The sequence below is a fragment of the Dermacentor variabilis genome, chromosome 4 (genome assembly GCF_050947875.1).
Source record: "Dermacentor variabilis isolate Ectoservices chromosome 4, ASM5094787v1, whole genome shotgun sequence".
NCBI lineage: Eukaryota > Metazoa > Arthropoda > Arachnida > Ixodida > Ixodidae > Dermacentor > Dermacentor variabilis.
Genome location: NC_134571.1, coordinates 86138861 through 86283039, shown reverse-complemented (window position 1 = coordinate 86283039; position 144179 = coordinate 86138861). Strand labels below are relative to the sequence as shown.

The window sequence follows — 144179 nt, the reverse complement described above, 5'->3', positions numbered from 1 at the left end:
ATTCGTTTTTCTCGGCAACCACGGCGTCAAATTTGACGATATTTGTTGCATTTAAAAGAAAAAGTTAAAATCTAGTGGCTGTTGGTTTCGGATTTTTGATTTAGGCCGTCAATTTTTTATTAAAAATTGGCAAAAATCGGAATTTTCGAAAGACGAAACTATCAAGTTTACAACTCTGTAACTCAACAACAAAAATTTATAATACAATTCTGTGAATTATATCTAATAGTACATCCAAGGCGGACAAAATTGATATGTTGCACATGAATATCAAAAATGTATTAATATGGAAATACAGCTTTTGCAGAACCCTTGAAAACAACGTAACAAATTCACGCAAAATATAAAATGACCTATCGACTTTGTCCGCTTTCAATAATCTAATGGATTCCGTTTACAGAACCGCGATATCTGTTTTTTTGTGCAGAGCTATGAATCTGTAAACTTCATGCTTCTATTTTTTTCAAACTTTCAAATTTTTGAAAATCTTTATAACAAAATTCAGGACCTAAATCAAAATTCCGCTACCAACAATCACTAGAATTTAACTTTCCCTCTCAAATGCAACAAATTTCATTAAGATTGGTCGAGTGGTTATCTCAGAAAAACGTTTTTGCGTTTTACACGTATTTGAATAGGCCGCATCAGTTAATGTCCTCACTATTATGGAAAAAAAAGCAAGCAAGAAGGGAAAAAAGAAAGAAGGAAACACATTATAATTCGAAGGCACGTGAAGTGTGACCTTTGCCCTTAGAGAAATAAATTCTCGAGGAGAATAGGTCTGAATGATAAAAAAAAAGTATATGCCGAGAAATACATTGCTGCATCGGCGAAACCGCAAACTTGGAGGTGATTTCACCAATATATTGTCCTACTTAGCACTGACTTCATGAACAATCTTAAAAAGAGGCACCTTGGAATGTTCTTTGTGTATGCTTAGATTGTGTTCTCCCCAATGCTGTGTAGAATAAGGTTGAGGGTCACGAGGAGCGAAACAGAGTAGATGATCCTGCAACGCAAGCAGCTGCATGCGCAAGCCTGATGGACAAAGTTCGTGTAAATGGTGAGAATCGATAATATAGAAATTGTTGCCTAATCTTTTTTATTAATACACCTCGTCTTCAATTTCAGACTATGCGAGGCGTCCCCCGAAAACGAAGCTCAGGTCAGTGATGAAGCAAGAGAAATATGCAAGTGTTATTCGACCAAGAAATGTACGCCCTTGTGAAGTGTGCGCACGCAATCTTGTGTACCTTCGGAGTATTTACCACTCGCTTCAGAATGGATCCACATTTCAAGGGTGGATGCGGATCTCTGACGATGACACGCGTAGGGGAATACTAGGCACTCTCGCCGCTAATCAGACTCTTGGAGACGAATCTCAAGGCTCATTCATAAACCACCTAACCTAACCTTAACCCGAATTGCAGCTCAAAAAATAAAATTATGGGGTTTTACCTGCCAAAAAACCACGATCTGATTATGAGACACGCCGTAGTGGGGGACTCCGGAACAATTTTGACCACCTGGGATTCTTTAACGTGCACCTAAATCTAAGTACACGGGTGTTTTCGCATTTCGCCCCCATCGGAATTGCCGCCGTGACCGGGATTCGATTTCACAACCTCTTGTTGAGCTGCCCAACACCATAGCAGCTAAGCAAACACGGCGGGTAATTGAAGCTGGAGTTGCAGCTCATTATTGCTCATAGTAGCAATACTGCAATGACCTTTTATTATTATTATTATTATTATTAGTAGTAGTAGTAGTAGTATTATTATACGATTTATTTATTTATTTATTTATTTATTGGGCACTCCTGTTGTCCTTGCAAATTTTATTATAGCGATGATCACTACAACCGCATGAAACGTGTTGAAGCCAGCATAACACGTAATTCAAAATGCTTCTGGAGCTACCTGCGCTGTTCACTATTCAAAAAAATTTCGGCCCGAACCATTCATATGGTGACAGATTGTCCAGCGTAGCTGTCGATTGCAGACCGAACAACTATGGCCAAACTTCGCGTCGACAAACATTCTCTTGAATTGGGAATTCGCACCAACGAATCGAACGAGGTGGCAACTCACGCTTCTGCGGCTTGGACGCACACTCGAACGGCCTAGCTTGACGCCTACGAGCGGCCTCCAGTGCGCGACCTTCATCGCGGTAGCTTGCGCTCGAAGCCGACGATTAGACTCTCCTCGCATCTGCTCTCGCTGTCGTTCTTCGGAGGCACGGTCACTGGCCGCATTCTCTGCTTTCGCACTGGCACGTTGTCGTTGGCTATGGTCGCGTCTCTGCTGTCGACGCCTCTCCTCGTACTCGGCTTGTTCTTGGGCCGTGCGCACAATGCGCGGTATTCCCACGTTTTCCCATTTTTGTTGGAGTTGCAACTGTTGCAATTGTCTACCTCTGCAACGCACTATCCGGTTCTTACACACCATGCCGGGTACTGCGGCGCACATCCCCATGTTTTCCCGCCGTAACAGCCACGCCGTTGTATTGAGGGCTGACGACAGCAGACGCAGCCGGCAGCAGTATCAAGGGCGTAGCCGGAGGGGGGGGGGAGGCTTATTGGGCTTCAGCCCCCCCCCCAACCCGAAATTTTTTGGTGCTGTCCATGCACCGCCGACCAAAGCAACCCCCTGCGCTAGAAATCATTCTAGATTGTGCATACAATGTCTTTTTCGCGCTCGAAAAGACATTTCACCGCGAATATTGCGAAGTCGGGCTGGATTTCGCGGCCATGCAAATGTACCGGGAGTCACATAACGCAATCAGCCCCATCTGAGCACAAAGTTTCAAGGGCGTTTTGATGGCGAACGGGCTCGCCGCGGCACCTCGCCGAGGCTGCGCAATCTACGGAGCGCATGTATGCCAATTCCAAAACTTCATGGGTATAAATTTCATAAACTTTTGATGTGAAACGTGCATTGACATTTCCAAAGTTGTGCTTTAGATTTTCAATTGCGGAACATTGTGGGTTTAATGCTGTTATAAACATTTGACGACAAAGGGGCATTGACTTTTCTAAAGTATTACATCGGAACATACAACGAGACAAGCGAAATCAACAGACTATGAGACAAGTTGACGAAGCCCGCAGCGAGGTCCGATGAGACGAAGCGTTGTGGTGGATCATTTGCGCCGTCATGTCACATAAAAAAAAATGCCTACATTTTCTTTTTTCACCTACGCCAAAGCAACCATGTCAAGACACTAAAGCCAGCCAAGGTAGCTAGGTTCTTATTTATTTTTCCTGCTTCGACTTCTATTCGCGCCGACACATTGAGCCTCTTCAATTTTTTTGTTCTCGTTACCCTACCCGCGAGCTGCCAGAGCCAGCCAGAGCGCATACGTTTTTCTCGTGTTGCCCCGACCACCGCGCAGCGCACTTCGGTGCGCGTTCGGTTTGCTATGGCGAGGTGGATTTTCACCTGGCAGAGTTTTGGACGCTTAGTGGCTAGCAGACGAGAAAAAGAAACAATGGTCGCTCGCCGCCATCACTGTGGGGACTCGACGGATTGCACCTCGTTCGCTTGAGCGCAGCCTCTCCGTTAAGTCTTGTCTCGCCGGTCTAGGATACCGAGCAGTATGCGTATGGTTCTCGGTAAACCAAGCGTCTCACGTTTTCTTCGATATTCCTCCGGTAGCCACATTAGGTGCCCAAAGTAGGCATTCAATTGCAGCCAACATACTTTACGTTTCATAATTTCGGTGCCCCCGCCCCACAAGAGGAAAAAAAAATACATTGTTGCGGCGCAGCGAATTGTCGCATGGTGAAAGTTCGATTTTGTTACTTCGTTTGCGGAAGGTAATGGGCCACGGGACGCTTCAGTTGACGGATACTTATTATATTATTCCAATACCAATTATATGGACACGCCAGGCGCATTCCTGCCAGCGCCCTCATGTTTCATATAAAGTCCAAGGGCGATAACATCGTGACAGAGCGCCGCATGTTGTATGTACGAGTGAAAGCGTAAGGGAGGGGGGGGGGGGTTGAATCGGTGAGCCGATGATGGTGACTCAGACTTGTGTGCGCAACGGAGAAAGTGGGGAGCAAGCGCATCGTGCGCGATACATAGGGGGGAGTGGATGGAATGGGAATGGGATCTAGGATTCTGTGAATCTGTGATTGCGCAACATGTTTGTTTGCCATGTTTGACGCGTTATATACATTGACTTTTTCTTAGATACGTAGATTTATTGGAGACTTATACGTATATTTAAATTCCCTGTTGCGAGGTTTTGTGTATACGTAGATTGAACTTTATTTGCACTGACCATTTTTTGCCCTTTATCAAGCTGTATCTTCGCATTTGTATATTCCATTGTATCTTCGCATTTCTAATGTACGAGGGCGAATTAAATGAAAGTGAGTGTACCCGCAATAATGGTTCGGCTACGCGCAATAATGGTTCGGCTCATTATCTGCAAGGCAAGCGCGAAGCAGTGAGGCATCTCTCATTTACAAAAGTGACATGAAGGTGTGAGAATAAAGGTTCTTTAATGCTCTCACACCCTGGGTTGAGCATAGTTGCGTGACATAAATGACACTCCAAAAGTTGAACAGCGTGTTGCCGTGCAGTTTTTGACAGTTGAAGGTATTTCCCAAAAGAAATTAGTCACTGTATGGCTGCCGTGTACGTTGAACATTGCATTTCATTGTCCACTGTGAAGTGTTAGAGCAAACGGTTGAAAGAAGGACGTGAAAGTGCAAAGACGCTCCAAGATAGGGCCAAAGGCATCGTGCAGTCACCCCCAACAAAATTTCAAATGTTGATGAGCTGATCAGGCAAGAACGGAGGATAAGCATGGATGAACTTGCAGAGCATGTGAACATCAATCACGGTTCGGTTCACGCCATAATTCATGAAAAGCTCGGTTATCGGCTCTTGTGTGCGCAATGGATGCCCAAGATTTTGAACCACCGCCAGAAGACGGAGAAGCTCGGCGCTGCCTTGACTCATCTGAACCGGTATCACAATGAGGGTGACGACTTCTTGTCTGCAGTTGTGATCGGGGACGAACCATGGTGCCACTACTACGAGCCTGACACACGACGGCAAAGCTTACAGTGGAAACATTCACCTCGCCCAAAGAAAGCAAAGGTCGTCATTCCCGCCGGAAAGGTGTTGACTTTTTTTTTCGGTCGTCAGGGGCCATTACATAGAATTTGCTAAATCTTGAGAGACTATCAATTCTTTCCGATACTGTGAAACGCCGGAACGGCTGCTTGTCGCAATCAAGAACAAACGACGTGGAAAATTGAGGAATGGGGTCATCTCGCTCCACGACAATGCCCATCCCCACCCCGCTGATGTGGTTAATACAAAACTGCTAAAGTTGAAGTGGGAAACGCTGTAACATCCGCCATGCAGCTCAGACCTGTCGCCTTGCGACTTCCACATTTTGGGGCAACTGAAAAAACAGCTCAAGGTAGCCAGATTCGTGTAGGACGATGACGCGAAAGAGTCAGCTACAGACTTTTTGAAGCAGCAACCCAAGGAGTTTTATGAGACGGGAATCACGCGACTCCTTAGTCAATGGGACAAACGTCTAAATGCTCATGGAGACTACTTTTAAATAAATTACCCCGTTTGTCATATATTCGCATTGTCTCACTTTCATTTGACTGGCCCTCGTACATTTTGCAGAACTCCTGCTTTTTATACGTGCTCTCTGTTGCGACTATAGTTTCGGTGCAATTAGTCACGATACACGACCGGTGTCAGCTGCTACTGCGTAATACATTGGAACAAATGACAGCATCATTGAGATTTTTCACTGGCCGTTCTTGAACACGGTTCTTGAATGACAAAGATATAAGACAAAGAATGACATTAACATATTTGTCCTCAACTTGTTCATTTCATGGCCTTTACATTTTTCATATCAACGGTATGCACTGCTTTGCTAGTTTCGAACTGATATAATTCTAAAGTTCGCATTATGCATTCTTTACTTATTAAATAGACAAAAAACGTGGAAGCATTGATATCAGTTATTTTGGGCAAAATTTTTGGCACATAAAAGTATATTCTTTTATGAAAAAATACATATATTGCTTGTTTTGACAGTGCGTAGTGTTAAAGTATTCGTTTGCAGCATCTTTTGCAGTGGCAATGCAATTATTATTCACTTATTTGATCCCTCGACAAATTGTTTAAGAGGAAGCTTTAGCTCGGGCCCAACTCCAACGCGGCCTATTCAAATACACGCAAAACGCAGAAACGCTTTTCTGAGATAACCCTTGGGTCGCTTTGAATGAAATTTGTTGCATTTAAGAGAGAAAGTTAAATTCTAGTGTCTGTTGCAAGCGGAATTTCGATTTAGGGCCTGAATTTTGTTTAAGATATTTCGAAAAATTCGAAAGTTCTAAAAAATAGAAGCACAACGTTTACAATCTAATATCTCTGTATCAAGAACAGATATTGCGGTTCTGTAAACAGCAAAGCTGACAAATTTGGTATGTCAATTTGTACCTTACGTGAATCGGTTACGTTGTGTACAAGGGTACTGCAAAAGCCGTATTTCTATAATACTAAATTTTTTTGACATTCATGTGTAACATATCAATTTTGTCCGCTGTAGATTTACTATGATATGAAAGTCACAGAATTATGATATTATTTTTCATTGTTGAGTTACAGAGTTCTAAACTTGATAGTTTCGTTTTCTGAAAATGTGCGAATTTGGCCAATTTTTAATAAAGAATTGACAACGTAAATGAAAAATTCGAAACTAGGGCCGCTATTTTGTACACGTTCGAAAAGCCAACGTTCGATTTCGCCTCGCGCGATTGTCCAGGCTGCGCCGATATCGCGGCCTAGAGCAATCTAGTCCAATCGCGTGAGGCGAAATCGAACGTCGGCTTTTCGAACGTGTATGAGATAGCGGCCTAGCAGTCAATAGAATTTAAGTTTTTCTTTTAAATGCAACAGAGCGCCTCAAATTTGGTGTAGCGGTTGCCGAGAAAAACGAATTCCTCTTCTACATGTATTTAGATCGCAGCACCCGAGCTAAAGCTTCCTTCTAAGGAGGAGGCCGAGGTTGCAACTTGAGCCCCCCTCGAACGAAATTTCTGGCTACGCCACTGAGCAGTATATATATATATATATATATATATATATATATATATATATATATAGTGTGTGTGTTTGTGTTTGTGTTGTTCATTGAATCGTTAGGCATCGTTCACTGGAGTAACGGCCATATATGAGCATTTGCAAGACGTCACATAGGACAAAGTTTAGTTTCACAGCCTGAGCCCCCTCGCACCACGAAGAGACTCGCCTCTCTCGGTGGTGTAATCATCCCCCGTGTGATTGCCTTCCACTTCGCTATCAATAATACTGCTTCGCCTTTCCGACCATACTACAGCCTCTCTCTCTCTCTCTCTCTCTCCTTACGTGAATAAGCGGTGCAACAAGTTTTAGATGAAATACAGAAATATTATCTAAGCCAGGGCTAGTATTCTTTAGAGCTAATACCATGGAACATACCTCATCTGCAGTTACCGGAAATAGAAAAAAAAAAGAATACCCGCCGTGGTTGCTCAGTGGCTATGGTGTTGGGCTGCTGAGCACGAGGTCGCGGGATCGAATCCCGGCCACGGCGGCCGCATTTCGATGGGGGCGAAATGCGAAAACACCCGTGTGCTTAGATTTAGGTGCAGGTTAAAGAACCCCAGGTGGTCGAAATTTCCGGAGTCCTCCACTACGGCGTGCCTCATAATCAGAAAGTGGTTTTGGCATGTAAAACCCCAAATATTATTAAAAAAAGAATGATTGCTGCGATAAATTGGATACGTAGTAGTCATATGACGACTGCTGTATATATTAGAGAAGTAGTCACTGAAACTATTTGCTATGCTAGAAAAATCAGTATCAGTTTTATTGTTGCAGTTTATTTTATCAGCAGTATTACCGGATTTAGGTAAGCTGATGAACGGATTAAGAAGTTGCCATTGTCTTTTGGGATTGTTCTTATGTTTTGCAAATTCATTTTCGTAATACTGTCGTTTAGACTTCTTTAGCAAGTTATTCAGAATGTTACAATAATTTTTGTAGCGCGCTGGTAAGCGTACATTAAAAGGCTTCTTTTTAGTATACGCTTTCCTTTTTTCTCATACTAGTCAGTACACCTCTCGCTACCCAAGGGTTACCGAGAAACTTAAAATGTTTCTTGCATCTGACGGTAGTGGTGTTAGCGCGAACGCCCTGTAGAAAGATTGAACAAAAATTTTTCATGAGCTTGATCGGGATCATGCACGGAGTTAATTATATACCAATCTGTTTTTGTTATAGTGTTAACAAAGCTATCCCGGTCAAAATTGAAGGGAAAGTAGCAAGGTTCGGACTGAGGTAATTAGGCCTGAATGGAGACGAATATTGGGAGATGGTCTGTGGTCTGAGTATGTATTACACCAGAGTTTGGAGTTGGCGCGATGTTAGTTAGAGCATCGTCAAGAAGCGTGTTGGTACCATGAGTAGAACACCTAGTAGGAGAGATAATTAACGATTCCAGTCCGAAACCAGCAAGACAGTCTGTATAAGCTGATACATTTCCGTTGCAAATAAGTTGATGTTAATACCACCGACAATTTGGACTGGCTTATTTTCATGAGAAATTTTTTTTCAGAACTATGGAGAGTTCACCCTGAAAATCAGGAATAGATGAAGAAGGGGAGCGGTACACACAAGCAAGAATAAAACTGTTATGATTATGAGAATTCAGCTGTAAGTCAGTTTCAATCCATACCAATTCACAGTGATTTACATTAAGGAAAAGATCAAGCCTACGCTTATATTTAATATGAGGTGAAACAAATATAGCGGAACCACCGTATCGATACGAAATACGATGGCAGTATTCTGCTTGGTATGGACGAAAACCGTACAAATTGCTATCCGCATTATCAAGTCATGTTTCCGAAACCCAAATAAATGAAAACGAATGATTAAGTGAGTCAGTAAAGGCAGAAATGGTACCATGGTTCTTGCGCAAACTTCGCGCATTGATATGAACAATAGAGATATTAGAAGATGTAAGCAATGATTTGACTTCAGCTGGTGATAGCAAAGACATGATGAAAAGTATTCGGGGACGAGTGTGGCAATCAGACCATAAAAACTGCCAACTGTTCTCTTTTTTCAGTGCAAGGGCCTTGCTGGAATAAACGTTTGTTGTTGCATTAGAGAAAGCATATGGCTCGAGTAAAAAAAGGACATTATATATATATATATATATATATATATATATATATATATATATATATATATGTGTGTGTGTGTGTGTGTTTGTGTGTGTGTGTGTGTGTGTGTGTGTGTGTGTGTGTGTGTGTGTGTGTGTGTGTGTGTGTGTGTGTGTGTGTGTGTGTGTGTGTGTGTGTGTGTGTGTGTGTGTGTGTGTGTGTGTGTGTGCGTGCGTGTGTGTGTGTGCGTGTGTGTAATTTAGTCCTAGAGGCCCTCTGTCAGAGCGTAACAAATAGCTAGAAGGCCGCGATGGGGGGGGGAGAGGGGGCAAACAACACAGACATAATATTCAAATAAAGGTATATTATGCAGAATGAATATGCACATACACGCACTACATCAATACACTGAGCACTCTGCAGTAAAACACGGTAAAAAGAGGATACAAGGCCAAGTGCCATGTCAAAAGAGGATATGTGTTAAATGTTTAACAAAAATAAGAGCACTTGCATTATAAATTGCAATCACAGGCATTTTACACTGCAAGACAGAGTAGACCGTTAATGACATGTAGGTAAAAGTGACATGTAGGAGAAAAGCTGCGCTCAGATTACCAATAGTCGGGACATGAGATTCGTGCGAACAAGTTTTTGAAAATATATAGAGTCATGTTCAGTCGCAATGTGAGAAGGCAGGTTATCCCGCTCATCTGTAGTGCGCGGTATGAAAGATTGAGCGTATCGGGATGAGGGGAAAATTATACGTTTTATTTTGAAAGGATTTTCACGACGAGGGAGTGTAGATATGAAGATAATCATGTCGTGTTATTAACTCCCTTTTACGCCTGCCTCCTCGTTTTCTGTTTCCCTATTTGTTTTTCTATTTCATTGCTTTTTCTACCACATTTGTCTACTCTGTAAATTTTGCCTTGCGTATTGAAGTGCACCAGTGCGAAGGATCCGCAGCCGTTCCTGGGCACTATAATAAACATTCGATTTGTGAACTGTTCTCGGAATTCCATCAGAATCTTTTCACATGTAATCTCTTCTTTGATGTAACGAAAGCGTTTGACACCCTGAACCACACAATCTTGTTAAGTAAACAGCATATTTTAAGATTTCGGGGCCCTTTTCGCAACATTCTCGAAAATTACTTCAGCAACCGATTTCAACTGGTCCCTACCGATGATCAAGGTGTCTTCAGTTCTAAGTTGTCGCTGAATTTTGGTGTTCCTAAGAGGTCAATTTTTATCGCCATTGTTGTTTAACAACTTCGTTAATTACTTTCCTTTGGCAATTTCCAGTTGTTCGAAGTGTTTCGGTATGCTCACGATGTGTTATTGGCAAAACAACTTCTTACAAAATGTCCACTGAAATTCTGCGAAATGACGCGTACAACGCAATGCTTTGGTTCACTAACAATGGAATTCTTGTCACATCCAAGAAAAACACAACTTGTTTGTTTTCGCTCTCCACTCAAGAGTACTGTAATTAACACGCCTCTCTATACTTACTGTGTTTCTTGTAAATGTGCGCCTATTCCATACGTGTATTGTGTTAAATATCTTTGAATATATTTCGATAATAATTAACTTATCGTGGCAACATCATTTATCACGTATTTGTTCAAAACCGAAGTCAGTCGCTTGGATGTTGTTTAATATCAAAATTTGTAAGCCTTTTTTCGTAAAAAAAATATGATTGTACATCCATTGGGTTCCAGGGTGTTAAGATACGGCATTGCCTTCTTCGGCGTCTGTTCGGATCATTAGAGATGCAGAGTAGACAGGATTATACAAAATATTCTTTGAAATGTTGCCTACAATTTCCCAATAGTAATAGCTGCAAATGTCTTCCGTAAACTTGGTCTACCGAATTTTCTATCCTTGCTCATCGAGACACTTGTCGTGAAACATCATTGGAATTCCGCATTCAAACAAAAAAATACCGCCAAAAGGAAACATCGAAAACACGTCCGTTACGTGGTTCCTCATTCATCCGCAATGTATGGTGCGGCCAGACGCTGTGCATACGGGCCGGACATATTTAACATGTTACCGGATTAAATCATTAACGCGACTTCGAAGAGCACGCTGAAAGAATTATGCTGAAATTAGTTTACTTCAAGAACACTTTGGCATAGTAAAGTTTACTGCTTCAATTTCTTTCATTTTAAGTAGAATAACCAAATGTTATCATTTTTTTCCATTTCTTGTCATTTTTTTTACTTTGTTCTGCATATCTCATCGATGTTTGTATTTCATTCACAGTTAATATGTGCCATGTTCATAGGTCCGGTCCTACAAGCCAAGTGAAGCTTAGACCGGCCTGTTCGTGTTGTTCTGCATTTTTGGGTGGCAGTAAACATTATTGTGGTCGTTGTTATTATTATTATTATTATTATTATTATTATTATTATTATTATTAGTAGTAGTAGTAGTAGTAGTAGTAGTAGTAGTAGTAGTAGTAGTAGTAGTAGTAGTAGTAGTAGTAGTAGGAGTAGTAGTAGTAGTAGTAGCAGTAGTACTAGTAGTATTCGCTCTGAAAACGCTCATATGCACTGGACATAGAGGGAAATGGAGAGGGAGCAGGCTGGTAACTGTCACCGAGAGGAGCACTACATCTGCATACGCTTTAAAGAAGTAGGGCATAGAATAGAAGCAGAAGTTGAATACATGAAGAATGGAAGTAAATAAACATTACCAACAAGCGCCAGTATTCTATTTCGAAACTGAGCGGTACAATGCATGGGAGATTATTTTTGGGAAGCGAAGTAAAACCGAAGGAAATGGGAGAGGACTTTGAGCATCTTCGTATGCCCAAGGAGTCCAGAACACGAATATGGCACATGGAGATTTGACACATATGGCCTCATGTGACATGAAGTCATGTGGTCAACGCACATGACTTCATGAGCGCAGTAAAAAGCAAGGAGCCCTTTCAGCCGAATGGGCTCTTTGCTGAAAACTGAACTTTATTTCGGCGGCGGGAGCTCGGCAGCAAGGTTGCACACAGCTCGCTCTTAAGTCACATTTACGTGTTCGTACGCCTCCAAGCAATAGTTGCTTTTTCAAAAGCTTCGCCGATCATTTCAGGCCGCAATTGATATCTAATAAAATTGTTTTCCTTAGCTTATCTTTGCCTAGCTATATCGAAACGTCTTTCAAACGTTCTTATTCGTGCCGAGTTTTCTTGATATTGTTTTCAACTGCGCCAGTGCATAAGCGGGAATTAGCAACCTACACCTCAACATTATAACAGTGACAATAAATCCAACATCGTTGGTCAGTCAGTCCTTCAGTCACTAAGTTACTTGGCCACTTATATAACTAGAACTCCAGAAGCTGACGACTCGAATAAAGCTGGTTGTGCATTATTTCTTCATATGAAAATTTTTAAAAATGCAGATTTGTTCGTTGCTAGGAGGTGTATGCATAGGAACTGCCTTTGGCTTCCCGGAATTCTTCACCGGGTCTGCACACAATATTGAATAAGAAGAACTAACTCCCTTCACTTCGGCGGCCTTGAGAGTTTGCGCCACTGGCACATAAAGCATGGATGGATGGATGGATGGATGTTATGAGCGTCCCCTTTGGAACGGGGCGGTGGCTTGCACCACCAAGCTCTTGCTACTATGCTGCCTAATATCCTACCTAGATTAACCAATGAAAAAAAAAAAACACTATGAACTACCACGTCCAAATTTTCTGATACCCTATTGCGAACTGTGCTTTTGTACGTCTCCGTCTTTTGTCGTTTCCCTACTTTTCTTCCACCAATCCTCCATGCTCCGGTACAGAAGCGCCATCTAGACGAACAAACAGGAACGCACACCTCGTTGTTGGCTAAAATGTGTTTATCGTCGTCTACTCGATACCTGACCAAGCAGAACGCGAGTGGAGTGTGTCAATCGCAAAGGAATCATTCACGTTCTGGTTAAGTCAGTTTTTTTTTAGAGTAAACACTGCAGAGGGTAATACGACGGTCGACATTAGAACGATAAATTCTAGAACTACTGTGACTATTGGATCTCGGAGGCCGTGCTCGAATACGTGCAGTTGGGCGCACACCTCCCAGATGGTGCTGTGATGCTAGAGAGTTCAAAGAGAGTTTAGAGTTGCTGTATGAAGGGAGTTCATAAAATAACTCCAAGAGAACTTACGGGTTTGATATTACCATAGGTGCTCTATAGTATTACTTGGTATAGAAGCGCCCTAGGAGAGTGTAGGTTAAGTGAAAGCTCAGTGTGGCAGAGAGGTAGAGTTCGCTCGGAGTGTTTACGCAGTAAATGAGAACTTGCAATGGCGTAGCAACGGGGAGGGCCGGGGGCCGTGGGCCCCAGGTGCAACGGGCCAGTGGGAGGGGGGGGCTGCCACATACGTCTGAAGACACCCGGAAATTGTCGATATCCTCGCCTTCCTCGACTGCACCCGGGGGGGGGGGGGTGGGGGGGTGACAGAAGACCTATGGGCCCCGGGTGCCAGACGACCTAGCTACGCCACTGAGTACTTCGTCGGCGTCGTAGTGGTACTTTGGTTGTAGTAGGCACAGAAAGGAAGATGGAGAATGAGGAAGAATGTTGCTGCCTGCCCTAAAAAATATCTCGAAACATCACAGAGGGTTCCGCTATGACAGCATGGTGTCCGAGGTTTGCTGACCGTTCCCTCATCCAAATTTCGGAGACCATGCTCGGAGCTCAACTGAACACAAAACTAGTCCCGAAGCTGAATAGCTTTCGTGCTTCAGGTGTGCAAACTGGCTGTAAAACTTCCTGCCAAGTGCATGTTTGACGAAGAGTTTGTCTACGGCTTGAGGCGACGCCCGTGTGTAAACCAGTCCACAAGCAAAGATATATCCGGCCTATGAGGAGTATGCAAAGCTTACTTTGTCAACAGCGGATGCAAGTAATGGGGCAGCTTGGCATTATTTTTCTTCCACATCACTTTGTGAAAAAAGAAGACGAAGATGGAAACAAGGGTAATGCTCTTGCGTAATTCTCAGAAATCTTGCGGACTTTCTCTATTGCTTTCTTTTCGCTTGCAACTCCTTCGTGGATCACCTGATCACTTTGCCAGTACGTTGTGTTGCTCCTATTTGCGTTGCGTTGTTTTTATAATGTCCACGTAGCTAAGCCGCGAAATAGAGTCCTTAAGTGTTTCCAAAATGATCGTCATCATCATCAGCAGCTTATTTTATGTCCACTGCAGGACAAAGGCCTCTCCCTGCGGTCTACAATTACCCCTGTCCTGCGTCAACTGATTCCAACTAGCGCCTGCGAATTTCCTAATTTCATCACCCCGCCTAGTCTTCTGCTGTCCGCGACCGCGCTTCCGTTCTCTTGGCACCCATTCTGTAACCCTAATGGTCCACCGGTTATCTAACCTATGCATTACATGACCTGCCCACCGCTCTCTATAAACAAATAATGCCTAGCATTATTTGTTCCATCGCTCTTTGCACGGTCCTTAACTTGTTCTCGAGCTTCTTGTCAGTCTCCAAGATTCTGCCCTATATGTTAGCACCAGTAGAATGCACTGATTGTACACCTTTCTTTTTAGTGATAATGGTAAGCTTCCAGTCAGGATCTGATAATGTCTACCATATTGTTTTAAATTTATTTACGTCATACTGCAGGTTGTGTGGCCCAAGCAGGAGGGGCAAGGTAACAAATAAAAAATACGTGTACAAAAGGCAGAACTGCGAAAATATGAAATTCAAGAAATGAAACAATATAGCACGAAACAGCAATGTTACTTAGGAAATACTAATAATATGAGTTTGAATTGATTCGGGGGAGTTCAGATGATGGAAAGGGATGAGGTTCCATTCTTCTATAGTTTGAGGAAAGAAAGAAAATTTAGAGGTGGTATATAAAACGCGTAGAAAGCATGGTCGTTCTTTTTTTTATTATTCTGAGTTTTTACGTGTCAAAACCGCCATCGGATTATGACGCTCATTTAAACGTTGCTCTGACAACTAAATGTCATAGCGACATTATACGTAGATAGGATGCGGGCAATGCTATAAGTAATGTTAACCTAAAGATTACAGCGTGTACGTTCATTAAATGTTTCTCAAGTAGTTACTAAATAGCAGATAGCAATAGTGTACTATTATGGTAAGCGTACTAATAGTAAATAATGTACTTTGCGTGGTCTCCTGAGAGAGCTAAACGTGGCTTCGACATTCAATTTGCATAAGACAATGTACCATATATATATATATATATATATATATATATAGACGTTTGAACTGTGTAGATTAACTACAGCCTTTGTAAAATATTACCCTTACAAGCATTAGAGAGTCGTGTAGTACAGCAGCACACAGTGTCCCGGGAGAACTGACTGCCTCACCGAGTTCACATTTTGTGGAAATGGTAGTAGGAAGAGGGTGGAAAGGGGGGGGGGGTTCTCGTTTGCGGCGACGTGCGGCCAAAGTTCGCCAAATAAAGGGCGACAAACCAAGGTGTCCGAAACTAAAGCTTGCGGGTTGGAATTTGCTGATAATTACTGAATACTCGTTCTCCACCGTATACTTTCAAAGTTCATACGAAGTGCGTTCAATGCTTTTTCGGAGTCCTTATCATGAACTGAAAGTGCCACCTAGTTAACACTTCATGAAATGGCGAACATGCTATGGATGATGTGTAGGAAAAGTTTAAAGTCTGTGGGCTAATTAGAGCCTTTACACTAAATTACTCTTGCAAGCGCTCCGGCGCTACGATTCGAAGCATTTTAGAAACCGAGTAGAAAGCTTGCCCGTTATCCTGGAACAACTGAACACGAAAGGCGCGTTATCACATATGTACATGCGAGGTTTGTAAAGTGAATTGAAATAAATCGAATTTATTGCTGTTTGCGTATGCACATCTTAAGTACAAAAGGAAGGGCAGGATGCTTAGCCAAAAGATTGTTTGGAACCAACGTAAATCATAAAATGAGAAAACAGCAATTCAGGACAGCGCAGTCTGCATTATTAAAGAGAGTAATGAAAAAAAGAAGAAATAAATAAAAGAACGAGGAAAATTCTATTACTTTAGTGTAAACGTAAAACGCTTTACATTAATTTTTGACAGCAGGTAAAATATAAAAAGGTTCCAATTTTACGCATGTAAACAGCACCTGCAGAATGTAACGCCACCCATATTTATGGCGATATATACATATATAAAAGTGCATGTGCTTCTAGATATAATTATACCGATCTAAGATGCATAGCCTACAAAGCACATATCACGTATCTACAAAAAACTTACTAAGAATTTACACAACGTTACGACTTCGTTGGAGTGAAATATTCTTAATTGCACATAGAGAGTGTTTTAATCCCGGACATTAGTTCAAGGAATGCCTTGACACCAGTATTTTTGTTCTCTGCTGACAGTAAACGTTATTTGAAAACGGTGCTAAAAATTTACCTTGAGAGAGGGAACGAGAGCAGGAGGAGGAGGAGGAGGAAAATAAAGCAAGGAAAGGTAGGGAGGCAAACCAGACGCACGTCCGGTTTGCTACCCTACGCAGAGGAATGGGAAGAAATGAGAGGGAGGGAAGAAGGTACTGTCGGTGTGAATACGTGCGGATGTCCATAACCTCACGCCTGTGAGGTTATGGGGGGAGGGAAGCCCTCCCCCCGCCCCTCGTAGTCGGCGCCGATGCGTGGGGCCATGGTCCGAGAATTTGTCTCTGAAAATGGTCTGTTATCTAATCGGTTTAACAACCTCCGAAGAACGTCGCGTTCGTTGTTATAGAGATTACAAAAACACAACACGTATTCGACCATCTCTTCACAGTTTCACGAGTCACAGATCGTTGCGTCGGACATCCCAATAAGGAATGAGTAGGCTTTCGTAAAAGCCACCCCTAACCAGAGACAGCACAGTAAAGCTGCATCACGGCGGGAGAAGTTCGACGGAATCTGCAGGTTCAATGTAGGATCCAGCCAGTGGAGACGGCAGTTGAAGAAAGTAGGGCTATTCCACACTGTATCAGTCTTGGTTTGAGCAAGTAAGCGAAGACCCCTCGCAGCATATGTCCTTGATAAGGGCACAGGAAGTGCCAGGTTTCTTTATGGGCTGACCGGGCGGCATCATCAGCAAGGTCATTTCCGACGATGCCACAGTGCCCCGGAAGCTATCGGAAGATGATGCCATGTCCGTTTATGAGAGCTTGATCGAGAACCTCTCTGGTCCTAAACACCAGTTGTTCATGGGTCTTGCGTCGTAAGGCTGACTGCAGACTCTGAAGTCAGCCTTGGAGTCACAAAAATACGACCCACTTTCGAAGTTTGGCTTGTGCGATGTAATTAACAGCGGCACGTAGGCCGCCAAGTTCTGTTGCCCTAGAGGTCGCCATGTGGGACACTTTGAAAGTAATTGCAACTTGTAAGGCCGTGATGATAACAGCGCCTGTGGAGCTGGTGGGTGAGACAGATCCATCGGTGTAAATGTGCGTTCTTTGTTCATATGTCTCGTTCAGTAATGACAGTGTGAACTGACGTAGAATGACTGTTGAATGACGGGTCTTCTTCGTAATTCCCGGAATCGTGAGGCGTACTTGTGGTTTTCGTATTAACCACAGGGGTAACAGTGGTCTCGACGGAAGGTAGCCTTGATGTGTCGCAACAAGTTTGGAAAATATGGCTTGAAGACTTCGTACTGGCAAAGCAGCAATATAGTGACTGGGTACGCCACACAGATGTCGAATGTGTGCTCTAAGGCTGTCAATCGTTATATATATTGCAAGCAAGTAGTCTCTAGCAATAATGTTTGTTGCGTGAGTCGAGGCGCATAGTGGTAGTCCAAGACATGTATGTAGAGCCTGGCCTTGCAAACTTTCGAGGGTACGAATGTTTGTTTTACATGTGTTTGCCAAAGCCGTCAAGCTGTACCATAAAAAGCCTAGAAACAGTGCTCTGTACAGCTGCAGCATGCATCGTACCGACGTGTCCCAGGTTTTTCTGCACAGGAACCTCGGTATAGGTACAATCGAAATTAGTCTCCGCTTCAGGTGGATGCAGTGGGGGCTCCATGAAAGGCCCCTGTCAATAATCGCACCTAAATATCGGTGAGACTTCTGGTATTTGATAACCTGGCCATCGAGAGAAACAGGGTACAGTGCCATGAGTTTGCGCGTAAACGCGATTAACGCGCATTTTTCGATGGACACTCTATGGCCTCGTTTGCGGAGGTACGAACAAGTTAGGGTGGCTGCCCGCTGAATTCTTGCGCGCACTTGAAGACGAGTCACTGCAGAAGACCAAAGACAAATATCACCTGCATACATTGATAGGTGAATTGTCTTGGGTAATATTGCAGCAAGGCCAACCATAGCTGGGTTAAAGAGAATGGGGCTCAATACCACGCGCTGTGGGACGCCACCGTGTGTAAAGTAGTTGGCAGTCGGGCCATTTTGGGTCAGCACAAAGAAGGACCTTCTGGTCAAATTGTCGCGGATCCACAGAAACATTCGGCCACCGACTCCAACAGCCTACAATGACTCGAGGATCGCTTGATGTGTAACATTGTCGTACACCCTTTTCACATCAAGAAAAAGCGCCACTGATATGCCCTTGAGGCATTTTGGTTGTCGTATGAATTTTATAAGGTTAATAACATTGTCTATTGAAGAACTGCCTCGCCGAAAACCTGTCATGGAGTCAGGGCACATGTTGTGGCAGTCAAGATACCATTCCAGGCGTGTAAGAATCATATTTTCCATTACTTTCCCTATGCAGCTTGCCAGGCCAATAGGGCGGTATCACGTCAGGTCGAAAGGCGACTTTCCTTGTTTGAGTAGCGGTACGAGCCTACTAAGCTTCCATTGCTCAGGACTGATGCTTTAATTCATGCCATGAGTGGTTGTAGTACTTAAACAGCTCTTGCCTGGCATCTTGTCCAAGATGGACAAGAGCTGCATAGGCGATGCCGTCGGGCCTTGGCGAAGATTAGCGTCGAGAAGCAGGTAAAGAGGCATCCAGTTCATCCATATATAGTAAATGGAATTTCCATTTCTGGGACGCGAGACACAAGGACAGCGCTCACGTTTTCGGCGTTGGGTGTGACACACATGCCAGTGATCCGCGCACAAAAATCATTCGCCACCTCAAGTTGCGTCTGGCAGTGATGTAGGGCTAAGGCCACGAAAGGATGTCACTGTTGCGGAGACGCGCGCGGGCCACGAACAGTCCTCCAGATGTATGAGAGTGGTTTACGAGGGTGCTGTGATTCACAAAAGGACTTCCAGCGTTGTTCCTGCAATTTGTCCAAACGGCGCTGGATTTTCTTCTGTGTTCTCCGTGCCATTCTCAGGTCACCAATTGCCTTCGTGCGCCTGTATCTCCTGTCAGCTCGTCGTCGAAGTGCGGTTAGCCTCTCCAGTTCTACGTCAAATTGGGAACGGTTCGCTGTCATTGTTAGGAGGCACAACGCTTCCCTCATTGTCTCTGTGATGGTTTCCTCCAGGCAGCGTCCAAGGTCTTCTCTTCATGCATTTTCCATGTGTAGCTTAAATTTAGTAAAGTCGATTCTTCGTACTGCATTCGACGAGGTAGAACTGCTTGTCCCCCTGATCCGTAAGTCTGTAGGGATAGGGTCACTTCGATGTGTTTCTATGTCTGAAAACCACTGAACTTGCGAAATGAAGCATCGTGATACCAAAGTCAAATCCAGGTAGCTGCTCTACTTAAGACCTCGCAGGTAGATATGTAGGACTGCCATCATTCATGACATAAAGGTCGTGATAAGTGGCTAACGACACCAGATTCTTACATCTGGAATTAATTGCCGAGCTACCAAACAGCAAGTGATGGGCGTTGAAATCTCCCGTTACAATCTAAGGACCACTGGTCTGCAACATTATGTCTCGAAGTCTGTCGTGTTCAAATCAACCTGACAGGGATATGTAGACACCAATGAGGGTGAATGACACTTCTTTCTTATACGTAGGCAGACATATTGATTGTTATCATGTGGTTCTACTGCATGGTGGGCTTACGCAAAATCCGTGCGGATGTACACGACAACTTTGCTGCGCTCTTAGCACGTCGATGAAAGAAATTATTCGTACCCTGACAATTTCATGGGAGTAAGTACGTCGGGTTCGCAAATAACGATTACGGGTATCCGATTCATGAAAATATGTTGACGGAAGGATAAGATGCGCGACCTCAATCCTCTGGCGTACCACTGTAAAATCGAAGCTTGCATGACGTCAGTGCGAAATGACTGTATTGGATGAGCCATGGTGTCTACTCAAGGCTTGCAAGTACTGGACTTAGAGCATCCAGTACTTGGAGTGCACTCTTGGCTGACGGCGTGTTTAGCTTGCTGAGGAGCACGTGTGTGGCATTAATCAGTGATCGAAGCATTGCGACCACTTGTTTGTCCTCTTCCGGTAATTTACCGGCGGGAAATTCAGAATTCAAGGTTGCCGATGTGCACTGTGAATTTGCAGGTGGCTGTGGCTTTGACAACCTTGGCCAAGCTGCATCAGCAGCAGCCTTGCTTTTTTCGCCATGCTGGTTCCTATCAGCCGCGAGCGGTCTGGGTGGCAAGGGAGGAGGAGTAGCATTGCATGCGGCGGTCGCGGTATAGAGGCGCCGATTTTCTTTAACAAACGTCGGCGGCGATATCGCCTCTTTCTGATGGTTTTGGCAGCCTCCCGATGACACGAATGGTCTCTCGCCATTTGTTCTAGGACAACCAACTCCTTTTTAATGTTTGGGCAATCCTCTGGCGAAGCTTCATGGGACCCACGACAATTCGAACATATAAGAACTGTTGCCCTGCAATCATCCGCGGAGTGGGTTTCAGCGCAGCGAGAACACACTGCAGTATTATTGCATACGCTTCTCACGTGACCGAGCTTCATACAGTTGAGGCACTCTAGTGACTTAGGTACGAAAGGTCGTACAGGATGCCGAAAATGGCCCACCTTCACATATGAAGGCAGAGAGTCTCCCTTGAATGCTATCTTCAGACAACGTGAGTTGCTCAGGCGGGTAACACTCTCGATGACAGCAGCTTCACTGGCTGGCTTTACCAGAACTTTTAGCTGGGAATGGGGGCATCTGCGTCGTAGATGACACCGGTGACGGCGTCAGAACCCAGCGAGATGGGGGAACGGACCTTCATTCCGTCCAGGTCGGTAACGTTGCGCAGACTACACAGCGCGGCCGCGTGCGTGACATCAATCGCCACCACGTTCTTACGCGTATTCACTCTGATGTTAGTAATTTCATTCGGCACAAATCCTTCCAGCACCACAGATACCATTTGCCTGTTGAGGTGTTTCATGTTCCCGTCGGGCACAGCAGGAACGAAAAGGATGGTATTGGTCACAGGCCTCCGTTGTTGTATTTCATTAATTGTGCTCGATGACAAAGAGGTCCTGGTGTTGCGTCTCTTCACCTTACGGCTCGCAAGTTCGAAGTCACCGTATGTATACTCACTTAATTATGAGGTTTTACGTGACAAAACCACTTTCTGGTTATGAGGCACGCCGTAGCGGAGGACTCCGGAAATTTCGACCACCTGGGGTTCTTTAACGTGCACCTAAATCTAAGTACACGGGTGTTTTCGCATTTCACCTCCATCGAAATGCGGCCGCCGTGGCCGGGATTCGATCCCGCGACCTCGCGCTCAGCAGCCCAACACCATAGCCACTGCGCAACCCCAGCGGTTATGTATACTCACTGTTCAGTGAATATGCATACGGGTGTCCTCGCTGTCCAAGTCTCTGTGAGGGCCAGTCCGCTTTCTTGACGCGGCCACCACTGACGTCGCCGAATCTGGCAGACGTTCGAGTCTGTGGGTTAGCTATGGCCTCTGCAGTATATTAAGTTCTCGGCCTTAGAGAGAGAGAGAGAGAAAGGCAAAGGAAAGACAGAGAGGTTAACCAGAGATTATCTCCGGTTGGCTACCCTGTACTGGGGGAGGGGCAAGGGGATGCAATAGGTGAGAAAGAAAGAAGGATAAAAAAAGGAAAAAAAAACAAAGCACACACACGCCTATATAAGCAATGGTTTCCGGTGTCTTTGAGAACTAAATGCGGCTCTGAATTCATATTTGATGAAAATGGGGAACATGCTAGGGGCGATGAATGTGTGGCCAAAGTGTAAAGCTGGTGAGTATAATTTCGGGCATTGCAGTGAATTACTTAATGAACTTCTAGAAAGCGTTATACAAGCGTTAAACACGCATCTTACCGGTACCCTGGGAGAAGGAAATGTGACACCGAGTTTAAGTTTGCAGGAAATTGGGGTCATTTTATCAGTAATAGGGGGGGCAAAGTTCGAAAATGTGTGGTCGATTTGCGTGCATTGGTACAGCAGCTCCAAAGAAACGGAAATTCGCTTGGGAATTGTGCTGTGATTCGGCAAGACTGAACAAATCAGGCTTTCCTGTCTGTGTGGTAACTTAATAATTACCACTTTACTGCAAGCGTTATTGGGTCAGCTAAACGGTCCGTTGTTTTAATATAGAACATGCGTACTCACTGAAGTGTTGTTTCGAAAGCCGTTTTTCCGAACGAAGCCCGATATAATCGTGAACCTCCGTTTAAATCAGTGAACAATTAATATTATAGGCCGATACAGCGAGTGACGCGAACGCGAGGTTTCAGAAGTCTTTGAAATGATTAAACGTGGCGACACTGGCGTCAGGGTGCCGTCGCTATCGTTGCACTGTGATGGGCTAAGCTACTTCATTCGCACGTGAATGCCGCACTTAAAGCGATTACATACAACTTGCCCTCTTTTTTTTTTTTTTGTTGCTTGCTTGCTTCTTTGTTTGTTTGCTTGTTACTGTTCTTACATCGTGCTGTGTATACATTTCCAACAAAAATTTGCGCATACATTTCCAACGAAAACGCACATGTTGGATTATATGTGAAGCGAAGCTTATGTGGTTAATTAAATTCTATAATATAGTCCATTTCATTCCTGCGCCATCACGCCAGAGAAAGTGGCGTGCACATGTACTGACACGAACCCGTGCTATACGCAATGTGACAAATCTTATGTAGTCCACCGTATTTTTTTTTCCTTTCTTCTTACTTATCTTAGACCGGGCCACTTGGCCAGTCCCAGCCCCGTTGTGGGTGTATACACAGGGTGTCCCATGGCTATCGTGCACGTATCCCGCCGTTAAAGAAGACGGGCCATTCTACGCAGAGGTAACCAAGTGCATATTATTCACAGTCAAGTAGAGTAGCCGCCAGTATTGTTGTTGTTGATGCCATTCAGGTAAGTTAATAATTGCAATTAGCTATTTTTAATTACTACTCTTACAGCCACGCTGTTAGTGAAGCATTTGTAGGAAACTGAAACTTACAGCTGGCCTGCTTTTAGCCAGGCACTCTTTGTCCGTTCATTTTTTTCCGGCTCATGAAGATTAGTCCGCGAATACTTAAAAAAAAAAGTGTCACCTGACTAACCGTCCTCCCGCATCAAGAAGCAGCGCCCTCAAGCACGCTACACAGGAGTTAGTGAGTGCACTGTCTTCCATGTCGCATTAACGACCAGTTTCGGGCGATATTTCCTTATCAACACCAAGGCGCCGCAGTGTCGCGGGCAGGGCGCGCCAGATAAGGCGCCAGCGCTGCATCTATATAGCTGCCGTGGAGCTGGTTTGAGGGCTCTGATTTTTGTTCAGATCGCTGTCAGTCTAACACGAAATACTAAAATGGTGGTAATGATAAGCACCTTACCAATACAGAATACCACCAAATCTGGACGAAAGCCGATTTGTTCGTAGGTATATTTCACTTGGACGATCATTTGAATGAAATGAGTTGCCGATGAAATCATACTTTCGGCATTTCGATCCAACATGCCTGTTTTCTACAGGCTACGCATTCCAGTGAGTTAAAACATGTCAAAGGGTTGCTCGCTTATCTGTTTGTTTCCCGCAGGAGTCATGCAGATCTGGAATAAATACGTCGAAAGGGATAATAAAAAAAAGAAGCGTTTGTGGCCTAATGATTGGAGCACTGAGCCGATGCATCGGCACAATGCTCAGCAATGCGCTGGCGCGCCGATGTTAAAATCTCGGCCCCGGACGCTTTCTTTCTTATTCTTTTTGAAACTGAGGTTGAATTTAATGGGCGAGAACCCGACCATCGAGCGTGCAGATCGACTGATCGCCGACCAACCTAGGCCAAACCATTGGACGATAAACAAGGAAAGCTTCGCTCAAATAAATCTGGTTGGTAGTCGGCTCTGAGTTAGTTTGCTGTCGGCTTCTTCCAATTTGTCGCCCTGTTTGCTTGCCCGTTCCTGTGAAGGGTGCCTGCATGATCTGAGCTCTCTTATAACATTTCCGGAAGAAAGGGGAAGGATCGGCGGCATAATTAACATGCAAAGAAGCTCGCAAGCACGAACCATGCAAACTCGACATACAAACAACGGTGAAGCAAGGAGAGGGCAATGTCACATATTTCAAAGCACGCGGGTCAGCAGACGGAACGAACCGCGGGAAAAGAGGATTGCTCTCTGAACTTAGCATAAATGAGCATCAAAGAGATCTAGTAATCTGATGCCGGAGATCACAGAGTTGTCGTATGACGGCGCTCGATCGGGCAAGTCGGAGTCAGCGTGCAGTGAAATGGTATAGGAATTAAGCGTTCACGAAGGAGAGGCCTATTAAAAATATTAACGGGGGGTAGAAACACGATAATTGACGTGAGAATTGCCTTCGGCTCGGCATGCGCTGTGCCGTCCTTTATGAAGCAAGCGGGGCAGCTCACCACTTACAAGGGAGGAAGAGGAAGTGCAGTTTCCTCACCGGAAGGAGTTCCTTGAATGAGGTTACTCAAGAAATGCTAGGGGATGGCAAGAGAACGCGCGGCAATACAACAGCCGGATTGCACATTATGTAATTAAGCACCTGGAAGCCGGTAGCCTCCAACAAGCGAAAAAGTGACAAGCAGTATGAGGAAGAGCCACAGACAAAGGTTGTCATGTCTTCCAAGCTTCCAGATATCATATGAGTAATAGCTCCGCGGATTACACGTATACGCTGCGTAACTCATAGCTTGACGTTCATGGGACAGAAAATGCAAAGGTTACCACACGCGCGGCAACAGAAGTGTCGGAGGAAATATCCGGTACACGGCTTGGGAGGCCAAATAATCGGGATAGCGTACGCAAAAGTTCAAACAGCGGTGGAACAGAAAAATAAGTGAAGAACTCGGATCGCACGCACGTTCCAGACGTCGACCTATATACAGCACTGCTGAAGCGTAGCGCAGGCTAAAGCCGAGGCACACAGACATGTTCCTAATAAGAATTAGCAAGCGAAGCCGAGAATATGCGACGTTTGTGCGTGTTCTTCTATGTACTCTTTCCTGTGCCTTCCTGAACTCTTGTGCGGAACTCTTAAGTGCATGCGTTCGTACTCTTGTACCGTATACTGTTTTACAACAACTACAGTGCCTTCACTGTGCCGTGCAAAGGCGAGTATATACATAGCTGCTGGCAGCTAGAGGGCCCCACCATCTGATGTGAAATTAAATCGATAAAAAAAAATGACAGCTGACTTACTTGGCCTTACAGAATCACAACCAAACTTCCAATGAATATATGTTTCCTTCGATTAGTAGCATTAGGAATTTCATTGGCCTGCATTTAAGCCACATACTTTAAAACCGTGCCCGCATACGACTTGACCGCTTGAAACTTTGTTCGCGTATTACTCTTCCCAACACCTTCATAAGGCTTTTTTTTTTTTTTTTACAGTACGTGCACTTAATCTACATGCATTTGACTTCGCGTACACATTTCCTATATATTGCCTCTCCTCCCCCCTCAATTTTCGCTAACTTTGATATCCGTGTGGTTTATAGCTCTCCCAGGGCAACAGGCTAAATAGGGCGCCGTTCGTAAGACGCACGTATAACCCTCCGGACCATTCGCATACGTAATCTATACCGCTAAGGCCGTAATTGGCCTTCAAACTTTAAACTTCGCTTACTCATTAGGCATAACCTGCCACTAACATTAGTCAATTTAAATATAAACAAATTACTTTGCCTAATTTGCCGAGGACCGCGGGGAATTTAAACCTACTATACAGGGTGTTTCAGCGAACACTTTCAAAACATTTCTAAACGTTGCCTGTGGCAGGTGGTACAATTCTAGTTCATGAGCTGGTGTACTCGAAGAGGCGAACACTACTTGAACAAGAAAATTGAAATGCATAATCGACTAATTAACTAAGATTCACTAAACAAGTTTTTAACTAATTACATTATGGCCTGTATTGCAATTTACAAATTCTAGGCGTGGAATTCGCAAGGCGGATTGTAAGATTGTAATAAGAGTGCAATTCATGCACAAACATTTACCGAGGCAAAGCTGAGCACGAGGCAAAGCTCAGCACGAAACAAATGCTTGACTTGGAGGTTATGTGAGGGGCCCTACAACTTCGTAATTTATATGTTTGCGGTTCAAGCAATAATTAAATAGTTCACTAATTAAACGCAATTAATTATTACTTCGTGACGAAAAAATACTGGCTGTAAGTAAACACGACTACGGTTACTATGCAGTCGGTACGATTTCTCTAAAGCTCTTGTTTCTTTTTTTTTTTAAATATTGCTCCAAGTTAACTGGCGCACCCGGTATACCTCACTCTGGAACACTTAGGTAATTTTATACAAATGCTGTAATTAAGCTACATAGGTAAAATGTATCGTATTTCATCCAGAACATGCTTCCAACTTGAAAATATAAAGAACTTTCCTCCTATAATTCACCTCATGCAGAGACCTGGAAAACCAACGACACGCTTCGTATCATGCATGAAAAATTGAGACAGAACGTACTTGGTGATTGCGATAGTCTTCTTGTCTCGTTTTCTTGCCTACACAAGAAAACGAAGTAGTCCCACGAGGCCTACTTCGAAGTACGCCAAGCTTAAACCGGTATATGATAACACCTTCTGATACATCCAGTCCGGGAACTTTCTCATACCACCTCGTATTTACAGTATTAAATTATGCAATGTTCATGTGCATTGGAAGGAAAGTAACGCAAGGGTAATCGATTACAGTGTAGTAATTGCTCAGTTACTTTCGTGGGACAGTAATTGGTCTCTGTAATAAATTAAATTTTTGAATGAATTAATTGCAATTGTAATCGCGGTTACCTTAATTTTTTATGTGTAACGTGCAAAAGCCTGTAATATTTCAAAGAAATGGGGCCGCTTGCACAAAGAATTTTACGCATGCGTAAATTTATACATGCTTAAAACGCCGCCGTAATGACTGTAAATATGCGTGCACTAAGTTGTAGCTCACGTCATCTCTTCTACAAAAAGTCGCAGGCTCGTTCACAGGGCGAAGCATCGATTGCAATAGTAGGCAGCTATACGAAGTAAGGATAGTAGTTTTATCGGCCGTGTAAACAATTGTTAACATTCGCTTACTAACTAAAATAACAAGCATGGTGTGACGCGCGCACAAGCAAACATGAATACGTCTCATTCGATGACCGCGGAATCTCCCTGTCAGAGCGCTGTAGTGAAAAAACGCGGCAGCAGCAGCGAGCGAATTGAGCTTCGCGCTGCCTGTCGCTTCAACGCGAACTAAGCAGCGAGTACGGAGCGCATGCGAAGCTATTAGCTCTCGGTGCACCTAGACTCTGTATTCTTCGCAGGTAGCGTTCAACATGGGGCCTGGGCGGCCGCGCCATACGCAGTAGCCGGTGGAGTAGAACCCCCTCCCCTCCCCCGGTGTATTGCGCGCTACAGAACACGGCGCGCTTCCTCCGCGCTTTCCACCCTTGCGCGCGCGAGATTGGACGACCATCGTCAGCTCACCCTCGCAGGCTTTCACTCGCACATACAGCCTACGGCGCGCAACGTCGATGCTATCGCCCTTGGACTTTATACCGAACATCATGGCGATGACGACGGCGACGGTAGAAATGCGCATGGAGTGTCCATATGATTTCTGTCGCAATAAAATAACAAGGCCAGAAAGCGGAAACTTTTCTTTCGGCGCCGTAGTTTCTTAACGCTACTTATTCGAAAATAATATCCCTCCGATCACTGTCCACACATTTGAACTTTGCTTACGAATAGATTTTGCAATAGTTCGTTTTTTTTTCTTTTAATTCTTTAGAGCTAACACTGACTGTAGTGATTCATTATGTGGCTTTTCTTTTTCTTTTTTGTGAGTATAGAACGCTAAGGCATGTGAATTCATTGACATTTTTCTGTCATTGCATGATGATTTTTTTTTTGCTTTATGACGTGCGTAGTTCTTGCATGGCGTGGCTATGCAAAGCATATCACACAAAAGTGAAGTTCAGGCAGCCGCTGTCAGCAACAGTAGACTGGCCTTCACATTTACAGTGGAGCGGAGTGCGACTATGAATAGCTCGAAAACGCTATATGCGTGTTTTCGCGTTTTTCTGAAAAAGACCAGGAGAATCACGAAGTTCATATGTTGAGAAAATGCTGGTTGCGAAATGGAGACATATTGTGAAGTGTGTTAGGGCATAAATGGAAATTGCTACACCCTCGTTTCCACTCTCTTTAGTGGAATTATATGAAACGCTGACAAAGTTAATACCGCTGCGCATAGGGGACATGACGTGAGCCGAAAGTTTGAAGTGCGCAGGCTAATTATATTTTATAAAAATCGTTATTCATCCCTATTTTTTAAGGGTTATACATACATACATACATACGTACGTACATACATACATACATACATACATACATACATACATACATACATACATACATACATACATACATACATACATACATGCATACATGCATGCATGCATACATACATACATACATACATACATACATACATACATACATACATACATACATACATACATACATACATACATAAATTTCGTTGGAGTACGCACTCCGTGGGTGACGCACGATAAATGTTTAATCTGCGTATAGGTTAATTACAGCTCTTGCAGCAAATTACCTATTCAAACTTTCTAGAGTGCCATGTATATGCAGCCGTTATCCGCAGTGTTTCCAAGAGTCCAAATTCACATTCGGTGTAGGGGGGGGGGGGGGGCATGTTAAGTGTAAATTATCGGGAGACCTTAACGCTCCTTACTTAATTAGGAGCTTTGCAAGTGATTACTGAACTCTCATTCCCCCTTCCCTATTTTTATGCATCATACAAGTATTGTAGGCCTCCTCGGTGAACTAAACGGGGTACCGTGTTTATATTTCGTGAAATGCGACAAAGTTCGAAGTCTGTGGGTTAATTGCGCCCTTTGCGATAAATTATGAATGTAAACGTTCCGGAACGCTATGCGTGTGTTACGAGCGGCGCAGAATTTAGCGCGTTGTCCTTGCGCAACGGCAAATACCACCGAGATATAATTTAGCGAAAATGTGGAGGAACACTGTGCCAGATTTGTGTGCGACGTTAAATTTCTGCTGATCAAATACAGCCTTTGTAATATATATATATATATATATATATATATATATATATATATATATATATATATATATATATATATTTAGCAAGTGCTCGAAAGCATTCTACGGCCATTTTAAGTTATGTTTCCTAGTATCCCGGAAAAGCTCTGCGTTACACCGAGCTTAAATTTAGTAGCAATTGAGGTGAATATTAACTGTAATGTGTGGCGGAACCTTTAGGACAGTTGCAAATTATTACTGAACCCTCTTTTGCAATTGGGTGTACATACGTGCGGATGTTCTTGTTCTTCAGTGGAGGTCTCTCTGACAATTGGAACAGGGCGTCCTTTTGTACTATACCTCTCATAAGCTCCACATTTCAATATCTCTGCTTCACCTGTCAGTACTCGGCATTATGCAGTCGCTCAATTCCGCATATCTTCATTTGACGTTGGCGCCGTTCCTGGTCAATGGAGCTGCATGGGAGGCATACGGGAAGGCAAACGTCGCGCCGTTATTACACTGCTTTGACTTCTGGAGATACACAGGTTTGCTAAAAGAGTACCACCTCCGCAGTGAAGAAGCCGATCGAGGATATTCTGTGCGGCCGGGCGCCGGGCAGCAATGCTAGTTGGGCCATAGAGTTGCGCGGCTCGCGGAGACACACCACCTAGAAGCGGTGTTATAGCGAGCGCCATCTGCATTCGCATTCGCCCATCTAACGCGCTGGCGACGTGGCTCCAGGTGGCTCCAGGTCGGCGGCGCGCTTCGCGTCCCCCACCGCTCCGCTAACCTCGCGACGGCCCTTCCCACAGGAGGCTTCCTCTCGCTCTCCGACGAGCAAACGGAGGGCGTGGGGGTCCTTCGCTTTCCCGACACTCTCGCCGCCGTGCGCCCGCTCCCTCCGCGGCGTTCGTTGCAAACTGGAAAGGTGCCACACACCTGTGGACTTCCTCTTCGTAACGCGAGCCAGCCGCAGCGACCTGCGGCTTCGTTTTTTCGCCGCCGACAACGCTCATCAGACAGCTCGATCACGGCGCACTGTGCGCGCTCATCTCGTGCGGCGTCCAGATGACACGGCCGCCGGCAGCGGTGCCGTGGTGGTGGTGCCGTCGCCCTACGGTCAACGCCGGGTGCTCCAGCGCGGTAGCCGCCACCGGCGAGTGTTGTTCCTCTTCCTGAAGAGTGCGGCAGCAGCCAGGCCCCCGCGGCGAGCACCGGTCCGTCGCGGCAGCGGTGGGAAAGGCGAGATGCAGCAGCGGCCGTGGTGGGGCCACCGCGAAGGCCGTGAACCGTCCTGGCAGCCAAAGGATGTGCGCAGCCCTGAAACAGCGACGGCAACGATATCGTGCGGTTGTGCGTGATGTGCGAAACGCGCCGACTACCACTGCGCGGGGCTTGGGAAATGTAGGCCGCCGCCGACGCTCGCGGTGCTCCATCTCCGACCCAGCCTCACGTTGTCGCATGATTTTGAGTCCTGTGCATTGATGGTTCCGTCACCGGATCTGCGCCAGGAAGCATGGCCATTGTGAATTCCGCCGGATGCTGCGAGCTCTTCGCTGCCGGCGTCTGCATCGGTGTTTATACCATGGTAAGCGTGCATCATCGGTGCACCTCTGTTCATATTGCTCAGGGTGAGGACGACGCCTGCATACAACTCGAGCGTACAGCGATTCACATAAAGCGCGGTTTCGGTATCCCCTGTGTTTTTTGAAGCTATTCGGTATAGATATATGGCCACCGAGAATCGGCGCTGTCATACGGTAGCCAAATGACCCGTGCAAAGTTCCGGCATGTGACTACTGGAAGAACACAAGATCGACAGTTGGGGTAACTGTAGATCGTACGTGTTCGTACGTTCGTGCGAGAAGCGCCGAGCCGGATAACGATACAAACTATGGCGTCTTTATTGTTTTTGTTTTTCTTTTCCTCGTCACCTGTGCGTTTCGTCTTGTTTGGCGCAGCCGCCTTCATTGAAGAGTAGCGTACTTTCGGAGCGGGGGGTTCGTAGACCTGTGGCAAATGATCGATGATGTAGGTGCGGTTGGTTCCCGTGGAATCGAGGCCTAACAGGAAGCCAGTTAGGCGGGCACGTGGGAGCTCGGTTTACTTTCACCTGTCGCTGCGGGGACGACGCCGTGCCCGCTCTTGGCACCCTTTCGCTCCGGTGCACACTTGTCGCGCGTAAGAAAAGCGACTGTTTCGCGAAGCGCGCAGCCCGCTTCGCATAATGCATACACATGGTGCCACTCGACACACACGCGCGCGCACACGAGTGCTTCTCGCTTTTCACCCCTCCCCCCTCCTGCTACCCCCCCCCCCGACGCCCCGTTTGCTGCCGAGAGCAGCAGCTTGGCGTAGTCACGAATCTTCACCGCCCCAGTCGTAACGCGCACACGCGTGAAACGAGAGTGAAGAAGAAAATATATGGGGGGGGGGGGGGGCGCCTTTGCGGCGCCAGACCCTCTGTGTTGGCACGAAAGCACGCAGGCGTGTTGTGAATGATATTTACATCCGCGCATCTTTATGTGCATACGTTCCCACGCTTGAACGAGCTTTAGAAGGAAGTGTAAGGATGCAGGAAAGAAAGATGGCTTGAAGTTAAAGAAAGAAAGAAACAAACAAAATAGGAGAGAAATAAAGAAAGTTACTCTTGTGGGTATTTTGAGTGCTCGCGAGGCTGGCCCGTCCGTCAGCACTCCCTATACTGCACCACTAGAATATAGTGTCCCACAACATTAGGAGCTGTGCTTCGCCAACCTTTCCGAATGACTGATTGGTTTATTGTTTGATTAGTCCAGGTCATTGAAGTTTTATGAGCGCCGTCTGGAAGTGCGTTGACCGCCCCGGTTACTAGTTAGTGGATCCGGCGCAAAAATAAATAAATAAATAAATAAACCCCAGACAGGGCCTATGGGCTGGGCTGACCGCGCAACCTTTATGATCATAATTAAAAAAGGGTCTCTCACTTTATGTCTTCCTGAAGATTTGAGCTGGCTGATTATGCCGTTGTTTTAGAAATGTCGACATTGCTGAGTCTCCCAACCCCGTCTGACAGGAGGGCCCCGGGCTGCAAAACCAACTTGTTTGTATTGGAACACGGCGGGCCTTTCCCCTGCTGACGTCATTGTTGACGTAGAAGCCCCCTAGCTGGGATCGCTCGTTTGCGGGGATGGTGAATCACAGGAGATCGTGATTTTTACTCAGCTCCGTCGGCGATAGTACCACCAGTACCAGTTCAGCACAAATACAAAACTGTGAACACTTCAAGTCGTAAATGCCTGGCCAGCCAGGTGTGATTATATAGGTGTCCTTTGGAAATCCCATCTTTTATTATGAAATGAGTGCATTAAAAGATTGAGGCAACGATAGGGTTTCGTTCGGCTTTAGAAAACTACTATTTGTCCTTATGCACTGTTTGCCATCAATTTTTTCAGTATGGGTTATGGCGACCAGCAGCAATATCCTTGTGCAAGCTTTTTTTACATGTATATCAGTCATTTGGAATGTTTATTACTGTGAAGAATTATCGTTCATTTTCGAATGCGCTTCGATTCTTTTTGATGGTCAACAATAGATTGACAGTGGCTAGTCAGACACATTGTGTGACGTCACGGGGGGGGGGGGGGGTCTCGCTCTGCGAGGTGAAGATTGCGTCGCCAACTGTCCTTGCCCTTTACACCGTTTTCTCACACACCAAATCTGTGCGCGCTCCTGATGTCTATGCGGCGTGTACAACACGCAATTTCGTAAGCATATGCGGTATGTACCACGCGCAACATTATTAACAAATTAATTATGGGGTTTTACGTGCCAAAACCACTTTCTGGTTATGAGGCACGCCGTAGTGGAGGACTCCGGAAATTTCGACCACCTGGAGTTCTTTGAACGTGCACCTAAATCTATACGTACATGGCTGTTTTCGCATTTCACCCCCATCGAAATGCGGCCGCCGTGGCCGGGATTCGATCCCGCGACCTCGTGCTCAGCAGCCCATCACCATAGCCACTGAGCAACCGCATTCAGCTGCGCAATATTTTAACCTATGTGGTATATACAACGCGCAATGTTATAAGCACATGCGGCATTTACAACGCACAATATTATAAGCCTATGTGGCACGTATAGCGCACAATATTATAAGCCTCTGCGGCACTTACAACGCATATTATAAGCCTATACGGTATGTACAACGCGCAATATTGTAAGCCTATGCGGTATGTACCACGCACAATATTATAACCTATGTGGTATATACAACGCGCAATGTTATAAGCACATGCGGCATTTACAACGCACAATATTATAAGCCCATGTGGCACGTATAGCGCACAATATTATAAGCCTATGCGGCACGTACAATGCGCATTATAAGCCTGTACGGTATGTACAACGCACAATATTATAAGCATGCATATGCAGTATATGTAGAACACACAAATACGCACGCACAGCACAGTCTCTCGGGGACAAGCCGAGATGCTCCCTGTGGAGCCGTGTTTTGAACCGCCATACGTCACATTTAATTTATTGTTCCTGGTTAGAAATACTTCAGGAAAACGCTCGGCAGGTGTCGTGACGAAACTTGCGTTTAAAAATTACGCAAGAGAAAAAACGCCTGCAGTGTGCGCCGTATTCTAACGTTTATCATTCTTCCTTCTTACTTATTTTTTCTTTCTTACGCGCGCGCTATGTTTCTCGTGTAATGAGTTGTAGTAGTCCTCTTTCCTCAGACATCTGACGTCATAGAGTTAGGTTGATTGAGGAACGCCATAATTGGCGTAACACTATTATCTATACGTGTACCTCTCCGTCCTGGTTTATCGCGTAGCATGCTCTACATTTACTTGTTATTATTTTAAATTTGAGCATTTCCCGTAGGGCCATTCTGCGTTGCATGAAGGGGAGGGAGGGGTGGACATAAAGCACGGTAAAATGTGTCCGCCGTTTTGCGGCCAACCACATCCGCTGGAGTAATTTATGTCATTAATTGTTCTCGGAGGGGAAAAAAGGAAAAAGGGAAAAAATGAATCTTTTCATTGAAGTGCATGGTTAAACCTAGAAACTGTTTTTCAAACGGGACTTCACATAGTGGGCTGGCTGGAGATAATTTTTTAACGATAAATTTCGTTTTGTTTGTCATAATAAATCAAATAGAAAACTTAAGCCGCGGACACTCTACATTCGTTCCCTCATCGAGCGCCGTTTTAAGAGTCTCGCTTCATGTCAAAGGTTCCTGCAAATTTCTCATGCCTCCTCAGGACAGATGTTGCTGCAATAGACTGGGTACGATCCACTGCGTCAACGTGTGCACCACGTGACGCACTCGTGTACTGGAAAGCATAGTGTTTCCTACAAAAATCACTACAAGAAACTGTGGCGCTAGTGTCTGCGGGAGCTGCAAGTACGACGCAAATCAGAGAGCACGGGAATGGTGGGTAGTGTGCATGGATTTGCTTAAACTTTGACCTTCTGGCTTCAAACGGGTTTGCTACTTTGCAAATTGATCATTTTCAACAAGATATTGCGTTATAATGGCATCAATTCGCAGTTAATGTGCATGCAAGCGGTAACTTATCGTCTTCGTGTTCGTATGTTTAGATAAAATATGATTTCTTGACAATTTGGAAAGATAAAGCGTACTAAACCACGCCGAAAGAACGTTTAAAGCCACATGCATGAAGTTGAGACGAAATCGCTCCCATGACAGACAGACAGACAGACAGACAGACAGACAGACAGACAGACAGACGGACAGACGGACGGACGGACGGACGGACGGACGGACGGACGGACGGACGGACGGACGGACGGACTATTTAATGACGTTGCATGTGTCTGCCTGGTCATGCGCCTATAGTATGACACTCCAGATGACGAGGGTGACGTATGAAATGACGCATTCATACGTACAGCACACATCGCAGCATACGTAAGCGCACACAGTAATAACAAGCAACTTAAGTCATCTCCGAGCGCCTTCGTTGCGCGCCAAGCACTACCAGCGAAGCTCCAAGGTCGAACCACATGGTGCAGCTCTACGGAGCTGACGCGTAAAAGCGCGTGCAGACGCGCCATGTGCATGGCTTCCACAGAAGCTGGCCAATCGCAGCAGCAAAGTTCCTTCTACAGCATGGCGTTTGTAGTAAACTCCCTGCCGGAACGTGAGTCGGTGCGCGTTGAGGCGACTGTCCTCTCTCACCTTGGAGGGAATGTCCGCAACTTGTTTTTTCGCTGACAGAATCGGACACCGGTATACGCACTCAAAGCAGGCCTTCGGAAGGAACATTCCTCGATATCGGGGCTCCCGCAGCCGGTTTCGGATAAAAGCCAGTGGCCCGTGCCGGCTTTGACCGTCCGTGGCTCGTGAAGGCCGAGGCTGCGATGCACCGCCACATGCCGGGAATCTTAAACAGCCCCGTTGAAAAGCTATGCGATAGTTCGAGTATATACGCTTCACGGGGGTTTATTGGCACCATCTATGCGCCTGCACGCATCCACCACGTTTCGAGGGTTTCGCAGTGTTTCGATCCACTTAAGCAAAGCAAAAGAAAAACAAAACACGTCTCGCTGCCAGGCTCGGCTTTTAAAATTTTTGAAAGCGCTATATCCCGAGAATTTGACGCGCACGGCGTCTTGGAATATCCGCGCGAGAAATAAAGTGCGGCAGGTCGCTGCCACATGGAAAAACTGCCGAGAATTTCAACGAGTCTTGTTTTATTGTTATTGTTCGTTTAATTGTCGTATAGAAGACAGAACTCGGGAGCTGCGGATCATGCGGCACTTCCAGAGTGACCTTAACAGCCCTTAGCGTGAAGGAAACGTCCTTGCACACGCGAAGAAAAAAACTGAAAGAGAAAGAAATCGTAAGAAATGTGATACAACATCTACGTTTCTAAACGCAACGGCGCCGCATTAAACTATCACATAACAATTAACTATGTTTCCAGTGCGCGCAATAACTGCTACGCTTCGCCATAGCGCGATTTCGACAGTACCCTGCGCTTTAAGTGTAGGCTAACCTAATATTTTTTCCGCCGTCGTAACTTGCATCACTTCACTTTTCGAGAGAGATGTAGACGGTATCTTTAATTAGAAGCCGGAGATGTTTGCTTTGCTGGCGGCCTGGCGTGCTATAGTGCAGGTGTTGGGTGAAAGATATGATGTACGAAGGGGGGACCCAAAAATAACCGGTATTACCTGATAAAAAGCATGGACATTATTTTTTTAAAGAATACATTTTTTTTTTCACACACAACATTAAAGGGACACTAAAGAAAAAAATGATTTCTTCTGCATCAGTAAGTTACCTTTCTATGACACCAAAAACACCACTCTTACCTCGATAAGACGCTTGGTAAACTAGAAAAAGCGCAAGAGCGAAAGGCGGGTGGCGACGCCTCCTTGAAGTTCCAGCACCTGGTCGCTGTGACGTCACGGATTTTGATGGCATCTTCTAGGGCCTACTTAATTATATAGCGGTACAGATTGACGACATTGTGTTCTAAAGGAACCAAATATTAAGCATGGCAAGTTTCGGGAACCTTTACTCAGCCAGCGTGGCCCTAATGCGACACACTGACGGCACAATACGGCAGAATACGTCACACTGACGTACGCGTCGGTGTTTCGGCGCGAAATTCAAATACTGATACTTCGACCTTCATTTACTCATCTAATAATCAAACTATTATTTTGAAATGACTGCCTGCAGGGTTCTCAAACAATGCTTTTTTAGTCTCAACTGATTTATTGTTTCGCTTTAGTGTCCCTTTAATCACACTCAAAGTTTTCTCCATTAATTCTAATCCACTTGTCCAAACGTTCATATCATTGTTGGAAGCACCTTGAAAACTCGGCCTCTTTCTATACCTGCTAGCGCCGTCGTGGCATTGCGTTTGACTTCGACGACATCGGCAAAACGCTTGCCTTTCAAGTCCCTTTCCATCCGACCGAAAAGGAAGAAGTCCGCGGGAGCCAAATCTGGGCGAATAGGGTGCGTGGTTGGTCAAGGTACACGTCGACGTGGAGGCCAAAAAACCGGCGAACACCGAGAGCCGTGTGCACGGGAGCGTTGTCACGGTGCAGGAATCGCTCGCCGAAATTCCGCACGGCCGGACGTTTTCGCGCCGCACTTCTGCGCAGCCGTTTAAACAGCTGCAAATAGAATTCTTGGTTGATGGTTTGGTTTTCAGGGACAAATTCTGAGTGTACGATCCCTTTGATGTAAAAAAAAAAGAAGAAGAAGGGAGATCGGCGTCGTTTTCAAATTCGATTTAACCTGAGGAGATTTTTTCGGACGAGGCGAGCCAGTTGACTTCCACTGACCTGTCTGTTGTTCACTTTCTGGATCGTACCCATAGCACCGTGACTCGTCGCCTGCGATGATTTTGTTGAAGAACTCTGGATCGTCTCTGTCGGCGTCCTTCATTGCACGACAGGCTTCCACGCGACGATCCCTTTCGTCTTCGGTGAGAAAGTCTGGGCGCAAACTTACCAGCCACTCGTCGCATTCCCAAATAGTCGTGCAAAATGCGCTGAATGGAGCTCCAGGATAACCCGGACAAGTCTTCGAGCTGGTCGATTGTTCTGCGTTGATCTTCCTTGAGGAAATAGCGGATTTTGGCGATGTTGCGCACTTGAAGAACGACGGTAACGGGGCTGATCCTGTATTGTCCCTCCGCCCCTTCTTTTAAACCGAGCAAAGCATTCGTACACTTGCATTTTACTGAGATCGTGTTCTTTGTAGGCTGTTTGCATTATCACAACAGTTTGTGCTGCGTTCTTGCCGAGTAGAAAAATAAAACTTCGCAGCCGCACGCTGTTCGCGAGAATCTGCCATTTCTTCGTGTCACGAGTAAACTACAGACACGCGCGCACACAGAACTGCTAGAGAAAGCACACGCGTCGTTGTCTGTTGACGCCACTTGGCTTACTGGCTCAGGAGAGCTATAGGTCCTCACACAGCGGCCTATCGGTGCAGCCTCGTACTACAAGATGTGCAGGTCTACGATTCCGGTTATTTTTGGGCCGGATCGACAAACATGCAAACGCCAGGTATACCTATACAGGCATGCACAGGCACTCAAACTGTTCGTAATATCTCATTGAGGCTTTGAGTTCTCAGAAATATTAGTATTTCTCTGCGCGCAATGCGCAAGCAGTGTTTCTCCGCGGGCCAAGAATGTCCCGAGGTCCTTTACTTACCGAGTCGAGTCGAGCTCGCAACAGAGCACCGTCGACCACCTCATGCTTCTGCAGGAGCGTTTGTTGCTGCAAATAGCCACATGGACATTCTTCGTTCTTTCTTTCTTTCTTTCTTTCTTCACTACACCTTCATGGCGAGGCAGAGGTCGATCTGACTCAGAAGTCGAGGCAACTCGACAAGCAGGCTGTGCCCGCGCCTCCGCTCGTCAAGCCACCCCTAGCAGGTGGGCTGACCGAACGCGCCTCGACGCTTGTTCGTCCCGACCCGCTAGGATTTACATAAACATGACGACCAGTTTTGGGCGCGGCAAGCCGACTCGACCCGACTTTAACGGGTTCATGCAAATCTGCCGTGAGTCATTATGGGCTCTAACGAAAAGGAATTAGCAGTGAATATGGTGTAAAAAAAAAAAACAAGAAACAGCTGCTTCCGCGGTCCAATGCGCCTAGCATTCGCCGTTTTTGTTTGTCTCTCGGTAGTTAATTTTCCCGAAAACGGGGTCAACTGCCCGTGGAAGTCACCTTTCTTTTAACACGACACCAAAAGCGACAAATGTTAAAGGAAGTCTATATAGTAGTCATGTGCAGAAAACAGAAATTACTATTTAAAGAAAAAGTTGGGAACTCTGTAGAATGAATGTATGAAAGTTTATTGAATAAAAACTGGCTCGTGGCTTATTGGAGGGAAAGGGGTAGCAAAATTGTGTAGGGAGGCTTGCCTCTCTATAGCGAAGAGCCAAAGGCCATTGAGTTCCTGTTGGGCCGGACAGTAGGTTCACGAATCGAATGTGCGTTTCACTCTTTTGATTGTGCTTATCCCTGAGCAGGTTCAGTGCTGGACAGAACCAGAAAAGGTAAAAAATTACTTCGAAAGGTGAGACGGACGCCAAAAGTGCACGGCCAATACAGCGCCCAGTTCGGCTTCTGTATACAGTAACGTTGACTGGGCATTTAACAAATATTCTACCGGTGTCACACGTACACTTCTGATCGCGACGAGAGCTGATCCGGATCGGACTTGATCCGAATCGAGTGTTGCTACACGGTCATTTGCGATCGCGAGCTTGCGGGATCCGGATATGGGCGATCGCGATCCGAGAATCGCGATCAAGACCCTAGATCGCGATCGCAGGCTGACGTCTGCGCTCTCTAGCGCTGTATTCTGAAAGCGCTAAAAGCAAGAAGTGAAGGCGGCTCAATAAAAAAAAAAGTTAAAAATATTTTTACTTGCAGCAATAAGCCGTAATATTGAAATATTGCCCAAATTCAAACATATTTTGCAAATCTGAATTTGTAGCTAGAACAGGATCGCTATAGAACCTTGTAGCAGCGACCATTATTAATCGCGATGAAGAAATCAGATTAGGCGCCGATAGTGATCATAAATGTACGTGTGGCACCGGTATTAGAAGCAACCTAACGGACAGCAGCTAGCTACGGTGCGATGTGCGTAACTTCGACCCCTTTGTATCGTTGATCACTAGAAGAGCATTCTTTAGAAGCACAAGATAACTAGGCCAATGTGAGCCCAATGCTGGAAAACACAGTCTTTACATCGGGCAACGTTGACCTTGGCGCTACTTACAGTGGTATATTTGGTAGTCGTTGTTTGAGTATCCCCATGGTATAGAGTGTACAAATCATACGTGTTTCCCATATATACAGACATGACACGTGGAGGCTGAAGTCATTATGAATGACCTCAGCTTTGCCGCTTAATACTTGTACGTGCATGCAACTAACCCAGCAACAAGTAGTGATATGACCAGAGGACTTGCTCAGAAAGAGCAGTGCGCGCTCGAGTGTGCCCTTGTACGGATAAAATTAAACTGACTTACTTCGAGATCAATTACAAATGTCTAGGGTATAGCTTTCGATAATTTGGCTCGATCAGGCCGGCACCTCGTGTGACAAATACTAGTCCCACACAAGTTAAGCAAGGAAAAGCGCGGGAAAAATTATCTGTGATGTTCAACGAAATGTTGTAAATTGTTCCGATAAATCAAGCATTTCGGCTCCTCTGATTCTTCTCGCTGATACGCTATAGTCAGACACGACATCCTAGTCGAACAAAATAAATCAATGGGCACCAGTCAACCAGTGAACACGAAGAGAGCGCGGCCATGCTATTAACTGTTGCGTTCGAGAAATTTCTCCAGAGTCTCCTTCTCTTTCTGAATTCGAAAAGTTTGCTCTAAAATGCCTAGACGGCGTGCACATAGCGTGTAATTTTCGATACCTTCCGATTCTTGGCCAATCCCCTGCAGTGAGTATGCGCATCGGTCAAGCCAAATAAAATCTTAGTCGCGAGGCATTTTACGCCTTCGCAGATATCTTTGCCGCATATTTTCTTCCCGTACTAATAAATGGAGCAATTCTTAGCCAAGACGTACGTGTTCTGGAAATGGTCCGCTGGTGTCGTTGGTATTGTGGTAAAGACGTCTCCCCCTCGTGGGCATGCCTAATAAGCGTGCATTCCTCGGTTCTATAGAGTGGAGCAGCCCTTGAGGAGCAATCGAATTCGCGGGTGGCATCCAGTGTGCGCAACGGTGTGCTTCCAGAGCTGTTTGCGTCTCGCGCGCTCGCTCACTCCTCGTACTGCACGCATGCTTCCTCCGCGCTGCTCAAGCAGCGTTCCGCGCCAGCTAGCCGAGGGCACGCTCAGTGACCGCGACGCGTGTACGCGCACTCCACCGCAACACGAGAACGTTTCATAACTCTCTCATTACAACTTCAGTTGTAGGACCAGATGCACGGCCTCGCGTGCGCGGGGAAAAATAAAATAAACGCTCAATATAAGTCTCTGCACCTATACGAGTATATTGAAATGAGTAATCCTTTATGTGGCAGAACGTTTCCGTTTGTATGTGTGTGTGTGTGGCTTGTGTTCAGGAACACTATATAGTGTGCAAACAATTGTGCGAACAAAACATCCGGGAGGGGAGAGGTACAACGGTGACTTTCCCGACGGCGGAGAGAGCCACGCGAAGTGTATGCCCTCGCTTTCTCGAGGAATGGGTGACGACGCCAGCGGTGCCTTTATCTGGGTTAAATGTTCGCGGGCTACCCGCCCTCCCCCGTTGAGCGGTGGTTCCCGTGGGGCCTCCCCGGCGTTTTGTACTTTTCAGTTTAAAGTCGTAGGGCGCTGCGCGCGTGCATACGCAGTTTGTGCCAACGGGTGTACTCGAAGAATGGGCGCGCGTCTCGGCGTCGTCTTCTCCCTTCGCACGCCCGCTTCACGTGGGAGAACCGGCACGGGTTTTCCTTTAACTTTACGTTTTTATTTGTTTTTTCCCCCCAGGGACCATGGAAACACGCGTCCAACGATGTTCGAATGAGAGGAAACGAAGAACCCCCGGAGGGCATTACGCGAATACAGGTTCTTTTGCTGGCATTCGCGTACGTGGTCGTTTCTTTCTCGGCCCCGGAGCGCTATCTGTCCCCGCAATTTTCTAAAGGGGATGCGTGGGCATACAACCTCGCGGTGGTGATGTCACAGCCCGACAGCGTTCTTCAAGAGGCGACGCACGCGTTATGTCGAAACACGTAAACTCTCTGGATAACTTCTGCAGAACCGCGTGGCTGAGTTCGTATCTTTACTTCTTTTTTTTTCTTTTACGTATTGCACTCCCTTTCTATCTTTATAGCGCCTCACCTCCTTGTATCTTTCGTTTCCTTTTCTCTTTAACTTCTCACGCTTTCGTCTCTCACTTTGACTCGGGCGTTGCCGAAATACACGTGCTGTCGAGGAGGGAAAAAAACGAAACGTTGATATGGAGAATCTTATTCTTCCAGCTCATTGCATAGCGAAGGTCTTAACTGTGTGGCAGGCTTGATGCCTTGAGAGATAACATACGAGGGTTTATATTGCCGGTCGCCTGCTCCTACGTTCACGTGCTACATGAAGCCTACAGTTGGATGTTCCCAGGGCTCCCAGGGCTACATATATCGTACAGATGCACAAATACCCAAGAAAGTTGACGGAGCGTTAGCTGCCGTCGTAGCGTAATGTGGAATATATGTGTGGTTCGGTTCCCATAGGCGAAAAATTGTAATAGGTCCACTTTCATATTTGCCCCTCTTTTTCATTATTATTTTTTTTAATTATGGGGTTTTACGTGCCAAAGCCACTTCATGATTATGAGGCACGCCGTAGTGGAGGGCTCCGGAAATTTCGGCCACCTGGGGTTCTTTAACGTGCACCTAAAGCTAAGTACGCGGGCTTTCTCATTATTTCTACATCTTAAAAAAAAAGTGAACCGTTTATTTCGTACGCCTTCCTTGCATTCAATGCCTGTTGGCTCCACGTGGATCGAAACGATGAATAAATATCCGGCTACAGGAAGGTGAGGAAACAACAAGGCTAAAGACGCCTGAAGACCTTACCTAAAGTTTTAAAGCCACTACAGGAGGGGCTAGAAAGAGATAGAGATTGAGGAAAGCAATAAGGTTAGCTAAACTTTATCCAGTTTGCTACCTTGCATGTGGGAAGAGGGACCGGGGAATAAAAAGTGGCTGTCGTCGACTCGCGTATTTACGAAGCACACTAAAAAGCAGGCACAGGCCGCCTCCACAGCGGCAGTACCAGTTCTTGCATACCGTCGTCTCTTCAGAACGTCACAAAATTCGACTTGCAAGGTCCTAAGCACAATTGAAAGAGCGTAAAGGACTAGTGGGTAAGATACACTACGAAACTGTGAAATAATATTTAAAGTACGTACGCGGATGTTTTAAAAAGAACTGGTGCAACTTCGCGCTCGATGTCGAACGATATACCGCGTAGCTTCGCTATATAATTGTCTCAGATTACGCTCAATATAGGGCGATTCGAGACAGAAAGATTTTACTGATCAAGTTTCCCAGTAAGGGTGGAAATCAGTCTTTCCGCGATAATTGCCGGTATAGATATTAACGTCGTGGCAACAATGGTCGTTTAAGTTATTAACATTAGGGGACATGTTAAAAATTAAAAAAAAAGAGATAATGTACGTAAGCCAGTGGAAAAAACCCAGGTCTCGACTCGACCCTGTCGGGACGAATATTATTCCCGCATTCAGGCCTGAAACCGGGCACCAGATCTCCACGCGTGCGCAAATATGCCACGAGCGTAATTACGGAACACGTGCAGCTTGGAATTATACCCAGACTTCACAGCGAGCTTTCTCCCTATTTAGTATAGGAAAAGTTTCAGCGAAGGTGAAGAGAGTATTCGCGAAGAGCTCGTCGACAGAGGAAATCGTCGAATAAGTGCGGAACACGTTGTGGTGGAGCTTAAGGTCAAGGTGAACACTTGCCGGAATTGTGAGAAATCCAACGAGCAGTAAAATGGGACGGCGCTCTGCAGCAGTCACGGGATAGCCAATCCCAGATAGCAATTCCCGCCCCTCTCCCGACTTTCTGCAGTGAACAGTTGGAAAACCCAGATGAGGAGAGCAAGTTTCCATGCTTTTATTCTCTCTGTAAAGTCCTCGAATACCGTTCAATCGATTTGTGCGTGTTTTTTTTTTTTCGGCAGTGTATTGCGCGTTCGTAACTCATTTCATCATTGTTCTTCGTCGATGCTTCAGCGTCCGTCCAGTTAATACGGCAAGCGCCACAACGCAATTATCCTCGCTTTGCTCTCGTTTACGTATACCGCTCCAGTTTCGTTCCGCTCCGAACGACTTCATCTTGCCCGCTCCCGTTTGAACGGCGCTGTGTCACGCCAGAATGGAGCTTGCCCGTCCGAGAGGCGTAGAGTCCGTGGACCACACCACCTGGCGACCGAGCCTCTACCCGCGGGCGCGCCTTCTTATCGTCCTCATCTGCGGGCTTCCAAAAGCCGCCAACATCGGCTGACGTCAGCTCGAGCGAAGGAAATAAGAAAGAGCCACTCGAAGCTGACGCTCTCGGAGCGTTTAACGCTGCGCTTAGGCAGCGTGCTTTCGAGGCCTGCTTTTTCACAGCGCCGGGAAAGAAATGGGCGCGCGGGACAGCAGCGAATGACTTTGGCGATGATTGAAAGAATTCAGCAGAAATGACACACACACACACACACACACACACACACACACACACACACACACACACACACACACACACACACACACCCGCGCGCGCGCGCGCGATAGTCCAAGGGGCGGGTTGAAATGCTGCGAGCTTTCTTGAGAGCGACGCGAAAGAATACGCTCCCTGCGACTGAAGATGCTTATCAGCAGGCAGTCAGTGCGTATGAGTTCACAGAGGAAAGACGCGGATGTACTACCATTGAAGCGTGCGCGCACGCGGGTGCGTAGAGGTGGGGGAGATGGCGAGGGTACACATACGAACGTCAGTGGGAAAAACCGTTGATGCCCGGCTTCATGCGCGAGTGTGCGAAAGGAAGTTCGCGCGAGAAGAAAGCGAGAGCGGAGCGGCGGCTTCGCTTCCGCTGCCCGTGCCGAGAGCGCGGTCAACGAACGCGGTGACGGAAAGGCCTGCCTTTCCTCCGCTTGCGGCACCGCATAGCCGATCGTCCGAGGAGGAGGAAGACTTCGTGGTCGCGTGTATGCTATTCGGAATGCATACGCAGCCGGAGATAATATATAGCTGCTTGCGGGGCATTATAGTCCAGGTTATTCCTGGTGTGGTCGAGATGACGGTTCGCCTCGAGTCGGTCGCCGCGAGGGAGCGAGGGCATCTATTTGAAGATCGGTTGGAGAGTGCGTTATAGGAGCACGGGTGTGCTGAGCGATGTGACGCAATTGTGCTGCTGGCCCCATGGGACGCAAGCACGAAAGCGGCGAGCAATGCACGCGATTGCAGCATTTGTAATTCGCCTAATTGTGCGCGATCTCTCGCGTTTGGAGAGATCGTGTTCCGTTCTGTGTGCTCTTTCCCATACAAGTTAAGAATTGCCATATTTCTATATGGTAGCTCGGCGGAATCCCTTCTTAACTTCTCGCCGATTGCTTCCTCTACTCCATTGTAAGAAAGTTCTTTGTCTCTTATTGCTTATCTACAGATGCGCGAACTATCGTTCCGCCTATAATTCTATATCTGTGGCGCTTGTCGTTTTCGTAGTCGTTTTGATCGTAGCAGTAACTAACGCGCCTCTGCTCCTCTAATTACGCTTGCACGTCTCACGAAATTCCACGGCATGTTCGCATTTCGCGGCCTAAAGTACTCTTGCCCCGGCATCTTACCCGAACCCCGCCTTTGCCATCTTCGCCAAACGACACTTCTCGCCGCTCCGCCGGCTTCATTCAAACCGTTCGTGTCGTGGGTGCATTGGAAGGAGCTGTTTTACCGCGGGAGTCACTTGGGCTTCGCACCGTCCCGCACGAGGTACTGTATTTATAATCGCCGCCTGGATATCCTAGAGGGGGGGGGGGGGGGCAGCTGGCCTTCTGTGTGCGCATTTCACCGGCTGTCGTTAGTGCACGGCAGGGAAAACGAAGACCTGCGGGATGTCTGTCTGTCCATCTGTTGTATACATAATATCCGCACAGCGTCAGAAGTCTCCTTCTCGACGTTTGCAAGAGCTGCTATGCTCGGAGTGGGTTTATTTGCTCTAACTGCGACACTAACGGCAAGAAGCTGTTTTAACTCTTTCGAATACGCTCGGTTTGTAGACGACGGCGCGTCAATTGCTTAAAGCGACACCCGACCATAGCAGCGCGGAATTAAGAGAGTGGAGCGAGGCCTCTTTGGCCGGGCGTGACCTTCCGCACTGCGGGTGGCGGCCAGCGTTTGCCTGAGCCTCCCTCAACGATCAGCTGCACGTGCAAGAAAGAAAGAAAGAAAGAAAGAAAGAAAGAAAGAAAGAAAGAAAGAAAGAAAGAAAGAAAGAAAGGCCGAGTGCAACGACGGCGGAATAAGGAGGCAGGCGGCACCCCGGCGGGCGCGTTGTCGAATACTCGTCGCCGTTATATGAGATGCGCGTGCTTGCGTGTGGCCCCTTTTCCATGCAGAGCACGGTCCGTGGCACTCGCTCACCGCGTCGACACCGTGCAACAACGCATCAGCACGCCGGCCGCCGCCGATGGTGGTTCACTGAACCACTTTGCGGGAAACGTGGCAGCGTGGCGAGACCGCGGTCGGCACCGCCGAGTCTACTTGTCGGTCAAAGATACGTTTCGACTCCGACAGGCAATATCCGTATTAAAAAATAAATTAAAAAAAATAAAGGCCTCTAGATTTGTTAGTGGGTTACTTATTGCAGAATAGTACACGGAAATAGTCGTTTTCGGATGCACCCCGATCTTGTGGGCATTTATGAACAAAAAAGGTACCGTGAAAAGGTGGGTGTGATGGACTACGCAATTTACGCTTTTCTCTCTCTCTCTCTCTCTCTCTCTCTCTCTCTCTCTCTCTCTCTCTCTCTCTCTCTCTCTCTCTCTCTCTCTCTCTCTCTCTCTCACGCACTCGCACAATGTGAACACAAGGAGGGAGTGGAGGGAGGGAATTCAATACATTTGCAGTAATCAAGTAATGACGTTTTATTTTTCTTTGTTAGATGGAAAACGACTGACACGCTGAGCAGATTGACGGGATGGTTTCCACATTTAGGGGAGATGCCCGTTTCTTGGAATCACCACAAGCCGATAGATATACGCGCACCCGGCGTAATGATAACAGCGACGAGTTAAGCGTTCGTACGTTCGCCAAGACACATGGTCAGTAGGAAGAATTAACTGCAGGCACTGAGCACGGATAAACGGGACCGAAGGGCATCCGAGCAGTGCAGCCGCAGCTTTAACAGAGTTACTATGTTATATCCGACAAGCGGTTGCCGCTGACCTTGATGAAACGGTTCGACCGTGTTTCCCAGAATAATTTCAGAGCATAGATTCTCTACATATAGGGACACCAGGCTCAACAGCGGTTAAAAAGACGAAAAAAAAAAAGAATGCTCTATTGTCGTCCGCGAGCCAGTGCAAGGCCCCGCTGTTTTCAAAGGACATAGGTGCAGACAGTAAATTCACCAAGCCTTGCTTGCCTGTCCTTCGATAACAAGAAAAAAAAGAAAAAGAAAGGAAGTAAATAAAACTGCGCAGACTGACTGACCGGGAACATTCGATTTGAGTGTTCCTCCAACGCGCCCTATTGCTTTTTTTATTGCCACCTACGTCATAAGGAAATAATTGGGGTGTTTTATGAGTTACCGATTTGCGACAAAGAAAAGGAAATATGGACGGCACTGATGGGGCAGCTTATCAGCACGCACTGGGGTGGTTAGTGAGACGAACTACAATTTTACAAGCGAACCACGCTGGCTGGGTGCGACTCGAGAGCTGCCGGCCGCTAAGCAGTTTTCTTGAACTCTCGGGACCGCCGATAGACGAACATGTAGTGGGCCCCGGAGAGAGATCCACCGATGAAAGAGTGACGGTGCTGCAGAAATTGTATGAGTTACGCTAGTAGGCCACATTTCCTAATTTGTCGGCTTCTTACGATATGACTAATAAAAGTCGGGCCCTCGGTTTCCTTTCTTCTCGCTATATTTACTATATGTACCGCCCGTCAGTCGTGGCCCCTGTACGCCTCACTCACTAGTGGCTCATTTTGCCTAGACAGAAAGCGCGATAAAGCGGGATTCGCGAGTGACAGTAATTACGATCACGTATAGAGATATATAGTGTCCTTGTGTCGTGATCGAGTAGGGAACAGATCACACGAAATGGCCGAATACCAGCAACAGACTCGGCTTGCTCAGACAACACGTATACCACATCAACGCTATCGGTAGTTACGCTTTATGTTTCGTTGTTTCTGTACCAAGTTTGTAATTAGCTGTATATATATATATATATATATACGCATGTGTGTGTGTGTGTGTGTGTGTGTGTGTGTGTGTGTGTGTGTGTGTGTGTGTGTGTGTGTGTGTGTGTGTGTGTGTGTGTGTGTGTTTGTGTGTGTGTGTGTGTGTGTGTGTGTGCTTGCAGTCACATTACAAATATGCCGCCTGCCTTTCACTTCTGTCCTGCCTGTTCCATTTATGACAGCTGAACTCTTGCGACAAAGCTTAAACCTGCTAGTTCGCTTATGTGTTATGTGTACGGTTGACCCATCTGCACGGCCCAAGTTTCGCAATCCTATGAAGCACTCAACCTTATTTTCTTATCGTCCGCCCCTGTCGCTCGATGAGACCTCGTATGGGAATGCGTTCTGCCGTGCCTGTCACGCCAGTCAACGGCGACATATAGGCAGTGACCTTTTGATATCTCGCTATTGACATTCTTTTTTTCTTCGTTACTATTCATGAACCAGACTGGCATAGCGCTGCGACAGAATGTGACATAGGGATGATGACTTTTTCAATATGCTTGGCAAAATGCCTTTCGCCTAGGTCTTTAACCTCTCCAGTTTCTAATTATAGTCTGTACGTGTCTCTCGCGCCTATTGGTGTTTCGAGTTTGTGCGTTCTCCTTGCTGTTCTGCCTAGCGCGCGAGTTCGTATTGCTATTGAGGCGTGCGAAATAGAAGGTGACATTTTCCGTATTCGCTGGCTGCGCTTCTCCGCATTATACATTTCCCAAACTTACTGGTGTCACCAGCCATCTTTCATATAAAGACAACAGTCTTCATTTCTTCTTGTCTGTCACACGGTGTTTGTTCACGAGCGCTTCGTCTACGTTCTCCATCTCTCAAAACGCGCAAGCTCTGCGCATGCCCACTGATAGCAGAACTGACAACGCCTCCTTGAGGTTGCGTGAAAGCTAGCTTAAGATGATCAAGACGAGTATCTTGCAACATACTCACCTGAGTGCTGTAACCTCTCAGTTTCGTTCTTTTTTTTTTTTTCCTATCCTTTTCGAATGTATAAAAGCTGAGGGCGTTGTGTGCTCAAATAACAACGTCACCTTTCTACAAGACAAATGGTATATCAAATGAGAAAATAAAATTACTAAACGGTGAATGCGATAGCTTGTGCAGCTGCGGAGATTCCGCGTCACCTTGAAATATCTCGTCTCTTTTAGCTGGGTTTCATTTCATTGCCTCGACATTGTTTGGAATTAGCGGAACCGCAAAGAAAAATACTGCTTAGTACGCGACATTAAGCATCAAATCAAACGGTTGCGATGACTAAGCAGGTTGTTCGGCGCGGAGTGATAGCTCGCGTGGGCGGGCGTTCCGACTTTATCGGCGCATAATGGGTATACCCTGCTTGTGCAACGTTTATCCACGCGCGCTTATACTAAAGGACGCTTGCAGCGCACAACCCCTGCGCGTTGTCTTTAACGGTGACTGATCGCCTTTGATGCGTAGGGCGTATAAAAGATACGCCGCTCAGCAACAGTATAGTGCTTCTTAACCACCACTGTTATATAGAACTGACCTATACCTTGCGACTTATATTTGAGCGATCGCTCACGGACAATGCATTCCGCAAGTCACCGTTGCAGTATGTTCACGAAACGGCTCCCCGCGCTTATTTATAATTTCAGTGCCACATTCGTTGTACCACTGTCCTCGGATTCGAATCACAAGGACAGTCGCTCTCCGATACAAATGCAGTGACTGGCGACGATCTGCCGCTGTCGGTGCAGGCGCTTTTCGAGCACCGTCCCCGTATCGCTTCGCCGGCCCATACGAGGCGCTAAACGCACTTTTGTGCTTCTTGAGGGAGGTGCACGTGCGAATATATCTGACTGCAAGCCAGAGTCCGTAGGCATGCACACATTCACCGCGTCTTTCCTTCCTCCTTCTCTATTTTCATTCTATTCCGCTCACCCAACGTCGAACAGCCAACCAGACGTTTTTGTTCTGGCTAGCATGATCGCCTTCGCCTGTTCTCCTCTCCAGTACGTCATTATGCCGCGTGCACACTCACGCGAACAAAAACGGGTAAACAGCGGCGGTTCTCGTGTATGCGCTGTGGATTCGTACTTAAGTGGATTGAATATCTTACGACAGACGCTGACGATTACGACACCGGACGCATCGAAGCGAGCCGAAAAACCATAGCAGCTATATCACTGTCAATAAGTCATTATATCTATTATTATGGGAAACGTGTACATGTATATCTTACGCTAGTTCCGGAGTTGGCCTTGAACGCAACAAGGTTTTCGCTCAATTTGCGTCTGTGCGGAACATGGCCGGAGGCCACCGGTGCGCCTCGTTTGCATCAGAGTTAAACGAGTATACTTGCCGGCATGCATATATCTGACTCATGCTAGGAGGCGCGCTGTTGCGGTGGTCTATGCGGATCCGTAGATAACGGCCTATACGCAGGGGTAGCGAAGTAAAACCTGACGTCGTTTGCGCGAAAAAGGTTTCTCCCACTTATCGGCCTGGCGCTCGGCTGGCACACGCTTCCCACCCATGCTTGGGAGCACGTACGCACGGTCGCGTTACGTTTGCCGGGCTTTTACCGCCCTGATACCTACGCGTATCCTCGCCCCCTTCTTTCCTCTTCCGGACTCTTTCTCTTTTCACTCCGTCACGCCATCTCTATGGACATTGGCAGGCAGGAAAAAAGATTAGCGTTGTAAACTAGAGGACCTTGTCTAGATACCATTGCTTTAGTTTATTTTCTCACTCATTGCTTTCTTGCTTTCTTTTCACTTCCGCATTGCAAAGTGCGCAGTCGCGCTGTCATTGCACCGCCCATGGATGCTGTGAACTACTCAGAAAGTCTTGCGGTGAGGTCACCGGAAGGGAGGCTATCAAAGTGTGCGACGATTTAGTATGTGCGCGTATCGTCCGATGCACGCGGTAAGCATAGTTGGATTTTTTACACATAGTGCGGCTCACGGTTCTGTCAAAATTTGTTTGGTTGTTCCGTACAATCGAAAAAAAAAAGAAATGTTTTCGCAGCTTTCATTATTTCCTAACTGTAGTAAGCGTATAACTGCACAAAATAGTGTTACGTATTTATGCTGTTGTAGACAGAAGATAGGTATATCTTGAATGGTTTAAAAAAAAAAAACGAAATGCTGAGGATTCGGGTTGATGTGTAAAATTCCGCGCCGCCAATTCCTTCTCTCATCTTTCACTCGCCCGTTCTCTTCGTTAAGCTTTCTAAACTCATTCGTCCAGAGGAAAGGCCACCAATGCCGTAGTTCTTGAACCGAGTGAGTTAATTACCCGGGAGAGCAACTCAATGACGTATAACTGAAGCGGAGCTAGCTGGCTTTCAGTGACAGTTCAGGCTTTCAAGTGACACCGGTCAGCGGCTAGCCAGAGCTTAACTCGATGGGGGCGCGAGGATATCGATTTGCTGTTTGTGCGTGCGTACGTGTGTGTGTGTGTGTGTGTGTTGTTGTTGTTGTTGTTGTTGTTCCTGCTACGCGAAAATGAGTAGCCGTCACCATTACAGGGTGACCACATCTGTTTCTTTTCGTGTGAATAAAAGAGCAAGGACTACGGGCTCAGGCTAGCTGATGAAATCGCTCCTGCCACTGATTTGGTCGATCCGGCCCGTCTCCCCATCGACGACACCCTCCCCCCGACCGCCAGCGCTTCCTTCGCGCGGTCGGCTCTCGGACACCAGTGGAACCGGGAGTGGAGAAAACAGTCGTTCAACTTCGACCGCGAGCGCGCGTTCGCTGGCTGCAGGGGTGGCACGCGCGCTGCCGCTTCTTCCGGGCAGCGTGAGAGAGAGAGAGAGAGAGAGAGAGAGAGACGGGCGCGCGGGACTCTGCGCGTCCGATTCACCGGCCGCCCAGAGAGGGGCCGGTGCGCGGTAGTCGTCGGTGGTGGGAGAACTGCGGGTCGCTCTCTAGCGGCTGCTGCTGCTGCTGCTGCAGGAAGTCGGGCGAAAGTGCGCACAGTTCCTTGACCTGAGGCAGCGCCTGCGGCGGCGGCCCGTTCCACCCGCTCTAGGGTGCACTGGGTGGGCTGGGAGGGAGGGTGGGGGAGGGTTGCTTGGTCGCTTGCGGCGAAGGTCTTCTGCTCTGCGGTGGCGGTCGCTGTGCCAGCGCGCCAAGGCGCACTGGGTCGTCGAGCGACAAAAGGAACACGGGAGGGAGGAAAGAGCCGAGATCCGCATTGTCTCGGATGAGGTCTCCGGGCCAAAGAGACTCGCGAAATTCTGTACCTGGCGCTCGCGGGCGCGCGTGTCACGCGCGCTAGTAGCCGTGCTGCCTGTCTTCGGCCGGAATCAAGCGCGACTGCCAGTGTTAGGACTCGTGGGGCGCGAGTGTTCATGGGCCCGTGTACTCAAGAACAGTCCTTACGCTATAGCCACACGCAAGAGCACACACCAGCCGATCGTAACGTTACGTATGTTGTTATTAGACAAGGCGCCCAGCCAATGAAAAAATGCAGTTATATGAAGGAAAAGCTAGAAGCTTAGTGAATTCGGCTCCTCATATCGTTCATCCAACGGTGACTTTCGCGATGTGATGGAAGGCTGTGCCAAAGACTATAGCTTATTCTTGATAATTAAACGCGCTGGATAGTTTTCACGAGAGAGGATCATGCGGCACGTGTGACCGTCTTTCTATAGCTCCGCGTTTCTCTGAAACTGCGCTGCGAAACTTGCCTTCCGTGACGTTTCACTGCCATAAGGATTATCTACATCAGACGTTCCTGCGCCCGTCGCAGTGAGCGACACACACACACAACACTTTCAAAAATCTTTAAAAGTTGCATGTGGCGGATATCACAATTCTAGTTCATGAGCTGGTCTACTCGAAACGGCGGACAATACTAGCAAAAAGAAAGTGAGATCCAAAATCGACTAATTAATGAAAACTCACTAATTATGTTTTAACTAATTACCTTATGTTGCAATTTACAAATTCTAGCCGTGGAGTTCGCAAGGCGGATCCACTTGGAACGAATTTTCGAGATGACAACCAGTTTCGAGATATTCCGAACTTTGCGGAGGAATGCATTGGCGGAAAGCTTTATGAACGCAATAGTGTCACCACCCGCCGTGGTTGTTCAGTGCCTATGGTGTTGGGCTGCTGAGCACGAGGTCGCGGGATCGAATCCCGGCCACGGCGGCAGCGTTTCGATGGGGGCGAAATGCGAAAACGCCCGTGTACGTATAGATTTAGGTGCACGTTAAAGAACCCCAGGTGGTCGAAATTTCCGGAGTCCTCCACTACGGCGTGCCTCATAATCAGAAAGTGGTTTAGGCACGTAAAACCCCATGATTTAAATTTTTTTAATATTGTCGCCTTTGGCGTGCTCGCCCTTTAAGGACTCGCGGTCAGCCTCACGGACGCGTGCAAATGAGCGCCCGGTGCGCTTGACCAGTCCGGCGGCGCGCGCGCGGGGAAACCGTTTGATTTCTGACAAGATAGGGCAGCTGCCGCAGCGCGAGGTTGCCATGGCAACTTTGACCCTGTATAGTCGGAATGGGAACTGGTTTGCTGGTTCTACTTGTTTCGCTCGCCGCATTTTTGAGATACAGTCTCGAGGCCGCGTAATCAATATCAAGCTGGCGTCTTTCAGGCGAGTTGGTTTGAGGAAAAAACAGGGTCGCCAAATGTCCACGCCGACGGAATGGCGTCAGTGCGCATAACGGGCGATGTAATTAGGGTGTTTTAACGTGCTGCTACCGGGTTACTGAACCAAACGGTAGTTACAGGATAGCCATCTTAGTCTATGTGAAAAGCTGGTGAAAATGATAGAGAGAGAGAGATTTATACGTTATTTAGGACATTAAATAAAAGCGCGACAGTGTTAACTTATTCAATAGACTTAGGCCCCATAGGGGTGGCGCTGACACGTTAGTATGTCCGTCGTTTACGCGACACATTGAGTCCCCAGACGGTATAAGCTATGCGCGTCGTGTTACGTAAAACTACGGACGCCTACTTGCCCTCAAAGCGAGCACGATCGACAACCGTTGGCTGCCGCTCTTGCTCGTATCTATGGCCGACCGCTGTCAGAACACGTCAAGCTGGGCACTTGCCGGTTTTCAGATCATCTATATATTTACTCGATGTTTAATGAACGCGGACTTATATCTGTTGGCTTTAGACACCATCGCGGGCCTTGCTTCTTCTCTCAGTCCTCGTCGTCAGGCATGCACCGTATCCTTCTTTCTTTTTCGCCCTCACCCTCCCCCAGCGCGGAGTAGCTGGCGAGAGAAAAAATGCGCTTCACTCGGACCACCCTACCCTCCTTACGAATAATCTCCCTCTCCCACTACGTGTAATGTTCGCACATCATTAATTGATTGCCTGAATCCAATACATTTGCGACTAATAAATTGTCGCTTCTATTTAAGCTCAGACAGCATGGTAATGCCTGTTAAAATGAACAAAATAAACTGGCTAACATAAACTAAAATGAAGCATTTGCTGTCGTCGCCTATTACCTTTACATCATCGTCAAACGACAATAACTTTGGCGAAACTATATTTGGACGCGTCTCTGCATATTTTATTTGTGCTTCCATATAATAATTGGATCCAGATTTCCGTATATGCGTATCGTTGATTATCTTTATCTGCTTTATTAAAGAACGCGAGCGTACTCACGTTGTGACTTGGCGTTTCGTTTTCTTGGTCAGATTTTTCGAAGCCTTTATCTTTAACGTGGTCTGTCGCGCGTTGTATATGTATTCTGTATTGAATCACGCGTCTAAGCAGCCGTACTTTCATGCGTGGGTCCAACCACCGTTGCTTATTTCCAGAGCCTTCGACACAGGTCTTAAACAAATGACGTTAGACGCCTCGGGTTTACGCGTGTGGCGCAGCCGACTCTTGCGTTCTCCGCTGCTGGCACATGTTTTCCGTGTGTCCTAGCTGCAACTGCACACGCGCACACTGCCCAGACACGCGCTTCCGTCCGCATGTATATTGTAACACGCCATCGGTCAGTGATCTCCCATTGCGCGTCGCGTCTTAATTAGCCAGACACCCGAGAAAGAAAGGCTTTCATGGGTCATCAGGCTCCGAGCGGCGGTCGATATCAACTCGGAGAAAAAATAAACAGAAAACAAATAGGGAAGATCAGCAGGAAAGGACACAATGAGTCTTTGAGGCTCCGCTCTAACGTTTATTTCCCACCGTCGTCGCACGTGCAGCTGCAGTAGACGGTGTTGTTGTCTCAGTTCTCTTGGCTCTGCGCGGTCGGGGTGGCGGAGACGAAGAGATCCCCGCAGGAGACGACGGGTTCGCCGGCAGACTGAGGCCGGAAGAAGGAAGCAGGTTAATTGGCTGCCTCGGATGGCGGTCGCCGCGAGCACTGGTCACGGGCTGTATAGATGCCTGCTTGCCTGTCGGCATGCGATCGAGCTGCAGCTGTGCTCGCTCGAGTTGGCGATCGGGCGTATACGTTTGGTGCATCGTTGGGCGCCTTCGACCGTGTGTTGCTCGGAGCCAACGTGGACCGCGCCCACCGTCATCTCCTTCTTCCCTCGTTGTCCCTCCTGCGGGCGCGGTCGGAAATAGACGGCGCGAGAGCCGCTTTCGAAAAAGGAAACGGCCGCGATTGAGCCTCTCGCGGAGAGGGAATAGGACGATCGCGTGAAGCGAACCGCTTAGTATATCGCTGCCGTGCGTACTGCGGGACTACATGCAGACTATGTAGAATTTGCAGCGCCGCTATGATTCAGTCACCTTTTGCCGGGAACTGCAGCAACTGGCGGATTGTGTACGAAGTAATAACCTCGCGAACGACGCTCAGCTTGTTCTTACGTATCGCGTGCTTGCTGCCACTGTCCGCTCGCCATGGCTTTGTCGTCTGCTGCTCCGTCATCAGATTGCCCACGCAGCGCGTGCTGCGCCGACAGGTGGGTGTGCACCGGCGTCGAGATTAAGAGCGCTTGCTCTAAACGGGAGCGCGACAGTGACACACATTCTGGTCTGTAGCCTGAGCTGCCCACGACTCGCACGCTCTGAGATGGTGGCAGAGGGCGGCGCCTATTCGAGAACAATCCGGATTATGTGACACAGAAGGTGTCCTCGCCACCTTTCTATTTCTCTTTTTCACAATATTGCCCATACTGCGTTCGCATCCATCCCGTTGTGCAAAATATCTTCGATTTTCTATCCTAGCGACACACATATATACGTATAGTTCAGGCGTCCGCAATGCTGCGAGGAAGCGATCGTCCTCATTGTTATTCATTAATAATTTTTTTTGCAAAGGAACGATCAAGTTGGCGAAACGACCAGTGATATACTGACAGGCGCGTGCGGCTTACTGGCACTCCTCACAACCTTTCCCTCTCCGTATTTTTCGCACCGGTGGCGGTGACTGGTGAACTTTCTGCTGTTTCCACAAAATTCTCAGAATGCGGGCGCTTTTTCTGTATGCCGCTGAAAGCGTGGGTACGGATACGGGGAACTTCACTGCTGACGGTCTCTTTTTCTTGTCACCAATCGCTGCGGTTCAGTTTTTTTCATAGACCCTCTATATACAAATATTTGCTAGGGACGACCATATAGACATCTTTATTAAGGAAAAAATTAGGTCGATGGCCAGTGCCACGTTTGCCGATAGAATATATTGACATGTTCTGGTTCCGTCTCAAAGCCGACACTCCTTCGGCTTATTTTGTGTAATAGGTCTAATAGATGCATAAGGTAAAGCGTTCTGTATACATATAGCTTCGACTATAGCAACAAAGTTAATGCGTGTATAGTAAACGGGCACCGAAGGTCGACAATGTTTGCATCCTGTATTTTTGTATCGAACGATATCGCCAGTATATAGGTACGAAACAGTGTATACTATTTCTTCAATCCATATACTTCGAATTTTGCTTCGCTCGGACTTCAACTGCCCTGCCGCTGGCTATTTGTGGCTGGAGTATAATACTACCTGCGCCTCGGAACAAGAAGACGAGTCACTAAACGCGTGCGCGGGTATAACGGGAAGTTCTGGTTTCTGCCCGGACGACTAACTGATATGCGCGCAAAGTAATCGCGCTCTTGTTTGGTTTAACGCTTAATTACTTCATTGCGCATACACCATTGTCTTCTTCGGGGCACGACTTCCTTTTTTTTTCCGTGCTCTTAGTATGCTGCAGGCAGCGTCGCGTGTGCGCACGCTCACTGTATTCAGCAGCGCGTCGCCTGGCCAGCCCCATCGTTCTGGCTTTCCCGTATACCACGCTCGAGCCTTTACAAGCCCAGTAGACTCGAAATAGTTTGAGAAACGCAGCAGATTGCTCCCGACGACGTCGCATTTATACGAGGCCGAATTTGCCTAACGTGCCTCCGTATTGCTCATCATCACACGGCCTCATTGCTTAATCTTCCTTTTTCTTTTTATTTATTATTATATTTTTTTTTTGTACGCGCACTCGACCTTGTTCTTTTCGTGATGAGAAGTTGTATACCGCGCAGTTGTGCACTAAGGAAGAGGACTGCTTCGCGTGAGCGCTGAACTTTGCTGCTCGGTGTGGCTGCCGTCGGCATGCACGAGAAGGACGCGTTCATCGCGTGCGTGCCCGATTTTCGTGTGTATATATTAAGGCTCCGCTCGGTTTTGGTCCCTCTCAAAGACGGCACCCGCCCGTTGTTGTTGTTCTTGTTCCCTAACACGAATACGGAACGCGTGCTGCATGCCCTTTTCTTGCACGCGCGATCGCCACCTACAGGTTGTTTGTGTTTGTCTGCTGCGTCCATGGCGTGGAGTATATACTGTATACACAGCCGAAAAGGACGTCTGAACTGCCACCGTGGTAACTTGGAGACCGTGTAATCGCTCCGGCTGCAGCTCTTCAGTATATATATATATATATATATATATATATATATATATATATATATATATATATATATATATATATATATATATATACACCTCCACCTGGAAGCAAGCGTGCCGTATAATTATTACACCGATTAGGCGACGCTGTGTACGCGCACATGCGGTGCCCGCATGGCAGCGCGGTGCTTATGATATACCATGCACGCGAGCCTTATACATAGTTGCCCATATGCTATGACTTCGTCCACGTCTCCCTCATTATTGCTTCGTTGTCCTCGCCGCGCCCCCACGTCGCACGGGTCCTCTCCTTTCCCGCTCAAAATCGTGCTCCCTCTGATTCACGGGGCCTATGCGCGGGTTCACTCGGGGGCACATGTACCACTATATACGCCTTCGCTCCACTGCAATATATAGGGAACCTGCGTTGGAGCGGAGACGGCCCAATTGCAGAGGCGCTCTTGTTACGATGTGCTGCCGACGGGGGCACTATATACGAGATGATTATTCAGTTGCATTAGTAAATTGTGCGCGTTTGCAACAACGGTAAGGTCTCTCTTACCGTGAAAGGAAGTCGTGGGAAATCAGAAGCAAAGAGGGGTGACGATGGCGACACCTCCTCGAACTTCCCGCAACATTTCCCCGTGACGGGGAAGTGGATTGCGGGGAAGTAAATTTTTTCGTACGCAAATGAGTTGAGAGCGCCGGAGTAACCGCTGGTATGCGATGGTTCTGCATGTATGTGCGACACTATAGGCATTCCGGATCAATCATAAAAAAATAACCTGGTTTCTCGCTGGCAAAATAGAAAAAAAGGGGGGGGGAAGGAGGAGAGATAAACATAGAAAGTTGCACAAAGTGGGAGCCGCGAGTGCCAGTCAGGGCCGCGGTATAGCTGGCCCGACGATGACAGCAACAGCGACAACGACATTGGCACAATATTGGAATGGCGAGTGTAGGTAGACCAGTGATGTTTCTTCTCCTGGCAACTGTTTCTGCAAAGGAAACACGATTATGATAATGATTATAAGCATGGTCGTGAAAATTGCGGGTCACCATGAAAGCTAAAGAATGTGCCCTTGTCCTGGGACAGCCTTCGGACAAGAAATGCGTACGGCGCAATGCTTGAACGCGTCCCCCTTCTCTCTCTCTCGCTCGCCCCCTTCCATTAAGAATATCCTTCTCTCTTCCTCAACCGGGTTCCAGCTTCCACAACCACGGCGCCGAATTGTGCAAACGCGTGGAGTCCGCCGCGCGCCCAGACCGAGTCGCTGGGATACAATTGTCTATAATCGCGTGCGGCGTCTCAGTCGACGAGCGACGACAAGCGGCCGATACGGCATCGCTCGCGCACGGCACCTGCCTCAGGTTGTGTGCTGCGTTATATGGGCGAGGCGAGGCGTGACTCCGACGCCGAGAATAAACACGTGATTATGGGGACGGCTTTCGCGTCTGCGCTGCGCGCCTGTGCGCGGCGTATTGTTCTGACAGCCCTCGGTGCCTTTCGGGGCAACGAGAGCGGTCGTTTGTTAGCCCAGGAAGCGCGTCGAAGCGCGAGCCGGTGCGCAAAGAAAGAACGGAATGCGAGAGGCATCGCTCTTACGTGAGAAGGCTGTGTGTAGGTAAACGTGCTTGCTTTGTGTTTCGACTTTAATCGAAGGGTGGGAGTCGGCGACATTTCATACCGAATCTTTCCTTCCTGCGAGCACGCGTGAAATTATGCGGGCGTTCGCCTGTAATTCCTTATCGGCGGTTTTCGAGCTGCGCTCGTTTTATTTTTCTGCTCTTGGTGGTGCGTTCTTATTTACGCTTTTCTTAGGCATTACATCTTGTAGCTGATGCTTCTGTAGATCACGGTGTCGTGTCAGTGTATGCTTGCCTTACCAGTTCGAGGTGGATCTGAGTCCACGAATGAAAAGCGAAGTAACAGAATTATGTTCTGAGCGTATAAATCGAATTAGAAAGACACTTTGACTTCCTTAGGTTGCGTTATATAGCCATTCCTCGCCAAAGACAACATGGAAAATTAAAGTACGAGAACACGCACGCGCATGCATACAGTTGCTGCAGTCGAGTGGACTAACACGAATGTGGCCGGTTGGAAGTTGGCAAGACGAGCTGTTATTGGTCGAAGGACACACTTACGTGGCTCAGTCGTGTGCTTTTGAGCGGCCACTTGTTTGTTTGTTGTTGTTGTTGTTGTTTTTTCAGCCTTGTGCCGCGTTGATACTTCAGTCCGTATACAGGGAAATCCGACAAGGTTAAGCAAGCGCACCGGCTGCAGATGAACAGCGAACTGTAGCCAGGTGGTGACGAGCAGCATCCATATTTCCGGGGCCGGCGCAGCTACGCGGATAAACAACTTCCCGCTGTCGCTGTCAACGCGACTGCCACCTTTGCCTTCGCGAGGCCGCCTGTCAGTGCTCGGTAGTCAAGGTCAGCCGCTCGAACAGGGACGCCGGTGGACCCTGTCGAACGATGACAGCTTCTCATCTGCCTATACACGGCTAGCGGGCGGAAACAAAAGCTGCGGCTCGCATTCCACCGTTAGCCGCAACGCCAAACAAAATACCTTATTGATCGGCTGAGGTCACGGCTGTTGGTATTGTACACTGCTGACAGGGACACCGGATACCACGACGCCTCGTGTACGTGGGTCTCAGCTGTACAATGTGCGTACAATGTTACTAGTCGCGAGGGATCGGTTTGCTTGGTTCGCGCTGCCCCGAGGAAGTATTGGGCAATAGCACCGTTCATGGGTACGAGAGGCAGGAAGACAGCGACATGCATTAGCAAACGGGGATAGCCGATATACTATTATAGTTTATATAGCGAGGGAAACGTTTAGTTGGGCAAGCCATGTAGCGCGTAGAGCAGCTAACCGGTAGTCTTTCAGGGTTACAGAGTGAGCGCCAAGGCAAACTATAGACGCAGCCAAGGATGGCTGAAAACTAGGCGATGTGGTGAAATTTGGAAGTCTGCATGGCCGTCAGCCGGCGCAAGACAGGGGCAATTGGAGATCGCTGCGAGAGAGACGGTCGTCCTGCAGCGGACATACAACAGGCTTGTGATAACGATGCATGCAGTTAGGTAACTGAAGCACGGACACTGAGGAAAGAGATGATCGGAGATATGAATCATTCGAAAGAACAAGCAAAATACCTTATTGATCGCCTGAGGTCACGGCTGTCGGCAGGCGTACCCTTGTGCGCTTATCTCAAGTTAGTCATTCGACTTGACTAAGTAAAAAAACAAAATAAACAAGGAAGGAGAAATCATACATCTGGCAACAGATCACGAGACCGAGAACCGACAGCACTGAAGACTCTACATATATTTTAGGATGCAGCCTTCGTCAAAAGTACGTCGGCCACTGTATACGCACGCCACGACATCATTTGTTAGAGCTGCGGATTGTGCTGCCTGTCTTCGACACGCTTACATTTCGTCCAGGCTTAGAGAGTGAGGAGAAGGCGAGGGCAGGCATTTTTTTCAGGCTGTGAGCTTCTGCGAGAGATGGTATATCCTACACCGCTGTCAGCTATATAGGTTGGGTGCCAGCGGGATGGGCCACTTCTCACAGCCGATGAAAGCGGTGGGACAGCCATGCATGCAGCATCCTATACATGACGTGCAGCTCTCCTCTCACCGTGCACTAATCAAACTCGTTTAGCGATGTGAGGCGACCCGCCGCCAGAAGAGCTTGCTTCGTTCATAGCCCGCCGTTATTTTCGTTCGTTACATGACGTAACACTCCAGCGCCGTTATTATTAAGCAAGGTTGGTCGGTGATTGCGGAGGTCAGCGCGATATCTTGCTTTGCATACACGACTTCGCGGCCCCGACAAAATTGATGTAATGTTTGTTCAGTGTGTGCGTCTATATACTTGTATACTTACCCGTCCACGGGCGGCTTTCTTAACGCTTAACGCTTAACGCTTAAAAAGAAAGAAAGAGGAACAATAAACGGGTACGATCGCATAACTTAAGTGTAATGTTTTGCGTCTGAGCGCTCTTGGCATGTCATTGCATCGGGCGCGCATGCATTACAGTCTCCCGTTCTTCCCGTGCAGGTGTGCACGTACATACCTCTCCGTTCCCGCTTTAGGCTTTCGCGCTAACCGGCAGCTGTTAAGCGTTTTAGAGCGTAAGCCAGGAAACGTAAAAAAAAAAAGGGGGGGGGGGAGGGGAGAGAAGAACCGACAGGGCGAGCTCTGGTCGGCGCTGGCTCTGCCTGCCTTTGTTTCTTTCCGCATACCACAGTCGTACGCGCACAAGTTGCGGCGAGCAGTCACAGAGCGCATATACGGATATACTCGACGGTTGCGGGGCTGCATACTCTGCGTCCTTTCCCGCCTTCCGCCAAGCCGGCTCTTTTAATCCTCGACGGAAATTAAGCGAGGCGCGCGGGAAAGACGCCCGACAATCGAAAAAAAAGAAACAAATACAGAAATGGAGAGAAGAAACTTGTTCGCTTTAGCATATATTTTGTGGCGCGCTTCTGTGTAGAAGGAAAACCGGAGACGTAATCAGACGTAGAGGAAACCGAACGACACCCGAAGCGTGTCCGCGCGCGCTCTGTGTGTGTGTGCGCGTGTCTGTACGTGTGCATGTGCTTCTTTGTGTGTTATAACCGAAATTACGTTACACTGTCGCTCGGACACCTGGCGCTTGCGACGGGGGCAGCAGTACGGACAAGTTTTTTTTTTCATCTATTTACTCTCTCTCTCTCTCTCTCTCTCTCTCTCTCTCTCTCTCTCTCTCTCTCTCTCTCTCTCTCTCTCTCTCTCTCTCTCTCTCTCTCTCTGCTGCTCGAATAAAAGTGGGACGGCGCGCGCCAGCGGCCGACCGTCCGTTGAACACGCGCGTGCTAGCCTCGTCGGGCCAGCCTGCATGTGGAGGCCGAGCGCTAAAGTCGCGTTGCGCTGTACAGGCGCGGGCGCGGCACGTCGCAGGGCTTATCTTTTGCGCGTACAGTATATGCTTGCTGCATTGCCGGCCGTGCACGCGGATCATGCGCGGCTGTGTTGGGAAGACAAGGCGCGTGTGTAAGCGGCAGGCGCGCGCGGGAGACGTGCGGAGGAGAGATACCGAGATCACTCGCCCAAAGGGCGTGCGCGCCTAGCGGGTATATATCACAGCGGGGGCGCACAGAAGCTCATTAAGAGATCCCAGTGATTGTCTTGCTCCGGAATTGCGGGTAGTTCGAGTGGCTGCGTGGTAAGCGCATGAATGCGATTGCGAGAAAAATGGGACTGGGAGCATAAAGTGCGAGCGTGATATCTTAATTATCACTGTAGCCGATTGATTGATCTTGTGACTTGCGTATGAAAGTGAAACAAGCAGGCCTGATACGCTTTTACATAAGAAAAATATAATTAAAACAAGGAAAGAAAATATAACGAGCCGATGTCCTCTTTCAGCCGTCTTATACGACAGTAGGTGATATCTCGAAATGTTTGAATGCAGTATGCCATAAGGCGTACATCCCGAACGTCCATAGCAAGATCTCGCCGACGTCGCTGCCATTGTCGTCTTATCTGTCCGGTACCACCGAGTATACCAGCTCATCATTCATTATGACGCTGAAGGAGAACATTCCGGCGAGCACCTGCAAATTTTTGCGTTGATCTCTCTCCCCATGTCTGCAACTGCTGTATATGCGCGTACTTATTTTATCCGTATCATTAGCGCTTTCAGTGCAGAATACCTTTATGGCTGAGGCTCCTACCAATAACTTTGTGTGAGCGTCTAGTATTTATTTATTTATTTATTTATTTATTTATTTATTTATTTATTTATTTATTTATTTATTTATTATACCCTCGGAGCCTTTCAAGACGTTTCATGACGCTGTTCACGTCACAGCCAGCACTGTTTTGAACAGTGTTCCATTCACTTAGCAAAGTAAGCCATTGGACGAGTTGGAGCATGTTCATGAATCGGAAGAAACCATGCACGAAAAAAAAGTACGAAGAGAAGGAAGACGACAGGATTACCTGCCAAAAAATGTCGATTGCAGGAACGTCGATTGCTGCCGCACGAACTTATGGAGGGCAAATTAAAAATAAATTGCGGGGTCTTACGTGCGAAAACCACGATCTGATTTTGAGGCACACTGTGCATAGTGGGGGGGGGGGGGAGGAGGCATCTACTCACTAATATACGTTTCTCCTTGCTCCACCACAGCACAACGCATACACGTCATCGCGATACGTGGTGCACATGCGAGCAACCGCGCGTATAGCTCCTAGCTGTCCGGATGCACGAATTGCCGCAAGCATCCACGAGAATAACAATTTACCAACGCCTTTCGTCGTATGCAGTGCTGCTGTTGCCTGTATAAAGCTGGTCGACTATATTGACGTGTGCGTTGCACTGCTAAGTGCAATTCACGTTCTCGCTGTGTCAGGATCGATGAATTAGCAGCGTGCTTGCATGCATGATATTTCTTTAGTGGAGGATTTCGTTCATTATTAGCAGGTTTCCTTCAGTGTCTGGCAGGAGACTTGTTAATACGAGTGTTTATTCCGCCTTTTGCACTAGAGAGGGTAAAACTTTTTATTGGTGCAGAGCTGAGCGCGGATGTTCATGTGGGACGCGAAGGCGGGGGCTGTATATAACGATGTCCCTTTAGCTCGTTCGCGTACTAAGTCCCGTGTCCGCTGGTGCAAAAGCGGTCATCGAATTGTTTCGGTACCGTTCCCCTATTGCCGTCATGTCGCGACGAACTACGTAGGGAGCTATATAACGCCACTGGCGATACCACATGGAAGCGCTTTATATAGAAATATGCAGAATTCTTACTGCTGTATATAGTATACTAGCGTAAATGTCTCGTCAATGGCGTATTCTTTAAGGCATCTAGGTTCATTTTATTTGAAAAACGAACTCTGGAAAATAACTTCGCTTCGGCGAACACTTCCTTGTTGAGTCTCACAATACTTTCTGGCTGGTCTCACAAAGGATAGAGAAATGAATGACACATACAAAAGGGCATGGTGCTTAACCAGAGGTAGTTCAGGTTGGTTATACCCTGTACTGGGAGAAAGAGTAGCAGTGTAAAAAGATATATAGCCTCACAAAATTTCGTGATTGACCATGGCCCATGGGCTTTGTGCAGACATGAACAAGTGTTACCTGACATTGCACTTTCTAGACTGTATGCAACACTGACTTCACAATCGTTTAAACCCTACGCCTTGCCAAGTGCTTTAGACTCTGCAACATGTGTTTTGTGATTGTACGTGCCGCAGAAAAGACAGATAATTTCTACGTCGACAGGCATTGTGAGGCAAGTATTTATCGGTTGACCCTTTATTGGACCCATTGCGTGGCCGCACCGCATCAAAAACGGCTACGAGGGCTGTTAAAGTATAATTGCAAAGCAGTGGACTGGACCAGATACTTTAAGGAAACCAACCTGTCACGTGATTATTGTACGCGTCTTCTTCCTGGCCTCATCATCTTTCAACATTCTTTTTTGTTCCGCTCCCTCCTTATTTCCCTGCGCAGGGTAACAAACCGTAGCGTACTAGCTCAGGCCGACCTCTCTTTATTTGCTATAAGGTATCCCTCTCTCTACTTCCTGCAGACATGCGAATGCAGAAAGGTACCGAAACCCTGTCGATCACGTCGTACCATGGAGTGTATATACGCGGGGGGGACATCATATACAGGCACACTGGCGGACTTTTATATTAGTGTATGGGACAGAGGCACATCTCTTCTTCGTGGCGCCTAGGTTCCTCTAACGTGGCGGTCGTGGTAACGTCAGAGCAAACCAAGATTTCGGCTGTATATCGCAAAAATTCCAGAAAGTACGCGGCTTCGAGTGTATCGCTATAGCAACGATCGTCTCTTGTGATGGGAGGCTCCCTCTGGATGTGTGCCAGAGATTTGAAGGCGGTCGTGGCTCTGCCATTAACTCGATACTTTGCTTCGAGCGATCGTGACTCGGTATCGATCAGTGATCCATTGTTGGAGAGTCGCGATTGAAAAGAGATTGACGACACAATAAGGTGCGGACCTGCCACAAGAGCGAGGCTAATTCTCTCGTCGAGGTCCGGAACCGGCCTTTCTTTTTTTTTTTTTCGCGATTAACTGGCCCTCCTATAGTTCACGCAGTTGATTTTTAAATTCAAGCAGACACGGCATCGCGATATCGCACGGTTTCGTGTGCGCGCGTACGTATGGTACATAGATTGTTATAGATTGCCGTCATGTAAATGAGCCTGCTGTTGTGTACTGTATACGTCCATGTGCATTTGACCGAAGGGGTGCTGTGCGCGTATACACTTTGTGTGTATCGTAAAGCCGAAAGCATGGTTATACAGTCACGGCGCAGTAGGTAAACACAGAATTAAATGCGACGTGTGAAGGTCTGTGAAGGTGATCTTACCTCCCGAGTGCAGAAAGACAGAATATGCGCGGGAATTCCTTTGATTCACTTGCAGGTACCGCCTTTATGAACGTCTGTAACGCTGCATGTAGACAGTCACTGGTAGAAAGTTACAGTTTGTTTAAAAACATTCTTTAATAGTCTTAGTCCCCCACCGGGCCTCTGTTGTCAGCCGAACTGCGAAATGTGAGCCCCCGATAAAGAAGGACGCAGCACGATTTCAGCACCCGCACGATGCCTGATTAAGCGTCTTACCTGGCGTTATCGGGTAGTGATGTGACTCCTCTTCGCACACCGCGATGCGAATGCGGAAGCAGCTTATTGGGCCTGGCGTTGGCGGTAACGGTTGCGCGGAGCAACTTGAACAAAGACCTTCGCTTCTCGGTGCGCGACCGCGGTTGTCGCAAAGCGCCTCTTGAATTCGCGCTCAACGCAGGCCTTACGGCATAAATATACACCATTATGCCATTTGCGGGCGTTCGGAAGAAAGAAAGAAATAATTAACGCATGTGTTCTGCTACCGCGAAGGTAGTATGAATTGTGATTCATTATTATTTTGTACAACGGGACTGCCTTTCTACGAGTCGATTTTGTGAACATACGACATCTTTCTCATTAGAAATCACTGAACGCGCAATGTTATACGGCCAATTCGTAAGCAGCGAAAGGGATGATCCCTTCTCGAACTGTCCTGTGTCGCAAGGGTCGGTTGAACTCACTGCACCCAACACCGCTGCTCTGAGACCACGGTTCCCCTGTTTTGCGCAAGCAACTCATCGTCCGAGACGACAGCATCCGTTAAACCGAAACTATATTGAGACGACTGTGAGCACGCACTTGCGAAACAGTTTACAACCGGGTGGATCCATATTTGTCAGAACTAACAACAAACATCTTCGTTTCACTGGAATTTTTTTTCCGTGCTGCGAGAATCCTTCGAGGCCCTCGAACAATCTCTTGTTTGGTCCTGGAAAGCGTCTTTTAAGTGTGTCTATACGTATTGCGTAAACACGTCTGCAATAAACCTCAGCTCACAAGCGGTTAACTGGGTTAACTCGCTGCCTGTCGGGCAGCACGCGGCATCCAGCGTGGACGGAGGATATCGCGTCTAGTTGTGCGCCTGCAGCGACAGCGGTCTCTCGCAGTCAGAGAGAGAGAGATGGGGGGGGGGGAGGATGGAGGAGGAAGGACGTCCGCGGAACTGGGTCACCAGCCGTCGTGGCTGGCGATGACCGCAAAGAGAGAGGAGGGATGCCTCCACCTGTGCCGGCTTCCTGGCACGGAAACGAAGCGCGTCCATTGTGCACAAGCCCTCCTCCCGTTGCTTATGTACACTCTTCAACCTTCCCTCATCCTCTCAACCCTAACTTTCTCTCTCTCTCTGCACTTGGCGTCGCGGTCTCGCCAATTAAGCGCCCTCTTCGTGTATATCGTGCTGCGGTGGCAGCGGCCGCTGCGTCCTCTGTTTGCGCGGCCAGGCCGCGGTTCCACAAAGGGAACCGACAGCGAAAGCCGCGCCGGGTTCCTCATTGAGAGCGAGCAAAGGCGTCCATGGGTTCGTAGGAATTGAGTTGTGCTGAGCGCGCGTCGGGAGGGGGGGGGGGGGGGGAAGGCGCAGCCGAACGCGAGAGTGCGTTGAGCAAACGGTGCGCGCGAAAGGGAAGGGTCGCTTTTCAGTTTGACCCTTTGTTCCGAGCCGACTGAACCGAGTAGTTATTCTCCTGTCCCCCTTCTTTAAAACTCCACCGCGTGCGCGTTATGGGAGATAAAAAAAATTATAAAGCCTTGTTCGGGCATTTAACGTGTGTTCTCTCATATCCCGTTTCACATTTGCACTGGTGTATGCGGAGAGTTTAGCTTCATTTCCCACCGGTCTTTATTCTTCCTGTCTACGCGCAATGGAGAGCGGTGACAAAGAGCCCGAGTTTACGATAAACCAGGCTCTGCGATAGAGCGCTGCTGGACTGGGCGATGCCGAGTCGGCGAGAAAATAGATTGGGAGCTCCGTGATTTGGCTCGAGAGTAATTGAAATTTCTGAGTTTTGGTGATGGTAGAGATGAAGATATAACAAAGTCGTCCTTTCCCTCAAGGATAGTTCCACAGTAGTATGCAAACGTGACGTGCGTTGTCACCTGCCACGCAGTTTTTCTGCCCCCGTTTCTGCCTCTTTGGTCCTCACTATCCAAGATTCCTTCTTTCAGCGGGTAGCTCGACTTTCATTCGTTGATTGCTGGCTTGTGCACTTTTCTGTGTACCCGAATAACTTGATTCAGGCACCTAATGCGCAAAGCAGAAGGGTACCAAATGCTTTACGAATCTACAGCTATCTATACCCCTGTGTGAGACGCGCATTCAAACTCGGTGGAGTGCGTGAACGAGGCGAGTCGACGAGCTTGCACAACGCCGAAACCTCTGTGCTTTGTGTGAAATCAAGATCTCGGTGTCAGCATCAAAAAGGGGGCCCCAAATGCGGCTCCCTCCGTGAAGCCACGCGCACGTGCATTACATGTCCGTTTATGACTGACTTACATATACAACACCGCCACGTCCACGAATTGACCTTTATGAGGTAGCATTCGATGCGCGAATGCGATTTCTGGCCGCCAGGCCCGTTTACTCGTTCCGGTTCACGGGTCATTCGAGTCACGTTCACGGCTACAACTGCCGTTAAACTATGGAAGCGAGCCGTTGCCTTTTCGGTTCGACCACGCAGGCCATACAAGGATGCCCCGCATTGGCGAGTGGGAATAAAATAAAAAGGAAAGGAAGAAAAACCAAGCAAGAAAAGCTTTCGCCTTGCGGGCGAAAGAGATTACTCTCCTTTGAAGCCCGTGGCTGCTGGCGGCGCCGTACGAAGAAAAGGTGTTCGTACTTGAAACGCATTCCATTGGAGTCGCTATTCTTCGCCTTTCGAATCATCGGCAGCTCTGGCGAGCAGCGTGCTCCGAAACACACGCACCCACATGCACTCGAGCGCACTCGCGCAATCACTTGCGTTGGAAGAATGCGAGATTCTCGGAACCATTTCGGAACCGCTCTATTCGCGGTCAATTCGCTCGCGGGAGCGTTTCTGTGTCCCAACGCGGCACCTGGGCCGCGCTAACGACCGCAGGCGTAGCACCGCACAATACACAACGCTACAGGCCCACGGCTTATTCTGTGGCTATGCTCCTACTCTATGTGCCACCTGCGACCGCCACCGTTCTTTTGCCGGCGCGAAGAAAGGGAGCGCTTCTGGTTCGGCTTCCAGAGCGCGGCGCGCGCACACAACGGGAGCCCCCTTGTGTCTGCTGCTGCAATGTGTGCGGTTCCAGCGCGTAGAAGGAGCAGAGCCGGTCGCCCGGAATGCGGAGGTGACGCCTTTTGTCGCCTCCCCCCCCCCCCCCCCCCCACACACACACTTTCGAGCCCTGTCGTTTTCGACACGCAGAGGCGACCACCGGTTCGCTCTTCTGTCTGCCGCACCCCTATTTTCCATTCTCCTTTCTTCTTTTCATTCTTATCTCTTCAACCCTTTTGGGCAACGCTGGCGAAGAAAAATGGCCCCTTTCTCTCTGTTTGAGACCTTCGGGGGGTAGCGTTTTCGCTTATCCATTTTCTTCGCTCCGCGCGTGATGTGCGTGGCGTATAAGCTGGCGACGCGACAGTCCACAGCGCAGCGCTGGTGGCTGCGACGTTGGCCCGCCGCGTGGGATTGCAGCCGACGCAACTGCCTTGCCGTCTCATCTCGGCGGCTGCAGCGCCGCCCCCGCGAGCTCGAGCCTTTAGCCGAGAGAGCGTGTCTGTCGCACTGCGGTGCAGCCCCTCCATCCACGCGCTGCCGCCGTCGACGGAAACCTGTGTGAGAAGGGCTTTAGTCTCGGCCCGAGAGAGTATGTTCGCTTGCCCATTTACTGTAGAGACCTGGAGGTAGCATGTTTTCTGTTGCATTGCCGCTGTGGCTGAGGGGTTTTCCTGCAGCGGCAGCCATACCGAACAAGTGACACGCGTCTGAAGCACTGTGTCGTGCACAGCGTCTGGGATTGGCTTTCGATGTGCGCTTTGTAGTTGTTTACAAAGTGATGTCCTCAGTTTAAAACTATTTTAATGTCGAACGGTATGAGAGGGGGGGGGAGGCTGTATTCTCCGGCTTTTCGTCTATGACGCCCAAGTGACGCGCACCAACACACGTGTGAATTGTGCGAGCTCGTTCCGAAAAGTGTGAGCTCGCGATGAGTCAAGAAAAAGAAGGAAAGAAAAATAAAGAAACGTGTTTTCTTTGAGCAACAAGGTAATGTCCCATTCAGGGTGTGGGTTGAATGCGCTCATCAAATTCGGGCGTCTGCCCGGGCGTGGCTCTGACGGGGACGGTGGCGCAATAGCTGTCCTCAGCTGGAAACGTGACTTTGCCCAGGAACCCACTCTCTCAAACCGCGGCTACTAAGACTTCGCGTGTCTTTTTTGTTTTCCTTTTTTTTTCTTTCTTTGCGTTTTCTCAAGGCCACGGGGCTTTTCAGGTTTCATCGAGAGAACAAACAAATGAAGAAGCGCTCGCCACGTCGCGAAGCAAGCCCACGAATACGCACAAACGCATGACGTGGGCTGCACGTATGCGCCTTCCTCGGCTGACTCGCGAGATTTGTGCCGCTCTCTGCCGACGCGTTCGTTTCAGCGTTCGCGCGTGCGGGTGTCTCGATGTAGCGCGCAACAGGCAGCACGCACAGCGCGCCAGCGATGTGACTGGCTGAGGCAGCAAAACGGGCAACCGGCTGCAGAACTCTGCGGAAATTAAGGGAAAAAAAGAAAAGAAACAAGAACTTAGAAGTAGCGTTCGGGAAACAATGTGAGATTTGGACAATATTATCTTACGAATCAGCGCCATGAAGTGTTGTTTCTCTACAAATGGCGGTCTGCTGGGTATATATTATAGCAGAACTCATTAGCGAGGAAACGGTTGGACGCTTTGCATATCAAGGCAATAGCAACAAGATGAGTTGGTGTAAGTCTGTCCTTTAGGAAACAGTGCTTACAGTCTTCGATACTTCGGTACTACGTACTGCAAGCGCGATCGAGCGCATTCATCATCAGTACGAACACGCGTATAACATGTCCCTGTGCTAGGTAGGTGAGCTCGCTGGAAAGCGAACGACCATCAGATATCCAGTATAGACAGGAGGCTTGAATAAAGGCCTGAGCAACGTGTCGCAGCATTCTAACTTTTGAGAAGCGGCATTTTGATTGGGAAGCAACTGCACTGCAGGCGGCCACCTCACGCAATGTTACGTAACTGCATTAATTCGTTTTAAAAACTGCTGGTATTGGGGCCATTCCGAGGTGCGGAAATTAATAGGTTGCCTGAACATATAGATGCCAAATCGGTGCGTCTAATTAAAGCGCAAGATTCGATATGACTAAAACGACACGGCAGCGAATTCCAGCAAGGATTGACTGGACGCGCTAGTTCGTTCATGATTGCATAATGAACGTGGGCTACGCCAGGCGGTGCGATACAACAAAAGAGCGCAGGGCTCCGCCTGTGGGCGCCTTCTCACATCGTCCCGTCAAGTATAGCGTTGTCCCTTCTTTAAACGCGAATTCCAATCGAGCCCTCGAATATTCACCGCCAGAGGCACGTCACCGCGGCAGAAATGTCTATGTACCACGCAGTCCGTCGACTTTTCCAGGAGCGAGTGCGAACGCGGCCACATATCGACGATTCTGCTGCGTAAGCCGCGTGGCCTTGGACCGAGTCGAGAACGCATGTATCATAAGGTCGCGTACGGAGGAGGCGTCTTCTTCTACCGCCCAAGCATGCCTCCAGGTTCCCAGGACCTTCGCTCTCTGTAGCGTATACACGCCGACCGACCCATCGGCTCTTCGCGGGGCGACGCATTTGCATCGAGACGCCCACGGGGCCGTGCATGCATGCGGCGCGGCGCGTTCAGGGGCGGATGTTGGCAAGGTCAGCGTCGTCTTCCTGCGCCTCCGCGGTGATATCGCATCGCCGAGCGCATATGTACGTGCGCGCGAGGGTGCCTGTACACCGGGCGAATCTGCGTACACGCCTGTACCCGCGACCGGCAGGAGTCGGTTACCGCAGCGACGTCATCGGAAGAAGGCAATCAGACCGTCGCGCCCGGTGCGGATGTGTCACCCGAGGACGGGGAGATCTCGCGCGGAGGTGACACGTCGGGGCGCATGAGACTCCCGATGATTCGCCGTCCGAGACGGGACTGTGTTTTTGCTATATATCCTGAAACTGCTTAGGGCAAACGAGGCGCTGTGTAGGGGTATTTTGCGCATGGCAAACAGCTGTCTGTCGATCGATGTGATCCGCACGAGCGGCGGTTTCCCGCATGCAGACGCAACATCGATGCCTCCTATGGATAAGTTTGGAGCATTGGCATCACTGTATGTCGCATGTACTTGTTAGTGCCAGTGTCGGCTCGCTGCCCAGCACTTTCGCACCATATTACACTATTGACGACGTCGTTTCGGCTTTGAAGACACACTGAAGAGTGAATTTGTTTGGAATGGAAGGTCCCTCTTTTAAAGTACGGCTTGTTTTTTTTTCTGTGCTGGAAAAAGTTTAATTATTAGTCGTGAAAATGCAGGCAGAACTTTCGTTGATTGAATTTCGCGCCATTACGGCGGCGCTGATGATGTCGGTCTGGCGTCAGATATTTCACTGTACTTTCGCATACATGAACTACTTTCGATATCGGAAATGTTCCCGAAAGCTGCCATATGTCTAGTACTTGCTTTCTTTCGAACGCGGTGAGATCTTTATTCGTTGATGAACAGATAAGCAGCTCTGCACACTGTTGCGTTTCGCCTGCGACACGTGGTTTTGCCGGCGCGACTGCGGCGGGGCGGCAGACATTTTGGCCCGATCGTCGTCGCCGCAACACTCATCGCCAGGTGTTTCCAGGCGCGACTGCGGCGATGCGACCGCCTAGGGATCATCCTCGCATTCCAGTCATTGTGCCCGAAACAGGCGATGCCAAAGCAGGGATCTCATTCCAGTCATTGTGCCCGAAACAGGCGATGCCAAAGCAGGGATCTCGTTCCAGTCATTGTGCCCGAAACAGGCGATGCCAAAGCAGGGACCATCCTCTCATTACAGTCATTGTGTCCGACCGGCAGCGCCACGACAGGGTGCTACGAGATCGTGCTCGACATGGTGCTACGGCATCGCTACGACAGTGTGCGTCACCATTAGCCCATTGTACATTCACGTGCTCGTCTTTTGAGGGGTTCCTTCTTGCCCTCAACTGCGAGAGTATAAAAACAGCTGCCCCCGGACGCCAAAAGGAGGGCTCCGATTTCTTCTGTTGAGTGAAGTGCTCTCCCGTCTCTCTACTACGGTCAAACCTGACCGCCAACTCTTTGCGATGTTAAAATAAACAAGTTGTTTTGTTGTTACCAGTCGACTCATGCTTTGCCGGGACCTTCGGATGCTTCCAGTTGTACCCCAGGCCGCCAGGCCAACGCTACCCTTGGGGCTTGCGACCCAGGTACAACCACGGGCGTCAGCGCCGAGTTCCCAACAGATCGTACCAGCAGTCCGATCCCAAACATCTGGTGGCAGCGGTGGGATCGCGACAACGGAGGCCAGCAGCGAAGAGATGCAGTTGACTGTATGCTGAGCAGCTCAACGACGATCCGGGAGCAGTGCAACGAGCCCTGTGTGACGACTGGTTGCCTGCAGCGGAACGACTGCGCGGAATTCCTGCCTGCGAGGTTTGGTGAGTGCGGGACTTTCTTCTTCTGAGCTTTGCCAGGCTTTTGTTAGTGTTAGAAACAGAGCTGGTAATTGTGGTTGTCGTTGCTGCCGGGTTAGTTGCGGCAAGACAATAGTAAGCAGTAGAGAAAGCAGCATTCAGAGCAGCCATGGATTTGAAGTCGTTGCGCAAACCGAAATTGTTGGAGCTTGCAAGAGAGTTGGGTCTGGATGTCTCAGACAAACTAAGAAAACCGGAACTGATAAAGGCTATTCTTGAGTTAGAGGCTGAGGATGACGAGCTGTCGGAATGCCTTGAGACCATTGAAGAGAGAGAGACTGCAAAAAGACAGGAGCGCGAACTTAAAGAGCAAAAAGAAAAAGAAGAGCGCGAACTTAAAGAACAGAAAGAAAAAGGAGAGCGTGAACGTAAAGAACAGAAAGAAAAAGAAGAGCGTGAACGTAAAGAACAGAAAGAGCGAGAGCAACAAGAGCGTGACCGTCAACACGCTTTGGAAATGAAGCGTCTTGAGGTAGAGATGGAACGCGCTCGTAATGGAAGTCAGGCACACGGTGCAGGAGAACGCGTATTGTTCAAAATGACGGACCTGATGCGGCCGTTTAAGCTTGGAGAGGACATTGGTTTGTTCCTGGTTAACTTTGAGCGAACGTGCGAGAAGCAGGGGTTCTCTCGGGAAACGTGGCCACAGCGCTTGCTCACTTTGTTACCCGGCGAGGCGGCCGACGTAGTCGCTCGCTTGGATAGAGAGGAGGCAGAGGATTTCGACACAGTGAAATCGAGTCTTCTAAAAAAGTACCGGCTGTCTGCGGAGGCGTTCCGTCGGAAGTTTCGGGAAAATGAGAAAGGCAGAAGTGAGTCATATACAGAGTTTGCGTATAGGCTTATGTCGAACATGCAGGAGTGGCTCAAAGAAGAGAAAGCGTTTGGTGACCACGATAAAGTTCTGCAGTGTTTCGGGCTAGAACAGTTTTATAGTCGGTTACCGGAGAACGTGCGATACTGGGTCTTGGATAGGCCAGACGTGAGTACGGTGGCTAGAGCCGCTGAGCTAGCCGAGGAGTTTGTGACGCGTCGAGCTCGCGGAGCTAAGGACGGTCAAAAGGGTGAATTTGGCTCGAGGTTTGAGAGGCCGAAGTTCACGCCCATGAGATTAAAGAGGGACACGCGTAGTGAGGATGCGAGTGAAAGCAGTCCGACCAAACGTAAAGAGACGGCGGCAGCCAAACGCAGAAAGCGGTTCGAGATGAGGCGAGCGCGCTTGTGTTATACGTGCCAGAAGCCGGGTCACTTTTCGGCGCAGTGTCCGGAAACAACACCAAAAGTTGTGTTTTTTTCAATAGGCAGCACTGACGAGAACATGAAGCTTCTCGAGCCTTACATGCGAGACCTCCTCGTGAACGGGAAAGAGTGCCGAGTGCTTCGCGATTCCGCAGCTACGATGGATGTAGTTCACCCGTCTTACGTAGAACCCCATATGTTCACGGGCGAGTGCGCATGGATCAAGCAAGCCGTGGAAGCTCATAGCGTGTGTCTGCCGGTAGCAAAAGTGCTTATTGAAGGACCTTTCGGAGCGCTTGAGACAGAGGCGGCAGTGTCATCTATGCTGCCACCCCAGTACCCGTACCTATTTTCAAACAGGTCCGATCACCTCCTGCGCGAGAAGGGGCTTTTGTTTGGTGAAGCTAGTGTTCAGGCCTTAACCAGATCGAAGGTTCGGGAGCTCGCTGCAAAGGCGGTAGTTGCGGGGCCGACGTTATCAAACAACAAAAAAGGGTCAGAGGCGCAGCAAGCTGATATTCAGAGCACGCCCGAACAGAATAAAATTGAGTCTGTAGCGTTGAAGGCGCCAGATACTGGAGAGGAAATGCCCGACACGGGAAAGTTAGAAGAGCTATCTACTGATTTGCTCATCGCGCCTACGTCAGACGGACTTGATAGGTTGCTAAAAGTCAGCCGGTCGGCTTTGATAGCCGAGCAAAAAAAGGATGGCAGCCTGGAAAACGTGCGCTGCAATGTCAAAGAAGGTATCGCCAGGAAAACTGCGCGTTTTGTGGAAAGGGGTGGAGTCCTGTACCGGAAGTATCTAGACCGCAGAGGAGTGGAGTTCGATCAGCTGGTCGTGCCTCAATGCTATCGTCAGGATCTGTTGCGCTTGTCACATGGGGGTTCGTGGTCCGGACACCTAGGAGTTAAGAAAACTAAGGACCGTCTCTTGCAAGAGTACTATTGGCCAGGGTGTTTTCGGGACGCAGACCATTTCGTGAGGACATGTGACACTTGTCAGCGGGTGGGCAAACCAGGGGACAAATCAAGGGCGCCGTTGAAATTGGTACCTATCATAACGGAGCCTTTTAGACGGCTCGTTATTGATACAGTGGGACCTCTGCCGGTAACAGCCACGGGGTACAGACACATTTTGACTGTGATCTGCCCAGCGACAAAGTTCCCTGAAGCAGTGCCGCTTAAAGAACTCAGCTCAGTTGAGATAGTTAATGCACTACTGTCCATATTTGCGCGAGTTGGTTTTCCTGCGGAAATCCAATCAGATCAGGGCACAGTGTTTACTAGCGCTTTGACGACAACTTTTCTCGAAAGGTGTGGGGTAAAGCTGTTACACAGCTCAGTGTACCACCCACAGTCGAATTCCGTTGAGAAGCTCCACTCCGTCATGAAGCGCGTGTTGAGAGCGTTGTGTTTTGAACATCGAACTGACTGGGAGCTGTGTCTGCCTGGGGTGATGTTTGCTTTAAGGACCGCGCCGCATGCGGCTACGGGGTTTTCGCCAGCTGAACTGGTGTACGGTCGCTCGCTTCGATCTCCGCTTCGCATGCTTCGAGAATCGTGGGAAGGTAGGGGCGACGACCCAGTCGTGGTGGAGTACGTGCTTAAGCTCCTCGAACGCTTAAGAAGGGCACAGGAGTTGTCAGGTGAAGCAATGGCAAAGGCCCAGCAGAGGGCCAAGGTTTATTATGATCGGACAGCCAGGGCCCGTCGTTTTGAGGTTGGCGATGAGGTCATGATATTGCGCACATCGCTAAACAACAAACTAGACGTGCAGTGGGAGGGCCCAGCGCGAATTGTTCAGAAACTGTCGGACGTTAACTACGTGGTAAGTCTGCCAGGAAAGCGGAAAGCACAGCAAGTTTACCACTGTAATCTGCTCAAACCTTATAGACAAAGGGAAGCAGTGGTGTGCATGATGGTAAACGTTCCTGAAGAGCTTCCGGTCGAGCTTCCAGGACTAGGCTCAGTGACGAACAGGGAAGACACCGGTCAAGTCATTAGTGACCTTATCAGTAAAGCACCGCTGTCGCCCGAGCAGAAAACCGAACTACACCAGCTATTACAAGAGTTTCAAGGTCTGTTCTCTGAGAGGCCTGGTAGGACTTCTGTACTTACTCATGATATAGAACTTGCCTCCACAGAGCCAGTACGATCCAAGGCGTATCGGGTGTCACCCCGCCAGAGCGATATTATGGAGGCTGAGGTAAAGAAAATGCTACAGCTCGGTGTTATTGAGGCAGGTGAGAGTGATTATACCTCCCCTTTGATTTTAGTTGAGGTACCGGGCAAGGAACCTCGTCCTTGCGTCGACTACCGCAGGCTTAATTCCATCACTAAGGATCAAATTTATCCGATCCCTAACATCGAGGAGCGCCTTGAGAAAGTTAGTAGCGCTCAGTTTATTTCCACCCTAGATCTTGTCAGGGGTTATTGGCAGGTTCCACTTACAGAAGAGGCTAGTAGGTATGCGGCGTTCATTTCACCAATGGGAACATTCCGTCCTAAAGTGTTGAGTTTTGGTTTGAAGAACGCGCCATACTGTTTTTCAAGTCTCATGGATAAAGTGTTGCGGGGACAGCAAGAATTCGCTTTACCGTATCTAGACGACGTAGCGATATTCTCCGCATCCTGGTCTGAGCATATGGCACACTTGCGGGCAGTGCTAACCCGCCTGCGCGAAGCGGGCTTGACAGTCAAGGCTCCTAAGTGCCAGATAGCACAGGCCGAGGTTGTCTACCTCGGTCACGTGATTGGTCAGGGTCGTCGCCGCCCCTCTGAAATAAAAGTGGCCGCTGTGCGAGACTTTCCGCAACCGCGCACCAAGACCGATATTCGGTCGTTCTTGGGTGTCGCCGGCTACTATCAGAGGTACATCCCTAGGTACTCTGATATCGCGGCTCCCCTGACGGATGCTCTAAGAAAGACAGAGCCTCAAACAGTCGTCTGGGACGAGACCAAGGAAAGAGCTTTTAGCGCCCTAAAGAGTGCCCTAACAAGCCAGCCTGTGCTACGATCGCCAGACTATACAAAAGGGTTCATTGTTCAGTGCGATGCTAGTGAGCGAGGCATGGGCGTTGTACTGTGCCAACGGGAAAATGGAGAAGTAGAACACCCCGTCCTGTATGCTAGTCGTAAGCTGACCAGTCGTGAGCAGGCGTATAGCGCCACCGAGAAAGAGTGTGCATGTCTCGTGTGGGCCGTTCAGAAATTGTCATGCTATCTAGCCGGCTCGAGGTTTATCATTGAGACGGATCACTGCCCTCTCCAATGGCTGCAGACCATCTCTCCCAAAAATGGCCGCCTCCTGCGCTGGAGCCTCGCTTTACAACAATATTCCTTTGAGGTGCGTTACAAAAAGGGGAGTCTCAACGGTAACGCCGATGGCTTAAGTCGAAGCCCCTAACGTAGGAATCAGCCTCAAAATTGTTTGTTACTGATGTTTTTCTTCCTGAGGCAGGATTTTTTTTTAACATATTGCTTTTGTTTAGTGTTTCAAAGTGATGATATGCTTTCTAGTGCAATTTTTCAATTTGTGGACGCGTTCTGAGTGATGCTAGACTACTGTAAGGAACTAGGCAGTGGTATAACAAGGGGAAAGAGCCTGGCAGGGCTTAGTGAGGGTTGTGCCGTGCTTGCTGACTGAGCGGTTGAGTTTCAGCGTAGTTCTAACGCTTGCCGGGAACGAGAACAAAAATGTGAACTCTCCCGAAGTCACTTTGCAGTGTCCCGTGCGAACCTGAACGAGAGAACGAGGCCTTCTCTGTGCGCTGCGCTCAAGAAACGTCGAGGGACGCCCGACTTCGGTTATGAGCATCATCGAGCGACATCCCTCCGGACAGCGGATGCAGTCCCCTGTCCATCGGGATCTCCTTCCCCCGGCGGGGCGGTCTGTTGCGTTTCGCCTGCGACACGTGGTTTTGCCGGCGCGACTGCGGCGGGGCGGCAGACATTTTGGCCCGATCGTCGTCGCCGCAACACTCATCGCCAGGTGTTTCCAGGCGCGACTGCGGCGATGCGACCGCCTAGGGATCATCCTCGCATTCCAGTCATTGTGCCCGAAACAGGCGATGCCAAAGCAGGGATCTCATTCCAGTCATTGTGCCCGAAACAGGCGATGCCAAAGCAGGGATCTCGTTCCAGTCATTGTGCCCGAAACGGGCGATGCCAAAGCAGGGACCATCCTCTCATTACAGTCATTGTGTCCGACCGGCAGCGCCACGACAGGGTGCTACGAGATCGTGCTCGACATGGTGCTACGGCATCGCTACGACAGTGTGCGTCACCATTAGCCCATTGTACATTCACGTGCTCGTCTTTTGAGGGGTTCCTTCTTGCCCTCAACTGCGAGAGTATAAAAACAGCTGCCCCCGGACGCCAAAAGGAGGGCTCCGATTTCTTCTGTTGAGTGAAGTGCTCTCCCGTCTCTCTACTACGGTCAAACCTGACCGCCAACTCTTTGCGATGTTAAAATAAACAAGTTGTTTTGTTGTTACCAGTCGACTCATGCTTTGCCGGGACCTTCGGATGCTTCCAGTTGTACCCCAGGCCGCCAGGCCAACGCTACCCTTGGGGCTTGCGACCCAGGTACAACCACGGGCGTCAGCGCCGAGTTCCCAACAGATCGTACCAGCAGTCCGATCCCAAACAACACTCTGTCAAAGTCCATGGTGTGACGGGTTGGCTTGCTGGAATCCTAAATTGTCCTCGTCACAGTAACCTTCCGTTCTTTTGAACTTTCTCGCTTACCACATTTTAGGTCACGCTAAGACCCATCTAGTTCATATTCTTCAGTTGTGCCCTGCTAAGTTAGGGGGATGGCTATGGTGTTAGGCTGCTGAGCACGAGGTCGCGGGATCGAATCCCGGCCACGGCGGCCGCATTTCGCTGGGGGCGAAATACGAAAACACGCGTGTACTTAGATTTAGGTGCACGTTAAAGAACCCCAGGTGGTCAAAATTTCCGGAGTCCCCCACTACGGCGTGCCTCATAATCAGAAAGTGGTTTTGGCACGTAAAACCCCATATATTATTATTATTAAGTTAGGGGGTTTTACGGAGCAAAATCATGATCTGTTTATGAGGCATGCACGTCGTGATGAGGGACTCTGGAATAATTTGTACCACTTGGGATTCTTTAACCTGCGCCTAAATCTAAGTACACGGGCAATTTCGCATTTCGCCCCCATCGAAATGCGGCCGCCGGGGCCGGGACTTGATCCCGCGACCTCTTGCTTAGCAGATCAGCACCGTAGCCACTAAGCGTACGGTGGGTTCAGTTGTGACCTACCGATCCAGTTTAACTTAGTGGTTATTAAAATCGCGTGAAATTAACCTGCTCAGACCGAAAGAGAGCTATAGGGACATAATCGCTTTTGGAGGATAGCAACATTATAAATTAGTAATATTAGTAGCAGTGGATGAAGAACATTGGCGCGTCGCATTGTCGAAGATTAATCGCGCTGTATTACCGTATTTTCCGATGTGTAAGTCCCACCCTTATATAATTAAGCCGCCGCCCCCCCCCCTTCCCAAAAAAGCAATCTTTACGAAAAAGTTTACAAATAAAACGCACATTTGTATAAGACGTTCGTCTTATCTACAAAGGTACACACTTTGCCACGAGACACTAGCGAGTTTGCCTTCATGCACGTATCTTCATGTCGAAATATCGTACTTATCCGATTCTGACGCCCTCAACTTCTACGCAGCACTGTTTACCTTATATTTAGGAAATCCAAGAAAAATAACTCGCACAATTATATGTATATGCACAAAATGAAATTATTTCATACACGACAAGTGACTGTTATCAGGTGAACGTTGTCTCCTGTCTTCATTAGGGTAAATTTCACATATAAGACGCACCCGACGTATAAGACGCATCACCGAAAGCGGTAGAAAAGAAAATGCGCCTCATACACCGGAAAATACGGTACACCAGGCAAGCATGAGGAGAGAGTGAGGAATCGCTGATTCTCCACTGCTGAAGTAGAATGTTAATTACCAATTTCTGGCAGCAAATCCCATGCGTGACGCCTGGACCTTGCAAACACCTTTATACATTGCTGTCAGGGCAAGCATCTATTATAGTTAACTTCTCTCGTAGCGAATACTTTATTTTTATATTACTGACTGTGAAGTTCGCTGTAGACAAGGCCTACCATTAGTGACTTGCAAAAAGAACAGTACCACCAGAAGCTGCTTTCGCCTCATAATGTCTCTTATTGCGGAGAAGCGTGCTTCATAGAGGAAAACTGCGATGGGCGTGCAGACACATTGTAAACAGGGTCGATGTTTGCATGTACTACTTGTGAAGCGCGCGCAAAAAGCAAACTAATCTCCTACGGCATAGTTCAACACACATGCACTATGCCGCTTACTGTTTTTGTTGTACGTTTTCGTTTCGCTGACTTTCTTCCCTCCGCGGCGACTCCACGGCTATTCCGTTCTGTCGTCGTGAGCGAGGGCGCAAGTTCGAATCCCTGAGGTGGTGGCGCCGGCTGCATTTCATTCAGGGAGAGCAAGGCAAAAGCGGCCCTTGTATTGATATTTAAGTGCACTTTCATGAACCCGAACTGTTCAGGATTAATCGGCAGCCCTCCGTTGAGGACTTCTTTTATACCAAGTGTTTCTGCGAAGACTATAAAGTAACATTTAAAAATTGCCTGTGGCGGATAGCATAATTCTAGTCCTTCAGCTGGTCTACTGTACATTACTTGCACGAAAAATCGAAATGCCTAATCTACTAATTAACAAAAAATTAACTAATCAAGTTGTTAACTAATTACCTTACGTCACATATTGCAATTTACAAATTGTAGCTCGTGATGCTGCAAGAAATATCCACTTGAAAAGAATTCTGCGAATGACATCATTTTCGAGATATGCACCGTCAAACTTGCTGTGAAAATGCACTGTCGTTCCACTTCTTTCTTTAACAAAATGCCGTTTAAGTGCATTCAAGCACAAAAGCAACTGGACCGCCAATGTACTTCTTCGCAAAGTTCTGGAAAGAATATATCGTAACGGATGTCATCCTGAGAATTCGTTCCAATTGGATCTACACCTCGCGAACTCCCAGGCTACAAGTTGTAAATTGCAACATGCGCAGTAATGTACCTTGTCAAAAACTTAATTAGTAAATTTTTGTTAATTGGTTGACTATGCGTTTCGTATTCTCATCGAAATAACGTACTCCTGTTCGGGCAATCTAGCTCAAGGATTGTAATTGCGCTATCTGCCGTAGATGCTTCTTTTTCAATTACTTAAAGCCTTCGCAAAAAGCACCCAGTATAGTACACCTGTAAATTCGAGTGTTAAACCATATCAGTTATTGTCCCTTTATGCTTTTGCATAAGGCTTTTCAATGGCTCCTGTTCGAAACAAAAACCTAATTGGTTGTTGTTCTCGGCTGGTAGGGGCAGCACGATCAGACAAGAAAGGCAATCAAGTAGCAAACCTAGGGGGCTAGAACGAGCCTGCAGTTACGACCTGCACGTGATGTTGCACACGTTGTTGAGCCCTTATCGTGTACTACGCAGCTACATTCTCGCATATCTTGACGCACGCACCACGTCAGATTTCTTGTCGCCATGACGCTGTACAGGACGCCAGCGATATGTTATCGCTGTTGGCGGCGTATGTTCAACTATACGACCCTCTTTACTACGCCGGAGACACTTCTTGGACTAAGGCAAGCCCGTGGAAAGGCGTCATGCACTGACAGCCTCCGCGTTCTCCCGTGATATATATATATATATATAGGCGTATCATAAGAAGCCAACAAACATCGACACCAAGGACAACATAGGGGAAATTACTTGTACTTACTTAATGAATTAAAGAAATGGGGCGGGGGGGATAAATTAATGAAAATGAAACTGGATGACAAAACCAAATGCCCCAGCTGGGGAACGATCCCACGTTTTCGCATTACGCGTGCGATGCTCCACCAACTGAGCTACCGCCGGCGCCGTTTTCCCATTTTCTTTCTTGGGTATTTCTTTCCTGCTAGAACCCTGGGAGTGTTAGCCAGCGCCACCACTCACAAACCTTGGAGAATGGGGAACACCCTTTCTGTCTGCCGCAGGTAATATATATATATATATATATATATATATATATATATATATATATATATATATATATATATATATATATATATATATATATATATATATATATATATATACTTCTGGCACGGCGCGAGGTGCCTTGATCCTTCACCGCATCACGTCATCTATCCGTTCAGCCTTTGTTTTAGTACTGCCAGAAAACGTCTCAGTTCAAATGTCACAGTTCAGTCTCGAGCGCGGTGACCTATCATGGCTCAACGTTTGTTGCGTTCTCCTGCTGTGCGCAAGGTCGGGGCCACCATATTCCATTGTTGGAGAAGCGCAGAAACGCTCGCTTACCGAGTTTGAGTGCACCTCGGATGAACCCTATGTGGGCAAAGCCCTCCACTATACGGTGTCTCTCATAGTCATTGCGTTGCTCTGGGACCGTTACACTCCACAATAAACCAAGCAAGTGGAAGCTATAGGGAACCTTCCATACACGCTCCCTCTCATTAGGCGTGCGTATACGAAGGCTGCAAGCATAGGGTGCCTCAATGCGCTCTCCTCCCACGCTCGGGGTAGATGGAGCGCATCGAGGTAGCCTGAAGCATGCTAAAGCAATTCGTGATAACGTTGCGCCGAGTTTTACACTGGCAAAAACACAAATAAATAGAAAGAAACAAAGGCGCAGACGTCCTTGTTACCGTCTTTGTAATTGTTTGCCAGTGTATAAAACTCATCGCAACGTAAGCATGAACGTTGAACCAACTATCCCCTTTCATTGCTTTACTTAATGATACATCCAGCGAAATGCGAAAACACCCGTGTACTTAGATCTAGGTGCAAGTTAAAGAACCCAGGGGGTCCAAATTACTCTGGAGTCACCCACTACAGGCGTGCCTCATAATCAGGTCGTGGGTTTGGCACGTAAAACCCCATAATTTAATTTTTTTTTTTTTTTTTAGTGATAGAGCAAGCTAGAAACAAGCAGCGCCGGCCGTCCATTGAGCTTTTATGAAAGGACGCCTACAACGCTCACTATACGCAGCATTCATCCTCGTCTGTTTTTTTTTTGTCTGCCGGACACTAACGGTTTTGTCGGCTTTGTTGCAACAAGTGTTCCTTCAACCGGAGGCTGCGGTGAGCGGAAGACGCGCCGGGGATTCATTCGAACCGTGCCCCCCCCCCTCCCCCCTCCTTCGGCAATGTTACACATGCGCGACGGTCATGAGCACTTCTCGTGGCCGGGAGGAAAGAAAAGCAACCGCTGGGGAGGCGTGACCACATTACCGTAAGCTGTGGTGTGCCGCTTCGTTGAGCGAGCTGGTCCTTTCGTGAATGGCGGCCTCTTTCCGTGCTCGGCTCGACTTATTTTTTTCTTCTTCTCTTTCTCCTCTCACCCTTACCTCTCGTCAACTCGCTTCGCTTCTGTTTTATACGCTGCATGCTAATTCCGCCGCAGTTTCCGTGTCGTTCGTTTTGGTTTTCCCGCGAGAAGACTCGACGTGTTTCGTAGTTCGGAGAAAGAAAGAGAAACGGTTTAATCACAGGGGAGAAATAAAGGATGGGGTTGGTGATGGTTAGTAGTAGTAGTAGTAGTAGTAGTAGTAGTAGTAGAAGTAGTAGTAGTAGTAGTAGTAGTAGTAGTAGTAGCAGCAGCAGCAGCAGCAGCAGCAGCAGCAGCAGTTCACTCTAAAAAAAAGTTTACGCCCTCTGGGGGCGTATCTTGTCCCCAAACAATAACCGTCGTCTGCCTTGCTTGCTTTTCCTTTCTTGAAAACTCCGCGCTCGCTACTTTCCATGCTGAGAATGCTATGTCACGCTGCTAGCACGCACACCGTTCGTGACCAAAAAGTACCGGGCGCGCAGCGTTAAAGAAAGGAAAGGCGCGCGAGATAAATGACGATTATTGTTTGGGGACAAGATAAGCCCCAGAGGGTGAGTGTGGTGGTGGTAGCAGTAAAATGAACAAAGGGCTGTACAGTGCAGGTCTTTGTGTCGTGATTGTCGATGTACTAACGGTAAATTCTCCACAGGTGGCGCTCGCTGACGCAGACTGCTGTTTTTATGTATTTATTTTTTTTTCGCTGAATGTTTGTTGGCAAGGAATATTATGTGCAGTATCTGATTGACAGTCCTCCGTTTACTCTTTCTCCCATAGGCTATGGCTGTAAACTGGCACTTTAAGCACCATCATGCAGTTATTTTTCTCTGATGACGTTATTATGTGTTAAGTTTACGGCGGCTAATGCCTGAACCAAAAGCCAATCTGTTGCCCTTTGAGGCCTGACAGATGGAAATAAAAGATTGGAGTGCAATCTGCACTCCACTCTGAACCATATCTTGGGCCTTACACAATTCAGAACGCTTACGTGAGTCACGAGAAAATCCATCTTTTATGCGGGCTTCCTTGTTACGGAAGCGTTTCTCTCAGTTGTTTTTTTATCCAATTTCATTTCCATTAATTTATCGTTTCTTTATTAAGCACAAGTAATTTCCGCTATGTTGTCCTTGGTGTCAGTTGGCTTCTGACGACAGGACTAATAAAAATCGGGTCCCTCGGGCTGGATAGATGGACGGATGCTATGAGCGTCCCCTTTGGAACGGGGTGGTTGGTTGCGCCACCAATTCCTCGTTGTCTGCTGCTCCCCTGGTAGAGGGCCTTGTCAGGACGCGTCGGGGCAACCCATGAGCGCTAGAGGGAATCCACTCCTTGGCGTAGAGCGGTTGAGCGTCGCAAAGAGGGGAGTAGGATTTGCACATTCCGTGCATAGTCCCGTCGCAGACACCCGACGGACAAATCCGTTCGTGTTGATTGCGCGTGACGGTTAGGCACGCCATGCCCCATGCGTTTGGCATTCGTTGCATTCACTGCCGCACGAGATGAACCGTAACAGCGTCCAACGAGCAGCTTCCGCGGACGCAGAGAAAGCAGGCGTCGTCGCAAGGTGCTCATATTTCCCACTCGCGAGCTGCCCACAAAGGACCACGCTATTCTCTCGTGAGCATGGCGTGATTGACAGCTCGTGCGACCCAAAACGGGCGCGCGCGAGCGACTCGAGGTTACTAATTGGCGCAACGTCGCGCTTATAACTGTCCGCGTATGCTGTACGCGATGACAAATAGGACGCCGTCTGCTCGGCGGTATATAGGCGCTGTCCACCACGGAGAGGGCGATAAGTGGCCCGTTTACGACGTGCGCATGCCTGCGTTTGACGAGCGACCGCAGCTGGAGCGGCAGCGTGGCGATGACGACGATGCGCGTCAGGCCTGGCGTGCGTGGTCAGTGACCTCTATATATAGCGTATACGAACTCGCATGGAGAAACGAAGAAGAAGCGGTGGATCCCTTTGTGCTTCCCATAACAGCTGGATGGAGTGCGCGCGCGCGCGGTCGCAATTGTCTCAGGAGTGAAGGAAGACCTACCCGACCGACCTTTTGTCTACTGTAGTCGTTCGCAACCGCGCAGCGTTTTTCGCCCCTTGAGACCGCGTAAGCGCTGGCAAAATGAGACATTTGTGCGGGAAAAATGGTGCTGGGCATTTCAGAATAACACGGCGCATTCGGCCTATTAATGTGTATATAGTCCGTGCCTGCCGCTGCCTGTTCGTAAGCACTGTTGTTCGTCGCTTGCTTAAAACTAAATTACGGTAATTGTCTACACCTTTGTCTCCGCGCTCCGAGTCTTTATACTGAACGGCTGCTAACGCTTTGATTTTCCTAGTTTCGTTGAATGGTGTCGAACGGCATTGCCAGAGGCATAATCGAATTCAAAATTTAGTGATACTTTCTTATCACGCTAACCTTTATGAAGGGTAACACTTATACGTTTAAATCGACAGCTGTGTCATCACAAATATTAAAAAAAAAGTAATAAGGGACGGGGGACCAGTGCAGGCTGGGGGCCCTGGACTCTGGATTCGCCATTGTGAGCGGGTCGACATTAGAGGCAGAACTCACCGTTGGTTGAGGTTTACAGCGGATGGAGGAAAGAAAGAAAGGATGTTAGAAAAGAAGGAGAGTGAGTTTGATATTAATGGCTGGCGTTCTACTTGTGCGCTATATGATGCTGCTGTGCCAGCGTTTCTTGCTCACTTGCTTGGAACATAAAGCAACGATGAACGATACGCGCGCCTTGCTTGACTGCTGTCTTCGAAAATTTGTCATGCATATAAAGGTGGAGCAGTCAGTTGACACGAGGTGGATTTACCACCTCGTGCTGCAGTTGCCGATATGTTTCACGGCGCAGCCGCCAGAGGCACGCGGCGCATATTAAACTCGCTAAGAAGAAATCCAGCGCTGAAGACTGCGCATATGCAAGCCGACATATGTGCAAGAAAGTGGGCGGAGTCAATCCTAGATAAATATGAGTTTGTTCATTGCGCATGCAGCGTCATATTGCGCGCGTAAGTTAACTCTATCAGCAAAGAACTTTACACATATACCAGGTGTTTTTTCTTTTTGTTAAGGATTACACAGCATCTTTAAGAACAGTGTGCGGCAGATAGCACAAATCGAATCTTTAAAACTGGATTGTTCAAAGAGGCGGACACTGCTGTCAAAACGTTGACAGTCACTTTAGCCTACGCTAAAGACGATGAAGACGAAAGCCTGCGCGATCATGAGGCGTTCATTAAATTACTTTGACATTCTCATTCGAATGCGTTGTTACTTCCTAGGTATTACTTGTTTTCTCGTGTTCTCGTTTCCGGGCGCCTAGACATCGCCACTGGTTCTGCGCGGTTAATGGCACGTTAGAACGGTCGTGGCAAGTTTATGAAGACCACTAAGACACATACGCAGGTTCACTGAATGATTTTCTTTTTTTTTCTTTTTAGCACTTCAACCGCTACCTGGGCTTGCTTGTATACTTCCGTGCCTTCTACTTTCTTGTAGCGCAGGCGGAATGAGAGGGACACGGAAAGGCAAATTAGACAAACACACAGCGCTAACTTTCAACAACAGATTTATTTCCAGTTCTTGCAGGCGTATACTTCATACTCCTGAAAACGTCATAAGACACGTGCACATCGCCCGGCAAAGATGAACGAAACCGGGAAAATCACACGCAGGCACTTTTGTGGCCACACTGATTATTTAGAAGGGTGTCCGTTCAACGCAAAGAGAGATAATCACGCTCTTTTGTTCATAAAGAAATTGATGGCTTACTGGCGCATGCGAGTGAATTTTGACGCCATAACGCCGGACGGTCGTCGGATTTTTCGGTCCATAAACCATTTAAGGCTTTCGCCTTAATAAATCGTAATGCATAGTCGACTAATTGCCTACGTTTAAATAACTTAAACTATTTTACCGCACGTACTGCAATTTATTAATTGTGGCCGGCGAATTTGCAAGGCTTATCGCGGTGCCCTTGGAACGAATTCTAAAGACGACGCCGATTTCGAGATATGTGCCGTTAAATTTGCGGTAAAAGTGAACTGTTCTCTCGCTTACTCTTTAAAGAAAACGCCGCCTTATATGCATTCAAACACAAAGATAACTCGAACGCCAATGTATTTCGTCGCACACGTCGGGAATGAAGGTCTCGAAACTGGTGTCACCCGTAGAGTTCATTTCGAGTATATAGGCCTGGCCAATTCGCCGGCTGTCAATTCATTGTAATATGTGTGCATTGCAATGTTTGGAATCATAATTAGTAATTTGTTTTAAGATCTACGATTACGTATATCGGTTTCTCGTTCCCGTAATGTCCAGCTGTTCGATTAATCCAGCTCAAGGATAAGAATTGTGCTGTCTGCCTCAGGCGATCTCTAAAAAAATAATTTATACAGTAAAAAAAGTGTATATTTGCGGCCGTGCTGTGTAGAAAATGTGGATATATGTTGTCTACTCAGTCCTGTCCGAACCAGCTAAGCGTAAGCTGGAGTTTCGGTCATCAAGGAAGGAAAGAATTGGGAGAGGAGGTTGCGCAACCCGATTGAAACCAAACTTATCGTCACGATAGGTTTGAGTGATGCCTCTCGGGCAGGCACGGCCGAACAAGTGCACATAGATTAAGAGCTACCGGAGTGCCGAGTCTGAGAGGTCACGTGTCATGATGCTGCGAGGCTCTTAACTTAAAAACACGCCGGCGCATAAAGTAGCGTACGTGGACGCCGCTTGCGGCAGAGACGGGGCTGCGGTATCGACGGTGGTTGACGACGACGGGTGCGTTAAGATAGCGTGCTCCACGTGCACGAGGGACGCCTGTACAGCAGAAGAGGTTGTAGTAGCGCTCGCTTGTGCGGGTACAAAAGCGGGAGTAATATTATGCGATAACAAATTAGCTATCCGAAATTTAAACAAAGGGAGAATCTCGGAAGAAACCCTCCACATTCTACTCAAAAACCCTCCCAGGAGGGACATAACATTTATTTGGGTACCGGCCCATGAAGAAGTCCTAGGCAACGAAGCCGCTCACGAGCTCGCCCGAGCACTCTACCACCGGGCAACTCTAGAGCAGCCAGTTCCAGGGATAAAAGATAGCATCCTCACGTACAGGGAAATTGTCGATCATTACAAAGCTGAAAGAAGAATCTTTCCGCCTCCGCATCGGTCTCTCTCTCTGGAGGACGCTCGCATTTGGCGACGCCTCCAGGGAAACAATTATACATCACCACATTGGATCTACTTAACACAGACGAGGGACTATAACGACGCTCTCTGCAAAATTTGTAAGCAAAAAGGTACGTTAGACCATATAATATGGGAGTGTGGTGGCTCCCCAGGGGCCAAGGAAAACATTGACAGTAGAGAAGCCCGGGAGGCCTTGCTCCAGAGGGAGTCTGAAGACGACCAGCGTCGAGCAATCCGCCTGGTCGTTGAGGCCGTGAAGACTCGCCGTCCACAACGCGCGGGGACTGCTCCGTCCTCCCCCACCTACCTACGTGTAGGTTAAGAGGCGGGCACCCCAGCTCGGTGGAATAATAAGGTTTTCAATCAATCCGGCAGCCGCAGCAGAGGTTTTCTAAGTTCTCCCACGAGTGACTGTTGACCGCTGAGCTGCGGAATGTGTATATAGTGTGTGCACTGCGCATATAATTTCACGCCTTGCATGTTTCCTCGCGCTCCCTGAGAGCGCGGCCTTCAATGATATACGCGCGCGTCACGCTAGCACGCAATTCTTCAGAGTCCCAGCTTCAATACGGACACCAATCTGCGTGCGTGTTTGCGTTTTTCGCACTCGCACGCCGTTTTCAAACTGTCTCTCGCAACGCCCGCGCACCCACCCTTGGCCCACATCGATCATGCGCGCAGTTAACCGCGGATTGCGTGGCGCGCGCGCACGCACGCGAGGGCTCGCTCGATTGACCCCCCTCACCCCTCCTAAATCGACAATTCGTCAGAGTAGTAACTCCTTCGCGCGGGGGGGCCGGACGCCTTAGTTCCACTCGCAACAGACAATGCCGACGCGAGGCATTCGGCAATGTGAATCGAGACGTGAGCGTATACGGCCCGGCCCGCCCCCGCTCCCAGGACTCACTGAATTATGTACATACATACACACGCGGTGGCAGAATTGCAGTGCGTTTTCGCGGGCCGCTGAGTCCTTGCGGTCGACCGCTTATGTCGCGAAAAAGCTTTCCTTCTATGTATATATATATATATATTTGTTTTTCGGGGCTTTTGTGGTGGCCCGCCGACCGTGAACGGAACGGTTTGAGGTCCCAGATCTGTGAGGCGATAAGTCGAGTTCACCTTATGGCACGGCGCCACTGCGTGCAACGCGCGCCGCCTTCGCTGCGTACAGCCGGGCGGGGCATGCCTTGCCCGCTGACTGCAGGTTGGAAGAGCCGCATCGTCATCAGCAGCCTATTTTATGTCCACTGCAGGACGAAGGCCTCTCCCTGCGATCTCCAGTTACACCGGACCTGCGCCAACCGATTCCGACTAGCGCCTGCGAATTCCTAATTTCATCGCCCCACTTAGTCTTCTGCCGTCCTCGATTGCGCTTCCCTTCTCTTATCGGCACCCGTTCTGTAACCCGAATGGCCCACCGGTTATCTAACCTACGCATTATATGACCTGCCCAGCTCCATTATTTTCTCCTAATGTCAATTAGAATATTGGCTATCCTCGTTTGCGCTCTGATCGACCCTGCGCTCTCTTCCGGTCTCTTAACGTTACGCCTAACATTTATCGACTATTAGCTCTTTGGCGATCCTTAACTTGTTCTCTATTGTAGGATATACAAGTTTAAAAAAGAAACAGCAGTTGGCAACCAGTGCACGTGGACCACGCGGCGTTGTGTTACTCCGTTAGCCAATCACAGAAGCAAACAAAGTTGTCGTCGTGCGACGGTTTCAAAATGGCGTCAAACTTGATACCTCCGGAGAGTCTGCTGTTTTTGAAGAGTCTGTTCATCGGCAGAAGCGATGAGGTGTGCGACAGACATGGACAAAGTGTGTGGAGTCTGAGCATTTCACTCTTCAAAAGTCCTCGGTACATTCATTTCATTGCTGAGCCCGTTTTACTCGGGAAACTTCACTGCCAACTGAAGTGAAACTTGACAGTAAATAATTGCAACGAATGAAGCGTTTTATTTCAATTCAATAAAGAATTAATTATGCCTTCACCGTTCCACTCTAATAGACGAGTGAAAGCATATAAAATTATGCGCTCGTAACTTTATTTTTGTGGTTACCGCCTTGTTTAGGTAACAGGAAAAGTACGAGCTATTTGCAACCTCGCGGAGGAACAGTGGCTGGCGAGGCACAGTGCGTGGGTGGGGCTTCACTGCAGATTTAAGTTGTATACGACTATAGCTTCTTTGTTAACCTCCAGGTTTCAGCCCCATATCTAGAACGCAATGATTGTACACTTTCTGTTTCAGTAACACTGGTGATCGCCCAGTCAGGATCTCATAATGTCTGCCGCATGCGCTCCAACCCATTTTTATCCTTCTGTAAATTTCCTTCTCCTTATCAGGGTCCCCTGTGAGTAATCGACCTAGGTAAACATTTCCTCTAGCCTCTAGAGTCGCAGACTCTAGAGGCTGACTGGTCATCCTGAACTCTTGTTTCCTTGCCAGATTATTGATAATTATCTTTGTTTTTCTGCATATTAATATCCCCGTCCCCACTCTTACACTCTCTCTGTTAGGGTCCTCAATCATTTGTTGTAATTCATCCCCAGTGTTGCTGAACAGGACAATGTCATCTGCAAAGCGAAGGTTGCTGAAATATTGGCCGTTGACTCTTGCTCCTAAGCCTTCCCAGTTTATCGACTTGAGTACTTCTTCCAAGCATGCAGCGAGTTGCATTGGAAGAGGCTACAGAACCACAGACGAGCATCAGCGTTTTTGGCTCAGCGACAGCGCTCATTTAACGGCAGTTTTCCAAAAACGAGGCCGGCCGCAGGTCCCATCTGTCGGCGGAACGGGAAAACGGTTGCTCCGCTTTTCTCTCTCTCTCGCTCTCTTTCTCTCTCTCTTCTTTGTCTTTCTCTCTCCGAATAAATGCGCGCGCTTGGTGTATCTGCAGCAGTAGTAGTACTAGTAGTGAGCGCATGCTTTGCCCGCCTCCCCTTTTTTGTCTGGCCGGTTCGCATTGCCCTCCTCTCCTATTCCGCTCCGCCCAGCCGCTCTTCCACCTGTTGCCGCCGCTCTGAGGTTGCGTTTGTTCTCGTGAAACGACCGGTCTTGTTTTCCGTTTGCCAAACTAGATGGCGCGTTGTGTCCTGCGGCAGTAAAGTCACTGCAACTCGGACTTCCAGTTATTTATGCGGCAGTGAACAATATGCGTCAGTAGTACAGTAGCAGGCGGCCTGCGGATTGGTGGCGTGTGGTAAAGTTACGGAAAACGTTTGCTTAAAGCGAAGTTGAAAGACAAAAAAAAAAAAAAAAAAAAAAAAGTGGCACATGCATTTTAGGACAATATTCCCTTTTTTTCTCTTTCCTTGTCTTTTTCTTTCCTTTTCCTTTTGTGCCGAGCGACAAGGAGTAGGCGCCAGCCGCACCTAATCCTATTACATCATGTCAAGAAAAGAAAAGGTTTTAAAAAAGAGACACTGCAGTGCAGGTGCCACGGCACCGTTTCTGCGTGCATAACCGTCCTTTCGTTTATCCATCCATCCATCCATCCATCGTAAAGTAAAATGGGGAAAACGCTGAAGCTCTCTCCGTTTGTCCGGCAGAAATTAACTATGGCGATACATAAGGGGAAAAAAGAAAGAAAGGAAAAGGAGGCCGAGTTTCTCTTCTTGAATCTCGCGCCAAGCTGCGACCGCTGATGACGTAGTTGTGCCTCGACCGTCCTAGTAGTGGGCCTCCGATTTGTCGTCCCAGACTATATGGGGCTGTCCGAGACGCTGCATACGCAACGCTCATTGACTGAAAGCAACGCCTCTGGGAGTCCGGTACCGTCAGGAATGGATAATCGAAGAGGCCCAGTGTTGGAGGTACATACATTCACGGATTTGGGTCGTATTAATGCAGGGACACTCCTCAAAAGTTCCCACGCTGACTACGCGCTTAATTTTTGGACGCAATTCATTTTATTATAAGGTATTGACCATAACATTTGTGAGTGATGAGCCACTGTCTAGCCTTTCCAAGGCGTTATGATCTGGGTCGTCACTAGCTGCACCTACTGACTTCCACGTTTTAAAATCTTCTTCTGTCGTGCCAAGTTTCTGTGAGAGCTACCTATTAAGTATTCTAAGAGTGCGAAACTGCGCATATATAGGGGATTGCTGAAAAAAAAAAAAGAAGGAAGAGAGAAACGTTTGACCTCTGCTTTTACATCAATTGTTTCGTGTGTCCGTCTCGTCTATACACAAAGAACTGTCTTACCAGGACTATTTAAAGTGAGTAGCAGTAGCGCGAAAACAAGAAATCGAAATCGCCTTGAAAGCAGCTGCATCGCGGCAACTGGATCAAAACGCGTGCTTGAGTGTGCGGCATTCAGAGTTCCACTGCGTGCATGTTTATTCGCGGTCGGCGGCACACTGTCCTAGGAATAGAATAGGCTTAGAACGGGCCCCGTGTCAGTGCTTCAGCGAAATGACAAGCCGAACTCGGCGCAGGATATCCGCAGTAGCGTCGTTAACCGGCGGGCTGTGATCCCCAGGACTCGGCTGTATACCCGAGGCTCACGGGCCGGCGGAAGTGATCGGTGCCCTTATTGTGCCGATAACGCCCGTGGGCAAATATTTGCGGCTCCACGGAGGCGCGCGCGAGGTCGACCGCGGCTGCTCCCGTTTCAGCCGTTTGCCCCGTTGAGCTTCGCCCTGCAGTAGACGGTCGTACGGTGGCGAGCGTTGTCGCTTCGCGACTCGAGCAGAATGCGCAATGAATTCTGAACTCGCTAAAGAAGAGAAAGAAGCGCGGGAGCTGTCAAGCGGGCAGGGAAACTGGATCGGGAAATTTTCAAGGCCAGTATATATACCTCGACCTTGCGTGGAAGTTCGACTTGTTCCTCCAGCAGAAAAGAAAAAAATAAAAGCCCGAATTGTCGTACGGCATTTACCTTCGTTAATATTTGTTCGTTCTTGTTTATGAATACTGTAATATTATGCAATGGTCTTAGTGGGGTCGATACCGAACGTAGTTTTTTTCTGTAAGAAATGCCGGCGTCGGAAAGTTCAATGTCGATAAATTTACCGATATCAAATTAGGCGCCTTTTCTTCAACCAAGGGTTACTCTCGCATTACAACTTCATTATAGAAAGATTGTTCCAATCAACAGCTCGAATGGCAAAAAAGGAATACGTAAAACTCAATTCCAGTGTATCGTTGCCGAGTAGCATAACTTGAATGCGCGAAGGCACGCTCTAGGCATCGAGGGAACACAGATCACGAGAATCGTGAGAAGCAGGCATCGTGATAACGACTGAGATGCATCACGGTGCACTGCATCATGCGAATTGCTGGAGGATCACGGTTAACCCGCACGATTATAAATGAACGACGGAACTAAGACATGACGTCTAATTTAAGGCATGGATGGATGGATACAACTTTCTTGTACGCCCGGCAAGGTTTAACGCGACCCGGGCTCAGGTCTCCCACGGGTGAAATATTTTGTGCGTACATGAATTCATAAAGCTTCAAGATCGTTCGCAAAAGCTGTTCTTCCTCGCTATCCGCCGCTTTGAGTGGTGATCTTAGGTGGAAAGCACGTAAAAAAATTGCTGTTTCGCGCATAATGCGAAGCAGTAGCGCTATAGTTGTTGCAGTACTATGCGCCTTAATTCTTGCATTGCTTCACTTCGCGCGCGTGTCGCTTTCCGTGAACATGTCATTTCGTGTTCCCTCATTCGTTGAAGGAACCTTCTCCGCAGTAAGAGTACTCGCAAGGAGAAGCCCACTTTAGCGATACCCCTCGTTTTGCAGGCGGTAGCCTGTGCTTACACTGGGAGTACTTGTAAGGGTGTGTGCGGGGGGGGGGAGGGGGTGTAAAGCCGTGAACGTTGCCGTGGGAGCGGTCGTTGTCAATAAATAAGGTAACCGAACAAGCAAAGGCGCATAATCCATTGTCAAACTAGGGTTCGGTCCTCTTGCTTACGGCGTCAGCATTTCTTGGATTAGGGCATCGAGCGTATGCAGGATCGAATTCGTGCCAGCCTAGAGTGTGGTGCCTGCGCCGTAAACTGAACTCGTATGACGATGCCAGCGCCGAGTATCAGGCTTATCTGGCAAATAGCAGTGTCGGAAAAGCAAACTTGTGAAAGCACGTATTTGGTAATTAAATCAATCAATCAATCAATCAATCAATCAACCAATCAATCAATCAATCAATCAATCAATCAGTCAATCATATTTTATTTCCTGTGAAAAGGAGGAGTATGGGACTAAAAGCTCGAACAGTTTAGCGAGGTCCCGACACCTTACAAGTTTGCAGAACAGCAAGATGACGGCCATTCATACATAAGAATTGCAAAGTGGACAAGCATTGGAGAGTGACGAGTAATACAGAATGGAAGTAACAAAACGGCAAACAATCACACAAGCAAAAATAACAGTACAATTAATCAACAAACAAGAACAGCAGCGGTCAACAAGAACAGGGGAAAAAAAATGGAAAGCATATACTAGTCCTGCAAATAAATAAGTGTTTGCTAAGACAGTTTAGGTTACAGGAAGGATCAAAATCTTGTCAGTTTAATATCTTTAGCAGCTGACGTTCAATGGGTGGGCACGAACCATACGTCTTTATGTCTGGTCTGACGAACACTTGTATTGACTCGTAGTCTTGCCAGGTGAATTGCATCATCAATATCAAATTTAAAGAAACCTTTATAACACAACATCAACCTATATTTGTAAAAACAAAACAAAGGAAGAATTTCGTATTTAGAAAACGATTCTGTGGCGCAAGTATAATGTACATCAGCTATGTAACGCACGACTCTTTTCTGCAGCGAATGTAGCTTGTACAAACTTGTACCACCAGTTGTGCCCGACACCAGGATGCAGTAATGCATAATAGATACTACCAGAGCATTATATGGCATTACCTTCACCTGAGTAGGGATAATGCACCGCATATGTGCAATGAAACCAATGGCTGATGACAATTTAGATGGGAGTTTATCAACATGCGCATTCCAGGTAAGGTGCTTTCAAAAATGTGCTCCAAGGTATTAACAGAATCTACCATTTCTAAGTACTGACAGCCTAGACACAAATTCATATTGGTGGTCAACGTTTTATCTCTAGGCATTTACAAACTTACCTTTATTTTTCTTATGGCTGATTTTTAAACAGTTCATCGCTGCCCAGTGTTCTATATCAGACAGCGTCTTGTTATCTTTTATTTCTTTATCTGGTTCCAAGTTGCCTGTAATAAAAACGGTTGTGTCATCAGCTTGCGAAACAAATGTAGTGTTATTTGTGCAGTCTATAATGCAAGGTATGTAAATCAAAAATAAACGTGGCCTCAAAATGCTTCTTGCGGCGCAGCAGGGATAACTGGCTTCCTTCAAGATTTTCTGTTGCTAGTATCTACGAACTGTGACTTGTTGGAAAGATAAGATTTATGAAGCAATGTCCGTTGACTTTCCAGGAGCTGGAGGTTACGCCAGCCGACACATGATGTTTCGTTTGTACCTTTCCTTTTTCTTTTATTGAAACGAAATGTATGTGCGGCGTGTTTATTCACTTTGCAAGTACAGCTCCTTCCCCGTATATGAAGGGTCTTGAAGTGAGCTGCACCATGTCACGAGAACCGAACTTTTATCACCGCCTGAACAGTGTTCGATCAAGCGCCAAGCCACGTGGCCACAGGAAGCCTATCTATCACCTGCAGATATTTTCGTAAGATAGGAGCGCAGCTTCAGGAGACGCGGCCAAGCTGCCAGTAAGACGGCGCGGTGAAGCTTTGCTTGCGCTCATAGGTCTCCGGCAACCAACTCAACACATTTTACTCTCTTATGTATAGCTAGACATACTACGGTATTCCAGGCGCATCAAAGCGTATTCAATCATAGGCTTGCTCCACTGGGGGAACAGGTGGCATAAAAGCATGCTCTGTAAATCATGCTTCTGGCTGCATGCTTTCAGCTTCTGGCTTAAAGACAGCGTATGGGCTGAGCTTTTTCACGTATATACATCTGCAGCTGCGCAAATATCTCCACTGGACAGCTAAAGGAGCAGACGTCCATGGCGGTCGGGACGGCATCGATGTTCTTACTGTGTGAAAGTTTAGCGACTCACACGTATGCTATAGAATGCTTACAGTCTTTAGGTTGTAAAGTTAATACCGAGAGGAAACGGTTGAGTGTGGCAAGCCTATAAAATGCAGAACAGAAGATGATCAGTGATCTGTGAGAGTAACGCAACGGCTGCCAAGGAAGTTAAACTCACTAGATGGCGGCAGAGGTACAGATGGAATAATGAAATCAGGAAACTTAAATATATAAAATGGGCTTGATTGACGCACAACGTAGCTAACTGGAGCTCTTTGGGAGATTCGTCCATGCCCTGATGTCGAGGACGCTTACGTCTTGCGGGGTTTTGCGTTCACAATGTACGTAAGCGTTGAGAAACGCAGCGCAGCTGTAGCAGTGCGTATGTACCAAACCATCTGGCTTTTCGTTTCGCAGATTGTCTACCTGGGCGCCTTCATAATGGAACTTTGGTGGATCATCGAGAACAATGGTGAGTTGAAAATTTTCTTATTTGACATCCTTTTCTATATATATATATATATATATATATATAGAGAGAGAGAGAGAGAGAGAGAGAGAGAGAGAGAGAGATAGCCGTAGATAGCCAACGACTACGAACACGCGTACATTCACTCAAGTTCGTAGTCATTGGCTATCTACGCTGTCTTTCCTTTTCCTATTTTATTTTTGCCTTCACTCTTACAGAGAAAATGTATAAATTGAGTATAAATAAAGCGCGAAGCAAAATATTCCAATGGTGCAACTCAAACTCAAAACATAAAAACAAAGGTTACGGCGCAGACGAGGGCCAAGTGAGACGCAAACGACACATACAGGCACCATGTTTCTAAGTCATGAACCAACTAGCTAAGCAACAAGTATTATCAAATTCAAAACATTTTTTGTCAGTGAAAACGCAAATTTCTTCGATTAAAATTTATGTGGCGAAAGTTGTTATGCTTCTTAATTATATCCGCTTTTCTGCGTATCTTCCATGGACCACATTTGTGTGCTAGCAACCTCTAAACTTAGACCGAAATAGGGTTTTTGCCAAAGTCAGGTTTTTATTTTAGAGCCTGTGCACACCACCTCGGTGATAATAAAATTGCAGAACATAGTTCGTTCTAGGGACACCTCTATAAAAATAATTGCAGGTTTCCTTCCGTGACCATTTTTTGTGAATTATTCCCCCAAAACGCTTAAATTTGCCTATATTTATGTCTTGGTGCTAAGGATTGAAAAACATAAAAGCGTTTTGTGAAACTGTTTCACAATGAAAGCACAATGTTCAGAAAACTCAAAAACTCAAAGTTTGAAAGAAGGCGCGATACGGTATACGTCTTTGGCATATATTGTTGTTTCGCACCTGATTTTCCACCGTTTAGTGAAATTCAAATGGCCCTCGCGGGCGCAACATATTCATTCCCCTCAAAATAGTTTGGGAAAATACTGTGCAAGCAATGCTTATATACGTGTAATTTTCTTTTGTAATTTTTTTAGAGAAGTACATATTGCTGGAACGCCACGGTTGGGACAGTTGGCTTGGAATGACCCTATATATACGAAATACACCCATCTAATTCTTGCGTACATATGTTTATCATGCTGCACATATGCACACCAAATCAGCGATAAATCATTCGCCGATAGGTATAGGGCTTGCGTGCATTTATACAGCGCCAAATCCGGTGTGCGCGCTTCGCATGGCAGAGCAAAAGAATGCGTACCTCATCCATAAGCTTGTCTCCCCCGTTACAGGCATCAACGGAAGCCTCTGGGGCAAGCTAATTGTTGCACAGTTGCCTTGTCCTTGTTGCCTTGTATACAGTTGCCTACCCACGTCTGTATAGTAGCAGGCAGGGCGAGACTCGGCGCTTTGAACGCCCATCCAAAGCCTAGCGTCATATGCGTTCCCCGCTGTCGTATTATACGCGAGGCGTATACAATCCAGGGTAGCCGGGCGGATCTTTGTGATGAGTCGGGCGCGAATACTAAAGGATGCCGCTTGCTGACATTGCTGCATCAACGGCATGCGTGTTGCGTCACCAGTGGCTTGATGCAGTAGATGACCTCGATAGATACGGAGTGAACTTGGTCGGGTGATATAGCATTCTATACCTCTGTATGCTGCTGTTAACTGCTTATCCATATGCGTGTTTGTCGCCGCACTTTAAAAGGAAATGCAGGAAACGCTCTGGCGGAGCGACTGCTGGCATGTCTCTGCAAGGCAGATCCGCCCGTAGCTGTACAGCACGATCCTCTTACATGAATAGTTGCACCTCTTTAAGATTGCTCTGTGTTCAAAACATTAAGCTTACAATTTTCCTTTACTCCGCGCCTATCACGTCTTAGGTTAATTAAAGAACCAGCACGCTACGTTCGCACCCGTACATGCGCCCGCACTTCGCACCAACATCAGCATGCGCGCAAGGCCTACATACAAGCGGCCGCGAAAACTGCAGCCAACCCAGATCGGCTAATGCTCGGATTGTTGCGCGGGGTTATACGGTGACTAGCGCTCGTATACGGTGCAGTGCTTGGAAGAGAAAGAAAGAAAGATGAAGGCGGCGTGCGCGGGGCAAGGGGGAGTCGCAAGGGTCGTGTCACGGTGTGCCGCGTTTAATAACGAGCGCCTTTCTCTGCTCCCCCCCGTCACGATGTGGGCCTTCGCGTTAGCTCCGAACCTGATGCGCGGCGGAGTTCTCTTGCGTAGCTTCTTGGAGAGCGTCAAAGGGGCGCCGCGCACGCGCGTCCGTGGAGAGCGGCGTCGGAGCGACAGTTGCGTGCAGCGCAGCGAGAATGGAGCGGGACATCATTCCTCTACAAAATGAGGCGCAGGTTAAGTTGGCTGGCAACAGATTTCTTACCCGACCTCGGTTGTGCGTAGCGCGTGCGCTGCGCAGATGTGCGCGGGGGATTGTCTTTTTCGTTTTTGTTATTTTATTTATTGTTATTGTGAGACGCGTGCGGTTGGCAAATCCGATAGTCTTCGAGGCAGAAAGAAGTCGGCACGATGGAGTGGAAGAAAGAAGAGCTCGGTAATGGAAGAAAAAAATACTAAAATGCTAATGTTGCTGTTGATTAAAAAAAAAAAAGAAGACAGCAGACTTACGCGCGACCTCGCATAATAACAACCACATTTACAGCGAAGCTGTTTCTTTCGAGCAGCTAAAATAAAAATTTCTCTTGCCTGTGATCATGTGACATACGTTAAAATATTGCCCGCGCATGACTCGCCCGTTTGAGACCGTGCCCGAATGTTAGGCTTTTGAGCTCTTGTTGAGAATTTTTGTTGTTTTTTTTACAAAGACAGTAATTTATCATTGCACACTCTATTTGGCGAGAACATCGGACCTAATGTTACCCCTATTTTCACGGAATGGACCTAGTGCCACATATAGTTCCCCCAAGGGCAGCGGTTAAGATATCCGCCGTTCGTAAAACACACATATAATGCTAATGAATACTTGCATGCGTAATTTATTGCGAAGCCGGCGATTAACTCACACACTTGTACATATAATATTGCCTGCATATCTCACCCATAATGTACCCCTTATTTTCACGAAAAATGAAGAACGTGTCTTGCTTAGTTCACCAAGGACAAAGGGGAAACCTACTACGAACCTTCTATAACGTATGAAAATGGGTAAAAAATGCAGGGCCTCAGTAATCATTTTCGGCGTTTCTATATTAAGCAAGAAATGGTCAAGTTTCGCCAAACATTTACGCATAAGTCCATTTCTAGCAAATGTAAGCTCGGTTTAACGTATAGAGCTTTCTTCCGCGATACTGAAGCATAGCATAATATAGCCGTTATAATGTTTCCGAGAACTTGCGAGAAAAAAATTTCCTACAGGAGCTATCTTTGATCCACACACATTCAACTTCGCACACAATTTTGCCATTGTTACGACTTTGAGGTGGTCCCGTAGCGCTCGTCACCCGTTTCGTGACAGAGCGTTGGTAGCGAAGACTCCGAGTCAGGCGTCGGTGAGAATAACAAAAGGGACTTTATACACTATATACAGGTCATTATACAGGACATGAAGGGATCGGCACTGGGGCCGAGAGCTCACAGCAAACGCGACTGTTCCCGCACGGCGACGTCCGGCGAAAACGCGTGACACATCTCACTCCAGTCGAGAGCGGCACTCTGCTCCCGGTGGGTCGGCGGATCCGGTTTTCCAGGCGGCGCGCCGCGGCTTATAAGCCCCCAGAAACCATTGTCACTCAAACGGCCCAATACAAAGTGAGCACTCGACGGTCCTCGGAGAGGTCCAACCAGTGACCACGCTGGCCACCCCGTTCAAAGTTGGCGGGCGCGGTAACCTTCAGGAAAGGGGAGGTACGGCGCCGGGCTGTCTGGCACTTGGCGACACGTTTGAACATGTTGCCCGCCGATGCTTCTCCGGAGGACACCACTGCCTGACGGCTCAGCATCTTGACTTGTCAAGGGAGAATTAGGGCGCTGTGCCTTTCGGCGCAGCCCCGGGTTTGTCCAAAGGGCGCTCGCAGGATAAATTCTGCATCTTGCAGATTCGGAATCCGGGCTTGTGGTAATGGCACAACAGCATCCCCGCCCTCAGATAAGGCGCCGGGAAGACGAGCTGCCTCCACGTGGCTCGGATGCCAGGCGCGCACGTTCGTCAGGCTCGTCCAAGTTTACGTCCAGTGTCTGGACGCCAGGTCACTTCACGTGCCCAGGTCCCACTCGCCAGGACAGGAGCTCGGCTCACCGCGTTGTCGCCAAGGCACCTCAACCAGCTCCGCTCGGGTCGTTCCTAAGCCCTTGCTTCTCGCCACTGGTCCCGGTTGGTCGTTCTGCAGCTTGCAAAACCGACCGGCAAAAGGCAACACCCAACACAAACAAGTGCCCTCTGTCTCCCGTCAAACACCAGACAAGGCTATAATCCAAATCAACCTAACTGAATTGCTATCCCCCTTTTTGCTCCCGCTGCAACAAGAGGCAGGTGTACGATCTAGTATACAAGGCTCAAACAACCCTTTTTCAACTGAACAACACACCAAAAGATCAGGAACAATTAATAATCAGCAATAACAATGACAAATAGAATGGTCCCCTTGAAATCACTTGGACCGAAAACATACTACTGAGGAAGCCAATGAGGTCATTCATTTTTCCCCCGATCTCCCTGTGAACAGGACAGGTCGTCGCGAAGCAAGAGAAGGTAAGTAACGAGTAGGAACGAGTAGGCCACTGAAAGAAGCGAGGCCTAGAATGCACGACTTAGAGCGTCAGCGTTCGCGTTCAACCTTCCCTTCTTATAACGGACAACGAGGCTGTGCTGCTGGAGGGTCATGCTCCATCTCAGCAAACGGCCGCTTTTAGAGGACATGCTACTTAACCAAGTTAGAGGGCAATGGTCTGTTTCCACAACAAACTTAGAACCGGAGACATAACAAGCCAGCTTCTGAACGGCCCACACAACGCAGGCGCACTCTTTCTCAGAGGTACTGTATGCCTCTTCTCTACAACTTAGTTTGCGACTTAAATACAAAATTGGTCGTTCATGACCACTAGCATCTTCTTGGCATAGTACCGCTCCCATGCCGCGATCACTCGCGTCGCATTGAATGATGAAACCTTTCGAAAAGTCTGGTGCCGTCAGAACCGGCTTATGGCTTAATGCTCGCTTCAGCATTTGGAACGCATTTTCTTTCTTTGAGTCCCACGTCACCTTAACGGGCTCCGACTTCCGAAGTGCGTCGGTTAGCGGGCTGGCAAGGTCAGAGTAGTCTCTCACATAGTGTTGGTAATATCCAGCTAAACCTAAAAAGGCCCGTATATCCGTCTTCGTGGTTGGCCGGGGATAGTTCAAAATAGCAGCTACCTTGATGTCGGACGGTCTACGCCGGCCGCGCCCCACCACATGGCCCAAATAAGTCACTTCACCGCAACCTAGGTGACATTTAGCTGGTTTCACAGTAAGACCTGTCTCTTTCAACCGGCTCAACACGACTCGCAAGTGCTCCAGATGTGATTCCCAAGTGTCCGAAAATATGGCAACATCATCGAGGTACGGCAATGCGAACTCGCCTAAACCATGAAGCACTCTGTCCATCAGGCTAGAGAAACAATACGGCGCGTTTTTGAGGCCGAAGCTCAACATGAGTGGCCGGAACGTTCCAAGCGGGGAAACGAAGGCGGCATAGCGGCTAGCTCGTTCCGTAAGGGGTACTTGCCAATAGCCTCGCACGAGATCCAGGGTAGATATATAATTTGCCTTCGACACTGTCTCTACCCTTTCTTCCAGGTTCGGTATCGGATATGTCTGATCTCGGGTTATCGCGTTCAGACGCCGATAATCGACACATGGCCTAGGATCTTTTCCTGGAGCCTGGACTAGTATCAAGGGCGACGTGTAGTCGCTCTCACTTGGTACTATAACCCCCAAGTCACGCATGCGCTGAATCTCCTCAGCCATGATTTTTTTCTGCACGGGCGAACAACGGTACGGTTTACTGCGGATCGGTTGATCAGAGGTTAACTCGATGTCATGCTCTAGGACCGTTGTTCTTCCGGGACGGTTCGAAAAAACCTCCCTAAACTCTGAAATGATTCCCTTTAAGTCCTCCTTTTGGGCGGCACTTAGACGCGCTTCCAACGTCAACTGTTCCACCATTAGCTCTAAACCACATACCTTCATATCAGCCGTCGTCAGGATTTCGGCCCCTTCCTCATCGTCAGCATTTATCGTCATGCTTATAATCGCGCGACGCTGAATGTAGGGTTTCATCAAGTTACTGTGGTAAATTTTGTTGGGCCGTTTCCCTAATTTAACTTCGTAGTTGGTATCGGAAAGCTTAGTTACAACCTTTGCGGGCCCCTCCCAATGAACCTCGAGCTTGTTTTTTTTCGACGGTCGCAGCAACATCACTTGGCTACCTTCTTCGAAGGTGCGTTTTTTTTTGCTGACTTGTCGTAGTATTCCTTTGACAAGATTTTCGCCGCCTTCATGTGGCTCTCTACAATATCTTTGGTTTTCCCGAGCCTCTGGAGGAGGTCAAGGACGTACGAGACTACATTTGGGTCGTCGTCACTGCCTTCCCAAGACTCTCGCAGCATGCGCAACGGAGTTCTTAGGCTCCGGCCATATACAAGCTCCGCGGGACTAAAGCCGGTGCTCTCATGGGGAGCCGATCTCAAGGCGAACATAGCGGCGGGAATGCAGGCCTCCCAGTCACAGTGACGCTCAAAGCACAGGGCTCTCAATATTCGCTTCAGTACCGAGTGCATACGCTCTACTGGGTTAGATTGCGGGTGATGGATGGAACTGTGCACTACCTTAATGCCGCATCTTTCCAAAAAAGTAGAAGTTAGGCAGCTGGTGAAGACGCTGCCATTGTCGCACTGAATCTCGGAAGGGAACCCGACGCGTGCGAATATTGAGAGCAGAGCGTCCACGACCTGGGAGGAATTTAGCTCCTTAAGAGGTACTGCCTCGGGGAACTTGGTCGCGACACACAGGGCGGTCAGAACATACCTACAACCGTTCGTTGATTCTGGCAGAGGGCCCACAATATCGATTACTAGTCGCCGAAAAGGTTCGGATATGACTGGCACCAACTTCATCGGTGCCTTCCACTTGTCAGTGGATTTGCCGATTCTCTGGCAGGTGTCGCAAGAGCGCACGAATTGTTCGACATCCTTCCAACAATACGGCCAATAAAACTCCTGAGCTATTCTAGCCTTGGTCTTTTTCAAGCCAAGATGCCCTGCCCACGCGTTTTCGTGCGAGAGTTCCAGTAACTGTCGGCGATATTTCCGAGGAATCAGAAGCTGTTCATATTTGCGACCCTGCTTATCCGTGTACCGGCGGTACAATAAGCCAGATTCCTCGTAAAATGAAACCCTCTTTTTTTTCACTCCCAGTTTGACGCTCTTCATCAGATCGGCTATTGAACAGTCTTCCTTTTGCTCGCGAATCAGAGTTTCTCTTTCAACTGCAGCTAGCTCCTGCCAGCTGGCGGAAACCGGAGCGAGTATGGAGCATGCGTCGCCTAACTGCGGCGTCGTGTCCATATCGCGGCTAGCACGGAACGCGTCACTCCCAGTCACTTCCAGGACACGCTCGACCAGGCTAGCCTCCGCGCTCTGCCTCTCCCGTGCCTGCTCGCCACTCAAGGTACCTTGATCAGTCCGTGTGCCGCACCTCTGTTCGCTCACCGACTCAAAGTCAAGTTCCCTCGACAGCTGGCGCGCTTTGGATCGCGTGAGGGCCATGTACGCCACGTCGGCAAAGAATGATTTGCCCTCATCCTTCAGCAGCTGTTCCGAGCTATTTGAGAAGAGGTAGGGAAAGTGCTCCGGGAGGGCGGCAGACACAGCGGCTTCTGTGTTAAGTTTCCCAAACTCTCCTTCAATGATAACCGTTGCGATCGGTAAACAGACACTCTCCTCCTCGGCCACTTGCCGTATCCAAGCGCACTCTCCCGTAAAATCATTCGAGGAGACGAAAGACGGGTGGACGACGTCCATAGTTGCTGCAGAGTCCCGAAGTGCTCGGCACTTCTTGCCGTTTACCTTAATTTCCCGCATATATGGCTCCAAGAGTCGTATGTTTTTGTTAGTTTCCCGTATTGTTGCAAAAGCAATTTTCTCTGGGCAGCTCGCAGCGATGTGCCCTTGCTTTTTGCAATTGTAGCAAGTTAACGGCTTCCGTTTTTCAAAAGAACGCGTCGTATCGTTTCGCTGCTTGGGACCATCGTTAGCATTCTGAGATGTATTCTGTCCTTCCCTTACAGTTTCTTTAGTAAGGGACGCGTCTTTCCGAAACTCGCGACGCGTGATTTGCTTCCGTTCGTCGGGCTTCCCGGAAAACCCATCTCTCCTATCTGCTTTTTCTACGCGCACTGCCTTGCTGTGCAAGCTGCGGCGGGTGTAATACTCTTCCGCTAACTCTGCTGCCTTGTTTAGCTTAACCTCCTTTAGCCTATCTTGCAGCCAGAGCCTGACATCCTCATCAATGCAACGGTAGAACTGCTCCAACGCGATGCATTCGACGATTTTGTCGCGGTCGTCGTAAACCTCTTCGCCCTTCAGCCATTCCACCAGATCGGCTTTTAGACGAAACGCGAAGTCAACATTCGACTCCTTGCCCTTTTTTGCATACCGGAACCTCTGCCGGAAAGCTTCGGGCGACAATTTGTACTTCCGCAGTAGCGCTTCCTTCACATCACTGTAGCTCTCAAACGCCTCTTTCGATAAGCAAGTTATTACGTCTGATGCCTCCCCAGGAAGCAAGGCTAACAGATTCTGTGCCCAGAGGGATCGCTCAATGCTATTCCGTTCGCACACGTGCTCAAATTTCACGAGGTATTTGGCCATATCCTCTCCGACGACAAAGGGTGGAAGTTGATCGCGTATTCTTGGAACGTTAGAAGTGAGACTAGGCGCCGGCGAGTTATTTCGGGTCTCCAACTCTTTCATTTTAAGCTCGTGCTCGCGACGTTCCCTCTCTGCCTGCCACTCCCGACGTTCCTTTTCTTTCCTTTCCTCCTCGCAACGTTCCTTCTCCCTCTCCTCCCTTTCCTGACGTTCATTGATATCCGCCCAGGCCTCTGCGGCTTCCTCAGCCGTTACGTCCCCAGTCCTCATGACTTCAAGGATCGCATTCTTTCTTTTGGTTGAGCCCAACTCAATGCCCAACTCCTCACAAATTTGGAGAAGTTCTTTGACCTTGTACTTCTCCATCGTGCACACTGTCCTCCTGCTGTTTACCCTTTTTGAATATACCTGCCGTACGCTACTATAATGCTACTAGTAAGACATATGCAAGTATTTCACACACTGCCCTGTTTACCCCCTCAGCATCCCCTGGTTTTCAAAACACTCTTACTAGGCTTGAAACACACAAGGTTATCACAATGCAACACCAAATCCTTCCCTAAGCTACTATAACCTGTGTCAGAGAAAGTCTGGTGTTTGAGGTAAACTTCAGGCACTCACCGCGCCGAGATAGCTGATGCCGGTCAATCCCGTAGCTGCCATCCACTGTTACGACTTTGAGGTGGTCCCGTAGCGCTCGTCACCCGTTTCGTGACAGAGCGTTGGTAGCGAAGACTCCGAGTCAGGCGTCGGTGAGAATAACAAAAGGGACTTTATACACTATATACAGGTCATTATACAGGACATGAAGGGATCGGCACTGGGGCCGAGAGCTCACAGCAAACGCGACTGTTCCCGCACGGCGACGTCCGGCGAAAACGCGTGACACATCTCACTCCAGTCGAGAGCGGCACTCTGCTCCCGGTGGGTCGGCGGATCCGGTTTTCCAGGCGGCGCGCCGCGGCTTATAAGCCCCCAGAAACCATTGTCACTCAAACGGCCCAATACAAAGTGAGCACTCGACGGTCCTCGGAGAGGTCCAACCAGTGACCACGCTGGCCACCCCGTTCAAAGTTGGCGGGCGCGGTAACCTTCAGGAAAGGGGAGGTACGGCGCCGGGCTGTCTGGCACTTGGCGACACGTTTGAACATGTTGCCCGCCGATGCTTCTCCGGAGGACACCACTGCCTGACGGCTCAGCATCTTGACTTGTCAAGGGAGAATTAGGGCGCTGTGCCTTTCGGCGCAGCCCCGGGTTTGTCCAAAGGGCGCTCGCAGGATAAATTCTGCATCTTGCAGATTCGGAATCCGGGCTTGTGGTAATGGCACAACACCATAGTGTTCCCCCCATTTTAGACAAATTTGATCTCGGTAGCGTTTTGTAGTTGTGCCAGGGCAGCCGGATAAATTTTTTCGCCGCTCGTAAAACACACTCATGACGCTTCGGAGCACTTACATACATAGTTTATTGCAAAGGCCGCAATTAACCCACAAACTTTGAAATTTCTCTACGCGCCACCCCTAACGTGCGCCCTCATTTTGACCAAATGTAAACTTGGTGTAACGTAGAATTCTCACGGTAAAATGGGAAACATAGCTGATAACCACTGTACGGCACTTTCGAACACTTGCTTACGAAATATCTTGCGAAGGCTGCATTTGATCCACACGCATTTAGCCTCCCCATACTATTTATACTTTGCCATAGTGCACGGTACCCCCATTTTCGCTAACCTTGTTCTTGGTGACATTTGCACACGTAGTTATGCCAAGGCAGTGGGCTCTGTGTGAAATGCAAACCGTGCATTTCACAAAGCGAATGCCAGTAACGAAGAAAAACATAGAGACACCACACACCACAATACAAACTTACAATGAACCATGAACATACAAGAACACACCCCTAGAGTCATATAAGCTCTATTTAGCCACAAGTATATGAAACATCGATGCATATGTCGGAATGAATGTCAATAAAGGACATAAAAACACCATCTTAGTTGTGCCTTCGTTGAGCATCCTTTGTCAAGGCGGGACATGTCTTGGCGGGATAAGCTCCTTTCGCCGCGCCGTTCCAAACCAAGTAAAAAAAAGTACAGATGTAATCAAGGACTTATGCGTAACACCTGTAAGGTCAGATAAAAGCGTCTTTAGCAGAGGAGGTCACTAGCCGCTGTCGGAAACACACAACTGTCGTTTCTAGACCTGTACCCGATCTCTTGTTAACTGTACGAACCGGTTATTCCAAGGGACAATCGGTTATCCACACTTGAGTCTTCTCCCAGGTTTCAATAATACGTGTTTGGAATCGCTAGTTGTCCAAAATACAGGGGGAAAATGCACGTTTAACACAGCGCAAGCCAATCTCGTTAGTGTGTACTCTCGAAGCCTGGGACGAATACTCTGGAGGCGCTTTTTTGTATTACAAGTGTAGATAAATGGGAAGGTGGGCTACATCAAGGCAGAGCATCTCAAAACGTATACATCTAAAGGCTGACGCTACCCATTTCTCCATGTCAACGCACACACACATACAACAGATACAAACATATCCAAGCCTATACAAGGAAGCGTAAATGTTATGCCGAAAGCAAATAAAGCTAAGCAGAGAGGTGTTATAGATACACAAATATTGTTCTTATTGGCTCATTGTGAACGAGGGATCTGCATACATATTGAGAAAAAACCAGTGCGTATTTTTGACATTGATCAGTGACATGTTTAGTTCATAACTGAAGGGAACATGGAAACAACGACGCCACCCTGCGCCCAAAATTGACTTTCTCGTTAATCTTACCGTTGCAGGTGAGCGAACCTATGAGCGAATCAAATAGTCCGTTACGACTTCAAGTTTGAAAACCAGTGACACACAGAAGTTTGATAAGTGCGGTGTACTATGTGTCTCTATCTTTCTATATAATTTCGCTCTGGACATGCCAGCGCCGGCCTGTTACGTCACAAAGAACGCCCAACCGCGCCCTATAAGATGTTTCAAATTTTAGCAGAGAATCTGCGGTGTATTCGCTTATCTTGCGCTGGTACTCTATGTTCCAGAAGGGTTGTATAACCCCCGAGACGAAATGATGAACTGATGATGCGTGCAGATACGGATTGAGCGTTTCTGTTAGTGGCAGGCGTTGAAATCATTTCGGCCAGATATGTATAGCGTTTGCGCTTTGTATACTCGTCGGGCTAATCGGTCGTTGAGTGGAGCAGCCCCCGAAGCCCGTTGAATGGTTAGCAGGCCTATACATATGGGAGCCGCTTCTATAGAACGATGCACGCATTCGCTGGAGCAGAGGAGCTGCAGGGCTGACGACGCGCAGAGGGGTCAGCGCGGGGCCGCTCTCGACGTGAGCGCGGGCTCTGTGAGCAGGTGGCGATCGTGCATGGTCACCATCACGGTCACCGCCGACTGGAGCACGTGCGCTGCGCTGAAAGGTGCCGCGTGCAGAATGGAGCGTGCGATCGACGGCGAGAACCGTCTCTGCGAAGTGTAGAGGCAGGTTGCTCGTCCGTATAGCAGTCCATGGCGCGCACGAAGATCGAGGCAGTATAATAGTGACACGTGTACTGGTGTACTGGGCTCGTATATAGCGTAAATTGAAACGCGAGCAGTTAACGAAAGCTAATTAGAACACGTAGACATAAGTACGTGAGAGTACGAGGAAAGAACGCCTCCTTAGCCTGTTTCTGAGCCGCCGTGTAGTCCGAAGTGTATACGTTCTGGAGCCCGCTTTAGGGCACTGTTACAAACTGAGACGAGCAAAAAAACGCAGTAACGCGCGCTATAGAGAAATAGAGAGAGAAAAGCCTGCTGACCGCACCGTAACTGTCTAGCTCGCGGCTGACACCGGAGCATCGGTCGCTCTCGATTTATTTGCGTTTGAATTTGTGCTGACAATTCAAATACAAAGCAGTTCTTGAAGAAAAGAGCACTACGAAGACGCGAACTAAAAGAGGAACATGTACGATGGACAAGGCGCTCTTTTTAGTCCGCGTCTTCGTAGCGCTCTTTTCTTCAACTATGAAAAACCAACTCGCCCACATCAAGCTTCTGCTTCTTCACAAAGCAGTTCATTTACGCTAGAGTGGCTCGGCGGATCGTTATATTGATGAAGGTGGCCGGCCAATGGCAAGGAGGTTTTCTTTTTTTTTTTTGCGAACAGAAAGCTTGGTGAGCTTATACTACTGGTGTTCTAGGGGACGCATAGTTGGCAGCAACATTGATCTGTGAGCCAAAGTCGATCCGCGCGAAATACGCGGTTATATCCGGATACCCGGTTATAGGCAACTATATGATTCTTAGTGATAACCTGCCCCAAGCCTCTTGTCACGAACGTGAACAGCAACGGAATTAATGTCAACTCGGATGCGAGTGAACCTTGTCCTCGAGAATGTATCTTCAGCTCTGGGAATTCAGCCAGGTTAGCAGTTTCCACGTTCATAATCATCGTCATCATTGTTGACAGCCAATTTTATGTTCCATGCAAGAAGAATGCCTTTCTCATAGATCTACATACAATTACCCCTGTCTTGCGCCAGCTGACAACATCATAATTTCATAATTTCGTCACATCACCTATACTTCTCTGGCGCTCTCTGCTGGGTGTCCCTTCCCTTGGCGCCCGTTTTGTAACTCTGATAAACCAACGGTTATCTGCTCTTTGTATTACGTGGCCTGGCTCACTTCATTTCTTGCACTTACTCAACTAGAATATTGCGTTACAACGTTATTAATCAACAGCACTCAACAGCAACGCACAGTAACACATATCAGTTCTTGAGATTGCACTGCGTATGTTATGTTGATGTTTTCGCGCGCTTTATTTAGCAGCCAACGCGTCCTGACGTTACAGTGACCACTGACTTGTCTCATTGTTCTCTTTAGTCCAGCTGCCCGTCCCGGCTTATGTGTTGGCCGCCGGATACTTCTCCATCTTCCTGGTCTCCCTGTTCTTGCTGGCAGGTCTCTTCCTGGTGAGTATACGCTGCGAGCAGCAAATGCTTGGCAGCCACCGCACTGCTCTGCCGGAACTACCGGTATTTTCTTTTTTTGCTCACTCACTCACTTGCCTCAGCCGCATTGTTCGCTGTAAAGAAGAAAAATAAAGCACAAAATACCGCACGACACGCAAACGACAGCAAATGAAGTGCGTCACTAGACGTCCAACAAACTAGTGTCACTGTGGAACACAAGGAAGCGTTGTCAAACTTCGTTGTGTGCTACGGCGTATCCTTCCGTATACACCAGGGACCGAATTCACAAAGCTTTTTGCTCATAACAATTCTTTGTCATTGACCGGCTGTTTTCGCTAATGACAGGTCAAGCCCCTTGATTGGCTGAAATTTTCTCTTACGAACAATTTCATCGTAAGAGTGTGCGTGTTTGAATACGGGTCGTGATGCTGTAAACACGAATGTTTCTTGTGTCATCATGTGCGTGTGTGTGTGTGTGTGTGTGTGTGTGTGTGTGTGTGTGTGTGTGTGTGTGTGTGTGTGTGTGTGTGTGTGTGTGTGTGTGTGTGTGTGTGTGTGTGTGTGTGTGTGTGTATGAAGGGGGGTGGGGTGCCTCAGAATGATGGTATGAGCATCCCACCCTGAGGTCTTAAGCGGCCGTTTGTGTGTTGATGGTGCGTAAACAGTGTATTTGTCCTAATTTTTCTTAGAGCGTGTCATAAAATAATGCTATTAAACGTTCGCTTACAGAGCCCTCTGAACAAGTATAACGAACATTCGCGATGCATTCAACTACAACTCAAGAGACGAGGCGATGTGAATACCAGAAGTGTGACACATATTTTCAAACCGAGATGGCCAGGACGCAGAGAGTATAAAATGCAAATCGCGAACCCTGGTTCACAAGAGTTGTAAAGCAGCGATTATAGCATCCGTTTATCTTTATGTTGATAAATATGTCACACAAGATGTACAAATGGTGCACTCTTAAAGGGAGCAACTGACCGGCAGTAAATCGAATGCAACTGCAACATTTCTTCAACTTCATCAAAAAGGGATGGCTGGCTTGTCGTGTAGGCAGATTGAGATATCTGGGCTTTAGAGGAGTATATACTGATATCACAGTTTCATCTTTCAATCTTTTCGCGTTAAATGAAGGCCCTCGACGTCGAAACACTGGAACGAAATACTGCCAATCCTCAGAGTGTCGTAAACAATTTACTATGATATCTTTTCTATACGCACCAGGATCCGAATTCACGAAAACCTCTTACGCTAGCGTACCCAGAAATTTTAGGCCTTGTTCTTGCCACTAGCGTGTCTCAATGGACAGCATTTTTAAAAACAATATTTCAAAAGGACGCCCTAATTTCAACGACTTTCACTTAGCGACGTCGAGAGAGTACGCCCTTCTAATAACATGCGTGTTTTCAGAACTTATCCGTCAATTTCCTGCTGCGTTATAGCAGTGTTTCAATCCCGACCGAAATTCTGCTGTACCGCAGCAACGACTTTACGACTTAGGGCCGTGAATACGCATGTCAATAAAATGGCGTATCCTCTCGACGTAGATAAATGTAAGTTGTTGAAATTCGGGCGCCCTTCTGAAACATATTTCTTTTTTTTTTAATCCTGCCCATAGAGTTACGCCGGTTCACTGCGGTGAAGTTGGGTAGGTACGTAGCCGAAGGGGCAATGTCTGAAATTCCTGGACGTGAATTTTTCGTAAGAGAAAATTTCAGCGAATCCCGATGTTGGACAGTACTATTCGCCAAGACGGGCGGCCAATGGCAAACAGCCCTTACGAACATGAAAGCTTTGTGAATTCGGCCCCTGTTTCGATATCGTTTTCCAGGAGGTGTATGTGACATGACGTCAGGACGCACAGGGTAGTCACGTGGGAGCAGACCATTGTGACTTTTGTAACAATGGTCTTTTGTCACATTGTCACCCGCTCTGGCTCGCTCGGTCGTCTGTTATGCTGCTACTCGTTGCGCGGTCCATAGTTTCGTAGATTGGGCGGCGCGCAACCCGATCTCGGAGTCCATGCGCGGCTCGGTGAGATAACGACGGTATCCGCTGTGAGAGCCTGCTGCTGTCGTAGTAAAAGATTTCAAAGCCGAAATAATAACTTAAGTTCGCAGTTTTTTCGTTTTTGTTACGACATTCGTGCGCGCGCTGTGATTCGAGGGACTCTGATTATACGTTCGCTATTTGCGCGAAACGTTCATATTTAAGCGATGATTCGGTCTAGCTCCTGAGAAGGAAAGAAAAGCAAAACAAATATAAACAATTCACTTTTAAAAGTCATTACGCTTAAAGGGAACCCGCCGTGGTTGCTCAGTGGCTATGGTGTTGGGCTGCTGAACACGAGGTCGCGGGATCGAATCCCGGCCACGGCGGCCGCATTTCGATGGGGGCGAAATGCGAAAACACCCATGTACTTAGATTTAGGTGCACGTTAAAGAACCCCAGGTGGTCGAAATTTCCGCAGTCCTCCACTACGGCGTGCCTCATAATCAGAAAGTGGTTTTGGCACGTAAAACCCCATAATTACAATTACGCTTAAAGGGACACTAAAGGTTATTATTAAGTCAACGTGGACTGTTGAAATACCATCCCAGAAACCTCAAAACGCTTGTTTCATGCAAAGAAGAGACTTACTTTAGGAGTAAATGCGTTCTGAAGCGTCCGCGTACCTCTAGCGCAGTTCAAATCGCCTGCCCTCCGATTGAGGAGTGGTGGCGTCATGGTCTCGTAGTGACTAAAGCCTACGAAGGAAGGAAACTCCTTCCTCCATGTTAAAGCCCCTTAAATAGTGACGTTGCGCCGTCGGTGAGTAAAACGGCGCCCGCAGACGGCGCTACGGCCTTTCTGCGCAAAATGCAAACGCGCGGCCAGAAACAGAGCCCAGACAGAGCCGACAGCAGCGCGAAAGCGGAACTATGGTGGCTAGCGGAAGGGAAAGCGCGCGACGATAAGCTGGTTCTTTATTTTATGACGCCAACTTCGACGCTCGTTGCAATGGACGACCCTGACAACGACACATTGGCTCGCGATGATGGGCGCGTCTTCAGCGATTTAAGCACTGATGAACGTGACCTGCTGCTGAGGGCTCGCGCTGCCGGCGTCGTTGCGTACTACTACGACGGCAACTGTATCTCATGGCTGTACATATTCGCACATTTGTAGCTTTTCCTTCGTGAAAACAAAATGCCGCACTCACCGCCCCCGTCTTCGACCTGCAGTTGTTCTTGCGCTTCGGAAAATGCAGGCAAGACCGACGGAACAGCACTACGGGAAAGCATTGTTTTGAAAGGCACTCCACACGACTTCAGTAAATCGGCGTTGAACTCGTAATCCTCTGGACGAAAGTGCGGTGAGGCACACTATGCAATTTTTCGGCTATTTGCCAACGCGCTGTGGCATAGCTACGGCACTTAACCAATTCGAACGGAGAGGTTCACTCGTTGGCACACAGTGATAAGTAACTTTGGATTCGCCGCTGCAACTGCCCTTGGCCAAGTTCCGCGGACCGTTCGCGCATCCCATGACATCACATGGACGTGGCATTCTCTCTGCTTGTTCCAAATGCAAGTTTCGCGAGCCAGCAGAACCAGCGCAGCACGACGCGATAACGAAACAACTGAAACTCCAAAGTGCGCGCGGCGAAGACGATCGAGCGAAAACGAAACCTTTTTACCACCCATACCACGCAAGGGTAACGTCAAAATGTTAGTTTTTCTTAGAATCGAATAGAAGTAGACAAGTAGCATTTTCTTCCGTCTTATAATCTAATGAAATAATCTTTTTAATACGAGTAGTTGAGTACTAGTGACATAAATTATGATGAGGAGTGCCTTCGTCATCGGGCTAGTACCGGAATGTCGCTGGGGGGTCTCAAATCGTGTCATGCATTTACCCCAATTTCTCGGTTACTAAAGCTCTGTTCGCGATTATATTGACGCCTTAGACGTTCTAGAGCAATTGCTTTATCACTTTAACTTGACTTCATAGTAACCTTTAGTGTCCCTTTAAGCAAGTTAGAGAACAAAGTAAATAGTTCTTATTGCGTTATGAGAAGTCTTTTGACATCCCGGAAAGGCTTATCCTGTTTACCAGAACAGTGCTATAAGAAGGTGAGTGTAACAAAAATACCACCACCTGCCGGAACCGGCTTGTGGCGCGTCCGCAGTAGCGGAGAGCGCGGTAGACAGCGCATCTCTGTGATGACGCAGTGTAGAGGAAGAGATGCCTCGCTGGAGGAAAGACAGATTGCAACAGCAGGAAAGAAGAAAAGCTAGCAGACAGGATAGGCGAGAAAGCCAGACGACAGGCATGCATGCATAAGCGCTCCCACCGCGCAGGCATTCGCAAACATACACGCGTTCGCGGAACGCATTCCACGAAAGAAGTATAAAAAAAAAGAAAGAAAGGAAAAGCAGGAGGGAAGGGGAGTTGGAGCAAGACCACGAGTTGGCGGACACGCGTGTAATCCTATCGGCGAGCGTTTCCCGAGCCTCAAAGCCAGTTTCGCCGCATCGGTAATGAAGAAATGTACAACGCGACAAAGCGCAACGAAGTGTCGAAAAGAAAAGTGGTGCGGGGGCTGCCCGCGGAACGCAACGAAAGGAAAGCGCGCGGATGCGCGCTATACGGCATCGGGCGCGCTCGACGCCGCTGCGCGCTTTGGATGACTGACTGCCTCTCCGCGCACGTGCAGACAGCCTGCAGCGTCTGGCACGCCGATCCGTTTTTCCGCAGGACCTCCCGTGCGGGGCGGTGAACACGTGTTGCGTGCATGTGCACGTGTGGGCTCGTGTGCGTGCGCGTGTTTGTATGCAAACTGCGGGGAGCGTTCCGAAAAAACTGTCGGCGCGTTTCTCACGGTCCCCGCTCTCGCGCTTATGTTTGTTGAGGTTCTGTCGGCGGCTTCACGGTCTCGTGCCGTTGCGTGCCCAGAGACGAAGAACGCTGGCAGCGGGATCGGCGTGAACGCCCGGCGCTTAAGCGGTTCATTTGCAGTTTCCGCGCGTGCTCATCGAAAGTGATCACTGCATGCCCTAGGGGAGCTTCTGGCGGGGCGCGCTATAGAACTGACGTTGTGGACAGGCACGTATACTGGGCCGGCGTTCCTCTGCTCGGTGCTGGCACGACGCTTCTTGTGAGGACGGAGGTAGTGAGCCCCAGCCCGAAACACTCTGTGCAGCAAAGTGAATGACGGCATCAGCGCGCGCGAAACAAAAACTGGCGAAACTGGGCGACAGCTGCAAGGAGGCGCATGATAAAGGAGGCGTTGTACTTCGGTGTGCAGTATACCCGCATTACTTAGGGCTGCATGCGTTTATTTGGTGTCCCTTTTTTGTTCATTCATTGACTGCATATGCCTTGCGGCATAGGCGCGCGCAGGGCTTTCTATTAGGGGGACTAGACTGTCTTGCAACACCCCCTCACCCCGATCTCCCATCCATCAAACCCTACTTCAGCCTTTTCCCGAAAGGGAAACGACGGGAACGTCTCAGGTGTTACCTTCTTCTGCCCACTTTCTTTGCGCGACATTAGAAAGATTTAGGTATAGATTCTCGCTAAAGTGCTACGAAAAAATACAGCATCTTTCTCTTCACAGTTTTCTCTCTCTCTCTCTCTCTCTCTCTCGTTAGATATATTTAGCTAGGGGATCAGGTGGAGACGTTACTGCTCCATGCTACACTTCACATATATATGAAAAGTTCTATGGGCCCGCTCGGCGTATGCTCCTCCCAGCCCGCCTCGTAATGAAGACGCGCGTATACGTTGTATATTTGTATATATCGTTGTTCCCCCTTGGCTTCTGTAGTGCATGTTCTCTTTTTCTTCTGTTTGACCGGTCTGACCCGGAGGGTTTCGGAGCGACCCGTTGCACAGCACCGCGGAGATGGGGGGTTAGGCAAAGCGGCCGCAGACCAATCACTATAGTGCCACGTCGTTGCTGACAATTTGTTTTATTGCATCGCATTCATTTGGAGGTTATACGGAATTTCATATTCGTGGCTGGACGAAGCATATGCCATAGCGAGCCCTTTTGGAACGTATACGGTAAAGAACCGCTCCTAATCGCCTCTGCGTGGACTGCGAGTTTCGGATGCCCGCAAGATGTTCGCATCGTGTCGCTGCTGTACTGCTTCGCAACCTTTCTTGACTTTCCTCCCGCTGGATTTGCAGAGGAAATCCAACTACCTGCTCGGCTGGCTGTTTGTGTCCGTGCTGTTCTTCTTTCCCGAGTGTGGACTGGCGCTCTTCATGAGTCTACAGTACTGGGTGAGTGTATACATAACATTCCAATGCGGTCTCGTGCCCCTCCATTTATATGTATGTGTGTGTTGGAGACGGCGGTCGTTTATGACGCCAGCGTGTCGGCGCGAGTGCTTGTAAATCGTGTTGGTGTATGTCCACCAGACCTGCGTGAATGACGGACAAAGTTGATTAGGTGCCCCTTTTGTCATCGCTGTCGTACCATGCGGTCGCACTCGACATTCTCAAATCGGCTAAAATATTTACAAAAGGCGTAGTGGACATGCTGTAATAGCATTTTCGAGTAGGAAGGTTTAATGCGTGAAGTACTGCGGATAACTAACAGGGAACAACGAATTAATGTTAGAAAAACTTAGGCATGCAGACACGGATACACGAAGAGGAAGCACAGGTAAGTTTTGTATCTACCTGCTTTTCCGCTACTGTGGGACCACTCAGTTGATACCCAGCGTTTGTGCTGTCTGTCTTCTCTTCTCGTGTCCGTGTTCGCACGCCTAGCTTTTTTCTAAAGCGAACTTCCACGAACCAGCTCAATTTTCTGTCGTTCTAAACAAGAAATAACGCACCAGCGAAGTTAGGATAAGGGTGAGTAAAAATAGATAAATATAGGAACTGGCTGAGAGGAGGAGCGGGCTGCAGAAGCTGCTTCCAGGTTTCAATCAGTGGGACGCGAACGAAGGGTATACAAGTGTTTGTTGCTGGGCAGCTGCCACTTCGGGAAGAAGAGGCGAGGGAGGATGGGTTGCTTGGGTTGTTCATTCCGTAGAAACGACCGTATAATCATCGCTCTTTAATAGTACGTCTCGCACTGCTCACTTTCTCTGGTAATCGCTTTTTTTTTTTTCATCCTATAGCTCGCCTGTAAAAATGGTAGATGTTGACTCTTCGCGTTTGCGTAGTTTCGCGGCTTGCTCCCCGCCCTTATACGGAGAGGAAAGTGCAGCAGTTTTCAACTTCCTTTTTTGCTTCGCCAGCCTGTATCTTTCTCTGCGAAGCTGGCATCGCGCAGACACGCCGCCATCGTCTGTCGCCGCGTGTGTTTGCCGTCCAGTGCCCCCTAATCACGGTGTCCACTCTTGTATGACGCTTGCGCAGAAGCTGGACAGCAAGGGCATCGCGGAGCTGGCCTTCTACATCGTCCGCGCAGTGGTGAACGTAAGTCAAAAGCGCTTCACTTATGCTCGCTCTGCCTCGGTGTCCTTTACTGCGCGCCACGCAAAAAAAAAAAAAAAAAAAGCTTGAGAAGCCATTCATTCGAACCTACCAGTTAGCCACTCCACCCGCACCGTGCGCGCGGTGTTTTCGCCGTAGTTCCGTGCAACTTCCGTGAAGCAGTCTCTGAGCCAAGCGGCAGCGGCAAAACAAAACACAAAAGCACCTCACAGAGCTTTCTTTGGTGGCTTACGTGTCCAGTTCACACATCGACGTCCCACCAAGTCCGAACAGCTCAGAGGTACACAGCACGATATAGGCGGTGCGGTATTAAGCGGTCAAGAACAAGGCCCACACTTGCTGCCTTGAAAGCCACGCCCGCAGCAAGGACAGGTTCCGGCCGAGCTTTGGGCTGCATTCGTCTCTCTCCAGAACGCACGCTTACAGCACGCAACTGTGCAGCCAGGATCAGCAGCACGCCTGTACAGTATAACACCGTCGACCCGTCGTCGTCGAGGGGAGGGGGGCGACCGTGCGACGTCCGGCGCTTTCGAGTGGCTTCTAAAATAACACCTAGCTGCGCGTCGTGTGACCGCGGTGTCTTCAAGAGGCGAGCGCGGACGGGAACAGGCCTCGCGGTTCGCTCGGGACGTGAGGTTGAGCGCGCAATTTGCGGCGCCGCACAGAAGCGCGAACGGGTTTGCCGTCAGTCTCAGGGAGCGCGCCGGTATCATTGCCCACCCTGGCTGGCCGTTTCACAGTCCGCTGCGTCCCGCCGTGGCCTCATTGGTCCGACAAAGCGTGAAATTCGCGTCTTCCCGGGCCGACGAGGAAACGGCATGGTCGCGAAGAGACGCGGGGCCAGCGCCGCATGCCACGGAGCGATGTCTGTATGGCAGCGGGGCTGTGAGCCTGTGTCGCGCCTTTCTTATTTCTTTTTTTCGTACTTCGACGTCGGTGTCTCGTTCGGCACTGTCTCGAAATAGCGCAGTTGCAAGCGATGCGTCGCAGACACCGTTTGCTTTAAAACGGTGGTACAGTATATCAGTCTTTACGAAACAGCTGTCGACGCGAGTCTACCATATACGTGCGTGTCCTCCCTGCCAACTGCGTCAGCCTTTATGAGCCGGAAAAAGAAAGGAACGAAAACGGGGGGCCGTTTCGTTTAAGCTTAACGGTGAACCAAAAAGATAGGAATAGAGAGCGGGGTCACGTGAGATAGCAGCGAACGCGCGTACCTTTTCGCGGCGATCTCTGTTCAGCGTTTTATACGAATACCAAATTGTATACGTTATACTTGTGGAACCTTGCTAAGCATGAAAACTGAAGTTATCGCTGGCATCGGCACCGAAACCTGTACTCTCTTCGCTAAGAATTCGACTGTTCCCCAAAGCTAACGCTGATGTGTGTGCCATAATTCAGGGTGTCGAACCGGAACCGGAACCCGAAATTTTGCCCGGAACCGGAACCGAACCCGTATTTTTTCCGCCATTTTTGGAACTGAAACCGGACCGGAACGGATCGAAAGAACGGTTCCCGACCCGGTTTCGGCGAACGGAGATTTCGAGCAGAGCAGTCTGCATGGTAAAGAGCGAACTATATTTGCTCGAAACATTGTTGAGAAAAACGGGAGACTGCCGCCGAGACGTAATGCGGCAGCATCGTCCGCCCACGCTCTGTACATCCTGGCCATATTTCAGCTCGCACCGAGCTGAATGCTATATGAGCTAAGTCACAGCGAAGATTCCCGTACTGTATGCATACGTTCCACGTGACACCGCTGTCGAGCGTCATTACGTGGTAGCTGTTCTGTGATCGTTTGTGCGGAAGCTGGTTGTCAAAATATGAATTTAAGAAAAAAATATAGAAATTTGGAAGGGACAGGAGAGGAAGTATTCGAAGTCTTTCGTGCCGTAATGCCGTGCGATAATGTATCTATCTTCTTTGGCGTCGCTTGCATTCGCGAAATGCCCGCTCGGCAGAGGTGTTTGTACTCATCTTCCCCTTTGGTGTGTGTCGCGCGCAGGTGGTGTGCATCGTGTGCGTGCAGTCGCTGTACACGCAGTGGAAGCAGGAGAAAGCCGTCATGCGTCGCCTGCAGAACCTGAACGTGGTCGGAACGCCTCCTTGCACTCTCATTACAAGCCTCCCTTTCCTGCATGCCTGCGCTTGCTATGGGTTGTCCTCGTAGCAAAAAAAAAAAAAGAAGGAGAGAGAGAGAGAGAGAGAGAGAGAGAGAGAGAGATACGCAGTCAGAAGTGTCACGCAAGCTCACTTCTGCCTCTATTTCTTATACAGGGTGTTTCAGCGAACACTTTCAACAATATTTAAAGGTTGCCTGTGGCAGATATCACAATGCTAGTCCATGAGCTGGTCTATTCGAAGCGGCGGGCAATACTTGCTCAAAAAATTGAGATGCAAACTCGACTAATTAATAAAATTTCACTAATTAAGTTTTAACTAATTACATTATGGCTCATATTGCAATTTACAGATTCTAGCCGGGAAGTTCGCAAGGCGGATCTACTTGGAACGAATATTCAAGATGTCATCAGTTTGGAGCTATACATTCCCGAACTTTGCGGAGAAATGCATTGGCGTTCCAGTTAATTTGTAAAAAAAAACGTCGTTTCATGCACTGAAACATACAAGTAACTGAACGCCAATGCATTTCTCCGCAAAGCTTGGGAATTTATATCGCGAAACTGGTGTCGTCCTGAGAATTCGTTCGAAGTGCATCCGCCTTGCGAAGTCCACTGCTAGAATTTGTAAATTGCAATATGGGTTATACGATAATTGGCTAAAAGTTAATTAGTGATTTCTTGTTAATAATGGATTTCGCATTTCAATTATTTTATGCAAGCAGTGTCCGCCGCTTCGAGTGGACCGGCTCATAAACTAGAATTGAGCTATCCGCCGCAGGCAACGTTTAAAAAATTTTGAAAGTGTTCGCTGAAACACCCTGTATATATTATGCTGTGGGTGACAGAAAATCTCCACAACCTCTGTACGGCTACGCTCTAACGACCTTTCCATGTGGCCTAACCTGTGCGCCTGTGTGTTTCTAATGTGATCTGATCTAATAACGGCGCAAACCCGGGGATAAGTCGCGGAAATTTTAAAATTATCGCGGCACCTATGCCACAAAATGATATTAAGCGCTATTACAAGCTCATTTCGAAGTGAGGTTCGCGGTAATCTCTGCGCTCACGCTCCTTGAATCTGCATGTAGTACCAGAACACTGGTATCGTCGTGTAAAGAAAAGAAAAAGAGAAAAGAAAGAAAGAAAGAAAGAACAATTGTGCATATAGGTATCGACAAAGCATGGCTTCGGTTTCACCTTCGAGAGGGTTACTCGCAACTCGGGATCTTCCCACTGCCTTCCGCAGGTCACCTCGTACCGGGACCTGGTGCCCAGCAAGAGCAACGGCTCGGCGGGTCCCAGCGGCTCCGCGAGCAACGGCGTGGCCAGCGGCAGCGCGAGCCCGGGCATCCATCGTGCCAACGGCAACGCCGGCGGAGGCTCCCTCTCCTCGAGGACCCGGTACGCGACCGCCGCCGACAGCGAGCCCACGTACATCGTGGCGCACAACTCGGCGCTCAAGCGGAGCACCTCGTCCGTGTCCGGGATCATGGTGCGCGCCGTGGGCGGCGGCGGGCAGCACCACCACCAGCAGGGCGTCTACAACGCCGCCTTCAACGGAAGCCTCAACGGCTGCGTGCTGGGACCGTCGGGCGTGGACTTCTACGCGCCCAACCCGGCCCTGTGGGCCGGTCCGAGTCCCAGGTCGGAGTTCGACGCCTCCTCGTTCGCCGACCTCGTAGCCCGCGGCGGCTTGCACGCCAACGGCGTAGGAGGAGGAGGGCTGCTCAACGGCTACCGCAGCATGTCCCGCTCCACGTCGGAGCTGAACCGGGGAGAGCCCTGGACGACGAACGGTTCGGCCGGTGCGGCCGCTGTTTCGCATTCGCCGGTGGCGAGCTCAGGGGGCCCCGTGGACTATGCGACGCAGAGCCTCGACCGACCCAAGTTCCGGCGCCACGGCGGTCGCAACAACCGCTGGGAAGTGCTGGACGTGCGGGGCTTCGGAGACGTCACCCTGGAGCGGCTCCCCGAGAGGCCCTTCCAGTACCTCAACAGGCCGGGCTCCGTGGTGCGCGGCAACGAGTCGGACACCAGCTCCAGTCACAGCATCAGGGACATCGCGCTGTGACGAGGACGGTGGTGTTGACGACTGGCCGATAACCAAGCATGCGCTCGGGCGCGTGCAGAGGCGCGTGGGTGCGTGTGTTTTGGCGGCGCCGGCTGCTATACATCAGTGCGCAGTGCTCCTTGTTGCGCGTGGTGACCGTCGGGCGCCGCTCGATGAGCTGCGGCGGCGCAGGACCTCGGCGTGTTATGTCTCATCAGGAAATGTGATGTGCGCGGTGTCGTATACGTGTGGCAGCTGTTTCGCGTGGTCACATCTGACTGTCAAGATGTAGCCGCAACGGCGAAGCATGCACGTGCATTCGACGAGCATTAAGCATGCGTACCGTCACTTCCGCGAGGTATAGTTTCGGAGTGTATATGCGAGCTTATTCGAGTCATCATGGAGGATATGAACGGAAGCAAGTAACACGTACGCTCTTCCGCTTTCCCAGGTGTTGTTCACTCAACTTCGAGTGGCATCTTATAAAACATCGCAACGTAAGGATTATATTCTCGCCTGGGACCACCTTACAAACCTCAAAGTGCTATTTCCCGAAGCCACGGTCAGCCTATCCGGCCTTGGCGCAGTCGCGTTCGCTGCAGTGAGCTTGACGCCGTCATCAGGATGCGCTGGGCGAAGGTGATCTCCGCATTTCAAGTGCCTGCTTCCATGGCCTGACGTTGGTGCGAAAACTTTATCTATAGAGCGACGCTTGCGAGCAAACGGGAAAGAAGGAAACAAATTTTGTCTTTTTTCAGATGCCCACATGCAGCTCATTTTATGCCAAACTTACACAAGTCCATCCTCACAAGAAACATGGTCCTGGCAGGGTGGCGAGAACAATGGCTTTAGTCAAGGTGGAATCACTTGCGCAGCTATAATTTAACACCTTGCAATAAAAAAAATAGATAATTGAATAAACGCTATTTTTTATGGTTGCGCATATTGCGTTGCTTTCATACAATCAGCCATTACGTGTGGTTTCCAAGGTTTGTTAACCATTCACGGGACCAGTGGCCTGTCAGTGACACAGTGTTGGTGCCGCTCAAAGATATGTTTAACTCAACAGCTCCAAAACCGCTGCCAGCCTTACGCATTCATCACTTGGTATACAGTGGCTCCTTGCCAGGCAAACAATAGGGAGTTTTAGAAGTAGCTTCCTCAAGCAGCATTGCGTACACCCGAAAGCCCAAACACCTTTGTGCGCCTTTCGGGTTCCTTCGTACTCTTCTTTGCGTTCTTTTGTATACCCTGGCCGATAGCGTCACCCAACTTTGGGTCCCTTATTTCTAAAATTCTCCAACTTGCGCGCCTTTAGCGCCCAACGTGGGCCCGCTACAATTCAAAGTCGTTCATGCGCATTTTCTCAAGTACCTGCATACCCCGTGTTGCATTTTACCTCGACGCTATAGATAGTGGTGACTCAACACATACAAGAGAAGCGTTATGACGGGCTTGACGTACTTTTCAGCAGGTGACCCAAGTGACACGTCTCTAAACCGATTGGCCGAAGTGAACATCAGCGCATGCGCCGGTTGGTTACCTTAAAGCTTTCAACGCTGCTTAACAAGAAAGGACTGACAAACACGCGGCATGCATGTCGTGATTATGGACACGATTATAAGAGATGCTGCTTCTTTAATCCGCCATTGTTGTGCTTTCATGGTTGCCAACTGGCTGTAGAGATACTTGGCTAAATATAGCGATAGAGACTACAGTGGCCTGCAGCTCAGCAACGATATCGCGTGCTCGAAATGCCCACAACGCTAGCCTTGGAGACAAGGGAATCGCAGATTCGTCGTAAGTGTGTTTCGATGTGCTGTTAATGCAAGCTCATAATGGCACACAGATCCATGAAAACAGCGCGCGTGTCGGGCAAACCTTCTCCAAGAATTCCACATAAATTGGCTTGCCACGTCGTCGAAGTTTCTGTGTGCGTATTGCCAGGAAAACACCGTAAAGGGGCACTAAAGAGAAGAGTTAGTTTAGCTGTAATAATAAATTACCCTCCCATAATTAAATAAGAGCCACTCTTACCGCGATAGGAGCCTTGCCAAGCCAGAACAGACGAAAAAAACCAAAGATGGGTGGCGACCCCGCCTCGGAAGCTCCCGCACAATCTTGCCATGACGTCACGGACTTGGACGGCGTCTGCTTAGGCCTAGTTAGTTTTTTTTAATTATTATTGATAAAGACAGACCGCGTTGTACTCCGAAGAGGCCTAGAGTCAACTTGGCAAGTTTCCAGAACATTTACTACAACCAAAGTGGCCCATATACGAAGATATTATAAGCGGCGTTTACATGAATGCGACAGCATGGCGTGCGTCACATCTTTTTTTTTTTTTTTTGTGCGTAGCGCTTTTATCGCATATACACTATATGCGACAGCGCTTACATGTGGCGCACTGCTCGGTCCGAAACAAGCTGGAACCAGTTACGGGTGACTTTGCGCGTTCCGCCTGTGACCGGAGGAGAGCCCCAGGCAGCGGCAGCCGTCGCTCTCCCTCTATGCGATGCGCCAGCGTTTGCTGTGCCGCGGGCGAAACGATTTCGTGGATTGTACGCCCTTCTCCAGTCGCGTCAACGCGACTCGCCTTCCTATCGCATTAGCGCCGTTTACATGAAAATGTGATACGCTAGAAATTCAGTGTGACGTTAACGCCACGTTGGCGCATTCACTTAAACGCAGCTATATATACTTTGAAATCCGTGACGTCGCGCTTGACATACCGGCGCAAAAAAAAAAAAAAAATCATAACAGTGATAGTCCGAGTTTGGTTTTTGTTCTCCTTCTAGTAGTACACCTCTTGCCGCGAAATTAAAGAAAATATAGGGTTGAAAGAGTTTTGTCGGTGTATATATTTAAGCTTATTGAGCTTATCTCTTTAATGTCCCTTTGAACATCGCCAAGAAACGATATATATTGTGTATAGATACCTCGCGATTCTGTACATATAACACATGTCGTTTGTCGCGGGCTCCGTTCGCAACATGGCGACACAGGCGGCGTTGTGAGCGTTTTAAGTTTAACCATGTGCGTGTGTGCGTGTGTGCCAATGACGCGTATTGTATAGCATAATGACGCGCGCGCGCTCACACCTTCGAGGCAGCAAAGAAACCTCTTGTCTACTTGTCACCTTATACACATGCCATCGTATAATTTTCCCTCACTGTTTGACTTGTGTCTGGTGGCCGACCGAATTTCGTTACAGTTGCACTTCTTGCCTAGCTCTCTCTTCCTTTTCATTTTCTTCCTTTCTTTTTCTTTCTCTCTTTTTGTCTCGTCTTCACTCTGACGAGAAGTCATGCGGCAGTGCAGTGAAAGCTCACATTTACGAAGTACAGTCGAACCTCGATTTAACGAAACACAATCTTGCGGAATTTTCGATTTAACGAAGGGCTGCTTTCTATTTTCCGGCGCATACACGTAGAGCCTAATGTGTTGCGAACCTCGAAACAACGAAGTGAACTCAACGCCTCGTCCGATTTAACGAGGCATTGGGGGGAAGCATGAGAAAAATTTGGGTAGGATGCGTTTCGCTGCAACCACGTGACGGACGGCACTGACCTGTTAGGAAAGTTTGCCGCTGTCATGAAGGAATCCGCAAGACGTAGGCTCGCTGTCTATACGATAAGTACATATGGAGGTAATATATATATATATATATATATATATATATATATATATATATATATATATATATATATTGTTCGCATGAGTAGTCGAAGTGTCTTCGAATTAACGAAGTAATTACCAAGTCGCATCGACTTCGTTATATCGAGGTTTAATTAACTGTACACTCATTACGAGATTCCATATTGTACCATAAAAAAAAAATTTGGCTCCCAGGGGCCGATATATCGCAAAGCTTTTCGTTCGGAAGAACTAAATCACTGGCTGGCCGCCCTTGCTAGTAAGTAGCATATTCGTTATCACAATTGCCGGGTGCCTGCCGACTTCGTCAAGCAGAATTTTACGCACGCGTGTAATACACGTCGCATATTTTGCAACGACCACGCTGAGCGAATAGGCCGACTGATGGAAACAGAGTAAACAGACGTGACATCAGAAATTTGCTACCGGGCCGGCTAGCAATCAATGTAATCACGAAGGAAGAAATGTCTGTTTTCTCATCGCTTCGTTATACCGAGCAGAGTGTTCCAGGTCCGCTTACTATAATAGATATATGCTGGGCTTGTTTGGTCGAGTCAGAAAATTGTAGGATTGCCTCGTTGCTTGGGGCAGTTTTATTGGTATATCGTCCTACTCTTGGCGTTTATTCTTGTCTTCATACATGTTTTCGACTAAGTTGTCTTTCTTTTTTTTTTCCCTTCTGTTATACGACGGAGAATGTCACAGATTTAAACGTACATATCTCTTGTCGACAATTTGAAGCGTACGTAGGTGTATAGGTTTGACTGAGCGCAGCCTGCTTCCGGCCATACTATATGACCTATGTGGATATTGAAATGCGTGTTAAGAATATGAATATATATATCACGGGTGCGATTCCCGGCCTCGCCAAAGCAACCTCAAGTTGTCGAAATTAACCCGGTCCCTTCTTAGCCCATGCACTGCTGTGCGACGTTAATACCCACGATACGATTTCGAATAGAAAGAATTCACCAGCGAAAATGGAGACAAGTGGTCGTTGCAAAATATGCGCACGTGGATCCGCAGAAGTGCGATGGTCTGTTGCTGTTGCTTCTGTGTTTCCCCTGAGCATTCGACTTGCCTGCAGTGCCTCTTCCTCGAGTTTAATTAACCGAGCGCGACTTTCGGAGCTATCGGAAGCATTTATCGCAATTAAGTGGACCACCAGCAGAACTCACGCTCTGCTCTTGCCTCGTTGCAAAAGTGAATTGTGCTTCATGCTTTTCTTTTTCTCGATTTTGACGTAGTTGAGAATGCAATTTTTTTTGTTGTACACTTTCGGCTGCAAAATAAAAGAAGAAAAGACGTGTCTCTCGTGTATAGCACATGGCAATCGCGATGTCTTTGAAGACATCGCAATACTCGCTACCAATTGGTAGCGATCGAGTATTGGTGAAGATGTATACTCTGTATAGTTGGTTCTGATCAGTCCCTTCTGCTGGCGCGCTCTCGAAGTTCCCGAAGGATCTGGTTGGTCCGAGCGCCATCATGGCCTAGCGGCAAATTAACATAACTTTTTTCGTTCGAAAGAGCTTTTGCCATTGGCGGGCCGCATTCGCTAATAATATGTTCAACATCGCGATTTGCTAGCATCTACGCTCACGAACAGTTTTAGCGTAAGAACTTGTTGCCAAAACGAGCCCTGTGCTTTCGAAACTTATACCCCAAGTTCCGACCGCGACTTGATATTGTTGCGCTGATCATAAAGTCCTCGCGTTGATCGGTAATTCTGAAGGGTGTGTGCCCGAGGGCCGTCCAATAAGAAAACGCTGCTAGCGAGATAAATCATCATCATCATCAACATCATCATATCTTTATGGCCGCTGCAGGACGGAGGCCTTCCCTACGAGCTCCAATTACCCCTGTCTTGCGCTAGCCGATTCCAACTTGTGCCTGCAAATTTCCTAATTTCATCACCCCCCCCACCCCCACCACCTTCTTTGCTGTCGTCCTCGACTGCGCTTTCCTTCCCTTGGTATGCCCATTCTGTAACCCTAATGGTCCACCGGTTGTCCACCCAACGCATTACATGGCCTGCCCAGCTCCATTTCTTTCTCTTAATGTCAACCGTTTGGTATCCCATGAACACTGCTCTCTTCTTGTCTTCTTCTGTCTGTATAATCCTATTTTTCAACTCTTTTCTGTAGCCTCTCCCCTCTATTTATGTATACCTACTCTGAGGTTATAAATAAATAAACGTTACACCTAACATTTTTCGTTCCGTCGCTCCTTGCACCGTCCTTAATTAGTTTTCGAGCTTCTTTAACCTCCAAGTTTCTGCTCCATGTCTTGGTACTGGTAGAGTGCAATTATTGTACACTTTTCTTTTCAACGACAGTGGTAAGCTCCTAGTCAGGATTTGTTAAGGCCTGCCGTATGTACTCCAAGTCCTTTTTATTCTTCTGTAAATTTCCTTTTCATGATCAGGGTCTCCTGTTAGTAATTGACTTTGATAAACGTACTTTTGTACCGAAGCGTGGCAGTGTGGGCGAGTTGGTATGTCATTACTTCTTTTAGGCGTGTAGCGCAGCTCAGAAAGAGCAAAAAGGAAGGTGGAAGGGGTAATGAAAGGGAACGGAGTGAGCACTCACTTTGTTCTCTGTTCCCTTTCATTACCCCTTCCACCTTCCTTTTTGCTCTTTCTGAGCTGCGCTACAAGCCTAAAAAATTATGTACAGACTTTAGAGGCTGACGTACTGGCGGTCATGAATTATTGTTCTCTTGCCAGAGTATTGAACATTATCTTTCTCTTCTGCATAGTAATCTCCAATCCCACTCTTAGACTTTCTCAGTTAAGGTCCTCAATCATTTGTTGTGATTCGTCCCCAGTGTGGCTGAACAGGACAATGCAGTGGCGTAGCTAGGTCGTCTGGCACCCGGGGCCCGGGGCCCGGGGCCCATAGGGCCATGCCCCCGTGTGTAGTCGAGGAAGTCGAGGATATCAACAAATTCCGGGTGCCTTCAGACGTATATGACACCCACCCCCCTGGCCCCTTGCACCCGGGGCCCATGCCCTCCCCCCCCGGTTGCTACGCCACTGGGACAATGTCATCTGCAAACCCAATGTTGCTGCAATATTCGCCGTTGATCCTCGCTCCTAAGCCTTCCCAGTGTAATAGCTCGAATACTTCTTCTAAGCATGCAGTGAATAACATTGGAGATTTTTTGTATCCTAGCCTGTCCCCTTTTTTGTTAGGTAATTAACTTTCTACTTTTCTTGTGGAGAACCAAGGTAGCTGTATAATCTTCGTAGATATTTCACAAGATCTTCACGTATACCTCCTGTACTCCTAGACTGCGTAATGCCTCAAAGACTGCCGGTAGCTCTGCTGAATCAAACGCCTTTTCATAATCTATGAAAGCCATGAATACAGAGAGGTTAATTGTACTTCGTAGATTTCTCAATTGCCCGAATGATGACATGGATGTGATTCATTGTAAAACATCGATCCCTACCTCAAGCCAGCCTGTTCTCTTGCTTGACTGAAGTCGAGTGTTGCCCTTATTCTATCGGAAATTTGTGAATATTCAATACTGAAAGTAAGCTAATGGACCTATAGCTTCAATTCCTTAACGTCTCCCTTCTTGTGGATTAGTATAATGTTGACATTATTCCAGCTCTCTAGTACACTTGAAGTCGTGAGACATAACGTTTCAAGGACCGCAAGCATTTCAAGCATGATATCTCCTCCATCTTTTATTCAATCAACTGTTATTCCATCTTCTCCTGCCGCTTTTCCGCGGGCCATGTCTTGCAAGGTCCTTCTAACTTCATCGCTAGTTATAGAAAGAGCATCTCTATCCTGTTCATCACTGCTTTGAATGAAGGTAGCGTGGCTGCTCTGGATACTATACAGGCCAGTATAGAATTCTTCTGTTGCGTTTACTATATCATCGAAATTGCTGATGCTTATTACCCTGCTTATTTTCAGTGCATACATCTTTCCTTGACCTACGCCAAGTTTTGTTCTCACTGATTTCAGGCTACGACCATTTTTTACTGCTTCCTCAATATTTCCCGCGTTATAATTTCGGATATCCCTTACTTCCTTCTTATTGGTAAGTTCTGACAGTTCAACGAATTCTATTTGATCTCTTGAGTTAGACACTTTCATGCTATGTCTCTTGTTTATTAGGTCCTTTGTTACTTGGGAGAACTTACCTACTGGTTGCCCTGCTTCAATCGCTGCTTCTGAATCAGCCTAGTTGCAGTTTCGTTCATTACCTCTTGTTATCTTCATCTTCCTGTTCTAAAGCAGCATACTTGTTTACGAGCACCAGCCTGAATATTGCTTTCACCCTTATTGTGCCTAGGTTTGCCTGTCTATTCTTTACTCATTTTATTCTTTCTCTCTCCAAATTAAGAGAAATTCTAGACGTCGCTAACCTACGGTCACTAACTTTTTCCCTACCCAACACCTCTTCATCCTGCACTATGGTAGGATCGGCAAAGAGTATTAAATCTCAATCTGATTCTTTCGCATCAAATCCCCCGTAGAGCGAGAAATCTGGTGTCTGTAGTGCCGCGAAACGGTACCTAAATGCCCATTGTCTGCGACGCCACTTTACGTGCGCGCCTCGACGCAGCACAGCAAGTGAAAGAGGACACCTGCTGGCGCTCCAGGTGTTGCGTGAGGGGAGAGGGCATCGCCGCGACGCCACGTCACTGGAAAAGCCTGTTCTCCGCACGTTCCTTGTCTACGCAAACTCTCGCATACGTTCTCACTTCGCCTTGATAATCGCTATAAGGAAATTAACGTATAATAAGACAGAGTACATTCGAAACGAAAGAAATTGCCTGTGGTTTAGCTCTGGTTAACCCTAGTTGAATTGTGAAAGTCACTCCGAGACGTGGCACGACTTCTTCTAGCCGCATCTTCGTTACGACGCTCCTCGAGCCATGCGGCTCGAGGAGCGTCGTGTCTCTTGAGCGCGTTGTCTCTTCCTCGCTTCGTTCTGTCGTTGTTGCGTCTCTTTCGCGCTCTCCATAACGACTAAATACACTGAGGCGAAGCGCATATATATATATATATATATATATATATATATATATATATATATATATATATATATATATATATATATATATATATATATATACACCCCGCAAGGCGACACCTCCTCTCTCTCTACCCCAGCGGAGCACATCTGGTGGAGCGAGCGGCGTCGACGGCGGCAACATCTGTTGGATCACGGCTGCGGCGTTGCTAGGCAACGGCGGCTCAAGGTCGTTCGTCGGCCGCGGCATATGGCATACAGCTGCCTGCATACGGCGCGACGAGCCGAAATGGCTCGTTGGCTGGCGTAGTAAAGCTTTCGCTTTAAAAATTGGCTGACAGTTACGCTCTTGGTAATGCGATTTTTGAGCGCAGCTGATGCCTTATTTCAACAGGTAACCACAAACTGAACACGTAGTGCCGAATGGAGGCGGTTCTGCGTTTCGGAGTGGACAGCACACACCGCGATCCGCCGCTATCGAGCCGGCGCTCCGGCGACGCGCCATATTATAATTGGTCACCGCCGCGGAGGGGGGGGGGTGATTAGCAATTGTTATTTAGTGTTTCTTCTGAGGTGGGATGAGGAAACGGGTGGAGAACATGAGTATTGAGTAGAGGTTACACACTCATTCACCCACAGACAGGCCTCAATGTGGCTGCACAAGGTTGGGGTGGGAAGTAGAAGTAAGGGGACAAAACGCTATAACTTTCTTTCGAGTCACCGCAACGGGCACTGCGCCAAATAAGGGGACGTATAGGGCAAGGGTGGAGGTGGGAGTAGGGCAGCCAGGCGCAAGCACTGCTAGTAGCGACAAATGCCACTGAGGAACGCGCCCCGCAAACGGAGAAGCGAGAGACACGGCTGAGGGCCATACAGCGTGACGCGGAGACAAGGAGCGGAGAGCCGTGGATCACGCGCGAGGCGGCAAGGAGCGCCCGCCGCCGGTACCGCGGTAGTGCCGCGACAGCGGGAGAAGGGGCGGCGAGGGCGGCGCGAGAGTCACCGCAACGGTGCTACGCGGAGGAAAGGGGCGAGTGGATAGGAGAGAACATGTGATCCGGCTTTGGAGGATAAGGGGATTATTGTATGAAACTCTATGACAAGGGGAGAGCAAGGCTCGTGCCACGCGCTAGAGTTGGCAGCAGGAGCGCGCGCAGCTAGAGCAGCGCGCGGATGATGACCTTGGTTACGACGAGGGACGACGGCGAGGCCGCCACGCGAAACGCGGGAACGGGAGCCAAAAAGCTGCGCTCTAAAACGCTGGAAGTAGTGAGCTTGGAATCTAACGACATCTTGCCCACTGATGTAAACAGGCGTCTCCTAGATAGCAATCCTGTACACTTCACGTTAGACGTTATGCTACTTGAACCAATTGTCAAGCCCAGTGTGACGAAAGCGGTGACGTCAAAATCACCGTGGCTTACTCTGGAGCGTCCCCATTAGATTCCATGGCAGTTGAGCAAGGTAACATGACGTCACGGATCCAGGTGCACTGGTCTTGCGCGATCTAGGAGGCGTTGGCCAAGCGCCTTCTCCGTGACCAAGCGTCTCCACGCACGCGCTTGACCGTGGAGCTCATAACTCGAAAGATCGCTCAGTTGCGCTCAATGAGACATTAATTCTCTCGCATTCGCAACTCATACGAAGTACTTAGGCGTCCTCGGATTTTCGTGTTTCCCCATTAGTGGTATCCAGGTCCACTTTCTGTTACTGTGCTTCCTAAGGAAGGTATTTTTTATTCGGAGTCTATTCCTTTCCGCGAATTCAATAGCAACATTTCTCCTCTAGTGAGTCGATGCCGTAGTTGCCAATTGCTTGTTCCACAGCCTGTTTTCCATATTTTTGCATTGAAGTCACCCATGACTACTGTATACTGAGTTTGCACCTTTTTCAGTGCTGATTCAACATCTTCATAAAGCTGTTCTGTTTCTTCATCATCGTGACTGGAGATTGGAGCGTATGGGCCTTATTCTACACCTCCCATTCAGCTTTATTACGAAGACTGCTACCCTCTCATTAATGCTGTAGAGCTCATCAATATTTCCCGCTATGTCCTTATGGATTATGAGTCCTACTTCGAGCTGCTTCTTACCTGGTAGTCCTCTATAGCAGAGGACGTGGCCATTTGTCAGCACTGTATAGGCCTCACCAGTTCTTCAAACCTCGCTAAGGCCAATTATATCCCAGACAATGCCCGATAATTGCTCAAAGGGCCCTGATAAGCTAGCCTTACTTGAGAGCGTTCGTGCGTTAAACATTGCCAGGTTAAGTTTCCAGTGGCGGCCTGTCCGGACCCAGAGATTCTTAGCACCTTCTGCTACGTCGCAGGTCTGACCACCGCAAGCTTGGTCAGGTGCTCCTGACCCGCAGGCCGCAGCCGCTGGGGACAGATGGTCATGGGTTAATTGCAAGAATCATGGTGGAGATGGTGGCCGAATTCTGCACCAGGGAGGACAGTTCCTGTTCTGGTGAGGGAGTGTCATTGTTGAAGATAAGTGGCCCTCCCTAATTTGGTTTCACCTGAACTAGTGCAAACCTACTGGCTTCCGGCAATTTGTTTTGCCGGTGTCAGGCGCCGCTCCAAGCCCGAAGATGTAGCGGACTGGAGGAGGATTTCAACTTACGACCTTTAGATAGGAAGTCCGGTGTTATACCTCCGCACCAAGCCACCACAATGTCATTCATTTGAACAAGAATGAACCCCGCACAAAAAGAAAGAAATAAGCCGGCTAGCAATACACTCCTCAACCAGCCGTTTGAAGGGGAGAGAGAGAAAATGGGAAAGAGAAGGCTAAGTAAAAAAAAATCGCCGTCCAAGCACTCCGCACAGATGGTTAACCAGCGAAGCTGAAACATGTGGCCCGGGTGTTTATCACTGGGTTAATCCCGATGGTTCATTAAAAGACAGCTTTGTAGGCTGTCGGATCCGCGGTACGCAGTTGCTGCTTGCCCTCTGCTGCACGAGCCTGTTCCTGGGCCCGAGCTGCAGCCCCTACAGCATCTGCACGGCGTAGACGAGCTCGTTCCCGGTTTTTCTCGCGGTGTTGCTGATCGAAAGCTGCCTGCTCCCCACGAGTACGTATGCCATTTCGGAGCCGGAGAGAAGCTGCTGCGCGCGCGCTCGGCTGCGACGGAGAGCGACGACGTCGCTACCAATCGCGCGCATCTCTTTATTTATCTCTCTTTCTTCGCGCATTCGCATGGGGTTGTGCCGGAGGAGTTTTCGGCGTACAGGCGACCGACAGACGGACGGACGAATCGGCTAGCCATATACAACTGTGCTGTAAAAAGTAAGCGAATTCGTCACACATGCGTGTTGTCTCCAGCGGCGCGAGCGCCGGCGTGGACGGCGACTGCCATCCTCCTCACCCGCCATCCGCGCCCTCTCCTGCAGCCACCACAGAGAAAGAAAGTGGCAGGAGTGAGTGAGTGTCAACATTATTATTAGAGGGGTAAGGGATAAGGGAGGCTAAGCTGAAGTGGAACAACTTCTAGCCACCATAGTGGAAGGCTACCTACCCGGGCGCTCCAGCGAAGCGTCTAAACCTTCAGACGTCACAAAGCTCTCGCAAGACGGCACGTGCCCCTCTGTACTCCGTTTCATAGATAAGGTGCAACGCTGTGGAAGCTACCCAAGAAGCGCAGTCTCCAAATTTTATCACTCCGCGCTTTCTGTCTATGCTTCGCTGGGCGCCAGCGGTGTTTGCTCGCGCGAGCATGCACGTGAGGCTGTCGCGACGGTACGCAAATCAAAAACAACGAAAAGCAAATTGATATAAAACAACGTGCTAGCAGCCGAACGAGCGCATGGTTTGTCTGCTTCTAAGGGTAAATCCTCATTTTTTTTCAGAACTGACCTTGTATAAAGAACATTTTCACAAAAATCGGTCAAAAGACACTGAAACATTTCTAAGTGCGAATGCGGCCACTGCGAAAAGTATCTCTAGCCTCCACATCGTTGCACCTGAAGTATGAAACGGAGTGTAGATGCTCTTCTCTTCTTTCTTTCTCCTTTATGTCCCCCTCCCCTTCCCGAAGGCGCTGAGTCGTGCTCCCTAAAGAGCTGCAGAAAACAGCGCCTCTTCCTCTTCACAATCTCTCTCTCTCTCTCTCTCTCTCTCTCTCTCGGCGTCGAACGCGCGCACAGCAACTCGGCTGCTCGTGCGCACGTACTTTCATATCGGCGGCGCAGTACGAGCACCACCAACCACCGACGAAAGAGACAACAAAAGCTATTCGCTTTAAAGTGGAAAAAAAAAAAAATAAGAAGGCGTACCACCATACTTAACATTGCCCATAGAGTATCACCTCTACAAACGAGAGTCGAATTTGACATGCGTTTACGTCCGGCCTTGTTGGTAAGGCAAACTTAAGATTGTTTTAAGCGCATTGGCGCATTGTGTGTCCACTCGCTTGTCCTCGTCGTCAATGGGATTAAAGTAATCTTAAGCGTGAGAGTTTAATACCGCTGACGACAAAAATTCTATAGCGCAGCTTTCTCAGCCTCGTGTCGAGCGGAAGCTCGACCTTTCACAAATAAAGAAACAATCTCCGTGGAACACAGGTGGAGTTTTAGCGATTCGTACTACCTTCTTTCAGGCATTTCAAGGTGCTCTTGAGTCTTCAGATCACAGCTTCGGCGTCACGTGTGCGCCTCTTTGTGTACGACTGACTCTACCTTGTCTGCGTGTAGTCCTTGATGTTGAGTAGCCTACAGGAAAATTAATTCTTGTGCGCTTTGCAAGCACGCCAATATATATATCCATCGCGAAATACATTTTATTGCCCATTGATTTCAATCCTTTTCAAAATTAACTCGATAACGATCACGCAAGTTATTCATCCCGAATATGATGTCTGCGCAGCTGTACTGGAAGTGGTTAGGTCACATTCTTGCCATTGGCATTCTATAGAAAGAAATTGATCTTCACCCACATGTATAGTTAGAGCTTGGCAACTGACGCTATACTACGTTAGATTTAGTTGCGTTTGATTCTGACTTGGCGGAACTCTCTGCAGACACCTTGTTCTCACCTGTGCCGATATCCCACTCATTTTACGCCTGTCGTTAAACAGTCGTAGCGACGCAGAAGGCGCCCAAAACCGCCTTACCTTACAGTAAACATTTCCGACCGGCAAAACGAAGCAGTTTCAAGCCAGAGGATTACCATGTTACCGTACAATTGATACGGAAACGCGGCACCACCGTATACGGAAAAAACACACACACACGTCATGCATTGCGGTAGTACGGCAACGCCGCTGCCTTGTACCTTCTGCATTTCACTGCAATACCGTACAGAAACGCGCCATTGCTAAAACTCTCTCTAGCGTATCGATACCGGGGATAGGTTCCACGTGAACGCACATCCTGGCGTTTACTTTCGTTCCTACCTGCGCGCGCAAATTCTCGCAGACGCTTACTCAGCGGCATGATTCTCGCTGCGCGCGGGGACCTCTCCAGGAACTGCCGCACGCGATACGCGTCTCGCTGCATGAAATAAGAAGAGGCAGACACGCGTAGCACAAGCAGCACCGCGTCGCCCTCGCGCTAATTATCCAGATGTGCACGTCGAGCGCGCTGACTTGGAGCTCCGACACGCCTTTGCTGCTCGCGCAGCTGCAACGTGTCTCTGAACCCTCTGAACTGCGAACCCGTGTCGTGTATTATAGTTGTGTTGGATAACGGCCTCCAGCTCCCTGCCTGATTCGTCTCGTGGGTAACACAAGGACTCTGGTAACACGTACTCTAACCTTGAAAGGGTGAAATATATGGAATAGTTGATGGGGACAAATACTTCTTTCTTTATTATTATGGCTGGAGAGGCAAATTTTGTGGCAAGTAACTATGACAACACCAAAACTTCATGAAATAAACATCCGTAGCTGCTTACACTGTCACGCTCTCGTTTCTGATGTTTAGGTGAGTGCGCAGTGTTCAACTGCGGCTTCGCATTCGAAGCATGCATATATATATATATATATATATATATATATATATATATATATATATATATATATATATATATATATATATATATATATATATAAGCTGTGGAGGGTTATAGCGAAGCAAAAAGATTCAATAGGTGCCTCATTTGGCTGCGTCTTGGACAAGGCGGCGAGAATTGACATACACTAGAGGGAGAACCCTCCGCTATAATGGCTATAATTTCAGAACGATAGAGTGCAGTGCTAGCTTCGAGATCTTTGAGTGGCGTTCTCTCACGTGTGACGTCGGAGGCGGGGGGGAACTCTGCTATCGCGCCGCATTCGTCCGCTACGTGAATGCAACTTGAAGCTGGCCGAAAGGCTCTGCTGGAGTTCTTGAAATGCGAGTCTGCAGGTATTTCGACCGCCAGCATGTGCGGAATGTTCCAGGACGCCATTCCGCGCGAAACTGATTGGAGTATATAGTCCTCGTCACCACGCTCAGTGTGAATTGCTATCCTCGTCTGCTATAGTGATCTTCGGTCGCTCACTACGACAGACATTACGATGTTGTTGCTGCCTATAGCACGTTAAGCACATTACGAAAGACGTTTGGTGCCGTTCTCAGGAAACTACATTGGTCACTGCGGTGCGTTAATACGTGCACTGCTTTACCGGCATTGCAGCAAAATGTGGCATGGAACGTCTAATAGAAGGAGGGACAAAATTATAGTGAGCAAAACAAAATTACGTAGTCTTGTGCCGCAGGACTGAGCTTCGCATAATTTTTAATTATTATGGATTACTTCCACCGTGAGACAGCTTGCCCCCTGCATGCCAGTCGGCTCGGTGTAACCTTTCCTTTCCTTGCTCCGGCCGTGGGTAGCGTGCATGGACGTTCTCCGCGGGGCTGGACTCGTCCAGCGATGAGAATTAGCGCTATCGCGTAACAAAAACAGGCGACAGCTTTTCTTTAGATCACCATTTCCAATATATCTTTATCTGTAAGCGGGTCATGCGTATTTAAAACTAAAACAAGAAAATTGATATGTTTAGATTTGCTGGTACTTGACCGAATAAGAACGAGCGCTAAACACACACAAAAAAAAAAGCGATTGAGAGGGGGGGGGGTGGTAAACTTTTACGTTTAGTGTTTTATGTATTATTTAAGTGTTGTTGATAAGGTATTTATGTTTTCTCTTTCCCAGCTTAAGCCAACGTGGATGAAAACGCGGGACTCTTTTCAGAAGCGCTCTCACTTTCGCGCGCTCTGCCTCCGTAGCTTTCCCTTCGTAGCCACAGAAAGTTCTGTCCCGCGAAATGGACACGAGCGAATAGAAAGACGAGAGCGCGAAAAAGGTTTCTTTGGGACTAAAAATGTAAAGAAGGGACAACCGAGGAACGAACAACATTCCAGTCACGTGGACGTCGCGTCATTGGTGGTCATGCGTCTCACTTGGCACCGAGAGGCGTGTCCTGTTTCGGTCAGGTAGCACAGAACCTCACGGGGGTTCAGTTGGATGCAGGCAACGCGGTGAAATTTGGCAGTCCCTCCATCTAATACTGCAAAGGACGATTGGTGTATTTCGCGTGTGCACATTATTTCCCTGCGCGGCAAGAAGATGCTTCACTGTGGATTCTGATGCGGATGGTGTGAGATGTCCGCAAACACAGACGGTAAGTGTTGCTAAGTTACAGAAATTTCAAGTGTGACAGCAGGTGCCACCGAAGATGACCGCATTACGAGCCGAGCCCGAACTGCAGGGGCCCGAATTCACTAAATCACAAAACCTTTTTTTTTTCTTCGAAATAATCGCTCTTCATCGGCCAGCTTCGTTCCCTAATAACGTATGCATAGCAATTAGTAGCTGGCGTCTAGGTACCGTTAAATTTATCGATGCATACAGATTTATCGTATGACCTATACAGTTAGTGAGAATATAGACCACGGTGAAGACCATTAGAAAAAAAAGTATGCGGAAATGTAACAGTCGCCGGAAGTAGCTTTCACTCACGCAGGCAGATAATTGAAAAGTGGTGCTTTGGAAGTACGTCACTTCCACGTAGAATCGCAATTCGTCGAAAACGCAAGTGCTGCCACCAGACGGGAGCTTAGCGCAATACTCGGAAGCGCGCCTCTCACATGTGCTCTACAATTATGCAGGAGTTAGGGTGGTTCACACACTGCAGCCACATTATGGTGACCACAGCCACATTTTTGACGCGAGTCCTCTGGCCTGCCCATGGTTCAGCGGAAATGCGAGCACGCGCGGGGAGAGTGACCGAACTGCCGCCGCCATGCCCGCCACCTCCGCTGCTATCGCCCTCACAACCGTGCCCGGTGCTGCGGTGATATAAAAACGCCGGGTCGCTATTGTTCTTCAGCCCGTGACGGGCGCGCTCGCGTGCGTTGCGTCACAGCCGCGCAATGCGTGCACGCGCGGAAGCTTTTGTCAGGCGCGTTTAACTGCCACCGTAACGGCCGAAGGTCGCGCGCGAGCGCGCGAAGTCGTGTGACCCGATCGTTGTCGCAGTTTCGTATCGGGTTCCCCTGCGTTGTCCTCTTTATGTGTTTCACTTTCTCTTTCCTTCTTTGACCTCACAGCCACAACAAGACGGACGTTTCGAATGGCTGAAACATCGACTGAAGCCTATAGCTACAATATATATATATATATATATATATATATATATATATATATATATATATATATATATATATATATATATATATATATATTCTGAAAGAAGGAAGTCAAGGGGGTCGTGACTTCATTTTCGTTAGGAGGATTGCTTTGAAGGTAACCGCCTGTTTCGAAACACGTGCGATCTGCATAATAGCCGGGAACCGCTCTCTTTTATGTTTTCTATAGTACTGATCAGTGTAGTAGCGCTCAGCCGACCTAAACAATGGTCGGCAATCCTTGATGGGGTGAGGCTTGTCGGTGTGCGAATCAGTGTCTTTAATGTGGGGAAAAGTTTCCTGTAACCTGATCACTGATGGAGGTGATACAATAATTGTGGATGAATTAGATGAGACAAGGCGGTTGAGAAAAGACAACAATTAAAGCATTGTACAACGTTATCGTCTGGCCTAGACGCGTCGGCAGCAGCATTATCGGCATGCATTATTGTTGTACACATTATTTTCAGAGCCCAAAGCGACAATGTTTCTGGTGCGTTATCACCAATTCACTACAGCTTATCTGCAATCCATGGAGGAGGAGGGATCACTACGTCAGGCAGCTGGCCTTGACAAGCCGACTCTCTGTAAAGCGTACTGGCCGAGAATGTTTGGCTCCCGGTAGCTTTTTTATCGATTTCGGAGCACTAAAACCTACCACGCACTCTGACGTGACAATCATGTGTTGGGCCGACACTCGGGCTTTAATCGCGTAGCGCCATTCTCCTTTCTAAAAGGGTGGCTGAACGGGCATGTTGGTAATGTTGGCATATTTGCTGAGCAGCGCGACGATCACGTGGAAAGTAATAGAAGTTGCTCACCAAAGACGCAACATTACCAGCATGCCCGTTCAGCCACCCTTGTGAAATGCACTTCTGGTACATCGGGCCCCTTTGTATTCATATCAGACCCTATAGCCTGATAGCCGCCCTCTCCTCGCTTCTTCTGTGGGCCGTGCTCGGACTTTAGCCTTCTGCATCCGCCACAGTTAGCTGCCCCCTAACGTGCTCGCCCTTTTTCGGGGGCTTCCTTTATCAGCGCTCTTTCCTGTCACTTCTTTGACTTCTCATGCAGCTATCAGCGCTGTTAAACAAAGATGTTCATTTCTAGTTCCTACCTTCCTCCATACTCCTACCGCCACGAGCGTTGCTGCTGCATACGTCTTCCCTTACTGCAGTATATATGTTTATGCTACCTAGTGCGTCTACACTATGTTAAAACATTCCTATGACGCTGCAGGTATAGTTCTCGTCTCGATAGGCGTACTTCGGCACTCGTGTCCGACCGGTGGTATATAACTGATGGCAATTAAACTTTTGTAAGAGAAAGAAGAAAGCAGTTTCATAATTTTATAAGTACACTTTCGGATAGGCTTTAGACGGTGTTCTTCCTGTGCGTTTGCTGGTGTCAACGTACAAAGCTTTTTTCACCGCGATGTCTGTTCAAGTTACTTCATGCGGATTTTGCGCAAACGCTCGACGCAAGCATGCATCGTTATCGTATTTCATCGCCGGAAATGTCCAGAAACGAGAACTCTTATTTGTACCGACCCAGGGTTCGATCCCACATGGTCCGAGACTTGTCACCCACCGTGTCGCCGTCCTCGTCGTGGGTGCGCGTGGGTGCGCCTACGATACCAAATCCTAGAGGGCTGAACCATTTTCGCATTAATCTGCAGAAATAACGGGGACGGGGCCACGGCGCGAAGGAGACGGCGCCAAGGACGAATAGGAGGCCTGGCCCGGAGCAAGAACCCCCTTTACTGCCTGCCGCCCACGGAGTGGAGACTATATACGAATACGCTGGCAGAGCGCCGTTCCTTATAGCCGGTATAGCGATGAGCGTGTCCTTGACAAAAGTCAACAGCTTGGCGGGCGGACGCTTGCCCGCCGCGAATATTTGTCTGCTTCTGTCCCGACTTGGCTCGGTGTTCGTGGGAGGCGTGCGCAGGGGACACGCTAAGGAGTCCGCTGTGAACGAGCTGCGGTGCCAGCTATGGGACGCGGTTGTATTCAAATCCAGGCGCCGAAGTTGGCACGTCGTGATTCATGCATGACTGAGACCTGAGTACAGACAAAGGTAAGAGAAAATGCACATGCAGCGATGGATTAGCGATCGACTTTTCTCGAACCTTCCCACGCAGTGCTGTCGTTTCTGTTTTGCATTCTGGAGTATTTTTTTCTCCTTATACCGTTATGAGGGAAGGGGTGTATATACTTGAATTTGTTGTTGAAGTATATAGATGCTTGATATGCGTGACAAAAAAAAAAGGAAAGAAAGAAGATGGTATGCATGCAGATTGAATGCTGGACTCTGGAATTACACGTATCCGTTCACGATAGTGGAAGACGCGGACGCGGCGTATATACTGTGCCAAACGGCTGGCCGCTAGCAGAGTGACTGCAAACTCCATTCCTGCCGCTGTGGCAGAATACTGAGCAGGCGAAGATTCAGCGTGATTGATGACGCGTTGAATACA

The 144179-nt window shown here is 48.3% G+C and overlaps 1 protein-coding gene across 2 annotated transcripts; it reads left to right on the top strand.

Moving 5' to 3' along the window:
• The first annotated feature begins 30479 nt into the window (after positions 1-30479).
• Rcd6 (Reduction in Cnn dots 6) lies at positions 30480-129397 on the top strand. Of its 2 annotated transcripts, none has more exons than XM_075689718.1 (7): positions 30480-31203; positions 98920-98974; positions 112727-112815; positions 118996-119091; positions 120181-120240; positions 122264-122347; positions 123628-129397. In XM_075689718.1, exons 1-7 carry the CDS (start codon positions 31132-31134, stop codon positions 124450-124452), a joined length of 1281 nt encoding a protein of 426 aa, XP_075545833.1. In that variant the 5' UTR covers positions 30480-31131; the 3' UTR covers positions 124453-129397. The 2 variants fall into 2 exon arrangements, with proteins under 2 accessions (XP_075545833.1, XP_075545832.1); XM_075689717.1 differs by having other exon boundaries at positions 122264-122350.
• Positions 129398-144179: the final 14782 nt, after the last annotated feature.

What these genes read in the sequence shown, in the direction of transcription:
- Rcd6 (XM_075689717.1), top strand. Translation starts at nt 31,132, where the DNA reads ATGGCCATTGTGAATTCCGCCGGATGCTGCGAGCTCTTCGCTGCCGGC. An exon ending in TGCTGGCAGGTCTCTTCCTG is followed by an intron (nt 112,816 to 118,995) that starts GTGAGTATACGC and finishes CTGGATTTGCAG; the next exon opens with AGGAAATCCAACTACCTGCT. An exon ending in TCGTCCGCGCAGTGGTGAAC is followed by an intron (nt 120,241 to 122,263) that starts GTAAGTCAAAAG and finishes TGTCGCGCGCAG; the next exon opens with GTGGTGTGCATCGTGTGCGT.